This window comes from Ovis aries, chromosome 2 (genome assembly GCF_016772045.2).
Source record: "Ovis aries strain OAR_USU_Benz2616 breed Rambouillet chromosome 2, ARS-UI_Ramb_v3.0, whole genome shotgun sequence".
NCBI lineage: Eukaryota > Metazoa > Chordata > Mammalia > Artiodactyla > Bovidae > Ovis > Ovis aries.
Window position 1 is genome coordinate 25,808,257 of NC_056055.1, and position 144,179 is coordinate 25,952,435.

Below are 144,179 nucleotides of genomic sequence, written 5' to 3' on the forward strand. Positions count from 1 at the left end.
GGCAAGAGTACTGGAGTGGATTGCCATTTCCTTCTCCAGGGGATCTTCCCGACCCAGGGATCGAACCCGGATCTCCCGCATTGGAGGCAGACGCTTTAACCTCTGAGCCACCAGGGAAGCCCAAGTTGACCATAATAGTGCCCAAATCTCTAGTCCAGATTCGTGTCCCCTAGTTGGTCCCTAAAGACATAAGCTGAGAATTTACCTTAAATTGTTGGCATACTAGTTGCACTCCAGGCTGCTGACAGAAACAAAGGCAAATTCTCTCTGAAATCAAAAACAGACAAACAAACAAACATACTTTCACCCTGGGCCACAACTAATTTCCATAAATAACTTTTCAAGGACAAGGAATGGCTCACAGTCCAGTGTAACTAAGTACAACTAAAAAAGCCAGGCACTGTAACACTCAGACAACATAAGTATATATTCAAGACTTCATATGGTGGAGTTAATGTGGCAAAACTGTATATATATATATATATATATATACATATATATATATATATATAGTTTTTGAAGAAATAAAAAATAAAGACTCTATAAGGAACAGGAGACTTTTAAAAAGTAACTGTGTCTGGAGTCTGTAGGACCCTTTGGATACAGGGCTTTGTTAGGAAGGCTTCCAGGACTCAGCATATAATCATAGCTAAGATTTATTTCAACAGCAAAGGGAAATGACACATGAAGTTGAAGGAAGAAAGATTGGAAGAAATGTATTGACTTCTAGGAAGATTTTTCTTTTTCCTAGGTGTTTGTGTGATAGTTTTATTTTTTAAATTTTATCTATTTAGTTTTGGCTGCACTGGGTCTTTGTTGCTACGTGCAAGCTTTCTCCAGTTGCTACAAGCTGAGGCTGCTCTCTAGTTGAGGTCCACTGGCTTCTGACATCAGCACCGACTCTAGCTCACACAGGCTGGGTAGTTGTGGTGCATGGGTTTAGCTGTCCTTCCTTCCCCTCCCCAGGTGAAATCTTCTCAGACTAAGGATCAAACTCATGTCCCCTGCACTGGCAGATGGATTCTTAACCACTGGAAAACCAGGGATGTTGATAATTTTAACATTTTTTTTTAAAAAAATCATTAAAAGCAGGCTAGTTAACTTTAAGATGACTCAGAGGTGGGAAGGACTGTAGCAGTGCTAAAAGGTGGCTTAGAGATGGATGGAAAACCTCATCTTATCTCCCATAAGCACTACCTACGGAAACATTGTAATCTTAGTAAAAGCAAGACAGATTCTGTAGCCTCTGTTTAGACAACAATGGCTATTTCCTTGGCTATTTGCAGTAAAATTAAGTCTTGTGGTTAACAAATAAAGTGAAGTGAAAGTCGCTCAGTTGTTTCCGACTCTTTGTGACCCCTTGGACTGTAAGTCCACGGAATTCTTCAGGCCAGAGTACTGGAGTGGGGAGCCTTTCCCTTCTCCAGGGGATCTTCCCAACCCAGGGATCGAACCCAGGTCTCCTGCATTGCAGGCGGATTCTTTACCAGCTGAGTCACAAGGGAAGCCCTAACAAATAAAACCATAATAAAAATCCTTCACTTGAGTTAAAAATTTAGTGGTAAAAATAAATGGAAGAGAATGTTCCAGTGGAAAAGTCTGAGGGGTCCCACTGGAGTCTAAGGGCCTCCTATTAACGTTTTTTTCTCCATGGCAACTTTAATCTAACACCCTATATATTTTATTTTATTGATTATATTTTGGTTAAGCTTTTTCAAACAGGCAATGGTAGCCAGAGTTACCAGGGCAGCCGCGGTCTGGAAGCTGTTTTATGGGAAGATTCTAAAGAGGCTTAACAGGGGGGAAAAAAGGGGGTAGGAGAGGGGGTGGGGAGAGAACCAGGTAGGAGTTTTTAAACCATTTTAGAGACTACAGAGAAAGATGAAACTTTATTTAATTAAACGTCAGAACTGCTTGTGGGTAAGAGGGAAGCAAGTTTAACTCACTGTCAAGAACCTTGTAATAATTAAAGCCATCAGACAACTGACCAGCTGGACAGGCTGGGCTCACCCAAAGGTGAGCTGTAAAATCTGATGTTCGCTTATGTCAGGAGACCACCTGGGAGGACGACGACATGGGCCTTCCGATCACCAGTCAGCAGGAGCGTCTTGGGTTAGTGATTAGGAATAGACCACACTGTGAACAAGATTCTCTTCCCAAACAATTGCACCGCAAGTGGGCGTGACCCTGAGTGCCAGTTGGTCCTTGGAAGAATCACGAAGCAGGCAGGACAGGTGGCCAGAGGGTCCAGTTGTTGGCCATGCCCCCCTTTTGCATATGAAGCCCCCTCGTCTGGGCTTTCTGCGCCAGGGGAGTGGGGACCGAGCGCCCACCTGGCTCCCTTCCCTGCTCCCCTCCGGCCTCCTGCCTCTCAGGCCCACCCCGCGAGCCGGGTTCCGGTGCGCTCTGGCTGCCGATCCCCTGCGCTGGGCGCTGGGGGCGCACCGGGCACACGGGGCTCACGGGCGGCAGGGCGGGCCTGGGGCAGCGGGGCGCGGCAGTTGGGAGGAAGTTCAGGGCCTGCCAGGGCGCGTTAAGGAAGTTGCCCAAAATAAGGAAGCGTCGTGCACTAGGCGACTGAGGTGACTCCGGCGATTGGAGCAGCGAGGAGGAGCGGGTGGCCCGGCGCAGTGCCCGAGCTGCCCCCGCGATCTCGCCCGTCGAGTTCTCGGAGCCCCGCGCCCCGCCCTCGCCTCACCTGGCACAGGTAGGTGTGGCCGCGCGATCCCTCCGCTTTGGCTGCCGGGCTTGGGAAGGCGGCATGGGAGGAGAGAAGGCGCCAAGAGAGGGAAAGATGCGGCCCTTCCTCCTTGGCCCGCACAAGACCTGTGCGCCCAGGCACACCCGGGCAGGTACGCTCAGGGCCTTCCTGCTTTGAAAATCGGAGGGAACGTTTGATAAAATATTTCGACTGAGAATTAGTCGATTGTGCCCGCTTTTCTCCTAAACTTAGTTAGTGTCTCTTGGGCTCCGGTTTCTGTACGGGAAGCCAGGGGCTGGGCCTGGGGGTCTGGGGGCTGTGCAATGGGGCCCCCAAACTCCAGGTGCTGCCGCGTGCGCAGCAAGTGCGGAAGCTGCTGCGTCCTGGGAGACTAGCTGGAATCCGCAGGCACAAGAAACTCGGTGTCGGGTATCGGAAAGAACTTATTTTCGTTTGGCCATTTACAGAAGTCACTGGAAAATTCCACTGAATTTATGGAAGTGATTCCATGTAGAGATGTTCATACGCATGCAAAGGTTTTATTTATACTTTTACTACAGAAAGAGCAGTCGCATAAAAACATGACAGTTTCTGAACAGTAGCAGGATTGCTTTTTTTTTTTTTTTTTCCCTTCATATTCTCATGGTAAAATAGCTTAATTAGCCAGTGAATTACTTGAAGAGCAGGAAAGTTTGGTGTAGTTAAATGCGATAATTTTGAGTTAAGGATTTTTTTTTTTTTTTGCACTATGGCAGTATGGCTTTAAAGGGCTTCCCTTGTGGCTCAGCGGTAAAGAATCTGCCTGCAATGCAGGAGTCGCGGATTGGATCCCTGTATCAGGAAGATCCCCTGGAGTAGCAAATGGGGTCTTCAGTATTCTTGCCTGAAGACTCCCCATGGACAGAGGAGCCTGACGGGCTACATCTCATGGGGTCGCAAAGAGTCAGACAGGACTGAAGCGACTTCACACATGCATGCACGGCTTCAAAACTTTAAACCTAACCTACATAATGATACAAAGGCGATTCATTTTTTGGTTTGTTTGAATATCAAGAACTAAAAAGACAACCACTGGAGAAGTTAGAGTTTGAATCTTTGGCCGTTTTCGGTGCAGTTGCTTGGCAAAGAGACTCTCCTTCATGGTGCAGTATATTCACAGGAACCAACCCAAGACACTCCTGTTGACTGGTGACCACCCAGCCCTTGCCATCTTGCCAGGTGGCTTTTGGAAACCAGATTGCAGATTATTTTAATGAGTTTGCCTGACTCCATTAAAGATTCCCATTGACCCAAATAAAACTGTTGGCTGGAGTTGTTCTTTTTCTTAAATCCTAGAGGTAGTTCCGCTGCTGGTAAGTCACTTCATTTGTGTCTGACTCTGTGTGACCCCATAGACGTCAGCCCACCAGGCTCCTCCGTCCCTGGAATTCTCCAGGCAAGAACACTGGAGTGGGTTGCCATTTCCTTAGAGGTAGTTCAGTATGTAGTTAAAAGGCTTGGAGATATCTCACATCTGAATCTTTGTGTTAAAAAAAAGGGGGGGGGGGGCGGGGAGAGATGATGGAGAATTCCTGAAAGAAATGGAATTGATTCTAACATCTGTTTTCTTTGTTGTAGTAAGAACAAATTCATTGCTGTGACTCAGGCAATATTTTCATTAGATGCAGCTAAATTCGTTGATGTGCACACCTCTCTCCTATCCCCAGATAGGTTTATCTTTGACCTAAAAGGTTTAAATACATGTAAAGTATTAGATGTTTCAAGTGAAAAATCTTGTCTACTAAAATTATTTTATCAAATTGTTTTGTTTTATCTACACTGAACTTTTGCTTTGATCTGTTTAGAGAAATGTTGCAGTACGATAGAAACTTTATATTTCTTTATTTTACTTTTATATAAATAAAAAATTTATTCTTTGTATTTAGAGTGCTTCAATATGTAGGATTTTAGGAATCATCTCAATAACTATCATGTTCTTAATGTTTTAATCCAGGAATAAAAATGAGGTATTTATTTTAGCTCTTTACCTTTCCTGAGGCTAAAATTGTCAGAAAGCTCATTTTATTGCTAGATTTGCATTTCAGAAACCATTCACCTTAGCTTTCTTTAGGTTTGTATTTCTTGTTCTAAGTACAGTTCTGATTTCTCTGTTTTTTAATCAAAGACTTCTTAACAGAATGTAACTTATGCAGCACATAGCATATCCAAAATCATTATCCAAAACCCTGTGCCAAGATAATGTTTTGGAATTCAATATTTCTCAGAATTTAGAATTCAAATTTAGAATATGAGTTTCAGCCTTGAGAAATCCATTTCTCAGAATTTAGTAAGGTGTGCATGCAAACTGACGCCATATATTGCACACCACTCCAACACAGCCTGGGCAGCCTCCTGTAATCCCACGTGTTAATATTTCTGCACCAATAGTGTGAAAAGTCTCACTAAGTGGAATAAAGAGAGGCTACAAATAACTGTGTGCCAGTTCAGGGCAAAACTCACCAAAAACCTTGTTTTTCAGAGCTTTGTGGAATTAAGGCTAAGGAACTGAGTCTGTGTTAGATTTCATGAAGCTACTGTTAGGTTTTGAAAGCAACTTGCATTTCTGTTGCCCAACAAGTCACACTTTCCAGTAATTAGACAAATAGTTCCCCTGCCTTTACAGAAAGTTTGAAATAGCAAGACTTCCCTGAATTCTCAATGGTAATCAAAATACAGACCCTCCGAGTGAGAATAGGATGTTTCATCCTTACTTATAGACTTTTCAACAGCAAAGTTTCTGCCACTCTGATTCTAAACAAAGAATGCCGTAGCTACTTAAAGAAGAGGTATTATCACACTTCACAACTACAGCCTGTCCTTGGAAGAAATACTGCTTCCTGTTCACTTTGTTCTATCTGTCTCCGTTATCTGTGCCTAAGGAATGGCCCAGTATTTTGTACAATCTAAGCTCCTGTTTTCTTTCTCAGCTTTCCACCATATAGTTTTTTTCTGATTCCCTAAGTCACCCCCTGCCCAGCCCCACAATTTCTTCCACTTCTGGACTGATTTAGCAGCAAATGAGTGGAGAGAAAATTAGGAACTTAGGCCAGTGAGTGAAATTTAAAATATATATATATATATATGCTGTACATTGCTTTTCTTTTAAAGCAACTGAAATCAAAAAGCAGAGTCTTAAAGAGAGACTGGAATTAAATTGCTTGACTTAATTATGTCTCACCATCTTACCTTCTACTTTGTAACTGAACAGGTTGGGTTTGCTTTTTTCATTCAGAAAAAAAAAGAGATTTTTTTTTTCCTTTCTCTTTAAAAGTTTGTGAAAAAGAGAGGAATTATGGGAAGATTTAAAAAACTCAGCTGATTGGATTTTAAAGGGAAAGCTTTGTTCATTCATTGTGGCTTTGCATCAGCAGGAATATTTTCTATTAGCTTAGAATTTTTTCTGGCAAAATGTTAGCTTGTATCAACTTAGTTTTGTTTTGTTTTTTAAGAATTAATTATGTAAGTTTTGCCCTATGAATCCTGAAAGGTGGTTAAATTGAAATCTTAAATATAGTCAAATTTAGCCACTGCCAAAGACACCGATAGAAGGAAGAATATTTAGTTTCTATTCAGTAGGTTTAACAAATCAAAATGGAGAAGGAAATGACAATCCACTCCAGTATTCTTGCCTGGAAGGTCGCAAAGAGTCGGACACGACTGAGCAACTTCACTTCACTTCACAGTAGGTTTAACAAATCAAAAAGGACACTCTCTTGATTCTTTTGTTTCTGGAAAATTATGTATCTATTTTTGGTGGCTGCCAAAGGCTGAAGATAGGAAGAGAAAGGTGGGGATGATGTAACACCTCAATTACCAAGGGTAATGTACTGAAAACTTATGATGGACAGTTTCTGGTAAGTAGCATCCTCTGTCCTGAGGGTACCTGACTCTGATACTGGAATCCTAGCTCCTGTTGCTGGAGAAGGCAGTACCTCTCAGTGCTGTGCTGGAGCCCTGGAGGGGAGCACAGATTTGAGAGGACATTGGGCTTCCAGATTGGCACACTGTGTGTGAGATATTTGATCTGAGCAGAGGCTGGGCAGACAGCAGGATTGACAAGGAGAGGGTAGGGCTGATGTCACGTAAGTGAGGCTTAGGCCTGGATATTGGGGCAGTGTTAAAGGATGGAAGAGGGCTGAGCACCAAATTGTAGAAAAAGTCACAATTTAAACGTTGGTTTCTTTAGTTATACTCAGTGAGGCTACAAAGAGCATTTGAATGTGCAACAATTAACCTTCTACTTTCCCACTCCATCTTCTGTCTTAAATGCTAAATCTTCATGCTGTTCTGGTCAGTCTGACAATTTATTAAATCTGTCCATTTCCATTCAGTTATCATGGAAACGTTTTGGTGCAACCAGAGTTAATCTTTTTATTTAATTTCAATTTATAACAATACCTTCCCATCCTCTAGTACTGTTCCCCAAAAGCAATCTTTTAATATTTTTAGCTATTTCTTCTAGAATTTTCCTTCTTATTTCCTGATGCTATGTTCACTTGCTTTTTATATATATATCAGTTTAGACAATGCTGACTTCCTATTCTGAGAAGTAAGGACATGGCAGTCCTAGGATAATCATTATTACCCAAGATAATCTTTCTGTGTGCTTCCCCGATTGATGGCTCAAGGGGTAAAGAATCCGCCTGCAATGCAGGAGACACAGGAGACATGGGTTCAATCCCTGGGTCGGGAAGATCCCCTGGAGGGGGAAGTGGCAACCCACTCCAGTATTCTTGCCCGGAAAATTCCATAAATAGAGGAGCCTGGCAGGCTGCAGTCCGAGGGGTCACAAAGACTCAGACCCTGCTGAACACAGGATGAATGGACGGCTGGAACCTTAACCTAGGGTTAAGATGCTACTCGGTATTTACCTTGTGATTTTGTTTACTAATAGAGCATGTTGTATAGTACAGTTCCATTTTCTTTCTTGTACCTCAAACTGTTTTTCATGGGGTAAATTCTTGTTTCATTTTTGTGTTTTCTCAGTTGGTCCTGTGCCTGTAGTGGTTCGCTCCCCGATTCTCTGACATGAAGCTAAACCACACGCCCCCCCCACCCCGGCAATTCGGACTCAATTTCCTACTGAGTCAAATATATCAAGCACTCTATGAGTTCCATTTCTTTCTTTTTCTGGAAACCCCTGCCTCTTTGCATCAGTCTAACAGTTTCTTTTCAGTCTTGCTACGCACCTATTAATAACTGAAGCATATTTGGGGGTGTTGGTTCGCTAAATATATTTTCTGCAAGTTGCTGTCCTGTACGCATTTTGGAGTCTTAACATAACTCTTATCAACATTCGTGTACTTTTTAAATCCATTGTAAATCCATTGTCATAATTGTTGAAAACATTTCCCCCAAACTTTTGATTTCTATGCTCATTTGCTTATTTGTATAATTTATTACTTTTTGTAGTTTTTGGAACTTTTATACTTTCTCAAGTCGGGGTGTATTCTGAATCATGCTTAGTGAAAGATTATTCTTAGCTCCAATTTAGCAGTTAGCATCTATATTTTAAATCAATCTCAGTGTCACCTCTGTATTTGCTCTGACCCTGATGTTTTATTATTTGATTAATGGGAATATGTACTTTCCTGGGAATGGGGGCTCCACAAATTTTAAAAATCAGATGACTGGGCTCAATTCTCTTGATTTCTGAAGCAGGTGCTATGCGATTTTAAATGGTATTTCCTAGGAAGCTTTGCTTGTTTAACCTTTCCTTGTTTCCTTATTCTTAGGCAGAATAAAGTTGAGTAAGCAGGATCATTGTCCTGGGCTTGCTCATGGCAGTTGTGTAGGTGGTGTGCATGGTGAGGGCGCATGTCGCTGAACTCTCACACCCCTGTGATCATGGGATACACTGGTTCTTGGAGCATCTTGTATAGTGGGGCTCCCCAGGTCTACTTTGGGAAAAAGCAGGTAACCTGCTACCCCGTTACAAAATCCTCAGGCTTTGCTTAGACGGAGGCAGAATGCTAGGTTTATTTTCATCTCAAACACTAAGAGTATTTGAATCACTTGATTGCCCTAATGCTTCAGTCACTGAATATTTTTTATCAACAGTGGTTGAGAGTAGGGGGTCTGAAGTCTCATTGGGTTCAAATCCCACTGTTTTCAAGCTACTCTTTCAGTCTTTGTAGATGGAAGGATTATAGGGGATTTCCTTGTGGTGCATGGTGGAGACAACATATGTAGTAATCGTACCTGGCCTGTGGTTAGAACTGGCATAACGGTCACAGTCTTTCCCAGGTGGGTAGCTCTGGGAGTCTGCCCTGTAGTCTTGGCTGGAGACTAATAATAGCAGTCCCAAATAGGTCACAGATGAGTAAGTACTGGCTCTGAAGTTTTTTTCTCTGACCTCCAAGATGGGGGAACTGTCTCTCATTTTCTTTTTGAAAAGTGTTGACTTGCATAACTGATGTCTGAGTATATACCCATTGGTGAAGAATTCAGATATGACAGGTAACACTGGAACCCTCGTTGACCTCCACCCTTAGCCCCAGCCCACCCCAGCTGAGGGAGGGCAGCTTGATGTATAGTGTTCTAATCTATCATTCTGTGCATTCATGCGTGTATATATATGTGTGTATTTTTAGAAGATATAGTGTGTGTCTTCTTAATACCAGTGTCATCCTGCAGCTAACTTTTTTAATCAACAGGTTTGGGGGAGCCCTTCCTATCAGTGATCCTTGTGTTTTATTCCAGAGCAGAAAATATGATTACTTATTGGTAGACATTTAGGATTTTTCTCTAATTTTTGATATTATATACAAAGCTGCAGGGAATGTACTTTTTCTTTCATTCGTTCCCTCTCTTTTACCCTTTTCATTGCATTTCATGGAATTGACAAGTTGATCATTTGCTCAAGAGAGATCTTCAGCCCTGTCCATCCTGTTTTTCAGTCCATCTATTGAGTCATTTGTGTTTTAGCAAACAGGTGGGCAAGCAAGGAAGGAAGGTAGTTAATTCTTTATTTTTTAAGTGATACTTTAGGCTCTTCCAGATAATTGTTTTTGTTACTGCTTCCAGTCTGGACATTCTCTTCTTGCTTCATGAGCTCTATCTCCTTTGATACCTACTCATTTGTTTGCCCATTTGGTTCCTTACCTTTGTGGGGTTAGCTTTCTTGTTGTGCTAGGATGTGTGCTGGTCTTGTTTCAGAGATGCCCTCGGAGTTAGTTTTTAAGGCTGCGTATGTTGCATGGCCCTCTTTTTACCTGTCACCCATGAGGTGGGTCTGGAGAAGGGAATGGCAATCCAATCCAGTATTCTTGCCTGGAGAATCCCAAAGACAGAGGAGCCTGGCAGGCTACAGTTCATGGGGAAGCGAAGAGTTGGACACGACTGAGCAATTAACGCACGCACACACACACACACACACACACACACACACACACAAGATGGGAGGAGCGTGAGATATGAGCAGGACAGGATGAGCCAGTAACCACGGTGTGGGGCGCAGGCACTCTCTGTTCTTTGCAGATGTGGCCATACTCTGCCTCTCCAAACGCACGTCTTTCCTGCAGAGGGCCTTCTGCTGCTCTTAGGGGTGCCAGCAGCTGAGGAGCTGGAGAGGGTTTGGCTGCCTGCCTGCTTCCCACTCTGCTTCTCCCCCACCTCACCCACCCCATCCCACCCAGGCTTTGTCATTTCCAAGGCACCACGCCCTTGACTCTTTGCAGCCATCCCCAACTGCCTGCACTTAGGCTGTGGTTTCCTAAGTTTGAGCCCATCTTTCTTTGAGTCCTTCAAGAGTTGTGAGAGTTTCCATTCCACTAACAATCTGCTTCCTTTGCTCCCAGCATGGTTATGGATTTATATTCTATATTATTGTTTTTGGTGCTGTTTCTTTTCTTTCTCTGCATTTTTAGCTGCTGTTAATACTTGAAGGGGAAGTCCAACACTTCCTTTTTTTCAGCCACACCAATCAGCTGATGGTCATAGCTGTGAAGGAAGTGACAGGGAGGAGGAGGAAGGGGAGCTCCCTACAGCAGCTGTGAAGGCAGACTTGGGGCTTCTTTCATCTTCCCTATTACCCTGGGAGCTGGGCTAGCCCTTCTACAGCTTAGGCAGAAATTGTTTCTAGAGAGAGGGCTGCATTGTTAAGACTCTACTGATCATTAGGCAATTGCTAGTCCTGAATCATGTTTCTTAGAAGTGTGTGTAAGGATGCCTGGGATGGTAGAGGCGGGGAGGGATCTTAGGCACCATCTAACTCAACCCCCTGAGAAGCAGTGAGTCCCAGAAAGATGATGTCACTTGGACTTGTCAAGCGGCTAAGCAATGCTGCTGCAAGTTGAAACCTACGACCCAGGTGTTTCTAATCCAGAATTAGACTCTGTATCCAGTTCTCTAGTGAGGAGCCTAAAGGGACCTGCTGTCATGCCTGGTGCTAAGATTTAAAGTCCTATCAGTGGAGGCAGCCAGAGGGCAGAAGCCCAGTTTGACATGTTGATTTCACTCTTTTACCAGCAGTTTAGAAAATTTGTTATCTTCATAAGTTTGTGTTGAGAAATTAAGGAAATTCAGTAGGAATAGGGCCAAAAATTCCTGAATCCATGAGAGGTTAACATGGGAATGTCTGATGCTTTTGCACATGTTACTATCCAACCGAGATTGAGCTGACTTTCAAATCTACCACCCAGAGTGAACTAAAGTAATGTGAGAAGCTTTAAGTAAGGTTCAAAAGGATACTCCGAGCCTTTGTCTGCTCAGATATCAGGCTGATATCTCTGCCACTGTCCCCACACAGGATAGAATCACTGCTCTCTGCACATGTTATTGTTGAGAGGGTTGGGAGGGGGCATACATGGTGTCCTGAAGATTAGAATGAAGCAGGAGATAAAGGAAAATTTCAAGTGAAGTTCTGTTGCATGGTGGAAATATTTGTGATGCAGCTGGGATTTCAATGGTTTCAGTCAAAGGAAGGCAGGTTGACAACTCCAGGGGAAGGATGCCTTCTAGAAAGAAGGTAGAAAAGTCATGTATGTTTCCCCAAGAAGCCAATACCTGCAAAAATATGTGCAAGATATTCCTTTTAGCTTATCCCTTTTCCACAGAAGACTCTGGAAACTATCAGCATTCATTAATAGAGGAACGGTGTATTCATTTTCTAGGGTCCCTGGAGCACAGTACCACAGACATTTATTGCATCACAGTCCTGAAGGCTGGAAGTCTGAGATTAAGGTGTGGGCAGAGTTGGTTTCTTCTGAGGCCTCTTTCCCTGGCTTATGGATGGCGTCTTCTCTCTGTATCTTTACATCTTCTTCTCTCTGTTCATGTATCTGTAATTTCCTCTTTTTATAAGGACATCAGTCATAGGGAATTAGGTCACATGCTAATGACCTCATTTTAACTTACCTCTGTAAAGGCCTGATTTCCAACATCCCATTCTGAGGTACTGGGGGTCTGGGCTTCAACATATGTATTTGCGAAAGGAAGTGGTTCCTCCCATAGTTCAGTTCAGTTCAGTCGCTCAGTCGTGTCCAACTCTTTGCGAACCCATGAATTGCAGCACGCCAGGCCTCCCTGTCCATCACCACAACAGGTAGTTAAGTGGAGCCTGCCACCTCCCCCACCCCCACCCCCACTGTGGACTTGCTTTGTAGCCACAGGAGCATGAAGGAGCTCTCCATTATCACGATGGAGAGATTTTTTAAGCCAGCCGAAGTGAGCTCTGTGCACAGAAGATTATGAAACAAGATGTCCATCACACACAAAACTAAGCAAGTTAAAATGCTCATGATACAATCTTCCTTCCACCTTAGACTGGCAATTTTATTTTATTTTTTAAATGAAACCTATGAGACCCAAAGGGAAAAAAAAGTAAGAATGGTGAAGAGAGACAAATTCTACAAGATCTTAAGGGAAAACTGCAAAGGAACGTGGGGCAACAGACCCAAACTCCACATGGAATTTGGTGCAAAACAAGGGTGGCCTTTCCCATCAGTCAGGAAAGGGAGCATAGGTTATCAATCATTGGTCATGAGAAAAAACTGATGATTTGGGAAAAATAAAGCTTTGCTCTGTGTACAAAAATAAGTTCTGGATTGAACAAAAATATTGAATAAAATATAAAGTCCTAGAAGAAAAGAGTTGAGTTATAAAATGACTGGAGTGAAGGCCTCTCTAAATATGGTAGAAAATATGAAACCATAATAGGAAAAGGTTGAGTATGATTTTCTAAAATTGCAAACAAGTCCTTATACAGAGGGAAAATATAAATAAGTGAGGGGGGAAAAAACACAAAAGACACGTTTATTTTCAAGGTCTGTGGTAAAGGATTAGTAGCTTTCATATGCAGTGCTGTGAAAGACTGTGCAGTCGCTCAGGCATGTCCAGCTCTTTTCAACCCCGTGAACTGTCGCCTGCAGGCTCCTCTGTTCATGGGATTCTCCAGGCAAGAATACTGAAGTTGGTTGCCATACCCTTCTCTAAGGGATCGTCCCAACCCAGGGATTGAACCCCGGTCTCCCACATTGCGGGCAGATTCTTTACCATCTGAGTTACCAGGGAAGCCCTCATATGCAGTGAGTTCTTTCAAATCAATGAGAAAAATAAACACATTCCAATAGAAAGAGCAGTCAAGGACACAAACAAGCAGCCCAAAATGCAGATGAACCAAAAGCACAAGAATATGCTTTGCCTCTGATTTAAGGGTTTACTGTATGGTGAGATGTGGGGGAAAGGGACGCTCCTACAGGTCAGCACCTGCAAGGCGGTTGGGTAATGGCTTTGGAAATATAAAACACACATGTGTTTTGACTCAACAATTTCACTTTTAGGAACTTATTACACCCATAAATTGATAAAACTGGGGAAATATATATATATATATATATATATATATATATACATACTGTAACTCATTGCAACATTTTATTTTGTAATAGGAAAGAAGGAAGGAAGGAAGAAATTTGTATCAGGCTTGATTAAATGAACTGTGGTCTATCCATGCACTCAAATCATATGTGGTGTTTTTCTTAAATGTGGAATCTTACAAAGGAAAATATAAAGATGTTCAAGTTAAAAGCAAGATGTAGTATGTCACTATATTTTTGAAAACACATGCACATAACAATGTAGGCTACATTGGAATGTTATTTGCTATATAAAGATGCAGGTCTGCTTATACCAGTGTGTGTGTGTGTGTGTGTGTGTGTGTGTGTGTGTGTGTGTGTGTAAATATGTGGAGAGATTCTAAAGCAAAGGCACCCAACTATGAGCAGCAGTTATCTAGTGAGGGCAGCAGGGGAATTGGTTTGGAGAAAAAAAAAGTGAAATGTACATTTTTACTTTGCATACAGACGTTTCAGTGATTGTAATGAAATGATGAGGTTTGCTTATGGGGCTGGAAGCTAAGTAGGAAGGGACCAGGAAAAGAATTAATTCAAAAACAAAGCATCAGTTATGGCTGTTGGGACCGTACTGTCTCCAAGGTGTTAGGTTTGGAGAGGTTGGGTAGTTTGCCCAGAGATTTATAGCCAACGTTTGCAACATGCCTGTACAGAGCCATCATCTGAGCTTGTCTCACTCACTGATGCCCAGGCTGCCTCCAAAGTTTCTGATGTGGTTTGGCATGTGACCTGCCTTGGATATTTATTACTAAGGTCTCCTCACTCCTCTTGCACCAAGTGCAGCAGCCAAGGTTGAGAACCACTGGTTTAGAATTCGTTTATGGGATTGTATAGCACACAAGCACAGCCAGACACAGTTCCACCAAATGGGATTTTACTGGGTATAGTGGCAGCTATGTGTGCCTCTGACTGAAGAGACTCTGGGCATAGGAGGTGGTACATCCGCACTTTGTGTGTGTGACAGAGGGGCGGGGGGAAGGGAGAGAGAGATTGATTGAGAGAAGAGTGATTGAGATAGAGAAAACTCACATATTTTTATGCTTCAAGCACTCTACTCTTTGGAAACTTGCACTCATAACATCTGGAGGCCTGTGGAAGTTTTGGAAGCATGAGTGAGAATGTGAGTGTGTTCTTAGCACCCTGCTGTGAGACTTGTAGGAGGTGAGCGCACCTGAAATGATTGTCCAAGAAAGAATGCGTGCCCTGGTCTGATTAGACAAACCATGCGTACCATTTTTTTTTTTAACCCAAGATAATGTGAATGATTAGTCCATCTTTCAGACTAGTTTTTAGCGTTACTCCAAGTCCACTGGCCTTATTTACTCTCAGACAGTGTGTCGTCTGCCTGTTTCATGTGAGGTGGTTTTTTTCTCATGAGGAGGATGTAAATGAACAGTCTTGCTTTGGGTGGAGAGCTGGGGCCTGGGTTTTCTGGTGACTGTGGTTGCTGGGCTTTGAAGGCTGCAGCAGATGTTGACGGAGGGGCCACTCTCTGTGTGGACCATTTGGGGACTTCCCTGAGGCTGGCTTCCCAGGTTCTGGGCTTCCTGGTACTGACTATGTCCATCCAGGCATACACGTGGGAGCACTGAGCAGCACCCACATGGGAAGCCCCAGGGGCTCATCACGTGCACTCACATTGATATTCTGTAATGAAACTTCTAGGACCATGACTGTGACCTATAAATGTCCAGCTCTGAAAGTCTCTCTGGGAGGCGGTGTGGGTGATGGGAGCAAACCAAACCCATGGCTCTGATTCTGTTACCGACCAGGGTTTGTGGCCTCCTTAATCAATGGAAACTGGCCAGAGGCCAGACAAGAAATTCAAACGAAACTTTATTGGGGCACCCACAGCAGTGGGGAGCAAAAACAAAGAACAGTTTTCCTTGCTTGCTGCCCTAGTGAAAGTGCTTTAGGTCCTTATAGGAAGTGGGGGTAGGGGTGGGTCCAGGGGTCAGACTGTAGGGGTGGCTTAGGTGGGTTGCCCATTCCCTTAGTGGTGTTGAGTGCAGGGGGCATGCACAGTACCCCACTTTTGCTTTCAATCCATAGCTCTTGTTCCTGGCTCTTCAGAAGTGATGGTTGAGGCTTTTAGGTATTTTTTGTATTTCATCCATAATTTGCCTCAATTGCACAGTTATTTTAGTCCCTTACAGCTTCTCTGTAATTTTTTGCTTAAGGAGATGTTTGTCCAGGTACAAACACTGCAGCAAAGGGTCCCAGGACCCAACCTGGGCTAGGTGTCCTCACCTGGGCTAGGTGTCAGAGGTGAGCGGCAGGCAGTGCCCAATTCCGTCATTCCTTGAAACCGCTTCAGCTCTGGCCACCTCATCACCAAAACAAGGCTGAAAAGACCTGCCCCAGAGTGACTGTGGCTCCAGAGACACTCTGTGCAGAGCGCTCAGCAGACTGGCTTGCAGACAGGTAGGTGCTCTGCAGAGCAGTCACGGTTGTGTAAAGGTAGTCAAGGAGCTACGTAGCCTCTGGTCGCCTGGGGATTGAAAAGGAGGGTCTTCCAGGGGCAAAATGATATTAAAAGACTTTATGGGAAGGTCACAGAAAGTGACAAACCTAGAAAACAGTAAAAAGTGGAGACATCACTTTGCCAACAAAGGCCTGTATAGTCAAAGCTATGGTTTTCCAGTAGTCATATACAGATGTGACAGTTGAACCATAAAGAAGGCTGAACACCTAAGAATTGATCCTTTTGAACTGTGGTGCTGGAGAAGACTCTTGACAGTCCCTTGGACTGAAAGAAGATCAAACCAGTCAGTCCTAAAGGAGATCAACCCTGAATATTCATTGGAAGGACTGATGCTGAAGTTGAAGCTTCAGTCCTTCGGTCACCACCTGATGTGAAGGGCCTACTCAGTGGAAAAGACCCTGATGCTGGGAAAGATTGAGGGAAGGAGGAGAAGGGGACGGCAGAGGATGAGCTGGTTGGATGGCATCACCAGCTCAGTGGACGTGAGTTTGAGCAAACTCTGGGAGATAGTAAAGGAGAGAGAAGCCTGGCATGCTGTGGTTCATGGGGTTGCAAAGAGTCAGATATGACTGAGCTACTGAACAACAACAACACAGAAAGAGTGGCTCTGGCCCAAGTATCACTTGACTCTGAAGCAAGTGTGTGTCTATTCTTTGGTGGTGCCCTGGGAAACCCTGCTGGCTTTTAACATGCAGCTCTTATGGAGTGTTCTCTCCTGTCCCCAAGTGACTGGACAAGGACAACCAGCTCAGGGGGTCCTAGCAGCACTCTAACCTTGAAGCTCTAAAACACAGTATGACATTATTTTGGACCCCAGTCATGTACTTTTACATTGGTTTGGAGACCATGCTGAGAACATTGTTGTGAGCTCTATGCTTCCAACATGTGGCCCTCTGCACATGTGTAGAGACTTTTAATGTCCCCTCCTTACATTTCAATATGTCACCTAGAGTTTGAATACAGTAAGCTAGGTATTTGGAATAAAGTGTGTGTCTCTTGTTAATTAAGAGAAAACCTAGAGTCCCAAGCTTGGCCCAAGTAGAAAAAACATCTGGAAGGCAGAGGTGTCTGGACCACACAGCGTGTTCCTTGGGGTGAATTTATGAAATTCCCTTTGCTGACCTGCAGTCCTATCACATTGGTCTGATGGAGGAACTGCCTGCTGCTCACTTCTGACACCTTGCCCAGTTGAGGACACATGGCCTCTCTCCAGCTTCCCTGGAAAGGAACTAGAACTGTGCTGCTCAGAGCTTTGCTACCAGCCACATATGGCTGTTTATACTGCAAATACTTAAAATGCAATAAAATGTAAAAATCAGTGCTTGGCCACAGTGGCCACATTTCAGGGCTCACTAGCCTCGTGTGGCAGGTGGCTCTGTGTGGGGCAGAGTAGAACTAGTATCTCCATCACTACAATATAGTCTGGGGACAGATTAACCACTCTGCGTTATACCTGAGCCCTATGGGGTCCTTCCTGGGGAGTAAGGAGACACAAGTTTCTATCCCTTGCACACTGTTCCTCATTCTTGATACTGCTGTGTGTCAACAGTGCATTGTTGCACTCTTTTCCACGTGTGGATCCTGGGTGCCTCCTGTTTCTTTAAAGGACTCTAGCCTCAGAGATGATGGTGTCAGCAGGATGCCCACATCCCTGAGATAAGACCACAAGAAACAGGTCTGGCCCTTTCATTCTCAACACAGCAACCTCCATCAACACAGATGCACACCCAGCACACATACATGTGCATACACACACATGCCCAAGTGCACACACCATGACAGTCTAGTTTAGTGACAGTTTTCTCATATAGGGCCTGAAATGGTTCCCAGTTGCGCTCTTGGAGCAGTCTAATGGGAACCCCGTCTATATCCTGGAGTTAAGCACGGTTGGTTCGGTATAGTTTCTGAAAGAGTAGGCTAGTTTTTTGTTCAAGAGGATTTAGAGTTAATGGGGGAAATTTGAGTACTGATTAACTTCTCTGCAGTATAATAGAAAATCCAATGCCATTTCCTCAAAATATCTGTAATCCAAAATCTGTCCATTTTAAAAGGAAGATTTGAAGAGGGAGTGTATTCTTCCTCAAGGCAAAATGAGGAATACACAATGCTGATCGCATGACCTTGTTCTGTTCCTGCCAATACAAGAAAACAAGACTCTCACTCCTGGGAACGGAACGTGACCACGTGCATTTGAGAGCTCCGAGGGCAGTGGAAAGGGCAAGGCGGGCTGAGAGGCAGGTGCATCCTGTGGCAGGCAGCACCCATGGAGCCTGTGATGGGGAGGGGACGGGCAGAGGGACCCACCCTGTGCGGGGGACCCACCCCAGCGGGGCACCTGCCCCGTCCCCAGGCTGCATCTTTGCCTCATCCTCATTCTGGGCGGCGTAAGAGAGATGTGACATTTGCCTGTCTCTGAAATTCCTGTGCTGCTCAGTTTCGGGAGAGATAAAATACCACAAGTGAAGCAGTTGGACGGGTTTGCGAATTATAGAACTTCCTTTCATGATTCAGCCCGAAGTCAGGAAGTGGAGCAAAACGTGTGGATTCCCAAGCGGACCTCATGCCCCACCCCACCCCCGGCCGTTCCGCACGCGCGATTGGCAAGGAGGACTGGGGGGCAAGACACTTTTACCCGAATCGCTGAGTTAGCAAAGTCAGTATGTCTAAAAATCAGTGTGTGAGGAGGCTTTATTGAGCTAAACATGGTTTCCTGAATGTCTTTCTTATTTCTTCTTTAGAATTCTATGTAAAACTTTGAATTTCCTACTCTTTCCATTTTTCTTCCGTTCTGTAGCCCACGCTGTTGCTCACGTCATCAGCCAGCTCTGTTTGGGCCAGTTTTGAACCTTCGGTACAGAGGCAGTAATTCTAGAACAGTGGTTCTCTGTCCCCGCTGCTCACGAGAATCACTTGGAAAATTAAACAAAGAGACAGTGCTATCTGGGCCCCACCTCTGGAACTACTGAGTTTGGGTTAAGGCACGGTCACCAGTACTTAAGGTAGCCGGGTGGTTGTTACCTGGGTCCACGTGAAGAATCACTGTTCTGGCCTAGAGCTTTGCTATTGAACTTACTGTTGAAAACATTCTTCTGTGATTTTATGTGCTCATCCAGCTCTGGGAGCAGCAGCACAGGCCCTCAGACTTAGACTCTGTAGGCTGCTGTACCGACCTCTGTCCTCCCACCCTATCTGCACAGATAAGAAGCATCTGGAGTGATTTGGAAGCAGTCTTGGAGGTGTAATGGGCCTGCTTGGCCTTTGGACTCTTGGCAGAAGCATTCGAACCTTTCTACCACCCACAGTACTTTTAGTCCCTGTCCTGAAATTGTGATGTTTGCAGCCAGCCCTTAGCCCAGCTGAACCTTTTGTTTCTGGTCTAGACATGCCTGACCCCTCTGGGAACACCCAGCCTTTGCCTGCTGGCTTGGAGCGTGGCTGAGAAGAAGTCTGAAGCCCAGAACTTTCCTTCCTTTTGTAAGATCCTGGATAAGAGAATCCAGGGGAAGCTGAAACTTAGTTGAAACTCTAAACATCTGTACCACCCTTGTATTTAAATTCTCCACTTCAGGAATGTCAGTCTTACGTACTTTGGATCTCCTTTGTCCTTCTAGTCTTCTGTTGAATTCTTCCACTCTTTGTTCATTTCATTTTTCTCAAGCTACTCCATCCTGTCCACTTATTCACAGTGTTAGTGTCTGTTCTCTTTTTTTCTGTTGGAAATAACAGACATCATTTCTTTTTTTTTTTTTTTTTTTGCAGATTTTATTTTTTTTTCATTTTTTATTTTTTTACCATTTTAATTTTTTATTTTTTAAATTTTAAAATCTTTAATTCTTACATGCATTCCCAAACATGAACCCCCCTCCCACCTCCCTCCCCATAACATCTTTCTGGGTCATCCCCATGAACCAGCCCCAAGCATGCTGCATCCTGCGTCAGACATAGACTGGCGATTCAATTCAAATGATAGTATACATGTTAGAATGTCATTCTCTCAAATCATCCCACCCTCTCCCTCTCCCTCTGAGTCCAAAAGTCCGTTATACACATCTGTGTCTCTTCACACCGAGGAAACCAGAATTGAAAGAGACACATGTACCCCAATGTTCATCGCAGCACTGTTTATAATAGCCAGGACATGGAAACAACCTAGATGTCCATCAGCAGATGAATGGATAAGAAAGCTGTGGTACATATACACAATGGAGTATTACTCAGCCGTTAAAAGAATTCATTTGAATCAGTTCTGATGAGATGGATGAAACTGGAGCCGATTATACAGAGTGAAGTAAGCCAGAAAGAAAAACACCAATACAGTATACTAACACATATATATGGAATTTAGGAAGATGGCAATGACGACCCTGTATGCAAGACAGTGAAAGAGACACAGACATCATTTCTTTCCTGTGTTTCCCCCTGATTGCCGGCCTATTTCCCATGACTTTTCTTGCCTCCCCACCTCCTCCTCTGCCCTTTGTGTCTCCATTTAGAGCTACTGTTCCGAACAGTGGCTGTTCTGTTAAGTCCTTTGGCTCCGTGGCTGTATGTGTGGCTGTGATTTCATCTGCCCCCTGGGACGATTTTCTAGCCAGTGTTCTTTGCATGCTGTTTGTTTCTCTTGTTGCTTCTCTCCTTTTTTTCCTCATAGTGTCACTGTCCAGATGCAGGGTAAGTTCCTCATCTTGGAAGTGAATCATGTCAGGGAGAGGCCTAGGATGTGTTCTAGCCTAACAGAATCTTTTCCTCATTTTCAGTAATGCTGTGTGTGTCTCTGTGTGTGTATGTGTGTGTGAGAGGGAGGAGAGACAAGGAGCAAGGAAGAAGGAAGGAAGGAAGAAGGAAAGAAAGGAAGGAAGGAAGGGAGAGAATTGGCTAAACCTTTACTTCTTTCAGGGAGGCTGCCAGCCATTCGGAATCTCCTCTCTACCCCCAGGGGATGGCTGGCTTCCTTCCACCTGCTCAGTAGAAGCCCCAGCTCTGCAGGCTTTGGGGTCTGCAGAAGCACCTCTGCTTCCTTGACCATCTTCCTTAAAGGTATTCATGCTCCCAGGACAAGCCTTTGCTGCATTTTGCTGATCCCCTCAGACTGTTGCTCAGAGTGAGTGGGGTCTATTAGTTCCATGGCATTTCTCTTGTTCTTTCTAGAGGGTGATTTTAGAATGAAGGGAATTGTGACATCTTTACTCTGTCAACATCCAAGCGATCTGATATTTTTATATTTATCATATATGACAACCTAACATGTTTGGCATTTTTATGGAACAACTGCATTTCTATAGGAACAGTTAAGAACAAACACACAGAAAACAACTTCAGAATGACCAAAAAAAGTTCATGTGGCACTCTTTGCTTCTGCCAGCCTCTCCAATCTACCTGTCCAACTGAGGCTATTTTGTTGGCTGGTTTCTTGATCTGTTCATTATATTGATTCACTGAATACCTCTCACCAGCCAGAAATGATGCTAGGTGCTGGGGCTATTGCAGTAGCCAAGATCCCTCTCTGCACTTAAGCTGTTTACAGCCAAGTTGAAAGAAAGAGCAGGCCCAGCACCAGGACTTGATCAGATATAATCTCATTTATTCTTCACTGCAACCATTTAAAAATTTCAGAAACGTGCAACGTCACTCATAATTAACAAACACTGCTGATTTACCATTTTTTCCCTTTCTTTCCTCCAAAAGAAGAGCATCCCAAATAAAGTAGAAGTTGTACCATTTTTGAGGAGAGTAACTTCCTAAGGCTGGAGAGCTGGTGAGCAGCAGGCCCCTCTGGGTGCAAAGTCTGTTTATTCCCTTACTTATTTGCTGCATTGCCTTGTGTATATGGCATTGATTATGACATGTGAGCTGTACAGCTCATCTACAGCAAACATCAACACCTACGATAGTAAACCAGACAGATTTTTTTTTTACACAGTAGACTGACTTTTATTAAATGTAATTACTGCTTACATTGCCAAGACACATCTTATCCGAGAGTCAGCAAATAAAGGAAAACATGGTTATCAGGAGGGAGCTGAGATGAATTGAGATATAAATTTCCAAATATTAGTATCTCTTAACCTTTGTATTGATGTTTTACAATAGCCTGTACTTTCCCATCTAGTTTGTGACCACTGAGCCCCCTTGTGAATAAAAAATGAATCTAAGATTTATATTTAGCTTTCCACAGATTCCATATTTGTAAATTTGCTTGCTCACCAAAATTTTTCTGTGACCTCTGAGTCAATACCCATGGTGCTTCTGTGGCCCTTTGTGGACGTGTGCAGAGCGGCAGAATACTTGAGTCATCTGACATGCTTGTTCCTAGCTTAGGCTGAATGAGGTGACATTCTGCCTTGTAGTCTCAGCTCACCCTAAGAATGGTGTTCTTTTTGACATCAATTGAGTAGTGTATTTTCTGTGCTTTTTGTTGATGATTAAATTGATCCCCAAACACAGTGCTGAAGTGCTGTCTAATGTGCTGTGCACAGGAAGGCTGTGATGTACCTAAACAGGGAAAACACATGTGTAGGATAAGTTTCCTTTTGGCATGGGTCATAGGGCTGTTTCTGTAAGTTCAATATTAACGAATCAACTATATATATATATATATATATATATATATATAAAATATTATATATATAATAAGATTTTATAGGTAATTATATATATACTAAGATTTCTTTAAACAGGAACATCCGTAAAACAAGGTTATGTACTATTCGGATAATGAAAAGATGACCTGAGACTCTTAGGAACTTAGCCGTGTATTGCCCCTAGCAACAATGGGTTCAATATTTGCTAATTCAGTGTTAGTGGCAACTTTATAAAACATAATTACCACAAATAACTAGGAATGACTGTTTTATTTCATTTTTGTACAAATCAGGGAAATAATTTTTAAAACCCAGTTAAATTTGACTGTTTTTATGAGACATGGGTTTGAAACAAATGGACTATTTTATAATCCAGTGAACATCTCCTTAGCCTTGTATTGCATAGTTATTAAATTAGCAGGTTTTTTTCTTGAGTTCCTACCATGCACCTGTCACTACTCTGGTACCAGGAGGACATTGGTGAACAGGTTCAGAGGTCAAATGAATCCTTTTAATTCATCAGAATTTAAAGTCCTAACAGTAGGACTTCCCTGTCAGTCCAGTAGTCAAGTCTTAGCCTTCGAGTGTAGGGGGTGCAGGTTCGATCCTTCATCAGGGAGCTAAGATCCCACATGCTGTGCAGCAAAAAGCCAAACCATTATTGTAACAAATACTTTAAAGATTTTAAAAATAGTCCACATCAAAAAAAATCTTAAAAACAGAAAATGTCCTGACGTTTCGCCAAGGTCATTTCTGTTTAAATTTGGTAGCAAACCTAGTGATTTCTCAAAATAAGAATCAGATTCTTACATTAGTGATTTTCTTATGAGAGATTAATTTTTCATAGCCAGTATTTTTAAGTAAATATCTTTATCATAACCAGGGACTGATTTTATGTCAAGTTCCCTCCCAGCTAGGTGCACAGTGGGAAGTTGGTAATAATATACAGTAATATGAACCCACCAGAAGGTCCTTGTGGCTCACTATATTCAGACCCCTCAGTCATCACAGGTCATATTTGGCCTAGGCTGAGTCAGAGGCTGTCAGACAGAAACCCCTCTGCACAGCAGGATGCCAACAAGCATTTTCCTCCAGTGAGGTCTTTACTGCAACATACAGCTCAGGTGTAAAAAGACAGGTCCACGCCCGGAGCATGGCTGGGGAGCCAGCACTCTCTGTACAATACGCAAGACAGCTTCAGAGTCTCACTGGAAACAGGCCAAAGCTTTGGTTTTTGTCAGAAATTTATAGTTCCCCCAGTCCAGATGCAAATTATAAAATAAAATGCTAATTAGCATGAGTATAAGCAGTGCTGCCTAAATAGGTGGACACCACCCAGCCAATAGGAGAAGGGCATCTTCTAGGGGGAGCAGAGCTTATTTTTTAGGTGGGAAATGTTGAACCTAAGCAATTCTTGTGATAAAGGTCATATGTTCCTTGGAGGGTACAATGGTAGTCATTTTAGCAGTTGGAGGTTTCTGAGAACAAAATATTTTAGGTAACATCATAATAGAGAATATTTTGTTTCAGGCTCTGTTTTCAGAGTTTCTTGTGCCTTATTCTTTGATACGCTCCATCACTTTATGTGCTTGGAGGGGGGGTGTTTGGGTCTAGCAGGCTGTGGTCATCCCCACCTTTTCCAGTAAGACCCATGTAGTTTACTTAGTCACTTAGTCATGTCCAGCTCTTTGCAACCCCATAGACTGTAGCCCAACAGACTCCTCTGTGCATGGGGTTCTCCAGACAAGAATGCTGGAATGGGTTGCCATGCCCTCCTCCAGGGGATCTTCCCAACCCACGGATAGAACCAAGGTCTCCCACATTGCAGGCGGATTCTCTGCCATCTGAGCCACCTGGTTAGCCCTAGTAAGACCCATAAATCCACACTTTTTCCAGTAAGATCCATAAAGCCCAGAGATGTCCGTGTGGATAATCATGGACCCTCATGCAGTCAAAGTGGTGGTTGACAGGGACAGGCTTAAAATTTGTCTTTAAAGCCCATATTATGCAAAGATAGGTAGGATATGCTCATTTTAAAAAATATTTTTGCATGAAAAAACTTACATTTTTATCTTGAATATTTTCTAATATGCCGACCAATGTATCATGCATATACTCAAAGCTTAGTTGTGGTACTGTTTTGTCATATTTTTTTCTGAAGTGCATTCCAAGTAAACTACAGATGTTATGAAATTTCACCCCTAAACACCTTCAATGGTCCTTTCTTAAAAAAGGCATGATAATAATAGTTATCCCCCTCCCACCACAATTAGCATTAGGGGAATACTTGTAATTATGGTGTCATCTGAGCCTGCTGACAGCCACAGAACCATGGAGACAGGTGAACATGCCATCCTAGGAGTGAAAGGATGAGAAAATCTACCCAAGGAAGTCATTTCCACCAATAGTGAAGGTGCGCACTGTTGTTACCCTGACTGCCACTAGGCCACCCTCATTATCAACCTGGGTGGGGCATGTCCCAGGTGCCAGGCCATGCACTGTGAACCCTTCATACAGATTGACAATGGAATCCCCAAACCACTATTGGACGTGGGTTCCAGCATGATCCTTATTTTGCTAATGAAGAAAGCTGAGGCTCAGCTGCCTGGTTTAAAAGCAGTGGAGTCAGTGTTTGGACCCAGGGACTCTGTTTTGAGCTGGGTCCTGTGACCATGTCACAGACCACCTCTCCACCCCAAGAATGCAAGGCTTTCTGTGACTCTACAAGAAGATTCTGCCTAAAATAAGGCATGGAAATTGCAGCCTGATCTTACTATTCAAATAAAAGGGAAATGTGAACATTGCTTTCAAAGCACAAGGCCCTTAATTTTGCAGAGTTATTGTAATTTTCTTGGTTTAAGCCTCAAATGTTTTTAATGGTTATGCAGAAGGAAAAGAAGGGAATTAAGACAATAAGGTTCACAATGTCCCTGTAATTTGGGACAAGATTATGATTTATTAATTAACCAGGGCTTCCCAGGTAATGCTAGTGGTTAAGAATCCACCTGCCAATGCAGGAGATTTAAGAGACGTGAGTTCAATCCCTGGGTTGGGAAGATCTGCTGGAGGAGGAAATGGCAACCCACTCCAGTATTCTTACCTGGAAAATCCCATTGACAGAGGAGCCTAATGAGCTACAGTCCATAGGGTTGCAAAGAGTCAGACACGACTGAAGTGACTTAGCACACACACATGCAAGTAACACTGGACAGTATCTAAATGGGACATACGAAGATTTTCTAACTGTATTGTATTTGGGGAAGAGTTTTTTTGTTTTTTTTTTTTTTTTTTTCCTTCTGCATTCCAGATCTGCATGAAAAAAAAAAAAAAAAGAGAGATCCAGTCAGTTGAGGCAGAAGTAGTTTAGGACTGGTCTCAGAGTTCCTGGGGAGAAAATAGAGAAAGCGTATGCACTGTATGTCAGAGGATGTTGGGTTCTCTAGTTATTTAGAGTGAAATCGGGTGGACCAGACTTAGGACCCTGAAGTACCTGTGAGTTGCCTTAGATTTGAGATGGATCGCCTGTCTGGAAAAAACTGCAATCACATCTCACTCACTCACTCATTCATTATTCATTTGACAAATGTTTATGGGTCAGATAATCACATCTGAATCATTTAGTCTTTCATTTATAAATTCATAGGTGTGATGTAGTTATAGACCATCTACTATAGAATAATCATATCTGATCATTCATTCTTTCATTTGACAAATGCACATGGATCATCTGTTAAGGAATAATCACATCTTATTACTTATTCATTTATTTATTTATCTGACAAATATTTTTGGGTCATCTCTAATAGGATAGACACCTGGTAAGGGTGAAAGAAAAGAGACACCATCTTCCAGTTTCAGCTCCAACAAGTAGAACTTAAAATAGGTGTTGTCACTTTTATTCTTAGACTATTACAAAGCTGGACTAATTGAGAATCAGTGATACTTTTTTAGACTTAGGAAACAGAGGTCTTAGGACATATTGGCACCTAGAAATTTTAGATTTGAGATGAACAATTAGGGCACCCATCTGGATAAAACTGCAGTTACATCTCACTCATTCATTCATTATTCATTTGAGAAATGTTTATGGACCAAATGTTATGTCTGGTGCTTCCAGAAACACCAAATCCTGCTTACCTAGAGCAGAAGCTATTGGAGCCCTAAAGAGACAGAATTCTTAAATGATCATTTTGGTGAGGATAATTGTGGACTAGGTTGAAAGGGAGAAATTTCAGTGAGTCACAGTCTCAGGAAGGTCTCCACTTTCTCTGGCTTTATCTCTAAAAACCTTGTTTTAAGGGTACCTGGGGTATGGTAAGACACACAGACACAGAAATAACTGTCATGAAGATGGAAGTTTTTATACCCATAGATCCCTAGAAATAGGAGGTATAGCACACCATGCAGGGCTACGTTAGGAAGCACCAGGTTTTGCCAAGATGCAGAGGGAGAGAAGAAAATGCTTACAAGAGGCTTTGTTGTGGTTTCTGTGGGAAAGAACAAATGAGATAGAGTAAGTAAGCTTGGAATTGGCTAGTCTGAATAATTTCAGTGGACTTTAGTGCATACAGGCTGTTCCTAGTTGCCTGGTACCTGACCCTGGGATGACTGAGGAATACTGACTTGGCATGTAAATAAGGTGGGTGGGGGACTGCTTGTTTCAAATATAAAGGATACATTTGTAGGAGAGTCCAGTTAAAAAAATAAAACTGAAACTCTTACCTACAGAGGAATAAGGATAAGAAGCATAGCATACTTCTCATCAAAAACAATGTAAACGAGAAATGGTGTGGTGAAAGATATGAAGTGTTGAAAGAGAAAAACAAGCAACAACCTAGAATATCCATCAAATTTACCCTTCAAAAGTGAAGAATAAATAAGGACTTTTCAAAAACAGAAAATTTAGGGACTTCCCTGGTAGTCCAATGGTTAAGACTTCACCTTCCAATGAAGAGGATACAGGTTCAGTTTCTGGTTAAGAGAGCTAAGATCCCACATGCCTCATGGCCAAAAGAATAAAACATAAAACTGAAATACTATTGTAACAAACTCAATAAAGACTTAAAAAAAATTCACCACTAGCTGACTGCCTCTACAGCAAATATTAAAAGAAGTTCTTACTATTTACTAGTAGAAGGAAAATGATATAGGTCCAAAGCTTGGATCTATGTGAAAAAGAAAAAAAAAAGTTATTTTGTTTTTAATAATCATAATTAATCAAAAAGTAACTGTTTAAAGCAATAGAAGTAACAGCATATTGGATTATTATAACATGGATACACAAAATGAACAACAGCATTGTCTTAAAGATAGGATGGAGGAATTGAGAATACCCTGTTATGAGGTCCTTGTATGTGTAAAGCAGTATAGTGTTATTTAAAGATGGAATTTAAGTTTTAAAATGTATAGTGTAAGCTACAGGACAATCACTAAAATTTTTAAAGGCTATGCTAAGAAGATATAAAATGCTTGATTAAAATCACAGAAAGCTTAAACAGGAGGAAAAAAAGAAAGAACAAACGGCAGTGAGTTAAAAAAAAAGATACAAGCGTTGTAGATATTAATCCAGTTAAGTCAATAATCAATTTAAATGCACATGGTATAAGCATACAAATTAAAGCATAGAGATTGTCAGAATGGTTTAAGAAACAAGACACAACTATCTACTATCTACAAAGAACCCATTTTAAATGTAAAGACACATATAAAGTAAAAGTAAAGTGATGGAGAAAGATATTCCATGCTAACACTAATCAAAAGGATATCAGAGTAGCTGTATTAATTTTAGACAAAGCAGACTTCAGAAAGTGGAAGAGTATCAGAGATAAAGAGGCATGTTACATAATAATAAATGGATCAACCATCTAAGGAGACACAACAGCTTTAAACATGTGTGCACATGAACTGAAAGGAGATTAGACAAATCCACTATTACAACTGAAAATTTCCATCACCTCTGTCAGTAATTGATATATGAAGTAGATAGAAAATCAGAAAGTATATATATGACCTGAGCAGCACTGTTTCATCAACTTGATACGTATAAGATATCCAATTCAACAATGGAAAAAATCAAGCAGACCTTATTTTGTTACACTTTGCTTTATTGTGCTTCATGGGTATTGATGCTTTTTACAAATTGAAGGTTTGTCGCAACACTATGTCAAGCGATTCTATCAGTGCAGTGTTTGCAACAGCATTTGCTCACTTAATGTTTCTACATCACATTTTGGTAATTCTCACAATATGTCAAACTTTTTCATTATTATATTTGATATGGTGATCTATGATCAATGATCTTTGGTGTTACTATTGCAAAAACTTTATGACTCCCTGATGGTTGATGGTTAATATTTTTTAGTAATAAAGTATTTTAAATGAAGATATTTATATTGTTTTTAAAACAATGCTACTGCTCACCAGTATAGTATATAGATAATATTTATTAATATATGCATACACTTCTTGAGAAACAAAAAAATTCATGTGATTAGTTTCATTGATATTTGCTTGTGTGCCAGTACCTGTTCTTCTCAAACACACATGGAACATTCACCGACAGAACAAATTCTTGAAAAACATGTGAACAAATTTAAATGAAAAAATATGCAAATTATGTTCTCCGAACACAATGGAATTAAACCAGAAATCAGTAACAGAAAGTTATAAAATTCCCAAATGTTTGGAAATTGAACAACTAACTTTGAAATACAATGTGGGTTCAGAAAGAAATCTGAAAATAGATTTTAAAATACTTTGAACTGAATAAAAATGAAAATACAACTTACAAAATTCATGGGATGCATCAAAAGCAGTGCATACGTTAGAGCATTAAGTGCATACGTTAGATAAAAGAAAATATAAAATCAGCAACCTGTTTTTTAACCTGAGAAAACTACAGAAAAAAAGAGCACATTTCTCTAAAGCAAGAAGAAGAAAATAAATAATTAAAATTGGAATAGAAATAACTGACACTGAAAACAGGAAGACAATAGAGAAAGTTGACAAAACTCAAAATGGGTTCTTTGAAAAAGATCAATAAACTTAATAGTTAAGTTAAACAGGAAAAAACAGAGAAGACACAAATTAGCAATATCAGAAATAAAAGAGAGGTCAGTGCCACTGATTCAGTGGACAAGTGGACAATAATGAAATACTATAACACAGTTCGGTTCTCACTAATGTGGTAAATTAAGTGAAAAAGACTGTCTTAAAAGACAAAAACTGTTGAAATTCATAGAAAGAAAACTAGCTTGAATATCCATGTCTTTTCAATTTAAATCAATAATTTGTAACCTCCCTTCCAAAAAAGCACCCAGAAAAGACGGTTTCATTGGTGAATTACTTAAGGAAGAGACTATATCAATTTTCAACAATTTTCTCTTCCAGAAAACAGAGGGATGAAGAGACATCAGTAGAAACTCTCATGCGGATTCATACAGATACAGAGAGATATATACAGAAATACGTGTATTACATATACAGGTTAAGTATTGCTCTGTCATGTAACAAGGTCTAGAATAGTGACATCCTGGTAGCAGCAAGCATGCCTAGTGCCCAGATCTTGAGTGCCCAGATCCTCGATAAAAAGGAATACAAACCATAGATTCTGGGATAGGAACAAGAAACATAAAGATAAGCTTGGGGTATCTTGTCATGCCAAAGGTAAAAAATTTAAAAAAAAAACTGCCCCCAAAACCCCACAGTGATGGAGGTGTGTCAGAGGGACACAGGAGCCAGTCATAAGTGTTCCCATAACCAGGCTGGAGTAATTTAAGCCACAAAATAAAGTAGCATTAGATTACAACCTAATGGATAAAAAAATAAATATCCACGAATCCATACTTACCTAAATAAATTATTAAATAAATGAATAAATGGAGAGAATAGACAAATCTCAAACAATTAATATAGATACTCTCCCCCTTAAGTGCAAGTCATGCAGAAATTCTTCCTTCCAAGGAGGGTGATATGGAAACGGGATGGGGTGGGAGAGCAATGTTGCGGTGGAGAAACCTGACAACCACCTCCTCTGCCAAGGATTAAAGATTAACATCAGTGGTGACAAGTCATGTTAATAGTACACAACTTACGTCTGTGTTCTTCCTCCCCAAAACACATAAAGCCCCAGTGTAACCATGAGCAAAACATTGGATAAACCTCAGTTGAATGAAGCACATTCTGAAAACCACTTGACCAGTACTTCTCAAACTTGTTAAGATTATAAAAAACAAGAAAAGTCTGAGAGCATGTTGTAGCCAAACAACTGCCTAAGGAGATATAACAACTAAGTATTATATGATATGTTGGCTGGGTTCCTGGAACAGTTAAAAAAGGACAGTAGGTAAAGACTAAGGAAACCCAAAGAAAATAATAAAGTATAATATAATAATTTGTCACTGTTGGTTCACTAATGATGACAGCTGGATGGAGGGGTATAGGAAAGCTCCCTGTACAATCTTTGCAACTTTTCTGTAAATTTAAATATATCATAAAATTAAAAATTCATTTAAAAAGTGAAAAAGAGAGAGAGGGATGAATAGATATCTCAGCCTGCATTTTTCAAGACAGGAATTCATCAAATAATCACATACATCTAAGTAAAGGTAAATTAAAATTAAGTCAGAATTACGGTCAGTATTACAACAGAAAGGCACATGGTACCTTGAGGGGAGGTGGATGGTCTGAGTGCATCCAGGATACTGTACAGAGAAAGCCCAGGGTAGTGAGATCTGAGGGTAACTGATGTGGATGCTAAGAAATTGGTGTTCATCCTGAGATCAGAGAGCAGACAGTGATGAATCATTAGCAGAAAAGTGGTGTGATTAAGTTTTGATTGAAGAGTGGACGTGTTTGGAAGGTTAGAAGATAAGATGCGTAAGATTGGTGATGCATTATTTTCAGGAATGAGGAGGGGAGAGAACTGTCTGAGAGGGCTTAGTTTTTTTGCCCTCAGCAGTTACATGGATGGAGTTCTTAAGCCAAAATTCTTGCAAGCTCCTGGTGATGCTGGTGTTGCAAAGGCCTGAGCTTGCATTTGGATGTGCTGATAGAAGCGTCTTTTCACATTCACCTGAGGACCTAAAGGCAGTAGCTAAGAGAAGGGCTGGCTTCCCACACTGGCTCTCCCACTAATACCTGTGCCTGTTTTGAAAAGTAACTGACTTTTTGGAGCCTAATACCCAGATGTGTGAGTTGGAGATTACAGCAGCCACTACCTTTAGGGATATTGTGCAGGTCAGCTGACGCCCTGCAGGGGAGCTGCTTCTGGTTGCCATCCTTGTCATCATCCATCTCACAGTCATCAGATGTCAGCACTAAGCTTGTTTGTGCCTTGGGTTTATCACTGGTAAAATGGTAATGCTTTTTTGCGTTAAAGCTATCATTTTTGCTAGCTTTAGGTACAGATTGGCTACTGTTACTTTTCTGAACACATCCTTGCAAGTGTCCTGGCCTCACCCAAATAAACCACCCACCAAACTCCTTCCAGCTTCAAGTGTCTGGACAGGGTGTTTCTCCATCTTGCCTTTTCAAGGATATTTCCTCACCTGCTTCTGGGTGAAGCCTGGCTAGGCTCCTCCCAGCTGTTTTCCAGGTGAAGGGAATGGCACAGCCTGGAGTGAGACATTCAAATCTGTGCCCCCTGCAGAGTGTGTAGATGTCTGGTAGATCCTTGGAAAGCACCTCCTGTCTCAACTTGAAGGACCTCACAAAAGGCCCTTTGTGAAGTTGTGTCTCCTGCTGGTACTACAGGTGGCTGTCTGCCAGGAGGTCTGAGAGCAGAGTCAGAGATGGCTGGCACAGGTACTCTGACCCTGAACTCTGGCTTTCCTGCTGTAAAGACCATATTTGCTTACCTCTCCAATCTCCAGACAGAAATTAGCATCCTGAGATTGCTAAGTCCTTTCCTAGGATTTCTCTCTTATTTGATCCAGAGTTCAGGTGGAATTTGATATTTATAATGTCCTAGGGCTGTTTAAGGGATTTCCCAGGTGGCACTACTGGATAAAGAACCTGCCTGCCAATGCAGGAGACCTAAGAATTTCAGGTTCAATTCCTGGGTCAGTAAGATCTCCTGCAGGAGAACATGGCAACCCACTCCAGCATTCTTGCCTGGAGAATCTTGCATGGACAGAGGGGCCTGGTGGGCTACAGTCCATAGGTTCTCAAGGAGTCAGACATGACTAAAATGACTTATCACATACGCATGCATGTAAGGGCTGTTTAAAGTATAAAATAACCAAGATGACTTTGGTGTACCCCAGCTAGCACTTCGGGGCTTCCCTGGTGGCTCAGATGGTGAAGAATCTTCCTGCAATGCAGGAAGCCCAGGTTTAATCCCTGAGTCAGGAAGATTCCCTGGATAAGGGACTGGCTATCCACCCCAGTGGGCTTCCCTGGTGGCTCAGCATAAAGAATCTGCCTGTAATACAGCAGGCCCAGCTTCAGTCCCTGGGTTTGGAAGATCCCCTGGAGGAAGGCATGGCAACCCACTCTAGTACCCTTGCCTGGAGAATCCCATGGACAGAAGAGCCTGGCAGGCTGCCTCCATAGGGTCACATGGAGTTGGACACGACTGACGTGATTAATCAGCAGCAGCATCTACTCCAGTATTCTTGCCTGGAGAATCGCCATGGACAGATGAGCTTGCAAGGCTACAGCTCTTAGGTCACAAAGAGTCAGACACGACTGAGTGACTGAGTAACACACACCTAGCACTTCAGGACACAGTTCCTTCAGTAAGAACTCTTAGGAGAGTGAATTTCCTGACTGACTCAACACAAGCAGGCTCAGCCACTGGCACACTCTGTTCTGGTGGGTTCCATGTCCCTGGGGTGTCCATTGGTATGTGCAAGTGAACGAGGCCAGTTGCGTGGAGATCTGCACTTCTGCTTTCTGGCTAGTTCGCTGAAATGGGAGGAGAAGGCCCACTTCCCTAATTGCAGACACAGCGCAGACAAGAAGTACTCCAGTTGTTAAGGCTTGTCTTGCTTTCTCTCCATATCTGCTATTCTCCCTTTAAATACTTCTCTCTGTCCTGGGCTTTTTCACTTCCCACACTCCATGCTGTCCTGGACTTCGAACTGCAGACCTGCACTTGAATCCAGAAAAGGAAGGTAGGTCAGACGTGTGGGAATCAAGTAAATCCAGAACAGTGACCTTGGAGCCCTCCCCTCTGTGACTGCCCAGAGGAAGGGTAGTGAACTCATATTTCAGGGAGTTCATGTCTGTGCTCATGTGCTGTGTGCTCTCTGCCCTGTGCACAGTCTTCTCCCTCTGAACGCATGCCCAGAAGAGCAGGACTCAGGTCTTTGCCATCCTACTTCTTGCCTATAGTTACTGTGTAGTCAGACCATCTCTCTCTTTCATAAAACACTTTGCCAGCTATGTAAGTACTGGATATATTTATGTCACAGGTTTATGAAATCTAAGGATACCGTCATACATTTCTATAGTATTTTGCCGTCATGAATCACCCATAATTATTCTTTCACTGACCAGAAAAAAAGTGATGGCAATTTTTCAGGTATGCCTAGTAAAACTTTTAGTAGTTGTAATCCTTTCATTTGTGTGTCTGTGTGTGTGTGCTCAGTCATGTCTGAATCTTTGCAACCCCATGGACTGTAGCCCTCCAGGCTCTTCTCTCCATGGGATTTTCCAAGCAAAAATACTGGAGTGGGTTGCCATTTCCTCCTCCAGGGGATCTTCCTGACCCAGGGATTGAACCCATGTCTCTTGAGTCTCCTGCATTGGCAAGTGAATTCTTTACCACTGTGCCCCTTGATTTAAATGTTGTGTGGTTTCTCCAGCAGCTGCACGTCCCTGTGATTATCGTGTGGATGAGATGGGGGTACAAGAAAGTGAAATAGTGCTCAGAAGCTAAAAACCTTCTCCAGGCACCGCCAGAGGGGACAGGAGAGGCTAAGTCACTGTGAGGGGACCATGGGTTTGCCAACAGGTCCAGATGTTCTCTGAGTGGGAAGGGGTCTTGGAGGGTCATCTGGATCAGGACCAGGGAAAACTCAGTAATTTTGCTGCCTGTTCAAATTTCCTGTGAGATATGCCCAAAGGAAGAGAAGGGCAGTGGGGTAAGGTATGAGCCAACAATGTGAATTCTCTCATCTATGACTTTATCTGTTGTTTTTAAATTTCCCAAGAGCAGAGTGGGTGACGAGGTGGTTTTCAGGACACAATGGTTGAGTGAAGTTCATGGTGGGGGTTGGAGGTGGGGAGATGTCCTAGGAACCACTCTGGGTTGACCCAGGCTTCAGCCCACAGTCAACAACCCCAAGAGAGCATGAGAGGGCATCACTAGCGACCACTTGGATGCATTCCTATGCTCACTATTTCTTCACTAAGTCTAGCTCACTTTTAATAACAGCGTCCTTGTGCATAAATCCAGCTTCATGACAAGCATGCCTCTGACCTGGTGCCCTGGCAGAGGAGTGTCTGGATAACCTTTCCTCCCTAAGGGAGTTGGAGATGGATTTTCCTGCCTTGAGGTCAGCAGGCACAGTGTGGAGGACTTTAATCTTCTTCCCTGGTTCCCTTCCCAGGCAGCCCAGTTTCACCCCATCTCCAGACTCCCTTCTTCCCTACATCCTGGAGGGAGACAGCTCAATTCCCTTTTCTCTCTACCAGCCCCACTTGGGGAATGAAATATTGGATTATGGCAGAGGTTCTCAAGTAGGAAAGTGGTTAAAAATTGCCAGGAAGTTATTTAAAATCCAGACTTGTCTTCTGTATGCTGTATCTCTGGCCCAAGCTGGGTCAGGGACCCCATTTCCAGCACTGAGCCTCAAGTGCACAGAATTTCCGCCAAGATGTTACATCTGCGGTGGCTCTGGCCAGTCACACTGGGAAGCGAGGAGAGGTGTAGACAGTAGAGAATCGGGGTCTTCACAGTCCTGGGGATGGAAGCAGGGCCCCTGGAGAAGATTTACCACCCATGAGCCACTTCTGCTTGCTTGTTGTCTGGAGGCAGGGAAGTCCCCTTCCTATTCCATAGGTTCCTCAACAAAATGAAGAGCACATAGAAGATGCCCAACAGACATCCTAAATGATTCATGATTTGAAATTAAATTCACGATGGTCGGCTGGTTGCTTATTTGTAACCGAATGTATTGAAAGTTAATGTTTATGTTAAGTGTTAATGTTTCTGTAGGCATTGTATCTGTGATTTGTGCTAATCACGTTGAGGGAGTATTGGGTGGATATAGTGAAGTTCTTGAATATCTTTGTGGAGCCTGAAAATCCAGATGTTGGCTGAGATACATCCGTATTTCCTTGATGCATTTTCAGCACCTTCGGGGTTTTGAAGGCAAGGCAGAAGAACTTGGTTTTGAAGGTTTGGATAACATTCTCAAGTACTGGAACATCTCATCTCTTCTAAATATCAGTGTAACATCGTGTTCTCTCCAGCCTCAGACTTACTTTCTGTTTCTTAAATGTGTGTCTCTGTATCTAAGAATCTCTGTGCTTTACCACAAGTGCAGAACAGGGACCATTCCGCAGAAGTTGTGAAGTATGCCACTGCCTTGGAGACCCGGTCTGAGGCAGTGTGACCAGCCCAGCAGGCCTCAGAGGGCCCGGGGACAGCCCTGCAGGGTGGTCTCCCAGAAGGCCCTGCAAGGTGGTCTCCCATATCGGTCCAGATATGGGGCCAATATGAGGCCGATATGGGGGCCGATATGGGGCCATCTCAGGCTGGGGACTTGGGTTCTGCTTCTCCGTGTTACAGCCGTAGGTCTGTTCACCTGTTGTTGTTGTTGTTGTTGTTTTTTTTTAATTGCAGCCAAACCCCATTGCAGAGGGTAGCGCCCAGGCCCCTTTGCTGACTGATGGAGGGCAGTCATCTGCTGGTGTTGTTTGGGATGGTCCCCCTGCGTCTCCCTTTGCCTGGTCATTTCTCATAACTCATCAGCCAGAGCCTGACTCGCCCAGGAAGAACTCTTCTCCCGCCCCCCCGGGCCAAGCTCTGTCCTCTTACTTATGAAAATTAATCAAACCTACAGATGCAGTTTTGCCTTTTACCCAAGTCCAAGTACTTAATTTTCTCAGCTTGAAGCTGCAGAGGGAATTCCCAGGCAAATTTTATCAGGGTTGCTTTGCATTGAGGTGCCTGTGTGGCTTTGAGCAAGACATCTTTTTCTGTCTTCCTGATTTTGTTCCCCTCTGTGGTAGGGCTGTGACAGAAATTGTCCCCAGACGGTGTTACCCCAGAGTAGCACTTACTCTCGCCACTGTCACCTCCGTCCATATTAGAAGGGGGAACTGAGCCTGTGATGAGAAATCAGCCTACCTTTAGCGTGCTAAGTGCTGTTGAAACATCCTCCACAGGAAGTAGAAAGGGCTGAACGCTTAGTCAGGGGCAGCACCTGCAGTAGCCATGGTTTGATGGGTCTTAAGAAAAGCCTTGAAGCGCAGGTCAGGGCTGGTGATAACCAGGGCAGATGGGGTTTTTAAAAAAGAACTTGAAAAAGAATAGACACATCTATATGTATAACTGAATTACTTTGCTGCACACCTGAAACTAATATAATATTGTTCATCAACAATACTAAAATATACAATAAAAAAATTTTAAATATGAGGGAAAAAAGAAAAAAAATACAAATAAGCAAATGATCATTTTGTAGCTGAAATTTTTAGCATTAAAATATTGGAATTTTTATGGAATCTTTGATTAAGATAAACATTATGATCAATAAAAATATTCCTCTCTAAAAGATAAAATTAATTTTTTTAATTACAAAGACATAAGCTACCTCTTCTAGTTCTACACCAAGTTTAAAAGCACTGAAATGAACACAGATTAGAAAACAAGAATAATACACGTAAGTACACAATCTTATGTTGCTGTTGTTTATGCACTAAGTCATATCTCACTCTTGTGATCCCATGGACTGCAACCCACCAGGCTCCTCTGTCCATGTGATTTCCTAGACAAGAATATTGGAATGAGTTGCCATTTCCTACTCCAGGGGATCTTCCTGACCCAGGGATCAAACCTGAGTCTACCGTGTTGCATGCAGACACTTTACCGCTGAGCTACCAGCAAATCCCTTATACCAAGACATCATTGTGTTTCTACCCATGAAGTGGAGGCTCTTCGGGCAAGTAGGAGAGAGTGGAGGAGAGTCACATATAGCCGATCCTCATTATTCATGGATTCCAGTTTTACAAATTCACCTTCTTGGTAAAATGGATTTGCAACCCCCACATCAATACTCACCTCGCTTGTGTGGTCATTCGTCTACATGCACAGGACAGGGAAGAATGTGAGTCACTCAAGTCGTTCTCAGCTGAGGTTGAATGAAGAGTCACTCTGTCCTCTTGTCTCAGCTCATCCTGCAAACAGGTAGCCTTTCCATAGTCTCTTTAGTGCCATGTGTTTTGTATATTTTTGTGTGTTTTTGTTGTTGTTATTGTTTAAAAGGGCCCCAAGCATAGTGCTGAAGTGCTGTCTGGTGTTTCTAAGGGCAAGAAGGCTATGAAGTGACTTATGGAGAAAACACACACTAGATAAGCTTCTCTCAGGCATAAATTATAGGGTTGTTGGCCATGAGTGGGCTGTTGATGTCAATGATATACATGAAATGAGTTTCTTTAAACAGGAACACACAGAAAACGAAATTATATATTGATCTGTTGACAAAAATATCGTGGATCAGAGGCTCGAAAGAACCCAACCCGATCTTTCTCTATGAGCAATAGTTCAGCATTTGAAAATTTATTGTTCACAGCACCTATATAGAACATATATATGCATGCTAAGTTGCTTCAGTCGAGTCTGACTCTTTGCGACTCGATGGACTGTAGCCTGCCAGTCTCCTCTGTCCATGGGATTCTCCAGGCAAAAATACTGGAGTGGGATCCCTTCTCCAGAGGATCTTCCCAACCCAGGGATCAAACTCATGTCTCATACATTTCCTGCATTGGCAGATGGGTTCTTTACCACTAGCACCAGCATAGAAGATAACTAGTCACAAATAATGACAGCCAGCTATGGTTTGTTTCATGCATTGGATGAAAAGAAAATAGAGCCAAGGGTAGCGATATTGACATGATAGAGAGAGGAGGAAGAAGGGAAGGAAAGGATGCTATGAAAATGGGTGAGTTACAGTGTTGTCAGAGACAGTAACTTACTCCGAACTTTGGGCTCTGCCTCTGATCCCAGTTTCCAGGCTTGTATACCAAGGCCTTTGCAGGGCTTGGGGTCAGTGCCTCTGATGGTCTTCAGTGTGTAGAAGTGGGGATAGAGGAAGACAGACTGGGGTGGCAGTTCCTAGGGGCACTCACTAGGTACGTGTACCTCAGTTCCCTCCCTCCTGACCTTAGGAGTTCATCTCTTCCGTCCTCAGTACCTGGAAGTTTTATTCTGACTCTGCCAGAACCTAGCCTCTAGGTACTTCCCTCACTCAGTCCAAGATCTGAGGGCCTTGTTCGTCAACAAGTCATTCAAATATGTATGAAGCAGCTTTGTTCCTCTCATCTGACCTTATTCCACATGCTGTATTAGTTATCTGTTGTTCTACAACAGATTTCCCTCAGCTTAGTAGCTTAAACTAATCATGTGGTACCCCTCACAGTGCCTGTGGGTCGGTTTTGAGGTGATCTGGCCTGGCTCACGGTCTCCTGTGAGGCTGCAGTCACAAGTGCTACATTGTCTGAAAGCCCATCGGGGCCTGGAGGACCCTCTTCTGAGGTGGCTTTCCTCCTGGCACGTCCATGCTGGCTGTTGGCTGGAGGTCTCAGTTCCCCAAAGAGCTGCTTGAGCATCCTCATGACTTGGTATCTGGTTTTCCCCAGATTGGGACTTCCCTGGTGGCTCAGATGGTAAAGAATCTGTGTGGGCTCAATCCCTGGGCCAGGAAGATCCCCTGGAGAAGGGAGTGGCAACCCACTCAAATATTTTTGCCTGGAGAATTCCATGGACAGAGGAGCCTGGCAGGCTGTAGTCCATGGGGTTCTAAAGAGTCAGACACTTCTTCTTTTCCAATTTGGATTCCTTTTATTTCTTTTCTGCTCTGATTGCTGTGGCCAAAACTTCCAGAACTATGTTGAATAGTAGCGGTGAAAGTGGACACCCTTGTCTTGTTCCTGACTTTAGGGGAAATGCTTTCAATTTTTCACCATTGAGGATAATGTTTGCTATGGGTTTGTCATAGATAGCTTTTATTATGTTGAGATATGTTCCTTCTATTCCTGCTTTCTGGAGAGTTTTTATCATAAATGGATGTTGAATTTTGTCACGGCATCTATTGAGATAATCATATGGTTTTTATTTTCAATTTGTTAATGTGGTGAATTACATTGATTGATTTGCGGATATTGAAGAATCCTTGCATCCTGGGATAAAGCCCACTTGGTCATGGTGTATGATCTTTTAATGTGTTGTTGGATTCTGATTGCTAGAATTTTGTTGAGGATTTTGCATCTATGTTCATCAGAGATATTGGCCTGTAGTTTTCTTTTTGTGACATCTTTGTCAGGTTTTGGTATTAGGGTGATGGTGGCCTCATAGAATGAGTTTGGAAGTTTACCTTCCTCTGCAATTTTCTGGAAGAGTTTGAGTAGGATAGGTGTTAGAGCCGATTATACAGAGTGAAGTAAGCCAGAAAGAAAAACACCAATACAGTATACTAACACATATATATGGAATTTAGGAAGATGGCAATGACGACCCTGTATGCAAGACAGGAAAGAGACACAGATGTGTATAATGGACTTTTGGACTCAGAGGAGAGGAGAGGTGGGATGATTTGGGAGAATGACATTCTAACATGTATACTATCATGTGAATTGAATCGCCAGTCTATGTCTGACGCAGGATGCAGCATGCTTGGGGCTGGTGCATGGGGATGACCCAGAAAGATGTTATGGGGAGGGAGGTGGGAGGGGGTTCATGTTTGGGAATGCATGTAAGAATTAAAGATTTTAAAATTTAAAAAATTAAAAAAAAAAATAAAAGTACCAAACCAAAAAAAAAAAAAAAAATAAAGAGTCAGACACGACTGAGCATTCACTTCTTTTTCCCCAGGGTGAGTGATCCAGAGACAGGGGAAAATTGTAAAGGCCGTTATAGACTAGCCTCAGGCATCACACATTATCACTGTGCAGTCAGCCCTCAGTCAGGGTAGGAGGGCTGGAAAGGATCTGTGGAGCCATCATGGAGACTGGCTACCATGTATACATTCTAATTCTCCACCAAGCTTTGCAGGGTGGAAGCCCATTTTTAGGGGTGCCTCTGTTCTAGACGGGGCTTCCCTGGTGCCTCAGATGGTAAAGAATCTGCCTGCAATGTGGACAACTCAGGGTTTGATCCCTGGGTTGGAAAGATCCCTGGAGAAGGGCAGGCAAACCCACTCTAGTATTCTTGTATGGAGAATTCCAGGGACAAAGGATCCTGGTGGGCTACAGTCCATGGGATCGCAAAGAGTCAGACACAACTGAGTGACTAACACTTTCTGTTCTAGGCAACAGGAAACAATACAGAAACACACTGATCCTTATGAAGTATCTATTCTAATGGCTTTCAGGATGCAGACAAGGAAAAAATAGAAGGTCTTAAAAGCTGAGGTGGGTGGGCGTGCAGATCCCACCCACCTCATGCTTAATTCACTCTGATTGTTTTCTGCTAGGGAAAAAAATTTCCTTCCACCTGAGTTGTGGGTTCCAAACAGCTTTTGTAGCTGCTATCCCGGGTGTGAGCAGCTGTACCTAACCTTGCACGCAGGCTGCCCCCAGAAGGGTGACTTTTTCTTTTAACTTTGCTAATCTTATCTGAGACATTGTGTTTATGATGGCAAGCATGGGCTATTCCCCTTAATCTATGAATCTGCTGTATGATAAGCTAGAACTACACAAGTGATATCTTCCAAGCTAAATGCATTGTAAAGGGCAAAGGTTGTGCTGGCAGCCTTGGCCCTGGGATTGGGGAAAATGGACTTTGAGAGGCTAGTCGGAAGGGAAGATTGTAACATGTCAGAAGTGCAGAACACAGTGCTGCTTAGATGGAACAAGGAAGTCAGGAGGATGCTCGTCGGATTCCAGGGGTTCATCATCTGTCCCAGGAATCCATTTCTGTAGGCTCAAGGGGGGCTGCTGATGGGGCTCCTTGGGTGAGGCAGCCAGAATCAAAGCCCAGTGATGAAATAGTCTCTATTCTAGAGATAACTCCTCAGAGGGCGTTGAATGCAGGATGAAGCCTTACCTGATTAGGCAGGATTTAAAGTAGGAATCATTGTCTGTGGTTCAATTCGAGCTTGCATCATCCTTGTATGAGAATATCTGTTGGCGGTGGTGTGTGCACATGCACTCAGATCCACGCTCGCAGACACACACTTCTTTCAAGTGCGGGCTGACCATACCTCCCCCTCCACCACCCTACCATGAACCATTCCTTTTGTTTTTCATTCAGAGCCTCCGTGAGTGAAGTCCCAGTTGCCATGGGCAGCCCCCACACTACCCATCGTGACTGTAGTGAGTTACGGTGACTTTGGTGCTAATGCCACCACTTTCACAGGTACAGAACTGTGGCTCTAATGGGTCTGGGAATCAGGAACTGGGATGCGATGCCAGCCTGTATGGCGCTCAGGCTCTGCTCCGCACCCCTGGCTCTGCTACCTTCAGAGTCAAGGCCACTTACCTCCACTGGGCTCTTCTCCTTTCCACCCCTCCCTGTCCTGTGCTCAGAATGATGATGGTAATAAATGCGAGAGTGGGATATTCATTTATCTAATTTGTTGGTGAAGATGCTCTAGCAATGGAAAGAACACACAGATTTGTGGGCAGACCTAATGATTAACACAATGACTCCCAGTCAGGGGACATTTGGGGACTGTGTCCAGGGAGCTTTTGGCAGTGTCTGGAGATGGTTTTCATGATTGGGGGATGGGAGGAAGCTGTTGGCATTACTGGTGGAGGCCAGGATTGCTGCTACCTGGCCTATAGTTGATAAGAAGCCCCAGAGCAGAGAATGGTCTGGCCCAGTTGTCAAGTGTATGAAGTTGAGAAGCATGGTGCTGATGCGGTGAGAGGTGACAGATGGAAATGGGTGATACCAATCAAAAGAGTGTGAGTTGGGCACATGCAGCCTTCTTAATATGTAAATAGAGGGTGGAGGGCATGCTTTGATCACATGTGATAGAGCAGCTTTTCACTTGCCAGTAGCCCAGTATGGCTACCAGGAGCTGAGGCCAGCCAGGGCCACGTCTATGGGCCACTGACAGCAGCTCCAGAGGGACCTGTGCATTTGTGTGTTTAGATCTCGGTGGTGGTGGCACAAAGCCAGCTACACCTTAAGAGGGTCTTGGGCAGAATAGAATTGTGTGGATCTTGAAAGAGGTTGGACACGTGTTCTCCAAAGTTCTCTCACTCTGGCACTAAGCTGTCCACCTGGGTAAAGCAGCAGCCACACAGTGAGAGTTCGTATTACTAAAGTAATATGTATTCACTGTGGAAACTCTAAAAAGGAGTGATCAGTGCATTTCCATTTATTAGGTATTTTGTGAGCACCTGGGAAGCCCCTAAGTGTTTGGGATGCAGGTGAACTGTTGGGGTTGCAAGTCAATTTGTAGACCTCAGAGCTTACATTGTACATGGGCCTGCTTGTACTGAATGGATTTAGGAAATAAACCTTTTCAGGAGATGAAGATAAAGGGGGTCAAGAAGCCACCTTAGACTCGGCCATCAGCATCACCTCTCTGAGGAGGTGACGTGAGCTGAGACCACAGGCTTGAGAAGGAGGAAACCAGGCAGTGGTGGGAGGGGGTGGGCGGGTGTGGAAGGGAAAGTGCCATGGCCAGGACAGGAAGAAGGGTGGTGTGGCTGGATGTGGTGAGCACGGGTGAGATGGGCAAATGGGCAAGAGGAGGAAGGGGCTTGGGCCAAATCAAGTAGGCTTTGAAGGTCAGGGGAGGAGGGTTTGGGATGTGTCTGAGAGAGGGTGATGCTTCTGCCTGCTGGGGGCACGGTGGGGGTGGACCAGAAGAAGGATCGGGCGGAAGCGGGAACTAACGAGGTAAGACTTCCATTCACATGAGCGAGAGCTGATGAACATTTCACCCAGGGAATGTCAAGGGGGACAAAGAGAAGCCATGACTTCAGAATACCTTTTAGAGGAAAACTGATGAGAGCTTCCTGGAGATCAGCTAGTCCAACTTCCTTCAAGAATCTTTGATGGAGTCCCCAGCCCTTGATGTAGCCCCTCTGGTCTTTGAATGAAGCTCACTGTTTCCCAAGGGACACATTACTGGGTGGGCTGGACCCATGTGAAAGAAAACATGTTCTTTTTCTTAATTAATTTTTACTGACGTATAGTTGATTTACAGTGTTGTGTTAGCTTCTACCGTACAGCAGAGTGAATCAACTATATGTATTCATGTATCTCTTCTTTTTTGGATTTCCTCCCCGTTTAGGTGACCACAGGACATTGACTAGAGTTCCCTGAGCTATACAGGAGGCTTTCGTTACTTATCTGTTTTATACATTGTGGCTGCTGCTGCTGCTGCTAAGTCGCTTCAGTCGTGTGTGACTCTGTGCGACCCCATAGACAGCAGCCCACCAGGCTCCTCTGTCCCTGGGATTCTCCAGGCAAGAATACTGGAGTGGGTTGCTGTTTCCTTCTCCAATGCATGAAAGCGAAAAGTTAAAGTGAAGTCACTCAGTTGTGTCCAACATTTTGCCATATATATGTTAATCTCAATCCCCTAGTTCATCTTGCCTTCTCTTTTCTCCTTTGTATCCATATTTTTTTATCTGTATCTGTGTCTCTATTTCTGCTTTGCAAATAAGATCATCTGCTTTAGCAGATTGGGTTTCCCAGGTGGCTCAGTGGTAAAAAATCTGCCAAAGCAGGAGACGCAGGTTCCATCCCTGGGTTGGGAAGATCCCTGGATGAGGGCACGACAACCCACTCTAGTATTCTTACCTAGAGAATCCCATGGACAGAGGAGCCTGGCAGGGTACAGTCTAAGCGGTTTCAAAAGAGCTGGACATGATTTAGCAACTAAACAGAAGCAACAAGTGAGTGGATTAAACATGCATGATGAGTGAAAGGGAGGGATCCTGAGTCTTTAAGGTCTTGTCCTGAGCAACTGGTTATAGTTAATGTCATTTCCTCAATTAAGAGGGGCTCAGGGAGACCATACATGAGCAACTGAAAGCCCGTTTTGGGCACCTGAAGGTTGAGTTGCCTTTTAGATTTTCAGTGGAAGCATCAGATAAGCAGCGTTTAGTTCAGAAGCTCAGCCAGGAGAGGTGGATGTGGGATCCATGGGCACATGGGGGCCATGTGCAGGGAGAAGATGCAGATGAAGACCCCACACTGGGCTGCAGAGTAAGCAAAGGAAGGAGCCGTGGTTGGGGGAGGAGTTGGCCAAGCAGAGGGACTGACCCACTAAAGTGTGGGCGCTGGGCAGTGTCCACTGCTAACGGGAGATCAGGCAGGACAGGGCCCTCAGAATGACCTTGAGTTTGGCCTTGTAAAGATTGATGACACTGGTGAGCGCAGATTCATGGAGCATGGAGTAAAGGCCAGGCAGAGGATGGTAGACAAAAGAGAAGGGGCAGAGTGGACGCTTTGACAGAAAATACAAAAGAGGCCAGTAAAACCAGCCGCAGCCCTTCCTCCATCCCCACTGTCCCCTCAGACCTTCTCTCTCCTTTCCCACTCTCTAGCTGTATATTATTATATGCTTTCATGTATACAACCTTTTAAAGGCAAAACTGGACTACTCTGGACACATTATTTTGAAAGCTGCTTTCACTTAATCATATGGTTACCAAGCCCGAGATCGCCATACCGCAGGCCAATAAGTTGAGCACGAGGTGTTGGACAAGGAATAGCAGCTTTATTCAGACCGAGAGGATGGTGGAGTAGTGTCCGCATCTTGCTGGGGTTTGGATGCTAGTTTCTCTTCTAGAGCAAAGCGGGGAGGTGAGAAGCTAAAAAGAAGTTGACGCTAAGTTGTTGCAAATATTTCCTGGTTCCGGTCAGACTCTGCAGGGCATGTGCTAATTTCTTCTTTCCTGTAGTCATTCACAGGTTGACCAGGTCAGGATATTTCCTGTGAGCTAACCAAAGATATTTTAGCTTAATGCTCAGACATGGGAGGTAGGGTTCCCAGAGGTGGGTTATTATGTGTACTTTAAGCTGTTGGGCTTCCCTTGTGGCTCAGCTGGTAAAGAATCTGCCTGCAATGAGGGAGACTTGGGTTCAATCCCTGGGTTGGGAAGATCCCCTGGAGAAGGGAATGGCTACCCAGTCAAGTACTCTAGCCTGGAGAATTCCATGGACTCTATAGACCATGGGGTCAAAAAGAGTCAGACATGACTTTTACTTAAGCTATAGGCAGCATCCTTTTAGAGACTGCTCAAAGCCAAATCAACAGAATACAAAGGTTAAAGAGAAATAGATCCAGTATGGAGTCAGACTTGTTCTTCCCATTATAATACCTGGGGCTTCCCTAGTGGCTCAGCAGTAAAGAATCCGCCTGCCAATGCAGGAGACACGGGTTTGATCCCTGGGTTGGGAAGATCCCTTGGGGAAGGAAATGGCAACTCACTCCAGTACTTTTGCTTGGGAAATCCCATAGACAGAGGAGCCTGGTGGGCTACAATCCATGGGGTCACAAAGAGTCAAACATGACTTAGCAACTGAACAACAACAGCAACATCACAATGCCTATTAGTCAACAAATAGTTTGGCCGCCTGCCATATACCAGGAGCTGTTCCAGGCATCAGGACAGGGCAGTGAACAAAATCTTTCTCTTCTCACCTCCCAGAGCTGCCACTCTGGTGGGAGGACCAAGACAAGAATCTGTCTTCAATAGCAAATTACCACATATTGAAAGGTTGTCATCCATGGAGATGTGCTCTGGAGAGCAAACTAAGCTGGGAAGAGGAATGGGCTACCCAGGAATCACAAAACACTATTTCATGTTATAAAACATTTTCTTGGTGTGAAATCCACCTTGAACCTGTGTCATAAAAAGGCCCCAAAGAGCCAGTCACTGGCTGCGGTGTTTTTTGGTTTTGCTTTTAAGTTGAAGTGTAGCTGATTTACAATGTCGTATTAACCTCAGGTGTACAGCAAAGTGACTCAGCTATACTTATATACACATTCTTTTTCATCTCCTTTTTCATTATAGTTTACTACAGGACATTGAATACAGTTCCCTGTTCTACACAATAGGGCCTTGTTGTTTATCCATTATATATAGAATAGTTTGCATCCGCTAGTCCCAAGCTCCCAGTCCAACTCTCCCCAGTGCTGCAAGGTTTTGAGGCTCTCATCTGGCAATAGCATGAAGCCTCACCTTACTCAAGAGCTACCTATGCAGATATGCCCCAGCTGAGGTGCTGAGGGTGTTTGGGAGGAGTTGAAGGGCCTGGTCCATGGAGACCAATGGCCTTTTTTGTTTCTCAATTTTTGAACTTTAGAATAAAGTGGTTTCACACCTGGCAAAAAATAACTGGGAAAGTTGAAATAGACAAAAAACAGGTAGCAAGTTCTAGGCACTGTCGAGGAGAATATTACCCTTGTTGTTATTTAGTCACTCAGTCTTATTTGACTCTTTGTGGTCCCAGGGGCTGTAACACACCAGGCTCTTCTGTTCATGGAATTTCCCAGGCAAGAAGACTGATGTTGGTTGCCATTGTCTCCTTCAAGGGGATCTTCCTGACCCTGGGGTAGAACCCGTATCTCTTGCATCTTCTGCATTGGAAGACGGATTCTTTACCACTGCACCACCTGGGAAGCCACAGGTGGAATATTATCCTATTACCCTGGAAGGCATATTATCCCAGTGGGTGTTAAACAGAATTTGAGCTACAGATCTCCCCTGGGGTCCAGGGAAATGGAAGATTCAAGCAGTGCCTGTGAGAGAGTGCAGGCGGAGAGGGGAGCATCGCAGCGGGGAAGGCGCTGTCTGTACTGCTTTAGCAAAGTGAGCGAGAGCTACTGTCTGAGAAGCAGGGCTGAGAACAGCAGGGCGGGGATGCAGCTTCTGGGCACAGTGGCTACAGCAGAGGTGACCACCGCCCATCACCACTGCCTGTGTTATGGAGAAGGTGTCAGGTGGGTGCTGGTGGGAGCTGTCTGAACAAGGCATAAGAAGAGCATCACAGATGTTGTTCACCCTCCAAATTAAACAGCCCGAGAATCTTCCTTAAGCTGTCCTTGCAACAAACCGTCTCTGCTGTCAAAACCGCCACCAAGAGTAAAGGCCCAGTGCGTCTTTGTCAGGCCCTGGCGCAGTGTCACCTCCAGCACAGGAAATCACACCATCAGAAAAGGGCTACTCGGCCAGGCACTGCTCACGCCGAGGGCAGCCAGGCTTTGCTCTCCCAGGGAAGCCAGAGAGGTGCCACCTGCTGGGGCTGAGCCTGCCATGCCTCAGGAGCCTCCCACTAGGGGCCTGGAGGATGGGCCCGGCAGGCTGCCTTTCTGCCTGTCTCCTGTCTTGTCACGTTCATCCACTTCAGTGTGGGATTCACAGCAGAGGGCCAGCACCGATGTAAATATTAGTGGCAAACTGATGAATTTTAAAAATGATAGTGGTTAAGGGTTTATATAAATTAAAAATGTTTATTAACACTTACAATATTGTTTTTGAAGACTCAACGGTTTTCATTGAGCCTAATGCTGGGTGGCAGCTCTGTAAAAAGTCCGAAGAAGTAGGAACAGCTGAGAGTGAGGGTGCATCTGAGGCAGGTGTGTAAGATGGTGTGTGACCCAAGCAGAGGGAGTGTGTGAGCCAGGAAACAGGAGGGGGCAGCCATGGCCTGTGGACTGAGCCTGCTAGGAATGAAGCTGACCAAGAGAGGGATAGGGTGAGCTGTAGGGAACTGTGTGGATATGGAGCAGATGAAGCAGGAATAAGAGGGGAGAGCTTCAAGGGGAAGGGGAGGGCAGCTGTGCAGCTGGGGGTGGCGCCTTAAAGAGCCAGTAGGAAGAGATACAGGAGGCTTCCCAGGTGGCACTAGTGGTAAAGAAGTGAAGTGAAGTGAAGTTGCTCAGTCATGTCCGACTCTTTGTGACCCCATGGACTGTAGCCTACCAGGCTCCTCCGTCCATGGTAAAGAACCTGCCTGCCAATGCTGGAAATATAAGAGATGTAGGTTCGATCCTTGGGTCAAGAAGATCCCCTGGAGGAGGGCATGGCAACCCACTCCAGTATTCTTGCCTGGAGAATCCCATGAACAGAGGAGCCTGGAGGGCTACCATCCAGAGGGTCACAAAGAATTGGACACGACGGAAGCAATTTTACATACATGTATAAGGGATACAGAGAAACAGAACACATGCCAAAGCCATTTTAAAAACAAGCCCAAGAAAAAACAAGTATTCTGAAAGAACTGTGGGTTCCTGGCTGGGGCAACACCTGGGCTTTGGAAGGTAGGCAAGTAGTACATGGGGATCTCAGCCTCAGATGCAGTCAGAGCCAGCTCCGACATCACCCAGATTGTTGGCACTGCAGCGAGGCTGGTCCCTGCTCTTAACGGAGTTCAGGGGATGTGCAGGCACATGGAAGTTGGAAAACTGATGGGCTGCTGGGGACAGGAGTTGGAAAGGCAGCTGGGCTCACAGCACGTGGCAGGTGAAAGCCCCATTGCAAGAACAGAGCAGAGCATGAGAAAGGAGCGCTAGGGCCATCCCTGTGGAGAGGGGGCTGAACTTGTAACACGCACGGCACACAGGGGTTATTATCCTGAGAAGGACAAAGAAGCAGAAGAGAAATATTGTTCTGAAAAGACATGTCTACTCACTGTCTTTCCAGAGAGGACTTTTGGTTAATAGCAGATGTCTTTGCCTTACGAGAAAATATGAACTGTACTTTTAAGAGAAAACAAAACCTTGCTGAGTGATGAATGTTTAGAAACTTCCACAAGGAAAAAGTAATGATAGATAGTCAATTAAGAGAAGCAAGCAAGAAAATTATTTGTACAACCAAATTATAATAAAACCTATGTCTTTTTTTCGGCACGGGGGGAGGTGCTCACTGAGAAATACTGGTTTGGCAATATTACCTCTACGAGGTAATATTGCCTCTACGAGGCAGGTATTATGTTCTGTGATCCTTTTAAGGTAATTCCGATTGAGAAGAAACTGTTTCATGTAATCATGTGTGCGTACAGGTGTTTGTGTATCTGCGTCTCTGAATGTGTCGTGTGTGTGTGTGTGTGTGTGTGTGTGTGTGTGTGACATGAAGGGGTGTTGCCTTGCTCTCTCAGTGTACAGATGCAGTCATCTAGATACTTTTCCATTGATGACAAGCCGCTTTTGGTTTACCCTTTTGTATGCTTTTTAGACTGGTAATTTAGATTCTTCTCATCTACAACCACAACTGATCAAACAATCTTCCTGTCAAATTGTCTTCACATTTCCCTTCTGAAGTGTGTCTCTGTTTAGTGCAAGAGGTAGCTTTTTTGTGACAGATGTCTTTATCAAATGTGGAACCTACACGGTGTGTTCACTATCAGCCATGTGTTTGGTACAAGGTGGGTGCCAGGAAGTGGTGTGGAGGAGAGCAGGGAGGGGTCTGCATGTTACTGAGGCCTGGGGTTTCGGGAGGATGACACTTTTCATGCCTCAGGGCAACTGCTTGCCTGTCCTACCTCCCAGCCAAAGGTTTGATGTGATACATAAACGTGGCCAGTGCTCAACTCTCTGGGGTCCAACTACAGTATGTGACACAGTAGTCCCTCAGTGTCTATGTAAAAGGAGTCCTTAACATCTTCACAGCAGGTAACTGACCAGCATGAGTGGTCTTGACAGCCATCTTAATCTCCAGAGAGCAATGGACTCCTCTGGGTTCTGTCCCTATGTCCCGGTAACCAGACATAGGGACAGAGTAAGAGCTCCTAAGTCTTATTTTGCAGGAGGACTTCTCTTTTTAGTTTGTCTCTTATAATTCTTTGTCCCCAACAACAACAACAACAAAAAAGAGAAACAGAAAGCTTGGTTTGGCCCATTGGTCCAATGCTCTGTTTTTTGGTTCAATATTGAGAGGGTGTGTTTGAAAATCTTTTTTTTTTTTTTAACTTAAATTTATTTATTTTAATTGGAGGCTAATTACTTTACAATATTGTATTGGTTTTGCCATACATCAACATGAATCCGCCACGGGTGTACACGTGTTCCCCATCCTGAACCCCCCTCCCACTTCCCTCCCCATACCATCCCTCTGGGTCATCCCAGTGCACCAGCCCTGAGCATCCTGTATCCTGCATTGAACCTGGACTGGCGATTCATTTCATATATAACATTATACATGTTTCAATGCCATTCTCCCAAATCATCCCACCCTCTCCCTATTCCACAGAGTCCAAAAGACTGTTCTATACATCTATGTCTCTTTTGCTGTCTCGCATACAGGGTTATCGTTACCATCTTTCTAAATTCCATATATATGTGTTAGTATACTGTATTGGTGTTTTTCTTTCTGGCTTATTTCACTGTGTATAATAGGCTCCAGTTTCATCCACCTCATTAGAACTGATTCAAATGTATTCTTTTTAATAGCTGAGTAATACTCCACTGTGTATATGTACCACAGCTTTCTTATTCATTCATCTGCTGATGGACATCTAGGTTGCTTCCACGTCCTGGCTATTATAAACAGTGCTGCGATGAACATTGGGGGTACACGTGTCTCTTTCAATTCTGGTTTCCTTGGTGTGTATGCCCAGCAGTGGGATTGCTGGGTCATAAGGCAGTCCTATTTCCAGTTTTTTTAAGGAATCTCCACACTGTTCTCCATAGTGGCTGTACTAGTTTGCATTCCCACCAACAGTGTAAGAGGGTTCCCTTTTCTCCACATCCTCTCCAGCATTTATCACTTGTAGACTTTCAGATCGCAGCCATTCTGACTGGTGTGAAATGGTACCTCATTGTGGTCTTGATTTGCATTTCTCTGATAATGAGTGATGTTGAGCATCTTTTCATGCGTTTGTTAGCCATACATATGTCTTCTTTGGAGAAATGTCTATTTAGTTCTTTGGCCCATTTTTTGATTGGGTCATTTATTTTTCTGGAATTGAGCTGTAGGAGTTGCTTGTATATTTTTGAGATTAGTTGTTTGTTAGTTGCTTCATTTGCTATTATTTCCTCCCATTATGAAGGCTGTCTTTTCACCTTGCTTATAGTTTCCTTTGCTGTGCAGAAGCTTTTAAGTTTAATTAGGTCCCATTTGTTTATTTTTGCTTTTATTTCCAATATTCTGGGAGGTGGGTCATAGAGGATCCTGCTGTGATTTATGTCGGAGAGTGTTTTGCCTATGTTCTCCTCTAGGAGTTTTATAGTTTCTGGTCTTACGTTTAGATCTTTAATCCATTTTGAGTTTATTTTTGTGTGTGGTGTTAGAAAGTGATCTAGTTTCATTCTTTTACAAGTGGTTGACCAGTTTTCCCAGCACCACTTGTTAAAGAGATTGCCTTTACTCCATTGTATATTCTTGCCTCCTTTGTCAAAGATAAGGTGTCCATAGGTGCATGGATTGAAATCTAATGGTTATGTGGGCAGAAAGGAAAAGGGCAGATTAGCTCAGGCTCTAGACCTGAGTCCCAGAAGGAAGAGCATCCTGCTGACTGGAGGACTTTCCTCCAGAGCTGGAGGGTGGGTCCTCTAACAATGCCTTGCCATTCGGGTCTTGACCACTGCCTGGTCTTTGTTTTGCCAGGTGGACACCTGAAGGAAAGGCACAGGCATGGGTGACGGTGCCAACCACCTGCCCTTCTTCTTCGGCAACATCACTCGGGAGGAGGCGGAAGACTACCTGGTCCAGGGGGGCATGAGCGATGGGCTCTACCTGCTGCGCCAGAGCCGCAACTACCTGGGTGGCTTCGCCCTGTCAGTGGCACATGACAGAAAGGCACATCACTACACCATCGAGAGGGAGCTGAATGGCACCTATGCCATCACGGGTGGCCGGGCCCATGGCAGTCCAGCCGAGCTCTGCCACTACCACACCCAGGAGCTGGATGGCCTCATCTGCCTCCTCCAGAAGCCCTTCAACCGGCCACCGGGGGTGCAGCCCAAGACTGGCCCCTTTGAGGACTTGAAGGAGAACCTCATCCGAGAATATGTGAAACAGACATGGAACCTACAGGTGGGTGGTGGGCGGTCCTCTGGCAGGTGTGATGAAGGGTCTTATTGCTCACAGGGGCCCTGGAATTCCACACAGGCACCCAGTTGCATGAGAGCTATGCAGTGGTGCTTCAGATAAGCAACCTTCTCCTTAGTCATCAACATGGGCCCCCAAATGCCTCACTCCAAGAAGGCAGCCTTTCCTCTTTTGTGGTCATGCTTGAGAGGGTGGGCCCCTTTGTGCCAGCAATGTGGGTTTCTCCACCACAGGAAACCACTGTCACCCAATTCATGCAGGGCCCTTTCAAAGCAGGATCACTGGGCAGATACTTGTATTTATTTACTTAAGAGGATCATACTGAACACACTGATTGGCACTTGATTTTACCCCTTCCTAATGTCTCTTCCAGAATTTTCCATGTCAACAAGCACACAGCTGCATCAGCCCCTTACTGGCCCTCTGATAGTCCCTCCTGTGGACCATAATTCATTTTACTAGCACATATTGGTAGACACCTTCATTGTTTATAAACAATGCCCCCTACCATTCTCATAACCTTTTATCAATATCAGCAGGGTAACCCCAAACTGGTTGGATTGAACACAGTGAAGGATTTGGATGTGATGACAGGTTGTCATCCAGAAAGGTCCCAAAGGTTGTGACAACTTACATTCCCGCCACACTCTCCATAGCACTTGGTATCAGGAGGCACCAGGCTGGTTGACAGTCTTCTGGTTGGACTCACATGTTGAACCATTTCCTTGCACTTTGTGGATGTATGCTTTTTATATGTATGTGTGGATAACAGTAGAGGCTTTTGGAGGATTCCATCCACTCACTCCGTTACTCCTATAATATGCTCTGCACTGACTGCATTCAGTCTTGCAGACCAATATTATGGATTCTGTATTCTTCATTAGTATTTATTGGATATGATTTATACCAGGGGTCCTCCAGGATCTAATGCCTGATGATCTGAGGTGGAGCTATTGTAGCAATAATAGAAATAAAGCTCACCATAAATGTAATGTGCTTGAATCATCCAGAAACCATCCTCCACGAGGTCAGTGGAAAAATTATGCTCCACGAAACTGGTCCCTGGTGCCAAGACTTAGACCATCCTTTTACTCTTTTAATAGATTTACTGAGGTATAATTTACACACTATGAAAATTCATCCCTTTTGAGTGTACAGTTCTATCATTTTTTTTTTTAAACAAACAGGTGACATCACGTAGCCCCACCCCCAGCCCCAATCAAGATACACAATAAGTCCATCACCCATCAAGCACCCTCAGGTCACCCCCGCCCACTCCAGCCCCTGGCAACCCCTTACCTGATTTCTGTCCCCATAGTTTTGCCTTGTCTAGAATGTCATGTAAATGGACTCACGCAGCATGTAGCCTTCTCAGACTGGTTCCTTACACCCAGTATAACACATTTGTGAACCAGTTACGTGTCAGTGGTCCCTTCTTTATTGTGGCTGAGTAGTATTCCACACTCTGTTGCTTTTGCCCTTTGCTAACTCTGCACCGGTTGCCTCCTTGGTATGTAACTGTTACTGCTTTTGTTTTTCGTCCCATCTATGAAGCATGACAAAATGTTCAGGTTCACCTTCCCTTCTACCTCCCCTCCTCTCTTCCTGCTCCTCAGGGGTTGGTTATGTTTTTATTTTCACTTCTTCTGGTTCTTTTTATAACTTTGAATCAGTGACTTGTGTTCTTCATTTACCACTGTAATAGGTATCTATTTCTCTCCCACTAAGTGTGATTAGGAAGGTAATTCACTCAGCTGTCAGCCTCCTTCTCATTCTCGTTTTCCATGTTGTCATTTCTGCATTGTCAAGATTTATCTCTTTTTTCTGTGACCACATCTGCAGTTACAGGCAGCAGCATATGTAAACACTTAGAGTGAAGCCTTTTAGGGGAAGACAGAAACAAAGCATGTCTCTTTGCTTGCACACATCTTAAGTCTTCCAGATTGTCATTAAACGATCAGGGTCTAATATAAAACAATCAGTTCTAGGAGGTGATTGATTGGGAGAGGTCAGGAGGCCCATTCTCTAGTCCTCATGGATTATTCCTGATGGTTTCTAAAGCCTGATGTGTCTTTGCAAAGGCCAGCCTCTGTATTCTAAAATCTATTTTGTTAGTCACGCACTTGAAGATACTTTCACATACGAGGTCTATTAACTTTCCTTATTGAATGAACAAACAAACAGATGTGATTTCATTTTACCGTTATCAGGACTTAGGACAGATTGGACCTGCTTCATGGGTCTTTCTTGTGACTTTCACTTATTATGGCTCCATCTCCTCTCCTCGTGACAGGGTCAAGCTCTTGAGCAGGCCATCATCAGCCAGAAACCTCAGCTGGAGAAACTGATCGCCACCACAGCCCATGAAAAAATGCCCTGGTTCCATGGAAAAATCTCTCGGGATGAATCTGAGCAGATTGTCCTGATAGGATCAAAGACAAATGGAAAGTTTTTGTAAGTATTATGTCTTTTCCCCTCCACCACTAGCACCAGTCCTGCTTGGACAGTTAGGGGTCACTCAGCCCTCCCACCCCTGAACTCCTGGTGACCTCGGAGAAGGATCATGTGCTATCAACTGAGACACGCATGTTGGTTGGCCTCATAGACATCTCAAATTGAAGCCATCTCGTGTAATTCAGCATTTGTTTTGCTCAGTCTGGCCTCAAAGTGAACCCTCTTCTTGGGCACTGAGGGACATCATTTAAGAAAGTCTTTTCAGCCACATATTCTGCTTTCAATGACAAACATGGGATGTGTAATAGTATGCATCCACCCATGTTAAAAAACAGTGCAATATGTTTGCTCACATTTGCCCCAAGATCCTAGACTTTGCTTCTCTTTTTACTTGGAGAGACATGCCAATGGGGCAGATAGAAAAGAAAATTTTCTGATAGTCACTCATATGAAAGGTGAGCGCAGGAACTTGATCACAAGCAGGTATGTGAACTCTGGCCTCATAATCTCAGAAATGAGGTGTGCATCCCAAGCCCTGCTCACTATTATTCTCAATGGTCAGCGCACCTCAATCTTAGAGCTGCTGGAGATGCAGGCCACCTTGGAGCAGGGTTGGTGGTCCAGAGAAGGCAAGGAGCTGTTTCAGACAGGTGTTGATCTCATTCCCCTGAGATGCTGTGACCAGGGGGACGGAGGAAAGCTCACCTGTGCTTGTCACTACTCAGTGATCAACCCTGGCCGTGCCGACTGGGTGCCCCATCCTGGCCTTGGACAGTTACATAGCCATGTTAGCCCTATAACCAAGAATGTGGAGACACACCCAGTTGGTGTTTTAAATTTTTCCTAGAAATAAAAGTGTTTTCTCTGAGTATCCATCTATTTAAAGAATCTTCCTCAGACTTTACCGTAAAAGTAAATTTAGTTGCTCGGTTGTGTCCAACTCTTTGCAACCCTATGGACTACAGTCCACCAGGCTCCTCCATCCATGAAATTCTCCAGGCAAGAATACTGGAGTGGGTAGCCATTCCCTTCTCCAGGGGATCTTCCCCATCCAGGAATCAAACCCCAATCTCCTGCACTGCAGGCAGATTCTTTACCATCTGAGCCACCAGGGAAGCCCGACTTTACCATAATCCCTTTTATTTAAGAGGTGAGGTGATCTTAAACATAATAGTTTATTTAAAAAGTGATCCTAAAAACAAGCATAGAGCAGCCTGAGTGGGCACATAAGGTGACTGGGATGATGCTTAGTGGATGTAATAACAACCACTGGCAGAGATCCTGGAGCAGGAAGACATTTTCCACTCAGTGTGGCACCTCTTGGCTCATTTCCCATGAGGTTTGGACTTTTACCACCTTCTTAAGACTAATTTCCAACACACATGTCACGGGACTGGGCCTATGGCCGCCTGTGGGTTAAGTCAGCCCTAAGTTGTATTATCCAGACAGCAAGGCCTCCTGCCTTCTTGCCAGTTCAGAAACCTGCTCTCAGGCTCGCAGAACAGCTGCACTCAAGGAGGCTGCCTTCTTCCGACCTAGACAAGGGGGTGCTGCAGGGGGCACCCACTGTGGAACAGCCCCACAGCTATGGAGTTCTTCTTACTGAGGCTTCTTGAGTCTCATTCAGGTTTCCCTAAAGAATGTGTCTCCTCCGCACTTTCCCATCATTTAAATGAACTTGTCCATCTGTGGACCAGCATTTACCAGTGTCCGCAGCTGTGTGTGTTCTTGGGCTTCCCTCCTGGTTCAGATGGTAAAGAATCTGCCTGAAATGCAGGAGACCCAGGTTCGATCACTAGATCAGGATGATCCACTGGAGGAGGGAATGGCTACCCACTCCAGTATTCTTGCCTGGAGAATCCATGGACAGAGGAGCCTGGTGGGCTGTAGTCCATGGGGTCACAAAGAGTCAGAGTGACTAACACTTTCCGAGTTGTGTGAGGTGCTAGATGCTGACTCCAACTTGGACTTTAGAGATGGAGATCTCTGCCTTGTGAAGTCCACATCTCACTGGCAGAAGTAGACACTGAACAATTGAACAAGAGCTGCCCAGTGCATTGGAGCATTTAAGGAAGGGACTAGAACTTGCTGTGATTGGCGGTCTGGGATTCTGTTTTATGCTGGGTGATCAGGAGGGGCCTTGCTATGAAGAAGGCATTTGAGCAGAGACCTGAGGGCAGCCAGGAGCCATCCTGATTGAGGGAAAAGCCTGTGTGGTTTCCCAGAGGCAGGAGTGTGCTCAGAGGGTCAGGCCACCATGAGGCCACTGTGGATGGTACAGAATGGGGTGGGGTACGGATGGAGGATAGGAGGCAGGCCACTGCGGGCTCTCCAATATTAAGAAGACTTTTCTTTGGGAAAAGCAGTGCATCTACTTTTGGGAAGATGTTAGGGCAGATACAATTGAAGTTCATGGGGACCCATCTGGCTGGGTGTAGACAGAGCCAGTGCAGAGGAGCAAAAGTGAGCAGGCTCACCAGCCACACTTGTGTGTGTTTATATACATTTAAACCAAAGTGTGATGTCCATTTTCCTACAGAGATTTCAAGGCCTTCACCTTCTCATGTCTGAGCGGAAGAACTGCCTTTAGTGGATATTGGAAGGAGGAGTGGCATGGGTGCTGGTGGCTGCACCAGCGTGGCTGGGCTCTGTCTCTCCTGTGCAGACGGGCCCTTATTGTTGGGAGCAGCAGTTCATTTGTTTCCTCTCTTGTCCCCAGTGACCCCAGGGAAGAGGCCAATTTTAGCACCAACCCTCTCTTATCCTGACGTTCACGTTCCTTGTCAAATCTCATCTTGCTGCTTGATTTTATCACTGAGGGCTGATGATCCAGCTCATCATTACTTGCAGCTCTTATGCAGGTCCATTCCCAGCCCTCTGGACATGGTTTGGCTCCAGTTGGCTGCCCATGACCACCATGTGCTTCTTATACCCCCACCAACCTCTTCACACCAGCTCAGAGGTGTTTGTTTCCTGTGCCACCCTGTCTAAGACTTGCCAAGACTGGCAGATCTTACCTGAAACATGCCCGCAGCACCTGGAAGATGCTGAGAATGTAGGAGGCTTTCAGATTCAGAAACAGAACCTATCCTCTGTGCTTCGTAATCATGGGCTTCGTGTGGCTCAGACAGTAAAGAATCTGCCTGCAATGCAGGGACGTGGGTTCAATCCCTGGGTCAGGAAGACCCCCTGGAGAAAGGAATGGCTATCCACTCCAGTATTCTTACCTGGAGAATCCAAGGGACAGAGGAGCCTGGTGGGCTATAGTCCATAGGGTCAAAAAGAGTCAGACATGACTGAGCAACTCATACATACACAGATAACACATGAATAGGTCACACATAATGTTAAGTACTTCATAGTAGGTTAATAAATACAGGTGGATTTCGAGTCATTAATGAACATAGGATGAAAAGCCAAGGGACCCCCATGGCTAATGTTGACGGTTTACGGTTCCCATTTAGGAATATCTTGGAGAATCGAGTGTGAAAATATTAGATTCATTCTGGAATCTCTGGTCTGCATTGTGGTTCAATGGAGCAGATCCCCAGCCTCCATCTTAGAAAAACAGTCCTTGCCACCCACAGAAACCATATCTCAAAATGTCTGAGACCTAAATGAGGTTATAAATCCTCTCTAATGCAGTTTAAAATGCAGAAGGTATGGGCCAAAGACTCTTAACTGTTGAGATGGATTGTGTCTGGGGAATCTGGCCAGCTCAGATTGTAGTTTTTCCTCCTCTTGAATTGTGGTATGAAGTACATTTGTGGTGGCAGAACTTCTGAGCCAAGAGCGACCTCACTGCTAATGGTCTAAATCCTTTGATTTTCAATCAAGGACTTAGGTGGAGAAGGCAGTGGCAACCCACTCCAGTACTCTTGCCTGAAAAATCCCATGAACAGAGGAGCCTAGTAGGCTGCAGTCCATGGGGTCGCTAAGGATCAGACACAACTGAGCGACTTCACTTTCAGTTTTCACTTTCATGCACTGGAGAAGGAAATGGCAACCCACTCCAATGTTCTTGCCTGGAGAATCCCAGGGATGGGGCTGCCGTCTATGGGGTCTCACAGAGTCAGACACAACTGAAGCGACTTAGCAGCAGCAGCAGCAGCAGCAGCAGCAGCAAGGACTTAGGCACAAGGGACTTGCCCAGGACTGTCAGGCAAGAAGGAGATGAGGGCTGGAATTTAGGGTCTCTGATGTGTTTGGACGGAGAGATTGCTATCGTTCAGTTGCTCAGTCATGTCTTCTGACTCTCTGCAACCCCATGGACTGTAGCACTCCAGGCTTCCCTGTCCTCACTATCTCCCAGAGTTTGCTCAAACTCATGTCCATTGAGTCAATGATGCCATCCAACCATCTCATCCTCTGTCACCCCCTTCTCCTCCTGCCTTCAGTCTTTCCCAGAATCAGGATCTTTTCCAGTGAGTTGGCTCTTTGCATCAGGTGGCTAAAGTATTGGAGCTTTAGCAACAGTCCTTCCAATGAATATTCAGGGTTGATTTCCTTTAGGATGGACTGGTTTGATCTCCTTGCTGTCCAAGGGACTCTTAAGAGTCTTCTCTTTTGAACCACAGTTCAAAAGCATCAGTTCTTTGGCACTCAGCCTTCTTTATGGTCCAACTCTTATATCCATACATGACTACTGGAAAAACCATAGCCTGAGAGGAAGCAGCAGAAAAATCCATATCCAGAGCCTCCCCCCGGCCCCAAGCCCCACTGCTCTCCCCATGTAAGGCATGGTACCAGGACATGTCACTCAGAATGCCCACTCTCTGCCTTGTCTCCTGTCCACGCAGCACTGCTCAACTGTTCAGGAGTGGCTTTATCAAGAGTGGCCAAGAGAGACATTCTACTGTCCTTGGGTAATAAAGGATGTAAGCGTAAAGGCTCTTTACAGAGGGGATGGACAGTGTGGTCTATAGAACCCCCCACCCTCAGAGTCATCTGCGCCATTTCTAGAGGTGGCTTTTCATCACCTGCTATAATGGGCTGAATGCTGTGTCCCCACAGATTCATATGTCGAAGCCCAAGCCCCCAGTGTAAGAGATTTGGAGGTAGGGCCTTTGGGAGATGATTAGGTTTAGACAAAGCCACGAAGATGGGTCCCCATGATGGGATTGCATATGAAAAGGAGGAGACAAGACTTTCTCTGCCTGCTTACACTGAGGCAAGGTCATGTGCGTGAGTGTACAGCCAGATGATGATGGTCTGCAAGCCAGGAAACAGGCTGCCACGAGACATGGGCTCTATCAGCATCTTTTTAAGAAACGTTGTGTTTTGTGTTGAAGTATAGTTGATTAGCAATGTTGTGATAGTTTCAGGTGGACAGCAAAGGGACTCAGCTGTACATACACAGGTATCCATTCTCCCCACCCCTCCTCAGGCTGCTCAATAACATTGAACACAGTTCTTGTGTTATGTAGTTAGGAACATCATCGTGATCTGAGAATTCTAGCCTCCAGCACTATGGGGAAGAAGTGCCTGTTGTTTAAGCTCTCCAGGTTGGGGTGTTCTAAGATACCTATCCATGTCTTGGGTCTAGATGGCCAGGTGGGAACACCAGACAGGGACCCCCAGCCCAGGTCCTATGAATGGAGGCCAGAGCTCTGCCTCTTTCGTGACCCCAGGGACAGAGGCAGAGTGGACAGGCTATGCTGAGAATGTATCCCCTCAGCTCTCTGAGGCCTCATTTGACAGCATGGTTTGCGATTGTGAGAATTTAGCCCAGCTCAGGTGTGACTACAAAATGAGTTTGTTAGGAAAGGGAAACAAAGCTTACTTTATGAAAAATTTGTATCCTCTCCCCAAAAGGAAAGATCCAGAATTGGTGGGGTTCAAAGCCTGTATAATTTGGAGATCTTCTTTTAAAAGAACACAAAATTAGGTACAAAATACAGTATTTTAGAGTCAGAGAAAAATCACAAGGAATTGCAAGCTTCTAAAAAACTGATAAATACTTCAGACATACAAAATTTTGGAAAGTAATATCATTTTTTTAGTTAAGTGCCTGACACGTGTCTATAGCACTTGTTTTCTGCATCTTTTGACTACACAGTGTTTGGTTGCCTCTTCATTTGACAATAATTTGGTAATATTTCCTGAATATTGAAAAAAGAAAACTTGGTCCTTCCTCTTGGGTCACAACTCATTCTGAGTAATGCATATCCATTTTTAGGATTACTGTCAACTCTAGGAAAGGAAGTTGGAGTGGAGGAGAGAGTGGTCTTCTCTGGCTATGATGAAATAACTTTTACAAATTATATAAAACTCTAAGGCCATGTGATCACACTGCTGGACCCTGCTTGGGCCAGATGAGCCTATGGGGATGGGCTGTGGTCAACAGACCTCTGACCATCTCATGTATAAATATCTCACCATGTGGCTCATGCAGGGCAGCTCAGAGCTCTCATGCACACAGGCTGCCCCCAAGAGCACATCATGTCTGTTGAAATGTAATGTGCTGGCCCCTTCATGTCACCATGGAAGCTATCTCAGAACAAAAATGCTCTACACGTGCCATGTTCTGCAAATATAAAACAACGGAATTGTCACTTTCTTTGTATTTAGTCTCCAGGTAAACATATTATTGTTTTTGGCCAAAGATGCTTTCAAGTCTTAAAGAATCAGCAGTGAGTTCAAGGTGGCCTTTAAAACACACAGATGGTGGCTTTCCAAATGACTGAATTAACCTTCCACAGAGAAGGTAGTAGTTTAGATCTATCAAAGGAATCATCACACCAGTAAGTCGCCAATGCCATTTTCACTATGGTTCTTTTTTTTTTTTTCTGTCATCTATTATTGTCTGACTTTAAACAGAAGTATGCTATTTAAAAAAAATATCCTTTCATTCCACAAAATAATGAATTCCACCAGATATGTATCAGGCATTGTGACAGCACCGTGACAAACGAGATAGACTTTGATCCCTGCCGATACCATGCTTAAAGCCTAAGTGCATGTTGGTGCTTCAGTCATGTCCAATTCTTTGCAGCCCCATGGACTGTAGTCCCCCTGCCTCCTCTGTTCATGGGATTCTCCAGGCAAGAATACTGGAGCGGATTGCCATTTTCTCCTCCAGGGGATCTTCCTGACCCAGGAATTGAACCTGAGTCTCAAGCATCTTCTGCATCGCAGGTGGATTCTTTACTGCTGAGCCGTCAGGCAGGCCCTTACCGCCTAGGGGAAGATGTCAAATTTAGAAAGACATGCTGCAAAGCGTGTCATGTGTCCCACCCATCATCACGGTCTATCTAATGCTACCAGGGACACTGACTCTCAAGCGTTATCTTTATTGTATTTCTTTTCACGTGTCTATTGTCTATCAGTCCACTTATTATGAATGCCTAAAGCAGGGACTGGCCACCATCTTCTCAGCTGGAGCCCCAGTGCTCAGGACAGAGGCTCAGTGGTAAGACTCTTTCTGGGGAAAAGGACGTTTAAGCTGTGCTCTGAGCAATGAGAAGAAAATTGGTGGAGAAAGAAAAGAAAAGAAACTGGGGACTTCCTTGGTGGCCCAGTGGTTAAGAATCTGCCCTCCAGTGCAGGGGCTATTGGTTCAATCCCTGGTTGAGATACTAAAATCCCATATGCTGCAGGACAACTGCCTGTACACCACCAGTAGAGAGAAGTCTGCTCACCTCAACTAAGACCCAACAGAGCCAAATGTTAGTTTAAACAGCATATAGTGTTTTGAAAAATAAAAGAAAGTGGTCCTGGGCAGAAGAAAGTGTCAGTGCAGAGTCTTAGGGGTCAACATTGTGACCTGAGTGTGACTTGGCCAGGAGCAAAGCAAGAGTGACAGGGAGGTCATCAGGCCAGACCGGAAGTCCCTCCAGATCCCAAGGGGTGGGCCAGGGAATGGACTGTCCACTCAAGGACCCTTTGAGAGTAAAAAGGGGCCAATGACAAGATGGAAAGGGGTACAGGAGAGGATAACAGGACTGTCTCAGGCCAGAGGGTCATCCTTTTTTGCACTAACTGTAGCATTTGCCAAATGATCCTTAAACTGGCTGATTAGATTTAGCTGAGGCTTCTCAGGGGGCACTAGTGGTAAAGAACCCACCTGCGAGTACAGGAGACATGAGAGATGCAAGTTTGATCCCAAGGTTGATAAGATTCCCTAGAAGAGGGTATGGCAACCCACACCAGTATTCTTGCCTGGAGAATCCCATGGACAAAGGAGCCTGGCGGCTACAGTCCACAGGGTCGAAAAGTGTCAGACATGACTGAAGCGACTTAGCATGCACGCACACACAGATGGGGAAAAGGCAGTCCTGACCATCAGGAGGCCTGCCCTCCTCCATCAGGAGGGAGGAAAAGTCACAGTGGGACGAGTGCTGGGCAACTGTACCCAGAGCCGCTGGGTGAGAACGGTGGAGGGAAAGGAGTAGGTTGCTTGTGCTGACTGCAGGTCTTATTTTTGGAAATGCCTGGTGAATGCCAGGCCAGCATTGCCACGGGGCTGGGAGGTGGAGGGGATTGAAATAGAGATCCTAGGAGAGTGGTGGGTTTGAGGCGCTGCCAGGCCGAGTCTCCAGGGCCAAACCAGTGGGGCTGTCGGGTGTGGGAGATTTGTGAGGTCCTGAGGGAAACCCTCACTTCTGGGCTTGCCCCTCCCCGAGTGTAAAGAGAGGGGGATGAGGCTTCTGTGGGGAGAGAGATGGCAGAGTCAGGTCTTGGACCAGGCACCGTAGTTTGCAGAAGTCAAGAGCGAGTGTGGCCTATGTGGTAGCTGGGTTGGGCGGGCAGGGGCAGGGAGGTGAAGACTGAGGCCAAGAGGAAGCCCAGGGGAGCTGGAGTCCAAGGGTCTGAGAGGCACCTGTGCTGGGGAGCGTGTGAGGAGGGCGAGAGTTGTGGCCTGTGGGCTTCCCCAGTCCTGAGGTCATAGAGCGTTACAGCTCCTGCACTTGGGGTGGGCCCCAGCACCCTGCGCCGGCCTGTGGTTGTTGCATGTAATGGGTGGGACTCCTCCGCCTGCTCCTTTCCCATGTCAGCTTTTTAATATGTCAAAAACCATCTCAGGTACCCCAGAGCCCTGTATGCCAAGGAAGAAGAGAGTGCAGAGGCCTCTGAGCAGGTACCAAGTAGCGGTGCCATTTGCCTTTCTCAGGCCCTCCACAATTATCTTCCCACCCAGCCCAGTGGAACAACTGAGTCCTCTTATGTTTTCTGCATCTGAAATCCAGGTGCCCCAGACCTTCCTTCTTCATGACTTTCGAGGAGAAATAAGCCCTTTGGTCTTTGCGTCATCCCTTCCTCATTAGCCATTTTCCAGGAGTGTTGCCCTCTCATCATTTCCTCCCTCCCTCCCTTCCATTGCCCCCTGTATTGATTTTCATTATAGCCCCATGCCCTTCACACCCTCACCTCCTTTGCACACATGGGTGCACAAATTATGCACACAGACATACATTCACTTATTCATGCTCTTATGTGTCTGGGCCCTGTGGGAAACCCTCCAGGAGAACTTACAGGTAAAGAAATGAGCAGCATGTATAGATGGTCTGATGAGGGTGTACCCCATTTGGTACACAGCTGGATACTGGAAGATTTGGTGACAATGCCTTTCTAAGGGAAAACGTTGTGATCACCCAGAATCAGAGGTCTGCAAAACCTTGTGGTCCTTGTCCAGGATGGACCTGGCTTGGGACACCAGACAACATATTACCTGTCACCCCTGAATCTTAGAACAATGCCCTCTCCCCTCCCCTGCCCCCATCCCACCAGATGGACTGGGAGGCAGGTGGATGCCTCTCTTTGGAAAGAGCTATGAGGCATCTTTTTCACTGTAAGTACAATTCAGTATAAGGTAGCCAGGAAAAAAAAAAATGCATTCAGAATGTGACATGTTTTTCAGAGACAGTGAGATAGAGTGTAAGAATATACACTTGTATTCTCTATGAGCAAGGAACAAATGTAAGTTAGGATGAAGAAGGAGGTTCCACAGGATGGATACAAAGTCCAGAGCAGATGATGTAAGCAGTGGTTCTCAGCCTTCTGTTTGTGTGCAGATCACCTGGAGGCTGGCTAAAGCACAGATTGCTGGGTCAAACCACAACCCCCCACCTAGTTTTTAACTCACCAAGTTTGGGTTATGACTCAGAAATTTGGATTTCTGCTAAGTTCCCAAGTGATGCTGGTCTGGGGACCACATTTGAGCCTGTTCCAGATGCCCAGTGCCTACCTTAGCAAAACTAAGAATAGTGATAATTTGAGATGTTCCAAGTTCATTGGAGGATCTTTAAGTATATGTGCAGTAATTTTTCTGTTTTATTTGATTGATTGAGACATAGTTAACCTTGAAACTGCTTCTGTTTGTAGAAACTTAAGTTCAGACAAGCACAACCATTTAATAGCTCTGTGATTTAGACAGCCTAATTAATCTCTCTGACCTCAGTTTACTGAATGATAAAAAGGGAAAACTAGTGTGCTATCTGGCTTGTTAATCGAGATAAACAAGGTCATGTGTTTAAAGTTCACCTTGTGGTTGTCCTGTAGTTGTGCTTCCTGCAACTATGAATCTTTTTCTTTCATCAGTTCTGGAAAATACTCATCTATTTTTTTTTCAAATATTACTATCCTTCTTTCTTACCATTTCTTCCTTCATAGCTTGTTATTAAACATATTTTAGGCCTTACTGCATCCTCTATTCTTTCTTCTTTTCTGTTGCCTTTTCTCTATGTGCTGCACTATTAAATGTCCTTGGATTGTCTTTTTGTTCATCAATTTTCACTTCATCTGTATCTAATCTACTTTAAACTCATCCACTGCTTTTTTCCATCAGTTATATTTTTTAAAATTTTCTAGCAGTCCTGTTTGTTCCGGTTGTTTCTCAAATAGTCCTGTACATTTTTAAGAGCATCTTATTGCTTGCTAGTTTTTGTGAGTCCCTCATTTGTTTTTTGAGCATTTCATGTATAATTAGCTTATATTCTCAGTCTAATGATTTCAATACAGAGAGTCCTTAGTGTATAAATCTATGTCTCTCCTGCTCTCTTTCTCTTCCTGCCCTCGTTCTCACAACTCCTGTTTCCTTTGGTTTGGGGTGATCTTTTGAGCTTGTATTTGATTGATATTCATCTGTGGGACTCCTGAGTGTTCTGTGCCAGGGACACTGTCCTCTGTGGTTGAAGAGGTTTTCTTCTTCATGGTCCTTGCTTCGTTGTGGGAATCCTAGGTTCAGATGCTCACCTTTCTGCTGACCCCAAGAATGGGATGTTCTCCTTGTGTCCACGCCAGTACTGATATTGGTATTTGTCATTAGGTGAAACACCCTTTTTTTTTTTCATATTTGTCACTCACTTTTCCCTGCTCAAGTTATAGCTCACTTTTTTCTTATATACCTACATTTCAAAAGCAATCTGTGGGTTTAGGAAAAAAAAAAAAAACCTTACTTTTGTTCACTGATGAATGAGACTGCATGACCCTCATATGCCCGCAGTAAAAGCTGAGTTCTTTGAGTGCTCTCATGTGCTGCCATCAGGGATCAAAGTGTGCCATTTCATTCGACACATGTGGCTCTGCAGCTATAGGTCAGCAAAAAGAGTCACGGCCTGTCTGAAGTGAAAAGTTTAAAGGGGGTGGTGGACTGATGGGAGTATCTCTTCGTTGGTCTGATCAAGGTCCCCATGAAGCTGGAGGAGAAGCAGTGCGGCCTGGTTCCATCTCATGAATTAGAGCAGAGGGAGAGAGGGGCGTCTGTGATGAAACTTGAAAAGGCAGGTGTTCAGAAGAGCTTGGCGTGGCCCTGTATCTGGACCTGTGTTCCATACTGATCCTCCTTTCACTGTGTGTGTGGAAGTCTCACGTGTCTAAATTTTACTGAAGTGGAAGACAGAAGCACCCAGAAGTTGCATTTTCTTTTCCATTCTGTGGATCATTAAGGCTGGTACCTCTCCTGAGTCCAAGGATGCTCCTGGCATTTTGCTGGCAAGCACACTACTGAGCAGGCTTCCCAGGTGGTGCAGTAGTAACGAATCCATCTGCCCAGTGCAGGAAATACATGAGTTCAGTCCCTGGGTCAAGAAGATCCTCTGGAGTAGGAAATGACAACCCACTCCAGTATTCTTATCTGGAAAATCCAGATAAGAATAGACAGAGGAGCCTGGCTGGCTACAGTCCGTGGGGGCACAAAAAGTTGGATGCAACTGAGCACACGTACCTCTGAGCCACTCCCATGTCTCCTCCCCCCTCCCAGCTCCTCTCTTAAGAAGCCACTGTTGGGCCCCATGCTGCAGTATCTGACCACCTGATACAGAAGGGAGCCCCCTCATGTCTCTCTGAACCTCCCCTCCAGGCCATAGATATACAGCTCATACCCAGCGTCCTCCTTTCCCCTCAGCCAGCCATGCTCTACTCTGCCATGGGGAAAAAAAAAAAAGAAAAAAATACGCAGACAGTGAGAATGCTTGGTAGGCCAGGCTGTGCCCCGGCTGTTCTGTTCAGTCTGCAGCAGACACAATGCCATGACCCCAGACCTCAGTGGGTGAGGGTCGTCTTGACGGTCCTACCACCGCTTGGGTCCTTACTTCCCTATGAATGTCTGGGCATCATTACCGCATGTTTTCTCTGATCCAGGAAGTCATAGGAAGGGGGAGCCCCTCCAGGCTGCATCTGGCAGAATGAACACTCTCCTGACCTCAGTTTTGCCTTGTGCCTCATGTCTGTGATGTGCAAAACCTGCTCGTGGCAGAGCCTGAGACAGTCCACCCTTGGAGACAAGGTGGATCTCCTGCTGTCTCACCAGGGACCTCAAGTCAATCTTACAGTTTGAAAGCACTGAAGTCCCTCACCTTGTAACAGCAAAACACAAATCTGTCGTGAGCCATGATTTGTCTTGGGTTCTTCTGTCTGCTTCTTCCAAGAGACTCCCCGGAAAGAAATTCTCCTGGGGCTTCTGGGAACATGCTGAAGATAGTTGACCTGGAGGGTGGTCAACCTCAAGAGAGGCTGCAAGACTAGCCTTTTCTCTTTCCACTTTGGGCAGCCAGGTGACAAACCCAGTGGGTGTCCCAGGACAGTGGGGGTCTTTCTGAGGAACAGGAAGGGGCCAGGAGGAGGAGGAGCTACTTCAGCTTCCAAACCAGTGTTTTCCATATGTTAGATTAAAAATAACCCAGCCCAGGATCTGCCTGCAGCCAGCCGGCAGACACCTCACAGTTGCTGGCCGTTAGTGTCACCAAGCCTCTGGTCTTTGCCACCTACAGATGCTGGGCCTGTGGGTTTCCCTTCTTTGCCTCGTTTCCTGCCAGCTGCCTTGGGGGCCGCTCAGGCTGCATGTCCACAGTCTGTCCCTGTGCCTGCTGCTCCTTAGACTGTGCTTACCAGGTAGCTGTTGCCACTGATATCCCAGGAGCTGGCACAGGCTGCCTGTCTGGAGCTCTGTGAGAGAGACTCCTCCAGGGCCTCTTCTCGGGGGGATCCTCAAGGCAGTGTGTGCCTTTACAGAAATAGCTGATTGACTTTTGTCTCACACCAGCTCTTTTAATGCCATTTTTCTTATGAAATATTCAACACATACAAGAGGGCCTCACTCTATACGTGTATCTTAGTGTATCTTTTCTAGAGCCAGAGCTCTTTTTTTCTTTCACTTTTTACCACCTCGGTATACATTTCTCAATGAAATCGTTCAAATTTACCTATCTGGGAACTTCTTACAGGTAGAATCACAGCGTCCATTTATACTTATGAGAGTCACTTGTGCTTTGTATCACTGTTGTTTGTTCATTTTATTCATGACATTCTGTGGTATGAATACCCCAAGACTGACTTACTCTGTACTCAGCAGATACTTAGCTTGTTTACCATTTTTGATAATGACAGATAAAGCTGATACAAACATCCCCACACATGTTACGAGTGCAGAATGCATGCATTTTGTATATCTTGGAGTGTATCACTGACTCGGAATAAATAGGTTCAGTTTCAGTGAGTGAGTGAAGTCAGTAGAGAATTCCAAATTGTTTTCCAAAATGATTGAACCAATTTATGCAGCTGCTGGTGGTAAATGAAGATGCCTTTTGCCCTCATTCTCAGCAATTTATTATTTTCCGTCTTTTTAACTTTTGCCAGCCTGGAAGGGGCATAATGTTATTTCTACTGTGGGCCTCATTTCCATTTCCCCATTTCTAATGAGGTGATTGCACCATTTCCCTGTCATTCTGCGATCCTCTGTCTGTTTTAACAATAAAAGGTCAATCAAGACTTAAGGCAAGATAGAGTGATGGGCATTGGACATGGATTCAGAAAGTCAGAGTTCAGATCCATTTAATTGTCTCCAGGACCCAAAGGTCCAAGATTCCAAAGTTAGTTGTCACTCATGTCTGACTCTTTGTGACCCCATCGACGGTAGCCCACCAGGCTCCTCCATCTATGGAATTTTCCAGCCAAGAATACCAGAGTGGGCTGCCATTTCCTTCTCCAGGGGATCTTCCCAACCCAGGGACTGAACCCACGTCTCCAGCATTGCAGGCAGACTCTAAGCCAGCAGGGAAGCCCAAGACACAAAAGACTGGAAATCAAAGAGAATGGTATTTTGGAATGGCCTATGGACATCGTTATCCCAAGTTACCCTTTTATATGTATTTGCATAAATTCTTAATGCTTCGTGTTTAGAATTTGTATAATTCTCTGAATCTTCAAACTATCCAATTTGTTTGCCACTGATGCTTATAAACTAAGCAAAGCAGGGGTGAGTAATCCTGCCTTATAAAATAGCTTCCCTAAGAGATAAACTCAGTTCTTCTTCGTATAAAACTGTTTTTCCTTTTCTGTGTGGTTGTTTTTCGATTTGACAGCAGCCAACTGGCCTTCATGGGCCATGTGACCATGAAAGGGAGCTTACACTTTGGGGTGCAGGCGACCTGCTTGGGTTTGGGGGAAGGGCTGTTTTCACAGTGTGGAAGGTTTCAGAAGCAGTCCTGCAGAGGTCGAGGGGAGTCTGGGTGTGTCCCGCCACCCACACCAGCTGCCCTGAGCACTGAGGCATGGAAGGAACCTGTTCGCCGTGCACAGCCAAGCACAACTTAAAAGAAACTTATTTTTAAAACAAAGTTCCAACCCCATGTGACACAGCTGAACTCTCATGTCCTGGGCTCACTTTTTGAGATGAATCTACAAGGCCAAAAGTGACTGCGTCAGCTTCCAAAACTGGTCCTGTGGATGTGGTCTCTTACAGCCAAGGGAAGGCATCAGAAATTTCCCCACAATGGGGAAATCCCATGACAGTTTTGGCACATTTGGGCCTCTTCCCAAAGTACAGTTGACTGGACACATTGCTTAACATTTGGGGGCCTCAGTTCCCTCATTTTAGAAAATGACAAGGCCGGCAATGCTTTCTGGGACCTTCTGAGATCTCAGCGACTCACCCTCTCACATCTTGTGATCCCAAAGGTTTGAGTTGCTGAGAGGGGAAGATGGGCTGAGGATGGTGATGACTAAGGAGTTCAGTTGGGGGAGAGGATTCACCTCCATTCTTCTGCCTTTGCAGCCCTCATCTAGACTGCACCCTCCCACAGTCCCACAGGTCTTCCTGGGCAGGGCAGAAGACCTCTCCCTACAGGGCAATGGGTGTCTCTGTTTGGCATCAGGCTCACAAGTCTCATCCCTGGATAAGGGAAGGGAGTGGCATCAAGGAGGGGACCAGGAGGCCCCTCGGGGACCAGGAGGCAGAGCCAGGGCAACCAGCACAGCCCTGCTTCTGCTCATTGGTCCCCAGCCCCCAGTGGCGGATATTTTCCTCTCCTGGTGACATCATCTGACGCTATCGCATGGTGGTTTAGTCACTAAGTCGTGTCCGACCCCATGGACTGTAGCCCAGCAGGCTCCTCTGTCCATGGCATTCTCCAGGCAACAATACTGCAGTGTGTTGTTATTTCCTTCTCCAGGGGATCTTCTTGACCCAGGAATCGAACCCAAGTCTCTTGCATTGTAGGCAGATTCTTTACCATGGGACATTTTAAGTCCCAGTCCTGCTTTCTCCTCCCTGTAAAAGGGAGAGTGAGCTTGACAGAATGAAGAGGGTCCTAGGACGTGGGAGCCTTTCCTGGCCTCCATCTGGGGTCAAGAATATTCCTAGTTAAAATGCCCACCAAACACCCCCTCCAGTGACACACCCTGGGTTGAGTGGGGGAACTGCACTGTCTGGAATCTAACCCAAAAGTAGACCTCATGGAAGAGAGGGGCTGAGTGCAGAGGGCTGCACAGACTCCACTGTTCCGGGGTGCTGTGGGATTCATGTGCCTGTGCCCTGAGCCACGCTGTGCTCCAGGTGAATGGAGGACTCACCCCCAGAGCCTGGGCCTCTCCTGACATCCCCTTAGTGCTCCCAAGCCTGCTGGTTCCTTGTCTGGGACTCGAGGTGTCATCGAGCTGTGAGCTGGGCCTCCCTGGGTACCAAGCCCTTGACCCCAAGGTCAAGACGCTGCTGCAGGCTGCCTGCCCGGGGCGCTCCTCCCCACCCCCAGCAGGCAGTAGAAGTGATGGTGACGCACTGTCTTCTCTCTTCCAGGATCAGGGCCAAGGACAACGGGTCCTACGCCCTGTGCCTGCTGCACGAGGGCAAGGTGCTGCACTACCGCATCGACAAGGACAAAACGGGGAAGCTCTCCATCCCTGGCGGGAAGAATTTCGACACTCTCTGGCAGGTACATGTCCTCCTGGACCTTTATAGAAGACCTGGGTCCTTGCTGAGACCTGCCCAATCAGAGTTCCACATTGCACCCTCCAGGTTCCTGGATGCATTGGTCTAGGGTTACCACGTTAGGTGACTGAGGCTCCCATAGCTCGTTCAGGGCCCCTCAGCTCTTGGCACCAGGCAGTGGTACCTAACCAGGACTACACGTGGTTTAACAGGAGATCCTGCCTTAAGGCACTAGGGACATTCTACCTGGAGCCCAGAGCTGCCTTTCAGACAAATACACGGTAAAGAAAGGTGTAGATGGCTGGGAAGGGAGTGTTAAAGGTGGCTAATCAGACTATTCTTTGAATTGTGAGGGGCCAAATTTAATATAAAATGTCAAGTGCCATTCTTGCTGCAAAATGAATCGCTGCAAAATTAAGGCAACCTAGTGGTCATCATTTCCTGCGTGTCAGGCCGCCACTTGTATAGGATTATCCACCCCTGGCCTAAAAAGGAGTTCGTCTTAACCCAGATAGTAAAGCCCGAAGCAATGTGTAATATGAGAGTTACTTAGGCACTAGTGAGCTCTAATCCGATGTTCACCCCTGCTTTCCACCAGGTACGAACGACTTGGCTTCATTCTAAATCACAGCTCCATGAGGAAATGGGAGAACATCCTATAAACTGTAGTGGGCCCAGAGGCAGAGAAAACCAAAGGACTCTGCCACCCCAAGAACGACAGCTGCATTGAGTTTTTGTAGGTGCAGGATGTCACTGGGGAAGGGTTCAAATGGAGGCTCCACCAGGAACTTCATGGGTGGCACCAGCAGGAAAGTACCAGGCTCAAAAAATCTTGTCTTTTTAAAACCTGAGATCAGGGATCCCTATTACCTTTAAAGCACTCAGAGTAACCACCACATGATGTATTTTGGCTCTTAACTGTAACTGGAAGAAAATCTTTTCTTTGCATGCTGGGTATTTTAATATTCATGCACATTAGTCATAATGTTGACATTATCTTTTGGTTTGTAGCTCATTGATGTGTAGCTCATTATTGACCACAGTCTTTGCTTTATTTTAATGGTATTGTTTTGAAAGAGTGTTTGCTCAATGCAAATCAGAGAGATGAGTAGGGAATATTGCCTTCTGGAATTAATTCCCCATCAGAGACTCTCACCTCCTACAAGGATCGCTGATGGTGTGCATTGAAAGGCACTGGCCTCCATCCATCAGTCTGATGCTTGAAGGTCCTGGGCTCCATCACTGCCACACAGCCATTGGATTTCTCCTGAATGACCATTTTCCCTGAGTGAGTCCACTCACAGTCTCCAAGTCTGCATGCTGACTTTAATGTTAAACATCTTTAATTGTTGGAAAATTCCTTTCCAAGACTTTTTCCGGTATCTACTGATTCTGCTACCATATCGTAGTAGTCAGCCTTAATTAAATCTTTCCCCTGTATGTTTGTTTAAGAAAGAGCCTCGAAAGTGCCAGCAGGACCTTCCATTTTCATGAGTGTGATTTCATTGTTCTTTCTTGACAACAATAAGGTTCCATGGTACCCTTCCCCTACCCAGGAATCTGGTGCTGTTTTTCTGAGAGCTGGTAGTCGCTTCACTACTCTAGTTTTCCTTTCTGTAGAGAAAGAATCAACACACTTATGGATCACATCTGGCCCTGAGCTGCTTTTGTGTAGTCCCTGAAGAAAAATGGTTTCTATATTTTAAAGGGTGATTTTTTTTTAATAAAGAACTATGTGACAGAGATTATATGTGGAATGAAAAGACCTAAAATATCAGTATCTGGCCCTTTACAGAAAATGTTTGCGTACCCTTGCCCAAGAGGGAAATCTTTATGTATATGCCCACCCCCCACCCATCCTTTTGGAGTAGATTGTCTGAAACCATAAGCATGTAAGGAGATATTTGAATGATACTGGAGAGATGCATGGGATATTTCAGCTGTTGTAGGGATCTCAATACTGTGTCTGAGAACACACTGTTGCATTTAACAGAACAGAGAGAGCTTTATAAAGAGGGTGGATCTCATGTTGTGTTCTTTCCACAATGAAATAAAATTTTAAAGAAGAATGCTCCCTGGAAGGATAAAATATATTCATTCAATGAGCATTTACCCAAATAGGTAAGTTTTGAGAGAAAAAACAGGTTTAAGAGCCAAGAGTCCATAACTGGAAAAGGAATCAATAAATAGATAAGAAAGAAATATCAGATAGAAGGATTTTAGTTTGTCTGAAGAGGAAATGTCTGTTTGAGAAAAGAAAATGTGAAAACTAAGGCTGTCTTCCTGTTGCATAATTTTGATTAGGTATAAATAAATCTACTTGCCATTCATTTCCTTTTTAATATAGGAATCAGACATCATGATTCATAGTTTTCTGGGCACCATTAGCCAAGGGTGTCCATGTTCTGTGAACATAAGGCCATTCTCCAAAGGGCCAGCTTTCTCCATGCCCTGGATCTTATGTCACTCGTGCGGTGATATCTTCTCTCTGAAACTTTTGGGCCCAGTTATTTGGTCCCTCCAAAGCCTTTGCCCAGAGCACTAATACAGAATCAATTACTCTACATTATAATTCATGTATAGCCTTCTCCACCAAGGAAGTAAGCACCTCAACAGTAGGAAATGTGTCTCATTCACCATAGTTTACCTTTTGTCCTATCTCAGGGCCTACCAAACAACAGAATGTTTGTTGAAAGACCAAATAAATGAATTCATTGTTATAGTATCACATGGATATAGAAGAATATAAACAAAGACATGCAACTTACCACCAAAGAAAGAAAGAAGGAAGGAAAGGAAGGAAGGAGGGAAGGGAGCAAGGAGTAGAATAAGGTTAAAAAGGAAAGGTGGCGTGTGGACTTCTGCCAGAAGTCTGAGGGTGGCAGAAAAGAGGTGTAGGGAGGAATCAGGAAGACCACCAAGGAAGCACCTTTTGTTGTTTAGGGCTGTCCTTGAATCACTTTTAAAATCCAAAAGGGGAGTCAGCTGCTCCAGGTAAGGCGCATTTCCTGCCCCCATTATTTATGATACTTTCTTACTTTTTTCTTTTTCAGCTGGTCGAGCATTATTCTTATAAATCAGATGGTTTGTTAAGAGTTCTTACAGTTCCATGTCAAAAAATTGGTGGGCAATCGGGTGAGTAGCCAAGACATTGGAGTTTCCCTCTTTCAGATGCTGATAATAATCAGCCTCATTTTAAATTTGATCTGTTGCAAAGTCAAACCAGATGGGATGAGACTTTGGTTTTACTGATTGATTAAAATGATTACTCCAACTGTATATTTATCATTCATCAAAAGCTAGTCAATAACTTTAAAAATGGATTTGTTTTTATTGCTTATATGAGAAAATTGAATGAAAGAGGATAACGAGAAATGTATGCAGAAAATATATCTGCTTCTCAAGCAGTAATATTTTACAGTCATGTTGATTGATCTGCAGTGGGGGAGGGGATAAATAGATGGTTTTCGCTGACACAGCACTAATTGTGCATGTTCTTTCTAACCAGGAAATATTAACTTCCGTCCACAACTTCCAAGTTCTCATCCTGGGGTAAGTGTTACTTAGCCAGGCCATTAATGATGAAGCAGTTGTATATTAGCACAATGAAAAGTATTTTTAGACAAAGGAGTTATGGTCATTGCTTTTATCACACTTGATAAACTGGGATTGCTGGTGCAGCTAGAATCAGCCTATTTTCAGTTCTGAACTAGCTAAGTTAGCTTCTTTGGTAGGTTAAAATCCCTCCATTTTCTAAAAGTGTATGAAATATCCATGTAACCCAACGTTAAATCAGAAATATACCTCCTGGTAGATTTTGGAAATGGTAACATATTATTCAGGCTCAGCCCTGACCCATCCATGAGGAGTCACGTTTATGATCCCTGTGACCACATGCATGATGGGTAGGAAGATGGGTATATAAATTGTCTCAGTGAGGTTGACTGCCAAACTCTTTTGGTTAAATCAGATAAGACATTGTTATCAGAAAACTCACCCTTTCCAGGAGAGCTGCTTTGGCCATAGCTCGGTGGAGGAAGGCTTGGAATGGGGGTGCTTGGTGCTATCACTTGAGAGAAGAAGCCTCTAAATAAGGATGGAGTTGAAGGCTTGGCAAGAACCCACCACCCCCTCCACATCAGTGGGTGGTAAGAATGTGATCTCTCCACACTTCTAGCTGTGGGTTTGGCCAACACATGCCTGATGCTCCTGAAGAGAGAGAATTCCAGCTCTCTCTTCTCTCCAGACTATCAGGAGCTGACACACAGGTTTATACGCCAAGCAGGAATTATGTCCTGCGACTTTGAAGGGGACCTCACTGTGGACCTTTGATGCCCTTTAATGCCATTTGTGAGGTTTAAAAATTCCCCCAACATGAGCTATGTGCTCTATACCTCACTTTCTGGCCGTTAACCCTTAAAATCTGCAGAAGGTGAAATGAACCCTCCACCCATGGTAGGGGCTATTGACTTGTTCAGAAGCTGCACCTATGCTAAACCAAGCAGTCTGTCTGAGGCAGCTCTTGTCCCCAAATCAAGGGAACTGAAATGCCAGTGAACTTTGGGATCAACTTCTAGAGTAAAGCACCATTATGGAGTCATCATTTGGTTTTACCCTTTACACGACTCATGGGCCTGGCGAGTCAACTTTAAGATTTTATCCACCATGGGACAGGTCCATTTTGCTCTAAGAGGCATGTGGGCTTAGGGGTGAGAACTTTAAAAGAATATCATGGCTTCTCTTTAGTTGTGCATCACGTAATGGCTTCAAGGAGTTAGACATTTTGGAAAAAGTTTTTACTGACTATATAAAAATATGCATGTTCCCTAAGGGTCCAACTCAGTGAATTTCCACAAGTATCATGGAACCAGCACCCAGAAGTAACAAAATTGGGCTTTTAGAATTAGTTTCTTTAGGATGATTTGTCTTCAGTTTGACAATAATTATATATGAAAAGTGGGCTATGTAATATGAAAACTTGAATCTTATAGCTTTTCATGGAAAATATTGCCAAAATATTTTCCCAGATCCTTCTACTCAAATAGTAGGCTTTTCTTGAAGCCTTTCTGGTGATCACATGTTGCCTCTAGTGCATTTCATCAACAGAATCTGGAGGGGGTTACTGTAATTATAGAACAGCTAAAATAACATGTCATGTAAGGTAGCCTGTATTTGTTTTCTGAAACATTTACTATTCCTCTTTGCCATTATGGTTTCTAGACTTGGTCAGCGGGTGGAATAATCTCAAGAATCAAATCATACTCCTTCCCAAAGCGTGACCACAGAAAGGTGCTAAAGAGTCCCCTGCTTGCTGTCCCTGGCTAAGTGGTAGGACAGACCCGCACTCAGCACCCACGCTCTGCCCTGTGGCTGCCCCTCCGTGTGCACTGCTGGCAACCCTCCTGCTGCTCTGGTCTCATGTCCCTGCCATGTGTAGCCCTCATGGGCAGCCCGTGCCCAGTACTCATTGTGCTTTCCATGTGGGTCCAAGTCCCTTTGCTGCAAAGTCCATCACCGTGAGCACGCTCTCTCTGCTACAGTGTGCACTTGGAAGTCGTCTCCGTCAGTGTAATAAGTGAGGGAATTCTCATATGGGAAAGTCTTTTCAAAGGAAACCAGAATCACATGCCGCAGTGTTATGGTAATTGACTAGATAAATTACACGTTGGTGGAAGGGATAGCCAAAGTAGAGTGGGCCCTGCCCAGTGGCTACACAAGGTCATTGATTTTATAAATATCAAGTGCCATAGTAACTTCACTGTGGCTGTAGAGTTCCAACACAGAACCTGAGGTATAACATGTATAAAGACAAGGTGGAATTTGAAGATTAGAACATCATTTTTACTTATGAGTCATAATATGGGCTTTCCTGATGGCTCAATGGCAAAGAACCCACCTGCCAATAGAGGATACATAGATTTGATCTCTGGCTCAGGAAAATCCCCTGGAGAAGGAAATGGCAACCTACTCCAGTGTTCTTGCCTGAGAAATCCCATGGACAGTGGAGCCTGGTGGGCTACAGTTTACGGGGTTGCAAAAGACACGACTTAGTGACTAAACAACAGCAACAAAAGCTGACATATAATGCATATTCATATTTTGCTGTATGATTGAATTACGAGGTAAATAAAAAGGTTTTTTAATGACTCAGTTATAATGAATCACCTCCCTCAGGAAATATTTATAACATGCATATGGATTTCTTATTTTTTAGTTTTATCATTGTGGTATAAAATTATTTTATTAATAATTCTTTCCATTTTCATATCCAGTTAGTACTTTTCCAGGCATGTGTGCTTTGGTTGCTCAGTCGTGTCCGACTCTTTGTGGCCCCATGTATGGCAGCCCACCAGGCTCCTCTGTCCGTGGGGATTCTCCAGGATAGAATACTGGAGTGGGTTGCCATGCCTTCCCCCAGGGCATCTTCCCAACCCAGGGATCTAACCCAGGTCTCCCACAGGTGGATTCTTTACCATCTGAACCACCAGGGAAGCCCAGGAACAATGGATTGGATAGCCTATCCCTTTTTCAGGGGAACTTCCCAACCCAGCAAGTGAACCAGGCTCTCCTGTATTGCAGGCAGATTTTTTATCAGCTGAGCTACCTGAGAAGCCCCTTTTCTAGACATGTCAGCATACAATCAAGCATCAGTTCCTGAAGCAGATTGCCTAAAGTACTTAGCAGAAACAATGTAAATGAGAAGCATAAAAGCCCCAAGATTTTCTTTCCAAGTGGGCTGTTGTATTCTAGATATTTTCAATCTTGTTGACTACAAAAAATCGAAGTGAGTTTAATGTAGTGTTTGAGGGGGAAAGTTAGGTGATAAACCTGAATGGAGTAACTATCTGTTTTGAGGGCACATTCCCAGTCAGGGTGGATCAGCTCATGGGAAACATCAGTTATGTTGGGGCATTGCTCTTAGAGGGGTGACCCTGAGGGCTGTCCACGCCAGGGTGGCATGTCAGGAGCTGGAAGGCTGGAGAGTTGTCAAGGGAATGCATGCTAGGCCAGTACCCCGTTTGCCCCATGCTTTGGTGTTTGTTTCAAGCCACCAGGGCCAATAGGTGATTGAGGCTTTGGCCTTGGAGAGGTCAACATTCCCCATGGTCCAAGGTGAACTATCTGCGGCTGCACCTTCTGGCCCTCCTGGCCCTCAACCCCTGTCAGCATTCACCCCTTCTCCTTGGGGAAGGCACACCTAGTTGTCAAGATGGCATCTCATAGGGCCATATTCTGGGGAAAATAGGCCAGATGGTGCCCCATCAACTGAGGTGATTCAAAATATGCTCTGGTTCAGGGTGCTTTTCAACCATGAGTCATCTCTTTGAGTCCTTAATCAAACACTGCATTGACAAAACTTCATATTATGGTACAACCTGGGGAAGGACACTGCGTTGCCCATCCATGGAGCCCCATCGGCAGGCTTAGAACCTTTCACTCACCTGGCTTGCTCGGCCCTCCATGCATGGAGTCTGTGCGGCAGCCGTGGAGGAGTCTCTGTGGACTTGGACCACACTCCTCACTCCCACCACTTGTTTATTCATCCTTCTCTTTCTGACGGCCCAAGGCTCGAGTGCTGATGCACAGTCCTCCACCCATGGGCAGTCCCAGACATAAGCAGTTTCACTGCAGAGAAGACACAGCTTTCCACGTTCACCTTAATTCTGTAGTGTCCTAGGGCATCACTCAGAGTTCACCCAGGAGAATGTGATCAGTCAGAGGTTTATGCATGAAACACCCACAGTGCACTCACACACATACACACACAGAGGTACATTTTTAACACACATAAGTACATATTTATATAAACATCTGTATACATGTACACATACATATATATATATATATTGACTTATCACTAGGACTTGCCTTACACAACTGTTGGAGCAAGTTCAATGTCCATAGGGCTAGTCATCAGGAAGGGTGGATAAGCAAGGTGGAACTGTCATTAACAGCCAAGGGTCAGTCACTCCCCCTGCCCCACCCCTCTTAGAAAAGTCTCAACCTCTTCTAAGAACTCTTGACTTATTCAGTCACGCCCACCCAGGATAATCTCCCTAAATAAAAGCAACTAATTAAGAATTTTAATTACCTCTCCAAAATCCCTTCACAGCAGTACCATGATCATAGTTTGAGTCAGTAACACAGCAGTATCATTCAGGCCAGTCAGGGTGACACATTAAGGCGCTATCACCTCAGGAAACAGTAACCCGGCCTGTGAAGAACTAAGCCCCTCTCCAGCCTCGTGGTCCTCCCCAGCAGCCCGAAGCCCACCCACCCACAGTGATACAGAAGTATCCAGAAAATAAGATTCAGTAGGCCTTTAGATGAAAGAAGAATGTCTAAAGAAATTGAAGAAAACATCAGCAAGACTACCAAAAAATAAAAGACATGTGGATAAGAACCAAAACGTCTTCCAAAGAAACATAATAAACTTGAAATAAATATTAGCAGTGATCATATATATATATATATATATATATACATATCCATATATAGGGTCAATATCTTTACTATATAAAGAATTATATGAATCAATAAAAGTTTTAACTATCTAATAGGTTAGTGGGCATAGGATAGTTTATAGGAAAGAAAATACAAACAGTTCTTAAGCATAGGAAAAGCTGTTGCATTTCATAATAAGAAAAATGTGAGTTAAAGCTATGGTGCTCTCTTATGTCCAGCAGTAAAACTGGCCCAAATAAATAAGCTTGGTGACACCACACAACAAGTGTGTGGTGAGTAAGCTGTACTTTATTGGAGAAGTGTGAAATGGTACATGTCTAACATTGTATCATTGACAAAGACTGGAAATAATTTAAAAATCAATGGGAAATAAATGAAATCACTTATGATAAAATTCATACCACGATGGGTAGCTGAGATATAGAGTCATTTCCAAAATGCAGTGTTAATTGAAGATGACAAAGTTGGGCACATATATATGTGCTGATACAGTGTAGAATGTTCTAGAAGAATATAGCAAATACTGATAGCACTAGCTGCCTTGGGAGTAGGAAATGGTGTGTCGAGGAGACCCTTTTTTTCATTGAAACCCTGTTGTGCTTTTTAAAATTTGCCCCTCTTAAATTACTTAATCACTTTTAAAAGACAATTAAATATTAGAAGCTAATTAATCTGGTTAATACTGTGGAAATACTTTTCTGGCTAAAAGAGGGCTATTGTCTATTTAAATTTATAACAGCTTTGAAGTATGCATTGAACTTTCATAAAAGCCAAAAATATCAGTAGTTCATTAATAAACAGAAACATTGTATGATTTAAGCAATGAATTAAAAATATTTTAATTGCTCACCGGAAATATTTTAGGAAAACTAATACTTAGGTCTTAAAAAATAAAAGAGGAATTTTCCATTATTTAACCAGTCATGAAAAAGACTTGTGGGAATTATGTCAAATATCCCATCTGTTGAGGTATAAATAACTTTCTTGAATTTGTTTATTTGTTCAATATGAATAGTTGTTTTTTAAATAATTCAGGCACAAAATGGACATGCTAGAACCTGAATTAACTCTAGCATGCAGATAGTTAATGACAAATGTATTATGATTTACAGAATATTATTAATCAGATAATTTGAAATATTATGACAAAAACTTAAGGGCAGGAGTATTTTTCTTTAGAGATTAGTAACATTTTAACACTTGAAATTATGAATGAATTTAACTGAAGAATAATTCAAGTATAACCTACCCTATCCTTGCTTCCTGCCATCACTTACTCTAAGGACTGTTAATCCTTACATGGATAAAATTCCACCTATTGTTAGCATTGGAATATTTTTCTTTGCTGCTTTAAGTATGTAAACCAATCCTTCTATTGAGGATCACTGTCAGTTTGAACAACAGCAGCCTTAAAGACCGTGCTTCTGTTTCAGAGTTCAAAGGCACGTTCTCTAAGATGAAACATAGCGTTCACATTTGTCTTAGTTGTGGAAAAATGTTCCAGAATTTCAAATTCAAATCCATTTTTCATGTTTTATTCCAACACCTACATTGCTGATTGGAATACTTTTAGACGTTTTAACACGATTCACGAAGAATCAGCTAGGAGAAAGACAGGAGTTCTTAAATCATACCCATGTACTTGGTAACGTGGAAGCGGTGGGCCACACCCTTGAGAAAATGTTTCCAACATCATTATAAAGGACCAGGTTTACATCTTTGCTTCTAAGGTGAAGGGAAATTAATTATGACAGCCAAGTGCTTATTTTTATGGATCTGAAGCAAACCGAAGATTATTTCATGCCCTGACCAAGGAGAGTCTGCCTTTAGCTCTGGAACCCTGGACTGGGGCCAGTCATTCCGCTGAAGACCAGAACTGTGTCTGGTTTGGGCAGCTAAAATTTCTGAAGCCTACTGGCTCTTTTTGTCATTGCTGTTACCTGACTTGAAAATGTGTTTTAAGTCTAAAAATTAAAGTCTAGAAATGAAAATCAGAATACCTGTGTCAGGAAACTCTCAATTAGCTCCATAAAAGCAATGTATTTTTCTCTTTTGTTCACTTCTGAATCTATACTTCTTAAAAATAGGCAATCAAAGGATATTTGTCAAATATATTCTCTACTTGCAGCTAAGTAGCCAACAAGAGATCAAGGATCATAATTTACAACCTGTGCAGTGCTGTGCTTAGTCACTCAGTTGCGCCTGACGCTTTTCAAGCCCATGGACTGTAACGCGCCAGGCTCCTCTGTCCACGGGGATTTTCCAGGCAAGAATACCGGAGTAGGTTGCCATGCCCTCCTCCAGGGGATCTTCCCAACCTAAACAAATACTATTTTTATTATTGTGGAGTGATCTGTTTTTACTTGAATTTACAAAACTTAAAACTCGCAAATTGCTCTTTGAAAGGTGGAAAGCTAAGGTAGCTAGTGACATCTAGTGGTGTCCTGAAGGTTTGACTTTGGTTTCCAATGTCAGCAAAAGTAGGGGGAAAGCAACAGTCAACATTTCATTGATACCTTGTTCTCTATGCAGAAAAGGAGATGTTACTGATTAAAGCAGAATAAATGATAAAATACAGAGCAGAAATAATAACTACAGATGATATAATGGATCAGCAATACATTTTCCATTAAATTAAAAGGCATTTCAATTCTAAATATTAACAATACTTTCCTAGTTTATCATTTTGCCTTAGAGTTCATTGTTTACAAAGTCCTCAAATCTTCTTTTCAATCAAGCATTTGATTCCATAGGGTTTTGTTGTTGTTCTACTGAATGGTAGAATCACCAAGTGCTTTGGGAAAGATGAAACTTGCATTTGTAGCTTCATCTTCAAATCAAGTCAATACGGCCTTTTTAACAGACACAGTAGAAAAACCTCCCATTTCTTCCAGAGTGCATTCTCTGTGGAGTGTATTTCCATTTTTTGTCGCAGTCAGGGCAGGGAGGGCCAAGGGGTCCAGGCAGGGAGCTGATGTGGTTATTGAAGGAAACTAGGTTTAGGCTGCAAAGGCTGGTGGTCTAATTGGGCAATGTTGAAATGAAGCCCTTGAACCACCTCGGCTTAAAAGATGGGGCTCAACCTTCTCAAGAGGAGACCCACACCCATTGTCTTATCCATAGACAAGACAGACAAGGGATGGACACCACACAGCCAATCAAAGTATGCATCAGTCTGTCCAGGGCCGTAGGCAAACTGTGGCCATCACCACTGATTCCTACTCCTCATGCCCTAGTGTCTTTTTCAGTACTTTTTACATCCCCACCTCTGTTTTTAAATTCTCCCTGGCAGGATTCATATCGCAGATCATTGCATTCTGGCTTCAAATGTAACAGCCTTCATGAAGTCTTTCTGCTCCGGAGAACATCCCGTCAGGGTGGAAAGGCTGCAGTCCTGGAATACATCCCTAAGTGGGAAAAGAGTGGGAGGCCTTCCAGTGCAGAGAAGGGGTATTGGCGCCTTCTCCTTGTCCATGATGGCTGGTCCTGGGGTCATGGTTTAGCTTTTGAGTTCAGAACCTTCCTACCTTGAGGGCAAAAATCAGAGAAGTTGAAATGACAGTCAATGTGAACCTAAAAGAGAATTTATTTTTTAATTTGAAAACTATTTCAACCTTGTAGTTTGATTACCGGAGGGGACTAAGCAGAGCAGGAGTATGGCAAGCTTTGGGAATTACCTAGTTTCTCCTAGGACAGTTCCGTTGAGACAGGGTGATCATAAATAAAAAGTGAACTAGCTGTATATCCAAGAGTCTTATAATCATGTTAATTTTTTAAAGTGGTATATTGTTATTTGGAATTATCCGCACCTATTAATAGAAGAACTTGAGAGAGAATTCATTTTTAAATCCCACTAAAAGGGTTTACATTTCACACCTGCCAGTCTGAAGTTTATCTCCGTTCGCTCATTTCTTCATGCTATGTTTGTTGAACTCATTTTTATTTAGCAGTGGTTGCATGAACAATTTAGCAACAAAGCTCTGATGCAGTAAATCAATGATTATATCCCCTGTAACTTATATTCTATTTTCATTCTTGATACATCACAGCTGTTTCTATTAAACAGTTTGATAAGAATGCTGAGAAAGTGGATCAGAAAATGGATACAATGGCATTCCATTGACACATAAGAGCAGATGTCCTTTAGCTTGTCAGAATGGCCTTTGCCATGGTGAGCCAGGGCTCTATAGAGCTCGGTAAGCAGCAAGAAGACAGTTTCAGGCACAGTTGACCATGTCGCAGAAGTGATGCACTGTGACTTCATTACTGTATTTTGGATCCCGAGCTGGGGATGTCAGGAAGACAGGTGAACATTCTGTGTGTGCCAGTAGATAAGCGACTGTGTAAAATTCAGCTTACGGTCTGTTTCTTTAAATTTCTCCAAAATATGGCAGTATCTCATTTCTTCATGGCCAGTGTTTAGGCACTGCTAAAAAAAAAGGGGGGGGGGGGTATATAAAATTTCTTCCTACTCAACTCATGCCACAAAGATAATTTGAACCATGGTTTTTCTGTGAACCAAATTTAGTAGCAATATCTTTGTTTGGGGGCTTCCCGGTTAGCTCAGCTGGTAAAGAATCCAGTTGTAATGCAGGATGACCCTGGATCGATTCCTGAGTCAGGAAGATCCCCAGAGAAGGGATAGGCTACCCACTCCAGTATTCTTGGGCTCCCCTGGTGGCTCAGACAGTAAATAATCCACCTGCAATGTGGAAGACCTAGGTTCAGTCTCTGGGTTGGGAAGATCCCCTGGAAGAGGGCATGGCAACCCATTCCAGTATTCTCGCTGGAGAATCCCCATGAACCGAGGAACCTGGTGGGCTACAGTCCATGGGGTCACAAAGAGCCAGACATGAGTAAGTGACTAAGCACACACCTTTATTTTTAGTTGAGGATAAAGGTGGATCTCCACTGAGATGGAGACTTTTGGAAGGGAAAAGATATAGGAATATAACAGTGGATTTACCCCCATTATTTCCTGCTGCAAACTGATGCAAATCAAATAAATAATAAGGAAAGTTGCCATTAATAATGGCCAGCAAGGCTTTTTATCTGCATCAGTTACCTGCTCTGGGTACAGGGAAGAAATACCTGCCTTCAGATTAGCAAAAACAGGCTTCCCTGTCTCAAAGGGTTGGTAGATGATGATAATGACGATTGTGACAATTAATAGGTGGGGCACTAGACCCTGGGATGCTAGCAGCCGCTTCATCTTGGTACCTCTAGCTTACTGACCAGACCAACACTATCCTCTGGGATCTACCCAAATGTTGCTAGATCTCCACAGATTGTAAAGATACATGTGGATACTGGGAATTCATGGATGCTTTAGAGTTGGGAAGTGGGTTGAAGCGGCTGGTGGATACTTAATGTTTCTTTTTCAATAACTTCTCTGTAATATTAGAAAAAATTAATGGAGGGGAATGAATCCAAGGGGATAATGAAAATACTCAGCATCTTTTAGCAAGTGGAAGTAGGATTTGAAAGGGCAAGTAAGTAGGCGGGAATCCCACCAAAACAGTTCTGGTTAATTCTCTCACAACACCCCCTGGGATCCCTGCAGGCCCCTTCTGTTATAGAAGCATGAGCTCTATTTAGCCTTCACAGCATCCCATCAGTTGCCCAGAGAATGAGATAAGCCATGCTGTTGTTGTTGTTTTCCTGTCTCTTTTCCTGGTTCCTTCCTTTGTCTTCCCTGCTTAAGTTAAGATGTGATTATTTGAAAATAGAAATTAGTATGCAGGCCAACTCAACAGTGTTATCCATGAAGAAAAATGAGCTGTTATCATTTGTGTGCCTCAGACCCGCACATCCTCAGGGAACCAGGTGGATAGTTCTACAACATTCAACCCATATGAGCCAGACCGAGGACCGTGGGCCAACGAGAGAGGTAAGAGCTGCCCCTTTAGCCCTGGGCATTCACAGCGCAAGGATGCCTCCCACAGTCCCTTGCAAATGGCAGGGCAGGCTCGCCCTGCTGTCAGCAGCTGTTACAGGCGCTGCTTAGCAGTGAGTGATCCTGTCGTCTGGGGGCAGGTGGAAGATGCTATGTGTCTGCGAGTAGTGGTGTCTGTTGGAGGAAATGATCTGCACAGCCTCCCTCACAATAAATGAGCCATATTGAAAATATCCTCCAAACCCCCTGCTTCAGAATATTTCACCTTTTCCAGTAATAACTAACGCTACTTAAAGTTTCCATTTCTAAGATCTGTTCTTGGAAAGATGTCTGTATCCAGGAGTAAATTCAGATGGAGGTCCAACAATGGGTAGCTGGTAAAAACTGAAGAAACGTCTAAGTTTTGGGATTCTAGACATGTTCAGGGAACTGCAGTGATTCTGTGAGGGCAGGAGGGGAAGCACCCCTTCAGACTCACAAGGCCTCTATTAGACTGGTCAGAAATGGGGCCTCTGGATCAGCTTCTTAGGTTTTCTAGGTGGCCCCAGGTTTTTGTTTTAGTTGGTAAACTTGATCTATTTAATGCTACAAAAAAATCAACCCCAAAGTTAGTAGCTTAAATCAGCGACAGTTATGCAGATCAGGAATCTGGGCAAGGCTGAAGTGGGCTGTGGTGGCATGGGGCCTCTTACAGGCAGATCGGGGGTGGAGCTGGGCCAGCAGGAGTGGAGACCGTGGTGGGACTAGAACCAAGGCACTGGAGGCCAGCCAGCATCTTTCATCTCCAGGATATGGAGCCTCAGAGATTCTTCATCTGGTCTCTCCACCTGGGCTGGCTGGGGCATTCACACAGCATAGAAGGAGCCAGGGCAGTTGAACAACTGCACAGAGTCTGAAGCTTCAAGAGTCCCAGCAACCCAGACAGAAGGGGCTTGGCCTTTAGGACCTGGCCTGAGTATATCACAAACATCACTACTGATGTACTCTATCGGTGGACATGATTACAGAAGCCACGGAGGGGAGGTGACGTAGACCCCGCCTCTCTGAAGGAGGGCCAGGATTTTCAGACAGTTTAAAGGCACCACAGTCCACTAGGAGGGCCACATCCCAGGAGGTGCTAATGGTAAAGAATCCACCTGCCAGTGCAGGCGAGGCAAAAGATACAGGCTCAACCCCTGGGTTGGGAGGATCCTCTGGAGTAGGGAGTGGCAACCCACTCCAATATGCTTGCCTGGAAAATTCCAGAGGAGCCTGGCAGGCTACAATCCATGGGACGCCAAAGATTTGGACACAACTGAGCACATCCATCTCTGCTGCTGACAGGAAAACTCTTTCTTGATGTACTTCAGTGCAAGAACAGGGGTCAAGTACAACAAAGATGAGGGCCTTTTTTCTACCCTGCTGTAGCTGGGAAAGGCTGTGTCTGAAGTGCTCACAGGCACTATAAATGCCCAAGATAACCAAGGTCATGAAATGCAAGGCATGACCCCAGGAGACAAGTGCAGGGGACAATGGCAATTTCACATGGAATCAAGTTCACGGGCTGTAAGTTTCTTAACTCCTTTGCAGAAGCTCAGAGAGAAGCCTTGCCCATGGACACTGAGGTCTACGAAAGCCCCTATGCAGACCCCGAGGAGATCCGGCCTAAGGAGGTCTACCTGGACCGGAAGCTGCTGACCCTGGAAGACAAGGAACTAGGCTCTGGGAACTTTGGGACTGTGAAGAAGGGCTATTACCAGATGAAAAAGTAAGTCAAAAGTTTGCATCATTTCCCTGCACTTATTCTCATGTGAGCTTACATTCTAGAAACTACTGCATATACATGTATCATGTTCTTTTAATCCCAGACACAAAATGTCATGTAGCATGGCTAAATCCTTTATGACTGATTGTACAATTTTTGTTCATTTCTGGTACAATTACAATGAAAGCATCTATTACATATATTAACTGTGTATGTAATAGTTTAGATGTATTGTGTGTCCCTTATAGCAAATTAAGAAATAGAGTCAATGAAAATATAAGAAAATAAAAACATCATATTTTACCACTCAAACACTGCGACCGTTAACAAACCTGAGTGTCTATAATTTTTAGATCTTTATATGCACACGCATACACATATGTATTACTTAAGATGCAAGAACAGTATGTATGTATTATGTGTGTGCACGTGCGTGTTAAGTTGCTCCAGTTGGGTCCGACTCTTTGCAACCCTATGGACTGTAGCCCGCCAGACTTCCCTGTCCATTGGGTTCTTCAGGCAAGAATACTGGAGTGGGTTGCCATTTCCTTCTCCTGAGGCTCTTCCCAACCCAAGGACTGAACCCATGTCTCATGTCTCCTGCATTCGTAGGAGGGTTCTTTACCATTAGCACCACCTTGGAAACCCTAGTATGTATTATATAACAATTAAAATTGCTAGAGTACTAAAAATCTCTTTGTATTTTATTTGGTGCTTAGAAGGCATCTGTCATGGAATTTTCAGTAAAATTATTGGTTTCTAAAATCCTTTGAAACAAATCCTCTGAAAATCTATGTTCAAGCTAGGAAGTTACTGATATGAATATAATTGGGTTTGGTTGTTTGATGCTATTTTAAATTTAAGGAATTTGTATACAATTTATGTGGCTCAAGGGTCAAAAATACAAGCAAGAGTATGCACAGAAACATGCTTTTAATCATACCCCTTTCACCATACGTGTTTATACATGTGTGTATATATATATATATATATGTTGTTGTTCAGTCACTAAGTTATGTCTGACTTTGTGTGTGTATATATATATCTATATATGACATATGACAGATATATTAAGTCATATATATAGATATATGACTGCTATGCTTACTTTTAAATAAATTAATATATGTCCATTATTTTATAAATGAATATAAATTATCCTGTATTAAGGTATAAATTTTCTCAACTTGTTTGTGATACTCGATTCCTTGCTTAATTAAATATACAAATTGACAGGGACATGACTATAGATATATAATTTCAGCTAGAGATGTGGGGAGAGGAAAGGCCACATAGGTTAACTGGGGGCAAAATGATGTCTTTACAGTAGTGAGTCTTCATATCAATAAGCATGACCCATTTTTCCATTTACTTGGGTCTTTAATTTCTCTGAGCAAAATTATTTAGTTTTTTGTGTACAGGTCGTGCACAGCTTCTTTGCTGGATTCATTCATAGGTATTTAATATTTTTGGTTTTATATGTGGTATAATTTTAAAATTTTTTCTTGCTATTCCTTGGCATTGCTTGAATGCAAGAATATGATTTTGTCTGTTTGCCTGATGTCCAACAACTTTTCTTAAACTCTTCTATTATTTTTCACTCATTATTTCCAGTAGTTTATTTGTGTATTGTTTGACCCAGAAATATATCATCTATAAATAACAACAGTTTGATTTTATCCTGTGCAATTCTTATACTTTTACACTTCTTCCTTGTCTTATTGTACTAACTAGATACTGTGGTTCAATGTTAAATAAAAGTGTCAGCGGTCACATTCCTCATTCCTAATTTCAGGGGGAAAACTTTCAATATTTCACCAGTAGGTTCATAGCTGCTGTTTATCAGATTATGGAAGTTCCCTTTTATTTCTACTTTTCTGAGAGATTTGTTTTTAATTGTAAGTGGGTGTTACATTTTTTGTTTAGTTTTTCTCCTCTGCTGATAGTCTTTTTCTCCTTTGTTGTGTTTATGGATGAATTACACTGATTGATTTTCAAATGTTAAACCCACCTTGCATTCCTGGAATAAACCTATCTTATTCATGAATTATATATTCATTATATCTTTCTCATAAAGCACTGAATTAAATTTTCTAATATTTCCCTTTGGATTTTTGCATCTACATTGATGGGAGATATCAGTAAATTATTTTCCTGTAATTTTTTTGTCTGGTTTTGGCATCAGGCTGATGGTAACATCATAAAATGAGTTGGGAAGTTCCCTTCCTCCTTTTGTTTCTGGAAAACTTTGTGAATGGTCTTTCTTCCTTAAACATTGGAAGAATCAAGAAGTTTGTGCTTGTTATTTTTGACCCCTACCTCACACCATACATGAAACTAATTCCAGATGGATGGTAGACCGAAATGTGAAAGGTGAAACAATAAGCTATCTAGAGATGGCATGATATTATATTTCCTTGATCTCAGGAGGAGGATGCAGAGGCTTCTTGGGTACTGGATACGTTCTATACTTCCATCTGTGTAGGAACTACATCTTGTGTGCAATGTGTAAATACTCTTGAGTTCTACACTGCAGCTATATGTTCTTTTCTGAATGTATGTCAGACTTACCTGTTATTATGTTATTTAACGTATTTTATTTGATACATCTGTTTTTATTTTCTACTTTTGAAGTTCAACAAAAGAGTTATACTTCCTGCATTTGTGGGAACTGTATCATGAAAAGATGCAGTTTTTCAAATTGTACATATTTAAGTGCTATTTATTTCTTTAAGCCCCCACCATGTCAGGATATTTTCAAGAGTTCAAACATGACTTAAATGATGCTTTTATTCAAAAATGGAAAAAAATTAGTTTTTTTCCAAACTTTTTGAAGCATGCTTAAAATGAACAAAATTCAGTTTTTAGAAGTGTTTTGTAAATTATAAGCTTCAACAGTGCATGCTTTTTAATTCTGCATCTAGAAATTCATTGTAACATATATTAAAGGCATGCTGTAATTACATACATTATAGATAATGATGTGATAAATCTCAAGATGTTACTGGAATCCATGCATGTCAGTTTTTAAAGTTTGTTTGAAAGTTATTTAAATATTCTAGTGTGTCAGCTTTCTGGTTGGTTGGGGCATTCTTCGGCACTCTCCGATTATTTTCAACTAATTACATATTACTCCTTGTCTATAAAATGAGAGAACATGATTGAAGAATTAGCCATGTACAACATGGCTTCTTCAGACATATTTCCACTCTGTGGCAGGTATTTCCATTACTTCATTTCCAGCACAGGAATTATGCGTCATGGAAGATAATTATCCATACGTGAACCACTTTGGAAAGTTTCTTATGTGTTTTGATTTCTTTTGCAGAGTTGTGAAAACAGTGGCTGTGAAAATCCTGAAAAATGAGGCCAATGACCCTGCTCTTAAGGATGAGTTATTAGCAGAAGCGAATGTCATGCAGCAGCTTGACAACCCTTACATTGTGCGCATGATAGGGATATGTGAAGCTGAGTCCTGGATGCTGGTCATGGAGATGGCAGAACTTGGTCCACTCAACAAATATTTACAACAGAACAGGTATCCTTAGGTGCCCCAGTAGCTCATATGTGAGGGGCAGGGCCTGCCTGCCCAGTGCACATCATAGCCTGATTTCTTCCAGAACCCTTGTCTCCTCCGGTGCCTTCCAAGAGTTGGCCCACCCTCAGGGACCTTGAGTGGGGAGGTTTGAAAGCTGTAGTCTTTGGATCAAGTGTTCTTTACCCCTTAATGTATAAAGAAAAACTCTAATTCAACAATTTGGTCTCCTTTGCTCATGTCATACTGGCCTGGTAATAAAGTCAGCCCTAGACTATCTTAGAAAGCATTCTCCTCTCACCAGGCAGAAAGAATGTGCTCTTTTAAAGGAAACAATTAAATAAACATTTTATATGGGAAAACAGTGATATTTTACATATCTGGCTAACTACTGCATTCCCATAAGTAATTATTTTTGAAAATATCCATTGCTGTTAATTCATGGCAACCATCAATGGAGTAATCATGCTATGCTCATCTCCAGTCATGGTTGAGATAGAGAATCATGAGGAATAAATCATAACAATAGCCACTGATTACTTTATCCCATTTGTACCTATGCTTGTGCTTCAGTGGGACTCAAGGTTGTGTTCTTACCTTTTCAATATTGGAATGAGGGTTCTAACTGAACCCTGATTCTCCATGAGCCAGGTCTGACCACCCTGTTATACTGCTTTTCATGTAATTCTAGCAGCTGAATACCAGTCACTGCCACTTGTGACTCTTGCTTTAGAAGAATAGGAAATAAGTGGGTTCATATTCTCTCTGTGTGAGAAGCATGGTTGGTTGCTCTGAAATGGACTCCTGTTCACTATCATTAATGACATATGTGTGGCTTTCAGGCATGTCAAGGATAAAAACATCATAGAGCTGGTTCATCAGGTGTCTATGGGAATGAAATATTTGGAAGAGTGCAATTTTGTGCACAGAGATCTGGCTGCAAGGAATGTATTGCTGGTTACTCAACATTATGCCAAGATCAGTGATTTTGGACTTTCCAAAGCACTTCGTGCTGATGAAAACTACTACAAGGTACGAACAACTCACCCACCATTGAGAGCAGCTGGTAGTAAAAATCTGAAATGCAAATATATGGTTCTTTATTTTATTTTGGTAAGATTTCAAGAAGCAGTTTCCCTATAGAAAAATGACTGTGTAAGAAATGTTCTTCTTAAGCTTTGATTCTATTGTTAAAAAGATGGAAATACTCTAATATGTCACAACTTGAGATTTACTCCGAATAGTATCTTCCAAACTATGTTCCTTAGAAAAATAGGGAATCAAGGTATTAATGATGATTCATCTGGAAAAAAAAACAAGAATAGAATTCATTTGTTAAATTACTTTGGAAAATACATATTGGACAGGTTGACTCTAGTAGGATTTTTCAAAGCTTCTTTATGAACCCTCAAATGAACTGATAGCAAGTAAAAGAAGGGAAAAAAGTAAACAGCCCCATCCTCATATGAACTCAGTCACAGAGTGTATGTAGAGTCTACCCTGACCCATTAGAAAATGTAACAGAGACGAGATAGCAGAAAAGGGTGTCAAGAACATATTCTCAGCTCTTCATGACCCTGGGAATGTCCAACAGTCTCAGAAATAGATGACATACCCTGATGATCTAACTAGTGAATGGCAGGGTGAGAGTCGTGGACTTCCCCTGAGTGCCATACCACAAAGTGGCTGGAGAAGACACCTAAGCGACCACATACACCCACTCATGCTTTCTCTGAGTGGGTATGGCAGATGGTGATGGATAGCAGATCTCAGTCAGCGAAGGGTCAGCACAAAGGCTGAGCAACAGAAGCAGAGCTCCCATCACAGCTCCTCACTCCATTCTTCATAGACAAGCTGGCCCCAGAGAAGCCACTTCAGAAATGAGCCAGAATGTGTAAAGCATCAAATGATCCTTTTGATGGGACTGCTAGGAGATGGAGCAAAGGAAACAATGGCCTTCAAATAATAACCACACATACACACCAGAAAAAAAATAGATTTTAAAGTTGGAGATACTTTGGAACATGCACTTCATGATAAGTAGGAAGAAGGAAATACAGACTATCTAAAGCAAGGGCTTAAAGAGGAGACGGAGAAGTTGAGATAACAAATGGTCCCAAAACTTGTTGCATTAAAACAACACCAAGCCCTTACTCACAGTTCTGCGGTGTGGGCAGGGCTTGGTGGAAATGGTGCATCTCTGCTCCATACAGTGTCATGGGGGTGGTTCCAAGCACTCTGCTCACTCACACCACTAATGACTCATTTGACATGGGCCATGATCTGGGACTTTCACTGGTCTGTATCCATTTAACAATAACTTATCTACATGTGGTCTCTCCATATACCCCGGGCTTCCTCACAGCATGGTGACTGGGTCCTGAGACCAAGTTACTCAAGAGGCAGGAAGTAGAGATTGTCACACTCCTAACTTCAGGGCCTAGGAACTGGCTTACAGTCTTGTCCACTTATTCTGCTGGTCAGAGCAACCCCAAATCACCCATATTCAAGGCAGAAGGGAGGAATATCAAAGAACATGAGGGTCAATTTTTTCAACTGCCACAGATATTAAACAGCATATTTTGAAAAGGGAACAAGCAGATCTCTAAAAATCTATAAAGAAGGGAAGAAAATATAGAAGACAGTGTAGAAATAAAAGGCAAAGGATCAGGAACAAGACAGTGGGGTAGGAGATCCAGATTCTGTCCTCCAAAAATGATCAATGGTCAGGTAGCTATCCATGAATAAAACAGCTTTGAGAGAACTCTTGTTCATTCACTCAGTTATGTCTGACTCTTTACAACTCCATGGACTACAGCATGCCAGGCTTTCCTGTCCTTCACTATCTCGCAGAGCTCCAGAGAGAACTCTGGAGTCCACTTAAAAAGCTTTAGCAACACAGCAGAATGAAAACCATGAGAATAACTGCACTAAAAGGAAAGAACAATAACTTCATTTTTCCTGCATCATCCCATCCGTCAGGTCCATACCACTCAGTGCCAGGCGAGAACGCAGCTAGAAAGAGTTCTCTTCACCAGGAAAGGAAAGCCTCAAGAATTCCAGACCCCTATCTCTGTTTCAAGAGCCCCCGACCCCTTCCTCCTCTCCTCAGGGACCCCAGACTTCTTATCAACCTGCCTAGGAATTGATTCTCTCAGGACTTCCCCGGGGGTCCAGTGGTTAAGAATCCACCTTCCAATACCAGGAACATGGGTTCAATCCCTGGTCAGAGAACTAAGATCCCTCATACTTCAGGGTAGTTAAGCCTATGCACCACAGCTTGCACACCACAACAAAGGCTCAACACAACCAAAACACTGTTTTAAAGAAAGGAATGAGGAAAGCCTATGGGACTCACGGGACACCATAAAGTGAAATGAGTTATGTATTACTGAAGTCCAGGAAGAGAGAATGAAAGGGGCAGAGAGCTTGTTTTAGAAATAATGACTGAGACTTCCCAAATCTGCGATTTGGGCATCCAAGTTCATGGAGCTCATAGGTCCCAGATAAATTCAGTTGAAATAGATCTTCTCCAAGACACACAATAATAAAACTGTCAAAAATCAGAAAAAGAATTGTAAAAGCAGCAAGAGAAAAAAAATTTTGTCCCTTACAAGGGAGCTCCCCCTAAGGCTACCAACAGATTTCTCAGCACACATCTGTAAGCCAAAAGAGTGGAATGATACAGTCAATGTACTGAAAGAAAAAAAAAAAATGCCAACCAAGAATACTATATATCCCAAAGAACGCTTTATGTCCTTCAGAAATGAAGATGATAAAGACTTTCCCAGCCAAAAAAGCTGGGGGAATATATTACCACTAGACCTATGTTATAAGAAATTCTGCAAGCTTAAATAAAAAGAAGCTAATTAATAACATTAAAAATATGAGAATATAAAGCATACTGATAAAGGTAAGTATATAATCAAATTTAGCATTCCCCATTACTATAATATGGTGTTGTGTTAATCACTTAATGCTGGCATAAGGGCTAAAGGACAAAAATATTAAAAATAGCTATGGCTACAATAATTTATTAGTGGATATATGATATAAAAATACTTTAATTGTGATATCAAAAACATAGCCTATATGAGGAAGAGTGAAAGGGTAAGAGTATTTTCATACAATCAAAGTTAAGTTGTTATCACCTTAAAATAGATTTATATTTGTAAGATATTTATGTAAGCCTTAGGGTAACCACAAGGAAAAAACTTGCAGTAGATGTATAAAAGATAGAGCAAAAGAAACTAAGTATACCACTATGGAAAATCATCAAATCACAAAGGAAGACAAGAGAGGAAGAAATGAACAAAGGAAATCTAAAATATCCAGAAAACAATAATATGATATTAGTAAATCTTTACCCATGAATAACATGAATAATTGCTGTAATTGTAAATGGATTAAATTTGTCAATCAAAAACCATAGAGTGACTAAAAGGACAAAAAAAAAAAAAAAAAAAAAGACCCAGCTAATATGCTGCCTACAAGAGACTCATTTCAACTTTAAGGACGCACAAAATCTCCAAATGAAGAGATGAAAAAATATATCCCTTCCAAATGGAAACCAAAAAGTAGCAAATGTACCTAGGTTTATATCATACAAAATAGACTTCAATCTAAAAACCTTAGCCAGAGACAAAGGAGGTCAGTCATCATATAATGGTAAAAGGGTCAATTCATAAAGAAGATATAATAATTGTAAATATACATGCCCCAACATTGGAGAACCTAAATATATTAAGAAAATGCTAACATATATGAAGGGAGAAATAGATAACAATATAATAATTGTGGGAGCTTTCAATACCCCACTTTTAACAATAGATAGGTCATACAAACAGAAAGTCAGTAAGGAAACATTGGACTTGACCTATACTTTAGACCAAATCGACCTAACAGAATTCATAAGAGAATTCTATCAAACATATCAAGAAGAACTGATGCCCAAAATAGAAGAGGAGGAAATACTCTCAAATTCATTTTACACAGCCAATGTTATCCTGATACCAAAACCAGATACAAGGAAAGGAAACTATAGGCCAATATCCCTGATGAACTTAGATGCAAAAATTCTCAACAAAATACTAGCAAATTTAGCAACACGTTACAAAGATCACACATCATGGTCAAGTGGGATTTATTTTTGAATGCAAGGCTAGTCCAATATATGCAAATCAGTAAATGTGATACCCCATATTAATAAAATGAAAGATAAAAATCATATGGTCATCTCATTAGATGCATAAAAGGCATTTGACACAATCCACATCATTTCATGATAAACAGTCTCATAAAGGTTGGTATAAAAGGAACATACCTCAACACAATAAGGGCATGTATGCAAGCCCACAACTGATGTCAAACTCAGTGGAGAATGGTTGAAAGCTTTTAATCTAAGATCAGGAATAAGATGAGTGCTTATTAAACAGTACTGGAAGTCCTAGCAAGAGCAATTAGGGGAAAAAAGGGCTTATGTATCAAAGTTACCTCAAGTTAAAAAAAGAAATAAAAGACATCCATACCTGAAAGGTAGAATAAAGTTGTCTTTATTTACAGATGACATAATCTTATACAGTTGACCCTTGAACAACACAGATTTGGATTGTGCAGGTCTGCTTACACATGGATTTCTTTCACTAAGTATGTACTATAGCACTACATATTTCACTATTGGTTGAATCCATAGATACAGAACCATGAAGATGGAGTGCCAACTGTAAGGTTATACATGGATTTTTGAGTATATGAAGTGTTGGCACCCTGAACCTCTACACTGTTTAACCCCCACGTTGTATATAGAAAACCCAAAGACTGCATCGAAAAGCTGTGAAAACAAATAAACAAATTCAGTAAAATAGCAAAACACAAAATCAACATACAAAAATCAGTTGCATGTCTATACACTAACAGTGAACTATCTGAAGAAGACATGAAGGAAAAACTTTCATTTACAATTGCATAATAATAGATATTTAGGAATAAATTTAGCCAAGAAAGTTAAAAGATCTGCAGACTGAAAATAACACATTGATGAAAAATTGAAGAATACACAAATAAATGGAAAGATATCCTGTGTTCATGGATACAAAGAGTTAATATTGTTAAAATTACCATGCTACACAAAGCCATCCTCAGATTCAATACAAATCCCTACAAGAATTCCATTTTTCACAAAAATGGAAGAAATAATCCTAAAACTCATATGGAACCCTCAAAGACCCTGAATAGACAAAGCAATCCTCCAAAATAATGAAGCTGGATGCATTATGCTTCCTGACTTCAAACTATACTATGAAACTATAGTAAACAAAACAGTGTGGTACTGACATAAAAACAACATGAAAACCAATAGAACAGAAGCAAGAGCCCATAAACCTATGCATACATAGTCAAGTAATATTTGATAAGGGAGTCAAGGATATCCAGCGGGGAAAAATACTCTTCAAAAACTGGATGTTCACATTCAAAAGAATGAAATTGGACTCCTGGACTATAACACTCACAAAAACTAACTCAAAGTGGATTAATGAATTTAAATGTAAGACTTGAAACTATAAAACTCGTAGAAGAAAACATATGGAAAAAGCTCCTCAGCATTGGTCTTGGCAATGATTATTTTTGGCTATGACATCCCAAGTACAAGCAACAAAAGCAGAAAACAACAAGCAGGACTACATCAAACTAAAAAGTTTTCTGAATAGCAAAAGAAACAATCAACAGAATTAAAGGTCAGCCTAGAGAATGAGAGAAAATATTTGAAAAACCATCTATCTGATAATTGGTAATTATCAAAAATATATAAGGAAGTCATACAACTCAATACAACTCAGTAGCAAAAAATCCAAATAATCCAATTTTTAAATAGGCAAAGGACCAGAATGGAAAGATTCTATTTTTCCTATATTTCTATAATAAAAGAAGACATACAAATAGCCAACAAGTATGTGTAAGGGTATTCAACATCACTAAGCAACAGAGGAATGCAAATCAGAACCATCATATGTCTCCTCATACCTGTTAAAATGGCTGTCACCAAAAAGATAAGAGATAGATAATGTTATTGAGGATGTGGAGAAAGAGGAACCCTTGTGCACTATTGGTAAGAATATAAATTTGTACAGTCACTATGGAAAGCAATGCAGAGTTTCCTCAAAAAATAAAAACGGAACTACTGTTATCATTCAGCAGTCCCACTTCCAAGTATATATTCAAGACAATGAAATCACTATCTGGTAAAGATAGCTCTCATGTTCATTGTGGCATTATTCACAATGGCCGAGACATGGGAACAATCTAATATCCATCAATAGATGAATGGATAAAGAAAATGTGATGTGTGTGTGAGTGTGTCCGTGTGTGTATGTGTGTGTTGGCTTAAAACTGTAGACAAATACATGGGGAATATCCAGCCATAGAAAAGGAGGAAATCCTGCCATTTGAAACAATATCAACGTACCTTGGGGGCTTTCCTAGTAGCTCAGCTGGTAAAGAATCCACCTGCAATGCAGGAGACTCTGGTTTAATTCCTGGGTTGGGAAGATCCCCTGGAGAAGGGATAGGCTACCCAGTCCAGTATTCTTGGGCTTCCCTGGTGGCTCAGATGGTAAAAAATCTATCTGCAATGAACCCAGGGAGACCTGAGTTCAATCCCTGGGTTGGGAAGATCTCCTGGAGGAGGGCATGGCAACCCACTCCAGTATCCTTGCCTGGAGAATACTCATGGACAGAGGAGCCTAACTCGCTAAAGTCCATGGAGTCGCAAAGAGTCAGACACACCCGAGCGGCTAAGCACAGCAGAGCACAGCACACAGACATACCTTGAGGACATTAAGCTAAGTGAAACAAGTCAGCGAAAGATAAATACCATATGACCTCACTTACATGGTAGAATCTAAAAAACGCTAAAGTCATAGAAACAGAGAGTAGATTGTGGTTGCCAGGAGCTGGGAGGTGGGGGAAATGAGAAGATGTTGGTCAAAGGGCACAAACTTCTAGTTATAAAATCAATTCTGGGGCTCTAACCTACAGTATGGAGCCTAGAGTTAAGAGTACTACATTGTGTGTGCTCATACTCAGTTGTGTCCAACTCTTTGTGACCCCATGGACTGTAGCCCACCAGGCTCCTCTGTCCATGGGGTTCTCTAGCCAAGAATACTGGGATGGGTTGCCATTTCCTTCAGGGGATCTTCCTGGTCCAGGAATAGAACCCACATCACCTGGGTCTTTGGCAACTGGATTCTTTACCACTAAGCCACCTGGAAAGTCCACTACATTGTAAGCTTGGAAGTTACTAAGAAAGTAGATCTTAAACATTCTCACCATTTCAACAACAAATAATATGGTAATCTTGTCAGGTGAAGGGTGTGTTAACTAATCTTATTGTTGTAAATATTTTGCAGTATATACACGTCTCAGTCATCAAACTGTATCCAAAAAAAGCCATGTTAGAAGCAGCTGAAAGAAACTGAACACACGTGAAAAGATGGGAACATGATGAATTTCTTTAAGAAAACAAAGTGAAATGAAAAACTTTAAAAAGTTAAGAAAGATTAAAGAGAGATGATAGTGGCAGAAGCAAATTAGCTGGGCTCCTGGAGAACTGTGCATGGCAGGATGGACTTGGGCAGCACCAGGACCGTAAACACAGATGCCCTTTGATCCAGCAGTTCCTTACAAGTACTCCACACACAGGGCAAATATACACTGTCAGTAATGTTCACTCTAGCATGATGCGTAAGAGCGAAAGTCGGGGAAAAAACTTAATGACCTCTCAGCAGGAGGCTGGCTAGATGAATCATAGCAGATTTATAGAAAGCATGCAATTAACTCTTCTAAAAGCGACTTCCTTAGCAAGTGCTGACAGAAATATATCTATGACACATGGCTAAGTAGAAAAATTAAAAAGTAAAGTATAAAAGTATATGCCTGTAGCTTGATTACCTCTCAAAAAAAGCATGTATTACTTATTTATACTTATATATAGATTTTTCTGGAAGGACTCAAGAAAAATAATCAAACGTGCTGTCTCTGTTGATGAGGACTTAGAGTTTGTAGTGGAAAGAGACTCACTTTCCCTCATATTTAGGATTTGTCAAAATTTTATCTTATAATCAAAATTCAGAATAAACTTGAAATAACATACATGACTAGCCTGTTCAAAAAAATCTGAAGTCAAAATCTAAAAATAATGCATAAAATGAATGAGACAGAAGTATAAGCAATGTGCCATTTAGAGAAGTGTGCTGGTATCTATGATCTCAGATTAAAATCCCTGAGCTGTCCCCCTCTGGCCACCATAGGGCAGCTGGCCTCCCTCTGTCCACCCAAGAGATGCCACCAGGGTTATAGTGACTTCCAGGGGAGGTAGTAAGACTTATCCATGTCACACTGAACCTCATGTCGCTCAGAATGGGTTTTTCTGGGCAAAACTTTGATCTTTTTACCACCACTTGCTTTTTTAAATTAGAAAGTTTGCAACTTTGTTTTAAATGATACTAGGAAACCATCTCCCCCAAAATAATCAGGGCTGACTTAAAACTGTGGACAAATGTACAATAATAGTTAAATATATTGTAAACAGCCCAGTATTTCTTGAAACAAAACCATTAAGTAATACTCAGGCCTGACTTTTGTATTGTCATGCCAAACTCCGAGAAGTTGTGAGCAACCAAAGAGGTAAGAGAAACAGACTTAGAGGATACAAAAACTTCAGTCCAAATCTTAAAAATGCGTATTTAAATCTTAAAAATTTAAGATTTAATCGTATTTTAAGATTCAGACAGAATATATATACATAGGCATTTTGTGAGTCATGATTTTATTGATTTTTAAAATTGCAGTAAATATATACATAACGTCTGGAGGAAGAAATGGCAACCTACTTCAGTATCCTTGCCTGGAGAATCCCATGGACAGAGAAGCCTGGCAGGCTACAGTCCAAGGGGTACAAAGACTCGGACACAACTGAAGCAACTTAGCACGAGATATATAACATAAATGTTACCATCTTAACCATTTCAAGAGTATAGTTCAGTATTGTTCATTCAGGTTGCTCACAACTAGCCTCCAGAATTCTTTTCATCTTCCCAAACTGAAACTCTGTACCCATTGAACAGCTGCTCTCCATCTCTCCCCCTCCTCTGGTCCCGGGCAACAGTTATTCTCCTTGCTGTCTCTGTGACTCCACAGAGGTCTGTTGTGTGGAATCATATATTAGTCCTTTAGTGACTTGACCAGCTTATTTCACTGAGCATAATAAAAGGCAACTGCATGGTTCATCTGTGTCATGCATGATCAGAATCCCCTTCCTTCTTAAATGTACATCCACTATGTCAATATACCCCATTTTGTGTATCTGTTTATTTGTCAATGGACACTTGGGGAGCTCACACCTTTGGTTGTTGTGAATAGTGCTGCTATGAACAGACATGGTGTCCATCATTTTATCCTTAATGGAACATCTCCATTTGCCTGGTTTTCAGGCCCAGACCCATGGAAAGTGGCCTGTGAAGTGGTACGCTCCAGAATGCATCAACTACTACAAGTTCTCCAGCAAAAGTGATGTTTGGAGCTTCGGAGTGTTAATGTGGGAAGCGTTTTCCTATGGGCAGAAGCCATATCGGGTGAGTTACTTGTGCTTCATTTCCTAATTATCGGCCATCAGAACAGATAAGCACCAGATTATCTTTACAGGATCCTGAAAAATATCAAATTTGGTCACCCTTCCTGAGTCTGTATCTTTTGAGAGTACAGAGTTAATGTGATCTCAGTTTATTCTAAACTGAAAGAAATATTTGAAACTATCTGGACAATATGTGGGGTTTTTTTTCATTGTGTATTATACACATAAATATGCATTCATATGTCAACAAAAATTCAGTTGACTATCGAGATCAGAAGGAAAAAAGGGAATTTTATTTGAGCCAAACTGAGGCTCATAACCCAGGAAGCAAATTCTTAGAAGGCATTGAGAGTTATTCCACCTGTTAAAAGTCGAAGGCACAGTCTTAGAAACAAGATCTTTTGAGACAAAAGATTATGCATCAAAATGACATACTCGTTCACTAAGGATAGACAGTCCAGGTAAGCATGTACAGAGGGAGCAGCAAGTCAGCACGACCCCCTCAGAGCTAAGAAAGAGCACTATTGTTTAAAGAAGTGACATTGCCAGTGTCAGAAGAGAGAAAGAAAATTGATCTCTGTGGTCACGCAGGTACTCCTGTCTTTGAGGAGCTCGGGTTAATGTGTAGTGCAGATACACGGTGCCCATTAGTGAGGAAGAGAGGAGGTCAAAACACACAGAGAGGATTTTATATTTAATTTTTTTGTCCTGCCTTAAAATACAAATTTTACTTAAACATTTACCCAAATCGACATTCATTAGAGTTGAAATAAAAATAATGGCTACTCTCATTTGCAAATATGCAGTTCAGTAATCTTTTCTAAGATTTTTTTTTTCACATCAAAATATATATACAAAAAAGTGCACAAATCCTAGGCTACAGCTTGATGGAATTTCATAACTGGGACATGCCCATAAAGTCAGCCCCTCAAAGCAGAAACAGAAGCTCCCTTTTCCCCCTACACACACAAGACTTACCCCAAGGGTCACCCCACCTGATTCCTGGCATCATAGGTTAGGTGCTTCTGTTTCTTGCACTTTATATAATTGAAGTCACACAGTATCGACTCTTTTCAGTATCGTCTCTTTTCAGGGATGGGTTCTATTTGTTTTGTTTTGCTGAATGCTGTGCTTGGTTTTGCATGGTTTAGGGAATGAAAGGCAGTGAAGTTTCTGCTATGCTGGAGAAAGGAGAGAGGATGGGGTGCCCACCAGGGTGTCCGAGAGAGATGTACGAGCTGATGACCCTGTGCTGGACCTATGAGTGAGTACCTAGCCCTCCCTGCCATGTAGCCCAATCCTCTGGTGGCAGATAGAATTGCCAGGCACTAATAAGGAGCATAAATGCTATCTTTTCATGAATCAGGGATCGGCTCCCTTCTAAACAAACAATCGGGGACAGGTCTTGCTTCCTGGACCATACACTTCTGTTCTTTAGTCTAAAGAGTATAAATTACTCTAATTCCAGGTATGAAAATTTAAATGTAGATGATATCAGTCAGGGTTAAGGGGTGTTCAAAATAAAAACAAATGTTCTTAAGTGTCTGGTCTGGGGATGCATGCCATGTTTGGTAAGAGAAGATGATGGAAGTACTTAGCAGAGAGATGTCATACTGTCCTAATTCCTGATCACCTTTCAGCCTGAGGCATGATCATGGATGGATTGGTTCAGGTTGCACTCCCCAAAAGTGACTCAGAACTTGAAATAGTGGCCCTAGAGTCTGCCCCAGTGGCCTGCCAGGTAGAGCACATGTGACATTGTAGGCAGGTGGTATGCCGGGGAGCTCAGCTGACAAGGGAAATGCATTGCCCCCGAGAATAAGGGACATGGCCTTTGACCTTGCCTGGGTTTGGCTGCCTGGGTGCGTATTGTGGAGAAACTCAGGGTGAGGGTCTCCGTCCCTCTGACACTAAAGTGTGCTGCAGAACCCTTGTAGCTTGGAAAAGATGCAGGTCTGTAATCAAGAGGAACTCATATATCTGCCAATAGATTTAATATTTTGAGGATCAGGTTTCTTCTCAGGTATGACATCTGATGCTGCAGAAGCATCTCCAAGATGATAGATATTCTAAGTGCTTTCAGATGCAACCTGGAATTCTGCAACATCCCAGGAAGCATCTTCTGTGACTGTAGCTGGGAATGGAAGTTAAGAATCTCTTTATTATCTAAAAGTGACCCGGGGTGAGCCAAGGGAAAGAGCAACTTTCCTCATGCTGCTGCTGCTGCTGCTAAGTCGCTTTAGTCAACTCTGTGTGACCCCATAGACGGCAGCCCACCAGGGTCCCCGGTCCCTGGGATTCTCTAGGCAAGAACACTGGAGTGGGTTGCCATTTCCTTCTCCAATGCATGAAAGTGAAAAGTGAAAGTGAAGTCGCCCAGTCGTGTCCGACTTCGCGACCCCATGGACTGCAGCCTACCAGGCTCCTCTGTCCATGGGATTTTCCAAGCAAGAGTACTAGAGTGGGTTGCTGTTGCCTTCTCCAACTTTCCTCATGGAAGTTAACAATTCTGGGCTGGGCGAACAGGAAACAAATTAACTAAGCACTTAAACACATGATTACATATTGTGATGGTGCCATAAAGCAAACCACAGGGATCTTTGAGTGAGAGTAGAGAATTTCAATCCCTGGGTGGGGAAGATCCCCTGGAGGAGGAAACAGCAACCCACTCCAATATTCTTGCCTGGAGAATTCCGTTGACAGAGGAGCCTGGAGGGTTACAGGCACAGAGTTGGACACTACTCCAACTGGTAGTAGTCGGACCCTCCTACCATAGTGTCGCAAAGAGTTGGACTCTACTAAGCAACTGAGTACAGTACAGCACACGCACAGAGAATTTGCGAGGGGTGGGGATTTTACTTCCATTGACAAGTCCATATTGGCCTCTTTTAGGAAGGGGCGTTCCATCTGAGAACTGCAGGGTGAGGAACTTGAGTGCAGGAAATGAGAAGGAGGCTGCTGGGCACCAGAGTCAGAGCAGCAAAAGCACCCCAGACCCGGGTACACAGAAGTGGGCAGGACACCGTCAAGTACACAGGACCCTTGGCCACGCTCCTCTGCAGAAGCTCAGAGTTTCCCTGGCTTCCTGGCAGCAGCCTGACCCATAATGTAAAGGAGAGATTCTATGGGAAACCTGACCAGGCGTCTTTGCTGAGGGTCCTTCTATATTCCTATTTCCCCACACTAGTTCGCTTGTCACTTAAGGGGATCCCTGGAGAAAGGATAGGCTACCCACTCCAGTATTCATGGGCTTCCGTGGTGGCTCAGATGGTAAAGAATCCGCCTGCAGTGCAGGAGACCTGGGTTTGATCCCTGAGTCGGGAATATCCCCTGGAGGAGGAAACAGCAATCCACTCCAGTATTCCTGCCTGGAGAATCCCCATGGATAGAGGAGCCTGGCGAGCTACGGTCCATGGGGTCACAGAGTCGGACACGACTGAGCGACTAAGCACAGCACACAGTACAGTCTATTTGGTGGATGAAACCCTCACAGTAAGACTCTTAAGGGACTTTTTGTGTATTCGGTCAGAGAACACCCATTTGGCAAAGAGGATGAGGTTGTGCTCTTTAGCTGTAGAAGCTTAGTAGCAGGAGGGAAGGTTTCCCTCTGTGTGGACGCATTTCCACTTGCGGTTCTGCATCCCAGGCTTGGCCATCACTTCCACTCCTGCACACACCTTGGTGGCTGGAGACACATCTTGGTGGCTGGAGGAAGCTTTTGTCTCTAACCATGACCGCAGATGACATACGTCAAGCAGCTTTATTGCTTGCTCTTGAAAACCATGAGTGCCAATGAAAACCATAAATGCAACCATTTATTTTGGTGCCATTTGCTAGAACAGCCCGTTTTGGTTCTGTCGCAACCACTGCACAGTGAGTGAGTGATTTTTTTCCCCATGTGTGGTGCCTGGCTATTCTCTCATACCTAGGCTGAACCATGTGAAATTGCAGCTGCTGCTGGTCGAAAAGATTGAATGTGGACAGTGTATGCAGTGTACCCTCAAGTTCTGTGTCACTTACTGGGTGATTTTACCCGCTTGCAATATTGCCAAAAATCTTGCAAAATAAAATAACTTCCAAACAAGGACATATTCTCAGAGTTTTAAGAAATACTTGCTTTCAGCTGATCCTGTTCAGTATGCCCATGTTAGATGAAACAGAGATGCCTATAGCTGTTTCTTTAGAGGCTGCAGGCTCTTAAAGACGTTTACCCATGGTTTGCAACACCATTGCCTCACCTGCTGACAGTGACAAAAGTAAGACTTTGCCGCATTAAGGTGTGTAATAGCAGCGTGTTTTCAGAAAATCTAGAGCCATCTACTGGGGCACAACCTTAAATTGTGCCCCCATTTTTTTCTTAAAAAGATTAGGAGCTAAGTGTTTATCGACAGCACACTGATCAACTAAGTATTTTCAGACGCATTCTGTTTTGCTAGATCATAAATAGACCGTTTCTGAAAGTGGGGTTTATAGATCTAAAAGTGGAGTTTAAAGTCACCTGGGTACCCTGTTGTATGCAGGTTGGTTCTGTGGGTCTGGGGTGGGCCTGACACTGTCCCCCAGAGGCTTCTGGTTGTCCTGAGCCCAGAGCAGAGGTGTGCTGTGACCATGGGTTCCTGAGAAAGCCAGCAGAGGGCGCTGTCACTCCACTCGCACTTGGCCTGCAAAGGCCCCAGCTGTGATCAGCGCTTTTTCTCTAGCATTGATAACAAACAGTAATACCTCTCTTCCCTTTGCAGCGTGGAGAACAGGCCTGGATTCGTAGCTGTGGAACTGCGGCTGCGCAATTACTACTACGACGTGGTTAACTAAAGGCTCCCACGCCGTCTTTCAGCAGATGAGCGGCGCGGGAAGACTTTTCTAGTGCGTTGATTTTGAGCCTTCATCTCCCTCCCTCTGCCCACTGGGAGAGACAGCTCATGCGGACTGTGTCTGTGACTGTTCTTCCCCCAAGGCCTGTCCTGGAACACACCCTCCACAAAGTAAACCCGCCCCAGAGAAGCGGTGGGAAGACAGACAGACAGCAGGACTAAGGAGCCTAGGGATTCGTGTGTGTTTCTTGTCCATGTGGCACGTTGTTTGCAGGATTTGTTTGCAAACTCCTTTCTCATTTTCCAGTTTTCAGGCTCCTGGGTTGCATTTGAACACCAAGCATCACCATGGCGTGCTGAGCCCTCTTGCCCACCTTGGCTGCAATTTCTGGAGGATGCCTTTGGCTTGCGACACCTGTCAGGGAGGGAAAGGAGAGGAGAAGGGGTTTGATTGCTTCTAGAACATGGCTCCGACAGGTCCTGAGACTGAGCCCTGCCACTGAGAAACTTTCCCCAATAAAAGTGCTTTGAGGCTTAAAAACAAACAAACAAATCAGGCTGCATCCGTGCAGTCTCTAAGCCTGTAGCCCAGTTCAGGGAAAATAGAAAGTTTGGATCCTGCTTTTGCTCTGTGTGTTCTGAGGCAGAAAGTTCAGGTCTACATGGAAAATGGGGCCTGTTAGAATGAATTGGCTAGGCCTACTCTCCCCACAGTAGCCTCTCTCCTTCAGACTCTCTGAAGGCTGTACTTGACTGAAGACTAATAAAGAAGGTTTTTTGTGAAGATCCAGTAGGGGAAAAGGTGCCCATCATCTCAGGTCTGACCAAGGACAAGCAGCAGGGTGCTGCGGGCTGCTGTCTGCTTAGCCAAGCTTCCTCTGCTGCAGCTGGATGTATTCATGGTAAGGGACAACCTGTTGGCCAAGGCCATCTAAAGATAAGTTTCTGAGGCAAGTATTAATTCAGAATAAAGCCAAAGACCCTGCCCTGCCCACAAGTAGGCCTCACTGAGTATGATTTTCAGCTGAAGCTACGAAACCCAGGAAATCTTTTCTAGTCCCCTACTTCTTGGTTAATCCTGACTATTGTTTGATCATATGTAGGGCATCAGCTCATTGATATCAGGTTTGCTGTAGCCCTTAAAGGTAGGTGTTCATTGACCATCCTTCTTGGTTAGGTCTGTCAAGACACATAAACTCAGAGCATCTCATCATCAGTTGCGTCTACATCCAGCTGATGGCCAGAGGAGGAGGCCCCCCTCCTGACAAGGGAGCTGGGAACAGAGAAAGGCAGCGGTCAGCACCCCAGCTTAGCCAGGCAAAGACTTGAGTCCCCTGGTGGAACTTGTGTTAAGAAACTTTCAGAACCTACCCCTGCTTTTTGGAATCGTGCCCCCTCGTGGTTTATTCCCTGTGTTAAAGAGAGGATCCCTGTGTGCTAAGCAGATACTCAGTGCACAGCACATTGAAATTATAAAGATTAGTGACTCCATCTCTGTGGTCAGGCTGTGTAGAGTTATCAGAGGAAGATCTGGATAAAGCGAGGATGGCATCTAAGAAAGAGGCCATCCATACACACTGCTGGACTCCCGGGGTCCTTCTTCAGCCCTAAAGTGTGTCTGTAGCTGAGGCCGCATGCATACAGGAATAAGGGGCGTGCATGTAGTGAGTGTGCAGAGCTCTTTCCTTCCTTCCGGTGGGATTGTCCGCTGCCTAGCATCTCCTCACCCCTCCCCGGAGTCAGGGGAGGAAGAACATCTAGAATGCTAGCGGCAAGAGAAACCCAGCCTGGGAGGCAGACAGCGCTTCCGCCTCCCACGCTGTCCTCTGCTTCGCCCCCAGTGGAGAGAGACCTGAGTGTAGAATTCCCCCTGTGGCCAGTGTCCACCTCTTATCTAGGGAAAACTGTGTCCTGTGTTATGGATAACTCTCCTTTCCCCTAGGGGTCACAGAGGAAGGGACACAGGGAAAGGCAACCTTGTAGAAGAGGGATTTGTGATGTAAATGAGCAAAATTTGGAAGGTTAGGGCTTCCTCTGGGGCAACTGGCCTGGGCTGGGCTTTCAGATGCATGCTGCCCTTCTGATGGTTCTAAGCGCGTCTTTACCCTGATCTGGGCTCACTCCGTGTGCCTTCAGTTCCATGTGCCTTTCAGTCCACGTTTAACAGGAACAAAAGGACAGTATGATGGATACATTGCCCTGGCCAGCATCAGTTGTCTGATGATGCCACAAACACCTTGTTCCTCAGTGGGACCAAAAGTTCTTGTAACAGAAACATAATTCATTCTGTGGTTAAAATAATAAATGCTTTTTGTTTGAACCTGTTCTTTCCCTGCAATTGCTGGTATCAGCCCTGCCTTTGCCACTGGATGGCGACTTCACATTTACCCCCAACCGATGACTGCAGAACCCCACCTGGGTTTTCACAAGTGGGACAGACTGCTGGGTTGTCAGGCCTCCAGCCTCCCAAGGAGCACAGTTGACCAGTTAATCTGGGTGTTGTATTCTCCATTCATTTCGGAAGAGCAATCTTTTGTCACTGGACTTTTTTTCCAACTGTAATTTTTAATAAAACATTTAAATGAGCTTTGTGATGAGTTGCATGGATGTAATTAAAATATGATAGGTGTGCTCGGTCACTCAGTCATGTCCGACTCTTTGTGACCGAGGGACTGTAGCCCGCCAGGCTTCTCTGTCAGTGGGATTCCCCAGGCAAGAATACTGGAGTGGATTGCCATTTCCTCCTCTAGGGGATCTTCCCAATCCAGGGGTCAAACCTGTGTCTCTTACACCTCCTGCATTGAACGGTGGGTTCTTTACCACTAGCACCACCTGGGAAGCCCAAAATAGGATAGGTATACTGTCAAATACATTATGTCAAACAGCATGTCCAGTGTGCAGTGTGTTTAAAAACAATAAGTCCCCAGCCACGGTCTAAAATGGTGGATGTTTGCAGCTGGTGGGAATGGATCTGGAAGTTTCTGCCATGCACAGAAGGTAAAGGCCTATTGATGAGGGCCCTGAGCCACGGAGCTCCTCTGTTCACGGCAGGGGTTTGCCCAGCAAGAGCCTTGCAGTTCACAATGTACCCTAATGGGATGTGGGCCGACAAGACAGAAATCCCAAAAAGGGGCCAGAGCAGGGCTGTGGGTTCGAACTTTCCCTTTCTCTATACACATAGCTTAGGGAGCACTGGAGGCGACAAGGAAAGAAAGCCAGAGCCCCCATTCCCTGTTTTAAAGGAGGTTAGACACACATGCATGGACATCACATAGACACATACCTTGCACGTAACATACCTCATAAACACACATGCCACACATATATACTGAACCTTATTGCAAACGACCACTTCATCGGAATTCAGCACAAGTGTAAGGCAGACGTCCTGCCGTGGGAGATACAGTGGTGGCCCTGTCGTCTTTCTTCTACCTGCTCTATGCCAGGGTCAAGTACCAGAGCGTCTCCTGGCGGCCAGCCTCCCTCCAGCTCCACTAGAACTTCCCCGGCTCCTGGCAGGCAGAGGTTTGAAAGAGACCTGGGTTGACTGGCCTCACTCTCCCTTGGTGGGCCCTGAGATCAGGACGGCCCCAGGACAGGAACAACACAGACCGCCAAACAGCCTCTTGGCGGGTTTCCCCCAAAGCGGAACATAACAGGTGGTCTCCAGCACTAACCTTGGGGGAGTCATACAAACTCAGCCTCCTGATGTGCAAAAGTGCAGCTGAGGGTTACCCACTGACTGCCCTGGCACACGTAAATGCCAGGCGCAGAGGCGGGATTGGGGGAGGGGGGGCGGGTCTACATATTCTAAAAATGCCCCGGTCCCCTCAGCACCTGACCTGTGGGAATTCTGCAGGCCAGCAGGTGGCGCTGAGTGATGGCACAGGAAATGACTTCTTCAACCTCAGGGAGAGAACAGAAAACTAGCAATCCCATTTGTGATCACTGTGAGGGAGCAGAACCCGAGCAATCACATGATTGTGACCACTGGAAACGGTGACGTGAAGTGGCTTTACCACCAAACTGAGCTTGGGCTGAGAGAGATTTTAAGACCCTTGGCTTGACTTTCCAAAGGCAGGAAGGGACTTCAAAACCAGTTAATAAACACTTTCTCACTTCAAAAAAAGCACCTGTTAGACTTTGTCTGTCCCGAGCTGCATTTAGGATGAGAGTTGCTGGGGCCCAAGGGAAAGGGGTTAGCAGAGAACAGCCGCCTTCCTGTAAGCTGGGGTGACTTCTTGTCCACTCAGTAGTTCCATTGAAATTGTCTACTTGAGAAAGAGAAGGCATTTTCCCCGTTGCACCCACACAGGCCAAACTGAGGAGCCTGAGAAGTAACCCCCTTTATGGAAAGTCCTGTGATTACTATAAAGAAACATACCCAGTGACCACCTAATACAAGGAAATGACAACTCCTCATGTGATCCTGAACTGCCCACCAATTTGTAGACACCTAAGCTCAGATGGTAAAGTGTCTGTCTGCAATGCAGGAGACCCGGGTTCGATCCCTGGATTGGAAAGATCCCCTGGAGAAGGAAATGGCAGCACACTCCAGTATTCTTGCCTGGAAAATCCCATGGATGGCAGAGCTTGGTAGGCTCCTGTCCATGGGGTTGCAAAGAGTCGGACACGACTGAGGAACTTCAGTTCATTCAAGACCAGGAGTGGCAGTGGCTCCCAGCTTCTGAAACATACAGCTGATTTTCAGAAAAATAAAAATAACTGAAAGAGCCAGAATGAGATCTTAATTCAGGACAAACGATGCCGGCATTTCCCACTTTAGGCAGTAATTGCTTCCTTCTGGACATTGGCTTGTGGCCTCAGGATGGACTTCATCCACACCCTCAGGGAAAGCCAGTCCTCTTGAATCGTGACCTTTCTCAGGCATTGGAAGCCCAGCAAAGGCAAAGTGCACTCAAGCACCCAAGCCCTACCCCTTCTCCTTCTCCCTGCCATCACCCAAAGAGAAGCCCGATAAACAGCTCACAAGGGTCTTCCCTCCAAATGTGAGTCTGGAGACAGAGCCGTGCTGCGCACCCAGCAGTTCCCTGGTGAAATAGCATGGCTGAGAGCATTTCCACATAAGAATCCCAGTGTCCCCTTAGCCCAAGGTTCAAGGAATAGTGCGGCAAAGACCTTTTCACACATTTTTTCTAGCTCATCATTTTCCTGACTTCTTTGACCATAGAGCCACCATTGTGCTCAAGACTACTAGCAAGATGGAGCTGGTGCTCCTCACAGTCTGGGAAACATCACAGTTAACACGCTGGAGGGCGGGGTCTCAACAGCAGATGCAGTGTGTTTGTGGGAAGGTGATTCTGTCCCTGAAATCAGCCAAGGGAGCTGTTGTCTGATTGTTAAGTCGTGTCCTACTCTTGTGTGACCCTATGAACTGTAGCCCCCTCGACGCCTCTGTCCATGGGTTTCTCCAGGCAAGAATACTGGAGTGGGTTGCCATGACTTTCTCCAGGGGATCTTCCTGACCCAAGGACTGAACCCATGCCTACTGCATTGGCAGGCGGATTCTTTACCACTGACCACCAGGGAAGCTCAAGGAAGCAGTTACCATGTATTTATTGCTGAAAAACTAGCCCCGTCCTGTCCTCAAATGTGGGTTATTTACACACCATATTCTCTCTCTCTCTCATTCACACACACACAATGCCAGGACACATATAATCACTCTTTCCTTCGAAGAAAAAGAAATCAAACGATGGCATTTTCATACAGAAGGAGGGCACCGGGCATATAACTTGATGTTTCGTCACATAGGACTCTTTTTAAGACCACTTATTATTTTTTAGTTTTACAACATTAACCTACATTAAGAAAGAACGTGGACTTTCCTAGCACTCCAGGGATTAAGACTCCTCACTTGCACTGCAGGAGAAACAGGTTCAACCCCTGGTCAGGGAACTAAGATTCCACGTGCCACACAGTGTGGCCACAAAATGAAAGAAAGAAAGAACACATTCCCAGAGCCACTACCACCAAGTCCAGCAAGCATCCACCTGGATAGCCAGCACATCCTGAGCTGTGATTCGGCCCGTCTGAGCCTGTTTGAACTCGTGATCTCACCAGCCTGGCACTGCCAGTCACCACCCTCCTATGGGATATTCGCTGACCAAGCGATGCTCTCAGCCCACATGCCACTCAACTGAGGCCATTTCCAGGAGCTATTTTTTTAGCTAGGCGTTATTTCACCAAAGCCATGAGTCATGAGACTTGATGCCTTTGCAATCTCTGAGGTCTTTGAATGACTCAGTTTTCCATGACTACCATTCAGCTGTGGAACAGTGAGTGGAAAATGAACATTGTTCACAAACAACTCTTCCTCATTCATAAAAGTAAAGAGCCAGTGTCTAGTTGCTGTTTATTCTCCACGGCACATATGAAGTAATGACATCTTGAATTTTCTATAAACCACCAAGGCTGTCAAAGCTGTTTGGAAGACGGCGCTGTAAATACTCATGGCCTGTGAACAGCTGCTCGAGTCCCTTCTTCCCTGACATGGAGGCAGGGTAGAGGCGTCAGCCTCGTAGGCAGTGAGCAGGTAAGGAAAGGAAGGAAAGATCATTGATCAAGAAAACCATTTTGGTAAGGGGACTTGGGCCAGAAAGAAAATGATTTTCACCAGAGTAGGCGAGTTACCTGCATTCTCTGGGCAGGAAGTGGGTTTTTGATTCCGTGATGTACCCAGTGATGCTTAGAGAACATCAGGAGTGGCATCTCCTCTCATCCTGAATGCACCCTGGAGAGCACAACCTCTGGGCACTGGATGTGTTCCCAGGGAGGCCTGGGAGCTTTCTGCCTGCCCAGGTGCCCAAGTGAGCAACCTTACATAGCAGTGTGTTGCCCCCCAAGCACCCGCAAGAACTGAGGCACATGAGCTGCCCAATAAGCCCCCAGCCCACCACCTCCCCCCTCCTCTTCTTGCTTCTGTCAACATTCAACCCTGAAGAAAAAAACAGGATGCTTGATGAAGCCAAACCCACTTATCTCTACCTTTTACCTCAAGCGAGTATGTACACGGTAGGAAAACCAGACAGAAAGAAGGTGACCTAAATACACAATCTGTATCAGGACATCAGAACCTAAGCAGACTCCACTCGGCTCAGAGATGAAGCCAAGCTTCCGAGACAGACAGAACTGAGTGGAGGTGATCACTCCAAAGAAAAGGGCTGCCCAGCTAAAGCACAGCACAGCGCAGACAGCCATGGCAAATGATTTACTCTGCAATCAGAACATTTAGACATTTGTTCAGTCTGGAACATTCCTTCTCTTCAAGTCAGTATGATGTCCATTCCTGAATGTCCTGCAATGAGATTTTTCTGTATCTTTCCTGTGCCTCATTCTTAGGCACTGGGAGGGATTGGGGGCAGGATGAGAAGGGAACGACAGAGGATGAGATGGCTGGATGGCATCACTGACTCGATGGACATGAGTCTGAGTGAACTCCGGGAGTTGGTGATGGACAGGGAGGCCTGGCGTGCTGCAGTTCATGGGGTTGCAAAGAGTCAGACATGACTGAGCGACTGCAGTGAACTGCATGTCCCCCAGTCTGCTTTCTCGTTTAAGGTGAGGGTTTGCCTTAAAGTGCCAGTGAGTTCCTTCTACTCCAAAACCCTGCTTCTGTATGTCATAATCTGAAAACACAGGGTAGAAAATTGGCTCATGGGGCCTGTATTCTGTTGTAATGTTCCCCAGGGATCCTGTCTGTGTGTGTGTGTGTGTGTGTGTGTGTGAAGCTGTGTCAAACAGGTGTTCATGTTTTTTCTTCTTTTTCACATCTGTTTGTACTTTAAAAAAAAAAACTTTTCACTTTTTATTGGAATATAGCTGAATAACAATGTTGTGATTGTTTCGGTGGACAGCAAAGGGACTCAGCTATACACATATATGTATTCATTCTCTCCCAAACACCCCTCTCATCCAGGCTGCTATATAACATTGAGTAGAGTTCCCTGTGGTATATAGTAGGTCCTTGCTGGTTATCCATTTTAATATAGCAGTGTATATGCATGGATCCCAGGGATCTCCCTAACTATCCCTTCCCCACATCCTTCCCCCTGGCAATGGTAAGTTTGTTCTCTAAGTCTATGAGTCTGTTTTTGCTTTGTAAATAAATTTGTTTGTATCATTTCTTTTTAGATTCCACATATAAGGGATGACATACGCTATTTCTCCTTCTCTGACTTTCTTCACTCAGTTTGACAATCTCTAGGTCCATCCATGTTGCTGAAAATGGCATTATTTCATTCTTTTTAGTGGCTAAGCAATATTTCATTGAAGGTATGTACCACATCTACTTTATCCATTCCTCTGTTGATGAACATTTAGGTTGCTTCCATGTTTGGGCTATTATAAATCGTGCTGAAATGAACACTGAGATGTATGTATCCTTTCAGATTGTGTTTTCCTCTGGATATGTGTCCAGGAGTGGGATTGCAGGGTCATATGCAGACTTTCTTGTCCTTTTAATACTCTTCTTAACGTAAAAATAACTGTTTATTGTTAACAACCTGGTCACTGCTTTCCCCACTTCAGTTCTCAGTGTGCAGAACTGGTTTCCCCCACTTAGCAGCATGGACCAAGGGCACTGTTACTGATATCTTTCTAAGAGCCTAATGTCTCCGTGCCCAAGAAAGGATGCTTTGTCTGCACTGCAGAGACTCGCCTGCTGCTCTGCAGTGAGAGGGTGGTGTGGGTGCTGGGGAGCCCCATGTCAGGAGAGAGGCAGGTCTACTGAGAGCAGGGGGCATCCTTTCCATACCTGCAGGTGCATCCTCAGTGGAACTTAGGCTTTTGCTGTGACTCCTTGTCTCCCTGCCCCTGAGGAACCAGCCCACTGGCAGAGTTGGCGTGCATGGCACTTGGAAGCTAGCCATGGCCCAGGTTGTCTCAAAGACAACTGCCTGCATGGCTAACAGGGGCAAGGACCCTTCCTCGGCCTTGGTTGAAGCCCCAAGACACTGTTGATTCTTGGAGATTTCACCAGGAGAGGAAACAAAGTTAGACCACTCATCCATGTCACTTGAAAGTGACATGCAGCTTTTGGATTGTGCCCGGTGAACACACACAGGTCAGAGGAAAGAACTTCCATGTGATGCCTTCTGGCGACCCATGGCCTGCACCTCTGACTACTGGGACAACCGGCATGCACAGGGCTTTAAAATCAATTTTAAAAAATCAAGCAAAGCATGAATGCCCAGAACATTGCTCACACACTCATGGTTCAGCTCGCTTTGGTAGACTAGGTGTGTGTGGTGTCATTTTTGAGCACTCTGTAATAGAAGTTGCATCTGCATAATGTAGCTTGCAAAGCCTTTTCAGGTACATTTTCTATTTTTAGTCTAAAAAACAATCAACTTTTGAGATGATTATGGTCACTGATTCTTCATTTTACAAATGGAAATTTCCTGACTCAGAAAAGAGCTGCCCAAAAGAAGCCAACCCAGATGTCTTCATCTAATACCACTGGTTCCAAGGCCTGACTGCACAGTAGAGTCAGCTGGAACCTTAAAAATGCTGGTGTCCAGGCTGCATTCTCTACAGTGTTCCCACAGCAATACTCCATTCATCTGGAGTGGAGCCTCGGGGGCCAAGGCATAGATAATACTTAACAGAGCAACCCATCCCCCTTGTGTGGCCCATCACTGGTGCTCCTCTGTATCAGAGCTCTAACTTGGGCAACTTGGAACCATTTGGCATCCTGGGGCAGGAGGTTCAAGTCAGAGCCCCACCTGAGTTCCAGGAGGTTGGGTTTCTTCAATGAAAGCCAAGTGGCATTGACCGATGTTCTCTGTGATGGGTCATTGAACACCTACCAGGACAGTTCTCTCAGGGGTCCCGGCAATTGCAAAGCATCTCAGTGAAAAGTGAAGGTCTTGAATTCTCTTGGCTGATAAAAATCTGACTTGGTGGTTTTGACTGTTAAACCTCATCACATCCCTGTGATTTGGGTTCCAACTTTTCACGAAAGAACTGAGAAATCTGTGGCATGAAGAAGTCAGTGTCATGATCAGCTTGTCGGTGTTGGCCAGCAAATTGAGAAACAGCCTAGCAACTGAACTGCCTCCTTCACTCTCTCTCTGTCTGTAGAGTCTCACAAATAGGACGATATGGTGTCAGGGGGCCTGAGAAGGTATCAGGAGCTATCATCAATGAGCAGAGGCTGACTTGGAGGAAACTGTGAGGTTCAGGCCTCGTCCAGGAAAAGAATCTGGGGACCTCAGCCTCAAAAGCACGGCCAACACCTGTGTCCCAGATGACTTGCAGGATGCCCAGCAATGAGCAAAATCCATGGTGATGTCAGTCTGAGCCATTCCCTTACACACATCCTAGTGGAGACCAACAACCTGGAGGCTTGGTTGAATAACTCCCTCGAACAGGGGGACTAAATATCTTTTAAGTTTATCCTGGAGGGTGTAGATGGTGTGAGTGGGGGTGGATGGACATTGCCTAAAAAGAGGAGAGAAGTCACCTTCTAGGACCACACTCTACTGTGGGTTCTGCCTGGATGCTTACCACCTGGCTCTGCACCATCAAGCTGGGTCCCTGGAGCTCAGCCCCATTAGGACATCATCAGGGTCTCCCTGGCACCCACGTTCCCTGCTTCCTTTTCCCCAGGTCACACCATCTGTGGATGAAACCAAGGCTAGATTCATAAAGAAGATGGAAACGTTCCTGATCCCCAGCATCTGTGAATGCCCCACCTTACTGCTGAGCATCCTGGGGTCTCACATGTGGCTCCAACGGGCTTTGTGATCCCTGGCAGGGCAGCCTGTCCTGAATTGATGCAGAGACCAAGGCCCAGCGGGACTGTTCTTGGCCCATGTCTCACAGGACAAGAACATAGTCGGGTTCTTCAGACTATGCCTGCCCGCATCTGCCTGCACACCTGGGTGTATGTGTGGAGCTGCATGTGGCCATCAGGCCCTTCCCCCAAAAGCATGTTTTACATGCTTTTCCCTGTGCCCATCCATTGCCTGAAGCCAGCGTCACTGAGTCCTCCCCGGGTCAACATCCCTGGGTGTGGCAGTGTCCCAGAGCTGCCATAACAAAGCACCAAACACAGGGCAACTTATATAGCAGACATCTCTCGCCTCACAGTCCTAGAGGCTGGAAGGGCAAGGTCAAGGCATCAGCAGGGTTGGTTTCTCCTGAGGCCTCTCTCTTTGGCTTGCAGACAGCTGTTTTCTCCCTGAAAAACGTGTTAGTCCTTCTGTGAACATCTGTCTTTGAGACCAAATGTTCCCATCTTTAGGATTTTAACATGGGTTTGGGGAACATGACTCAGCCCATAACACTGGGCAGATGAACTCTTCTGTCCCTGTGCCCACTTGTTCATCTCAAGAGCCTGGAAATAGCTAGGTCCCCACCGGAGTCCAACCAGAACCTCACTCCCAGCACAGAGAGATTCTAGCTGACCAACCCCATAGTTCCTTCAGAGATGGGCCCCAAGCCCATGCCGTGTCTTTCTGAAGATGACAGGGGCAGCTGAAGCCAGGCTGTGCCTTCTAAGGGACTTGCAGTGTTTCCTTTGGCCGAGGATGGCTCTAGCCAGTTAGGAGGGGGCTGCAGCACCGACCTTGCCCTGAGACACTCTGGGAAAGGTGTGGTTGAGCTGTGTCCCCAACAAGATGCTGAAATACCAGCCCAGTACCTGTGAGCATGATCTTACTGACAGATGAGGGTCTTTGCCCATGATTTAGGTAAGATGGGGCTCTCCTGGTGGCTCAGACAGTAAAGAATCCACCTGCAATGCAGAATACTGGAGTTCAATTCCTGGGTCAGGAAGACCCTCTGGAGAAGAGAATGGCTACCCACTCCAGTATTCTTGCTTGGAGAATCCCATGGGACAGAGGAGCCTGGCGGGCTCTCTGAGTCAGAGTTGGACATAACTGAGCAACTAACACTTTCACTTTATTTTTCACTTTCAGGTAAGATGAGGTCATGTGGGTGGGCCCTGATCCAACATTTGTCCTTATAAAAACAGGAATTTGGACAGAGAGACATGCACACCAGGAGATGACTTGTGAACCTGAAGACGGTCTTTTACAGACCAAGGAGAGAGGCCTGGAGCAGATCCTTCCCTCACAATCTTAGAATGAACCAAGCAGGTCCACAGTTTGACCTTGAACATCCAGCCACCAGGGCTGTGAAGCAACACGTTTCTGTTGTTAAGTTGCTCAGTTTGCAGTGCTTTGTTGCAATGGTTCCAGGAAGCGACCACGAGCATCCTCAGGGAAACCCAGGGTCCGGCGGCCTGCCCGCACTAGGTGCCCTTTCTCTCTGTGGAGCTAAATGAGTGCCAGGGAGACCCGGGAGGGGGGCAAGTGGCTCCCAGTCACCTTTCTCCATGACCCGGGCTCATGGATCACACAGATCTGGCTGAAAGGCAGATTCTGAGGCAATGGGACTGGGAAAGCACACTTCATGCCTCCCAGCTCCCAGGTGAGGCTCATGTGGCCCCAAGTGGAATAACAAGAGGCCCCGGCTCTGGCGGTTGACCTGCTGCCCTCCAGCCTTGCCTGCAGGGGTATGCAGTGCTGGTCTCCTTGGGTCTGGGCTGTGGCCTGGGTGTTGACAATGTTTAAAGGCCGGTTGGGTGAGTCTGATGTGTGGTCTCTGGGAGGAACAGGCTCCCAGGGTGTTTGGGGCGGGGTGGTCGGAGCAGAAGCACTTCTAGTTCTGTGGGGCCTGAATCCGGTGCAGCCTGGGAACCACTTGTAAGAACAGATAAGTATGGATACACTGAGAAGGTCCAGAAGGGAGAGCACAGTCTCATGCCCTGGGGTCAAAATGTGTAACTTTCAATTCCCTGGTGGCTCAGACAGTAAAGAATCTGCCCACAATGCGGGAGACCCAGCTTCGATCCCTGGATTGGAAAGACCCCCTGGAGAAGGAAATGGCAACCCATCCCAGTATTCTTGCCTGGAGAATTCCATGGACAGAGGAGCCTGGCAAGCTATAGTCCGTGGGGTCGCAGAGAGTCGGACACGACTGAGCGACTGACGTGTTCACTTTCACTTCATTAGAACACAAGGTTACATGAGCAAGTCATTGAGGTCCTGGGGTGCCAGGACCCCAAGTCATCGCCTCCTTGTGCTGGGGTGGGTGGGGCAGAGAACAAGGCCCATCCTGACCATTTTCAGCTATACAGTGACCCCCTCTCTGGTCACAAGTGGAGCCACAGGGAGGAGCTCCCAGGACTGAGCCTGAAGCTATCCCAGAGGGAAGCCCAGGGCCTGGAGGCATATCTTGAGTTCCCAGGGGCCCCATTTCAGCCAGAGGGTAGTTTAAGACCCACGAAGCTTCCTGGCACAGGCGGACATCCTGAGGGACGAGGGACATCACCTTGTCCAGGTGGGCTGTCCAGGTCTGTGCAGGTCCGGCGTTTGGCCCTCCTGGGACAGCTCTGCTGGGCCACACGAGCCCCATGGGAAGGCGGCTGTGGCCCTGCCTCTCTCTACTCCTCATGTGGAACCCATGCTCTAGCTGATAAACGCTTGCCCTGACGTTTCCTTAGAGTCAGCTTCTCAGAGGATCACCTGCTGCCAGGCTCTTTCCAAATAACCCAGTGCCCCCGGGAGCTGTGGGCATGTGAACTGCTGGGAGTCAGAGGACATTGCACTTCAGATGCTGACAGCTGTGGCCCGACTGTCTCCAGGACTCCACCACTTTCTCAGTGAGGGTGCTTGGCCTGACCCCTCCTGCTCCCTGCAGCACCAGGCAGGTTCCTGATCCCTGAGCCAGAGGAGACCGGACTCTGTCCCCACAGAGTCCACAAGTCTGCAGGGGTCGGGGTCAGGGTCACAGGCAGGAGGGCAGTACCAATCCACCGGGTACCAATCACCCTGGGTCCCAGCACCCAGACCAGCACAGGGTCAGAACACAGTGCTGTGTAGCTGAGGACATCTGTGGGCAGGTAGCAGCAAAAGTGCAGGGTCCTGAGAGTCCTGAGAGTCCTTTGAGAAGGCAGGTGCCATCGCTGTGTACCCGCGTGTCTGCTTCTGTGTCCCTTCAAGGCCCATGGGCTCAGAAATGCTGACCTTAGAGGAATATTCTCACTCAGAGAATCTGTGATTCAGCTGACTCGTGGCTCAGATGGTAAAGAATCTGCCTGCAATGTGGGAGACCCAGGTTTGATCCCAGGGTCAGGAAGATCCCTTGGAGGAGGGCACAGCACCCCACTCCAGTATTCTTGCCTGGAGAATCCCATGGACAGAGGAGCCTGGCAGGCCAGAGCCCATGGGGGTAGCAAAGAGTTGGGCACAACTGAACAACTAACACTTTGTTTCAGACATGATTATATTTGCATAAAGAAATACTTTTACTATGGGTCCATGCCTCCAATAGCCTGGCTAGGAACTGCTACCCCCAACCTAGGCCCCCCTGCCTCCAGGTCAGGCAGAGAAATGGGAACCATCTGAGGTACTCCACTATGATCTCTGAACAGCTGTGTTTAACAGCCTAGAGACCCACGTTCACGGCCACAGATCCTTTATCTGCCCCCAGCATTCACCCCAATTCTGGCCAGTCAGACAGTGGGCATGGCAGTGGTGGTGGTGGGGAGACAAGATGTCAGAAGTCACCTGGACAAAAGGGGGCTCTGCTAGAATCCAGGATTCCTTCCCCCCTGCTCCCCTATGTCTGGCCCATCCCATACGGCCCCAAAAGCTTTTCACAGACAGAGCCAGCCACAGGGAGACACAGAATTGCTGGGAGCTGGGGGAGGTCAGGCTCACCTGGAGAAAGTGCCCAGGCATTGATAGTTGGTGTCAAACAGCTGCTGTGTTTACCTGGTGCTGGGCATGGGCCGCGCAGGTGGGCAGCAGGCAGGTAAAGGTACTGAAAGGGGTTTCCCAAGACCCTCACCCACCCGGACAAGGGAACAGTGACAGGGTAGACAGGCAGGTCTGCCCAGGGCCATGTCCCCACAAGCTGCGGCTTCCTGGCTCTCATCAGGGCCTCTCTGTGTGGGTTTGTTCAGCCAGATCTGAGGAGGGATTGTGCCCAGTCCAGCCACTGTGTTCTGGCTTTGCCCTATGACCCCACAGAGCCTTAGTCATCACAACCCCAAGGTCATCATTCTAAACCAGAACTGTAGGGCCTCAGGGTGGAGCCCCTCTGCTCTCCAGCCCCCTCCCAAGTGAAAGAGCTCAAGGAAATTGTGAAATTGGACCAGGCCCCAGTTCCCTCTGCGTCTCTCACAGGTGCCTGGAGAAAGCCACCTCCTCCCTGGTGCAGCTTTAGCTGCTAAATCAGTGATAATCATCCCACCTGTACAGAGGGCTTCTTGGGGAGGAGGTGATGGGAAGTCTGATCAGGGCAGGAAGCAGGAAGGGAACCGGGTGTGCGACCCAGGGTTCCCCCCACCCAGAGTCCACCACCCCTTGGTCCACAAGCCTGTCTGTGGACTGTTTCTCAAGCCATCTGAGAAGCCCACAGGCGCCAGCCCCGGGGCCACCCAGGAATGGGGTAGCATCTCTGTGCAGTTCATGTTCAGGGAGGCACCCACAAGTGTTAGCTGCTCTGAAGCCACCACGTGACAACCTGGTGAGGTCGTTCTGGGCTGCTGGGCACCCTCTTACAATGACCTAGTGAACTAGGGGTGCCAGGGCAGAACAAAGATCCCCAAGTGAGCCATCTTCCTGAAACGGAAGATTAGGGGTCCGGTCCTCCTGAATCTAATGGTGCAGTCCTAACCTGCTGGGGCTCAGTCAGCCTGTGCTAGGGCCAAATCCAGGGTAATTTCTGAGACTTAGAAGCCTCCTCTCCAAGCAAAAACCTTGCCATGTGCTGCAGGGGGTGGGGCGGGGGGAAGTGGGGGGTTATTTCATTGGATTGAACCCCTTTGAAGAGATGGGAAGTGAGGAAAAGAAGGGAAAGACAAAGATGGGAGGGATGACCATCCCATCGAGTCAACATAGGCAGTCTGACCAGACCATGGCAGAAAGGCAGCAGGCTCCCTGGCTCCCTCCCAGGAGCATGGCTGACCGGGGCGCCCTTGGCTGCAGGACAAACACCCAGCGGGGCCGCTCCCCCAGCGGCCACTAGGTGGCAGCGCAACACCTAGGAGAGTTCACCAGTCTTGGAGGCAGCAATTTGCAAGCCTGCTGGCGAAGTGACTCCAGTCCTGTCTTGACTCTTTGCGACGCTGTGGACTGCAGCCTGCCAGGCTCCTCTGTCCATGGAATTCTCCAGGCAAGAATACTGAAGTGGGTTGCCGTGCCCTCCGCCAGGGGATCTGCCTGACCCAGGGATCGAACCCTCCTCTTTTAGGCCTACTGGGTTCTTTACCACTAGCGCCACCTGGGAAGCCCCAGAGGCAGTGATTTAGGTTCCGCCTATTTCCACAACGGAGAAGGCAATGGCACCCCACTCCAGTACTCTTGCCTGGAAAATCCCATGGATGGAGGAGCCTGGTAGGCTGCAGTCCATGGGGTCGCTGAGTCGGGCACGACTGAGCAACTTCACTTTCACTTTTCACTTTCATGCATTGGAGAAGGAAATGGCAACCCACTCCAGTGTTTTTGCCTGGAGAATCCCAGGGATGGGGGAGCCTGGTGGGCTGCCGTCTGTGGGGTTGCACAGAGTCGGACACGACTGAAGTGACTTAGCAGCAGTATTTCCACAAAAGCCTGAAAGTCAACGACAGGTTGCAGTATTGGAAACCACATTTTGGCTGGTAAAAAGATGTAGTGAGTGATTTACTTCAAATGTAAGTGGTTAGCAGCTGGCTACTCTATTCAGGGAAGCAATTTCTAATCTGCCATTAGATATTGACCAGTAGAGGGAATTTGAAAGGCTTCTTTAAGTCCTCTTGTAAAGATCTGCCTGGCTCGCGTTCATTCCTGCTGGCCTGACCTTGAGATGAGCTCATTTTGAGGTGGGAAGCTGAATGGTTGAGGTGGAAGGGTCCCTCATTCACGCCTGTTCTTCCCCAGTCTAGAATTTTGGGAACTAAAGGACTCACCACATATTCCTGGAGAAGGCCACTCAGACTTCAGAAATACTCAGATTGCTTAATTCAGGCTTGTATAGTCCAAGCCTTTGATTAAAAGAAATCTATAAACAATGTATTTGCTATGTAGTCAGCATGGTTTGGATGCAGGTTCTAAGGGGGTAACACAAAGGGTCCCCAGGTCTAACCCACCCTGTTTTACAAGGGGAGCAACTAAGTCCCCAAGATGGGTGTGGTTAGAGCCTGTGGAGTTCATAAATACTTACTCGGAGCTCTTTCTATTCCACCCAGGTCACCGATCGTCAGCAAGTGGAGGAAATCCCACTGCAGGGCTGAAATATCGTTTCCTGATTCCCAGACATGGAGCAAAGCCAAGGATGAGCTGCCTCCTTGACACACCCCCAAATATCTGAGAAATGTCAAGAGTGACAGATCACCCTTCTAGGTTGGTGTTTCTACATTTTCTCTTACTTCCTTCTAGTTAACTGACTCCTGATCTGCGGATAACATTCACACAGAGGGCAGGGATTTAGACCCTAAACAAATGTGCTTTGTGGTCCAGTTTCCCCTGCACTTGGGCACACCACCATGAAGAATTTCAAGTGACCCACTTGGGAGCTGAGTCCAAGCCCTCCCACCATAGCACCTCCAGGCAAAGTCCTGGTCCCCACATGGGGAGATTCAGCTCAAGAAATAAGCTCCAACCTGTGCATCACGCCTTATCATATCTTTCTGCAGCATGAGAGGGTGAGGCTAGAGTTAGAACTTATGTGCTGGATGAGGAATGGATTAGAGAAAGAAGGGCAGGCTTTGAGGGCAGTGGGGACTTGTTGTTCAGGCAGTAAGTCATGTTCAACTTTTTGTGACCCTGTGGACTGCAGCACTCCAGGCCTTCCTGTCCTTCATTATCTCACAGTTTGCTCACACTCATGTCCATTGAGTCGATGATGACATCCAACCATCTCATCCTCTTCTCCTCTTGCCTTCAGTCTTTCCCAGAATCAGAGTCTTTTCTAATGAGTTGGCGCTTCACATCAGGCGGGTAAAGTATTAGAGCTTCAGCTTCAGCATCAATCCTTCTAATGAATATTCAGAGTTGATCTCTTTAGGATAGACTAGTTTGATCTCCTTGCTGTCCCAGAGGCTCTCAAGGGTCTTCTCTAGCACCACAGTTCTAAAGCATGAATTCTTTGGCAGCAGTGGGGGGAAATCTCCCTAAACTTTGCCTCCCAGGCATCTACAGAGCCTGGCCTTACACAAGGAGTCCAAGAGATCCTCAGCACCCAGGCGGCAACTCTGGGACCAGATGCCAAAACTGGACTCATAAGAGCAAGGGCAGCCGCTGCATGGTCTTCGTTTGTCCAGACTTTCCAGGATCAAGGGCCAAAGGCCTCTCTGTTCACACGTGGACCCCAAGGCTGGAGAGTTCTTTGTGCCTTGGAGGTACTGCTAAAACCCAGGGCCAGACTTGGACTTGGCACCCTTGGATGGTCCAGAGTGAGTCTCCAGGCCTCAGCCCCAGTGCAGAGCCTGCTTCTACGGTGTAGCTGCTACCAGACCTGCATCACCCACTCCCACCGGAATCCCCATTATCAATATAGACTTGTCTCTGTTTATAAATGACTGGACCTGGAGATTTCTCTGTGCACCTTCTCTTTCCAACCACAGAGAGAACGATCAACTAAGATCCATCCCCTCACCTCTTATTCAGCCCCTCAACCCAGGGTCAGACCTTTTTAGCCAACAGCGACTTTCCAGCTCCACATGCTATTGATCTAGCAGACTGGATTAACTCTGCTGTGCATTAGAGTCAGGACCCACTTGTCCTATCTTCCAGCTACAACCTGTCACCTCCTCATAACCCTCACAGCCTCCACCATCTGCTCATATCAGGATTTACAGGCTGCATCCTGCTGAGCAGAATAGAGTCTGTGGTTGAATTCTTATAGAAACCTGTGTAGATAATAGCCCCCTTTCAGAGATCCAGAAAGCACATTTAAAATGCATAGAACTAAGTGGATGAACCTAGAGCATGTTGTACAGAGTGAAGTAAGTCAGAAAGAGAAAAACAAGTATCGTATATTAACGATATATGTTCTTATATTAAACTAGTATCATATATTTCATATATATATGGAATTTAGAAAAGTGGTACTGATGAACCTATTTGCAGGGCAGGAATAGGGACTCAGACATAGAGAACAGACTGTGGACACAGCACGGGAAGGAGAGAATTGAGAGAACAGCCTTGAAATATATACATTACCATATGTAAACTACATAGCCAGTGAAAAGTTGCTGTATAACACAGTGAGCTCAGCCTGGTGCCCTGTGATGACTTAAAGGGGTGAGATGGGGTGGCAAGTGGGAAGGAGGTTCAAGAGGGAGGGGACATGTGTATGCCTATGGCTAATTCACGTTGGTGTATGGCAGAAACCAACACAACTTTGTAAAGCAATTATCTTCCAATATAAAATAAATGTTTAGAAAATGCATAGAACTCCTCAGCATAAGAACCTGTTAACATGATTCCATATGTCCTTGGGGTCCTTGGCCAGAAGTTTCCCTTCACACTAGCCCAGTGAGAGTGCCTGTGTGCCTGCCCTGGCCTCACTCTCTGTCCTGAGCCCTTCCAACCAAAGAGTTTAGCCCATGCCTCTTTCCCCATAAATCTTTCCCCTCTTCCACTGCTAAGCACCCACTCCCTTGCGTTCCCTCACTCTCATGGTCCCTGTAACATGATGTACCATCCACCCTGAGAGGTGTGTTTTATGGAGGTCCAGCTATAAGTCCTTGGAAGCAGGAGCTGTATTTCTTTCCTTTCTGAGCCTGGACCAGCCCAGCAAGGATGAGAAGGAGAGCTCACCTAGGGCTTTTCCAACACTCCGGCCGACTGGACTCTTTTGCCCGGTATCACTCCTCCTAGGTGGCTTGGCTGCATTTGTTCATTAGTGCCTCTACCAAGGGTTGAAGGGGAAGGGATGAAAGAGAACCCTGACTCCCTGTATAGTTCACCAGCTCCTAGCATTGCCCAGGAGTTTGCTTGGCCAAAGTGAATTGTTTGTACATTTCCTTCCCTGGTTTCTGTACTTAAAGAGCCAAAAGAGAAATTTTCATCGTCTGTGTGTGTGTGTGTGTGTGTGTGTAGATGTCTATGCGTGTGTCTGCATATGTGCATGTCTGTGTGTATTCTTAAGTATATGTCTGCATGTGTCCATGAGTTTGTGTGTGTGTCTATATATATATCTGTGGAGTGTATTTTAATATATGTGCATTGTGTGTGTCTCTAGGTGTGTGTGTGTATATGTCTGTAAATGTGTGTGTCTCTGTATGTCTGTCTGCAGATGTTTACCTGTGTCTGTTTGCAGTTGTGTGTGCGTGTGTCTATAAGTGCATGAACTTAGGGCATGAACTCAGAGTTAGTCCTGGCCATCCTGACATGGGTAACAGCAGTCTCCCAGGTGGCTCAAGGGTCCTTCAGTCCTGGCCGCGTCTGTCACAGCCTCCCCCACCCACACCAGCCTCCTGGGCTTTCTGCTGGGCCTCAGTGTCCAAGTGCCAGAGAAGTGGGCGCTTTGTTCCAACCTGTCCTTGAACCACAGCCCTGCCTACAGCCCCGCGGGGACAGCCCAGCAGGTTGCGTCTCTGCACGTCCGGGAACCTGGCCTAGATCCAGAGCCAGCCCTGCTGGTTCTGCGGGAAGACGGCCCTGGGGATTTCACAACCAGCCACCTTACTGCCCTGGGACGCTGGCTTCACCACCTCCTTTGTTTTCTAGACCAGATGAAGACAAGGTCCCACCTGGGCCACCCAATTGTTGAGAGGCTGTGGGCCTTGCCCGCATGGCCTCACCGAGTAGGGAGCCCTGGAGGGGCACCCCACAGTGCTCACATTCAGAGTGGCACAGTCTTGATCAGCAATGAAATCCTTACCCAGCTCAGACATCGCTTGTCCTGGTCACTCTCATTTCTTGTCATTGAACTCTCTTTCTGTCTCTGAAAGGCTCAAAAAATTCCCCTTTACCTTTGAATTTCCAAAAGAAACATGTTTAAAGTATATTCTGCTGTGAATCTATCGGGCCTTTTAAAGAGGGCCTGTTACCTCATTCGCAGTACCCCATGAAAAATTTAAACGCGGGGCCCTTGTAAGACAGCATACTTATAGACACCATAGTATAAAGCTTTCCTTTCCTTCACAGACTCTCTTGACTTGAATGGTGTTTTGGTTTTCATTTATTTTTTGGATGTAAAAATTCATTTATATGTTTCCCTTAAGAATATTGATATTTTCCCATACTTGTGCCAGTATTTCCATTTCATTATGCTTTTTAAACTTTTTATTTTGTATCAGAGTACTGTTGATTAACAAACAATGCTGTGATAGTTTCAGGTGAACAGTGAAGGGACCCAGCCATGTATATACATGTATCTTCTCCCCCAAACTCCCTTCTCATTCAGGCTGCTATATAGAGAGAGCAGAGTTCCATGTGCTATACAGTAGATACTTGTTGGTTATCCTTTTTAAATATAGCAGTGTGTATATGTCCATCCCAAACTGCCTATCTGTCTTTCCCCCATCCTTCCCTCTAGCAACCATAAGTTTGTTCTCTAAGGCTGTGAGTTTGTTTCTGCTTTGTAAGTTCATTTATACCATTTTGTTTTAGATTTCACATAAAAGGGATGTCATATGACATTTGTCCTTCTGTCTGACTTGCTTCACTCAGTATGACAATCTCTAGGCCCATCCATGTTGCTGAAAATGGCATTATTTCATTCTTTTAAATGGCTGACTAATATTCCACTGTGCATGGTGTTTTTAATGTTGTTCTGAATAAATAAAAGTTACAATTTTTCATTATTAGCGTACATTTTAGCATTCACCTTCGTACTGTGCAATGTCACTTTACATGTAAATGCAAGAGTATCTGAGCCACGTGAAGAACCATTGAAATTACATAGTTTATTTGTGTAATTCATGCAGGTATATTTCTTTCTTTAAAGAGAAAAACTATTTGGCTGTGCTGGGTCTTATTTGCAGCATACAGAATTTTTGTTGCCATATCAGAAAACTAGTTCCCTGATCAGGAATTGAACCTGGGTCCCCTGCATTGGGAGTACAGAATCTTAACCACTGGACCACTAGGGAAGTCCCATGCAGGTGTATTTCATTCTTACCTGAACAGTGGAAATACTGAACAAAACTAACTCCAGCATTTTTAGTTCACTTATTGACACTTTGGCCTGATGAGGAGAAAGGAAGAACTAAATAAGAATGTGCTTCCCTTTCCTGCTGTGTTGGCACTTTAGAGTAGTGGTTGGCTGAAACAGAAATGTAAATGGGTAAGGGAGGCTAGGCCAGTGTGCCTTGGTGCTTCATGTTGCTGAGATGGCCACTGCCTTCCCTGTGCATTTGAAGCAAGTTCTGGTTCAAGTAAAGAGTGGCTTTGCAGAGCTGTCACCACCCCTTCACTTGGCTATAAAGCTACACACTTACTGTACTCACTCTGAGTCTTGCTGAATGGACTCCATGCATCCTGTGCACAATTACTCTCTTTATGGGGCACTGTGGATTTGAATCAGGCAACAGGACACCAGCAGACGCCAGTTCTGCACAATGTCTCCCCTGTCGCATGTATGCTCCATTATCCCCATCAGACTCACTTACAAAACATAAATGCAAAGCTTAAATTATTAACAATTTCAAGTCAGTGACAGCAAGGTACTAAGTCAAGTCGACAGCCTTTCAAGCATAGGGCCCCATAGACTGCAAAGGCCACACAGTGGTAAGGCTAGTCCTGCTTGGAAGTGAAAATATCTGATAGAGATTCTTTTATTTTCCTCCCTGGATTCTGTCTGTTCTCCTCTAACTCTAGGAAAATAAGTGATGAGGCTTCTGACTCTCCCCTTTATGTGTTCACTATTCTCTCCTATTCTGATTTTCTTGTCCTCAGGAATATTCTGCAGGAAATGACTGGTCTTTTAGTTCACTAAATCATTCTTTAATCATGTCATTTGCTACTGAACCTACTTATTGAGGGTGTTTTTTTAGCAGTCATTCTTTTAAAAAATTTCCAACTCTCCTAGTTCTTTTTCATAACAAACTCTTCTTGTTTTATGAATAGTTTATGTTCTCTAATCTCCTTGACTATATTGTGATTACCTTTAAGACTTTGCCAAATGGGCTCCTTCCATTTGTTGAATTGTTGCCTTTTCATAACGTTCCATTTTCTCTCATGTTTGAGAGTTCTCAGTGATCTGCTGATCTTTCTGTTTGGGAATCCTTGATCAGCATGCTTCTCTGTGCCTGGTTCTCCTGTTTGTGGAATAAAGGCCTCAAGTAACTGAGTGGTTTTCAACTCTTTTTAACTTTGGTAAGTGTTGTCGGATGAAATCTTGTTTGTGAGAAAGCACAGTGCATAAATGGAGATGGTGTGGCAATACTCACAGCAGGTGCCAAGCGTGGAGGCATTGACTTGGAACTCCCTCCGGCAGCCCCATCTCAAGAAAGGCTTTGATGAGACTCCTGGACCTGATGATCCAGATGGTCATTTCAAACTCAAATGTTGTGGGATTCCTTTTGTGTGTGTGTGTGTGGCTCACAGCCGTATTTATTATCTCACTTTTGGTGGGTCAGGAATCTAAGTCACTGCTAAGCTGGGTCTTCTGACTCTGATCACTCACAAGGCTGCCTTCCAGGTGCCAGCTGAACCAGCATTGTCTGAAGACTACTAGTAAAAGAGGACTCCCAAGCTCACTCATGTCTGGAGGATTCAGTTCTTTGCACACTATTGGCCAGACTTCTCCCTTTACTCCTCACTATGTGGGCATCTTCCTAGAAGACTCACACCGGGCACTAGATTCATGAGACTGAGCAAATGAGAAGGCAAAAGGGAGCAAGATGGAAATCACAGTCTTTTGCAACTTAACATTGGAAATACCATCTCAAAACTTTTCCCTCTATATATTTATTAGAAACAAGTCACTAGTCCCTGCTTAGATTCAAATGGAGGGTAGTACAGAACAGTATAAATATCAGTGGGTGGGGACCATTGGGATGCATTTCAGAAGTTGCCTACCACAGAAATTACAAATGAGAAGGTGGCTTTCCCAATGTCTACACTCTCCATACAACTTTCAAACTTCATGTAAAAATGACTTTATTTTAAAAATTGACATTCTAAGTACTTCATCTTTTTCTGATACATTTTATTTTGTATTTTAACTTTTTAAAAATTTATTTATTTTTATTGGAGACTAATTCCTTTACAGTATTGTAGTGGTTTTTGCCATATATTGACATGAATCAGCCATGGGCATACATGTGTTCCCCATCCTGAAGCCCCCTCCCACCTCCCTCCCCATCCCATCCCTCAGGGTCATCCCAGTGCACCAGCCCTGAGCACCCTGTCTCATGCATCGAACCCAGACTGGCGATCTGTTTCACATATAATAATATACATGTTTCAATGCTATTCTCTCAAATCATCCCACTCTCACCTTCTCCCACAGAGTCCAAAAGATGTTCTATACATCTGTGTCTCTTCTGCTGTCTCACATATAGGGTCACTGTTACCATTTTTCTAAATTCCATATATATGCATTAATATACTGTATTGGTGTTTTTCTTTCTGACTTACTTCACTCTGTATAATAGGCTCCAGTTTCATCCACCTCATTAGAACTGATTCAAATGTATTCTTTTTAAGGGCTGAGTAATATTCCATTGTGTACATGTACCACAGCTTTCTTTTCCATTCATCTGCTAATGGACATCTAGGTTGCTTCCATGTCCAGGCTATTATAAACAGTGCTGTGATGAACATTGGGGTACATGTGTCTCTTTCAATCCTGTTTCCTCAGTGTGTATGCCCAGCAGTGGGATTTCTGGGTCATATGGCAGTTCTGTTTCCAGTTTTTTAAGGAATTGCCACATTGTTCTTCGTAGTGGCTGTACTAGTCTGCATTCAAATGCTGTGGGATTCCTTATGGAGAACACTCATACTTGAAATCTGTGAAATCCCTTCCTACATATTCATTCGGGCATGGTTCTAGAAATAGAAGCTACTCCTCTGGCAGGTACGCTTGCAGTGGCTCGAGTACCACCACACTTCGGATGGGAACAAACCTCCCACGAGAAGCTTCCAGATAAAGTCTTGACAAGGAAAGCTGCACATAGCAGCAGTGACGTGAGTTACCAGGGAACACGCAACTCTGTTTCTTTTCTTTAAGTGGTCCTCCTGATTCAAAGGAATCATTTCCAGAAAAGACTAAACTCCAATCCTGACCTCTGTGTGTCATATCAGAGTAGATGCTAAAAGCAGTGCATTCTTGCATTCAATCATGAAAAAGACAGAACTGCCTTTCTGGCTTGACCCCATGCTGCCCTTTCCCATGCCCCATGAAGAGCAAATGCCAGGTGGGACAGGGCTCTGTGAAAGGACCTGCAATCCGGTTTTCTGGTCTAGAAATAAGTCAAAGCACCAATGTGGAAATACCTGCTGTTCTTAAAATAGACCCGTGTATCTTAGTGTTTTGTTTTTTCCTTAAGTTCCCTTGAGATTCAACAAAAGAAATGAGGAAGTGAAAGTTTTAAATTGGTTTGTCCTCTTTTATCTCAAAGAGGATGGTTCTGTTTTTAAGGGTTTCTGAGAGGAAAACTGAATTTATTCCTCTTAAGAGGTCAGTTTTACATGAATCAAACAAATAACAGCAACAACAATAATAATAAATTCTGGATTATATTCACAAAAGAAGTTTGCCACTGGAAACCCATTTCCTTGGCTCTGGGAGGTTTTCAGCTCTCATCCTCACCCAGGCTTCTCCTCCTAGAGCTCTAGGACCAACAGCTGTCCCTCACAGCTTTGCTTCTTCTTGTACTTTCATCTGTTTGACCTTCTGCAAACATTCTGGAAGAAACCTGGATCTTCAATTTCAATTATCAAAACACTCTTTAGTGTTTTCACTGGTCTGGATAATCTGGAGTCTTAATGTTAAAAGCAGCAATAATGAGTCATATATTTATTTACTTTCCCTTTTGTCAGCCACCTCAAAGCCATGATCACACAGTGGGTGACACTGGGGGATCCCACTTCAGTCTGTACTGGCCATCCCCCACTATAACCCCAGCTTGTCACTTACAGCCCACAGAGAGAAAACATAGACCAGATTACCAAGCAGGAGGGAAGTGCCATGGATAAGGAAAGTGGTGTCTGTGGGCAAAGTGGTGTCTGTGGGCCTCTCCTTCCCAAAGACCCACATGGATCTTCCAAATTCCTCACTCCACACAGATGTGGCCCTTGAATTTTTTTACTTTTAAATGTGAGATACACACACACACACACACACACAGCACATTTCATAAGTGCATGATTTATTGAAGTCTCATTAACTGCTCAACCCACACGTCCAGTCCCAGAACAAGAGCAGATGTCAGCAGCCCCAAGGAAGGATCACCTGGTTAGAGTGGGACCAGGGCCACTGTTACCCTGACTTCCATCAGCAGAGCTTAGTTTCCTTGATTAGATGGGAATACCAGACCATCTTACCTGTCTCCTGAAAAACCTCTATGCGGATCAAGAAGCAACAGTTAGAACAAGACATGGAACAACAGACTGGTTCAAAATAGGGAAAGGAGTATGACAAAGCTGTATCACTCTGTTTATTTAATTTCTATACAGAGTACATCATGTGAAATGTCAGGCTGGATGAATCACAAGCTGAAGGCAATATTGCCAGAAGAAATAGCAACAACCTCAGATACGCAGATGATACCACTCTAATGGCAGAAAGCAAAGAGGAACTAAAGAGCCTCTTGATGAAAGAAGAGAGTGAAAAATCTGGCTTGAAACTCATTGAAATATCTAAGATCATGGAATCTGGTCCTATCACTTCATGACATCTATATGAGGAAAAAGTAGAAGCAGTGTCAGATTTTATTCACTTGTGCTCCAAAATGACTGAGGACAGTGACTACAGCCATAAAATTAAAAGACGCTCGCCCCTTAGAAGAAAAGCTATGACCAACCTAGGCAACATATTAAAAAGCAAAGACATCACTTTGTCAACAAAGCTCTGTTTAGTCAAAGCTATGATTTTTCCAGTAGTCATGTATAGATATGAGAGTTGGACCATAAAGAAAGCTGAGGGCCAAAGAATTGATACTTGGAAATTGTGGTGCTGGAGAATATTCTTGAGAGTCCCTTGGATTGCAAGGAGATCACATCAGTCAATCCTAAAGAAAATCAACCCTAAAAATTCATGAGAGGGTCTGACACTGAAACTGAAACTCCAATATTTTGGCCACCTGATGTGAACACCAAGGCTGTATATTATCACCCTGCTTATTTAACATATGCAGAGTACATCATGTGAAATGCCGGGCTGGATGACGCACAAGCTGGAATCAAGATTGCCAGGAGGAATGTCAGTAACCTCAGATACACAGATGACACCACCCTCATGGCAGAAAGTAAAGAACTGAAGAGCCTCTTGATGAAAGTGAAAGAGGAGAGTGAAAAAATTGGCTTAAAACTCAACATTTAAAAAACAAGGATCATGGCATCTGGTCCCATCACTTCATGGCAAATAGATGGGGAAGCATTGAAAACAGTGACAGATTTTATTCTGAGGGGCTCCAAAATCACTGCAGATGGTGACTGCAGCCATGAAATTAAAAGGCACTTGCTCCTTGGAAGAAAAGCTATGACTAACCTAGACAGCATATTAAAAAACAGAGACATTGGGTCTGTCTAGCCAAAGCTATGGTTTTTCCAATAGTCATGTTTGGATGTGAGAGTTGGACTATAAATAAAGCTGAGCACCAAAGAATTGATGCTTTTGAGCTGTGGTATTGCAGAAGACTCTTGAGAGTCCCTTGGGCTGTGAGGAGATCTAACCACTCCATCCTAAAGGAAATCAGTCCTGAATATTCATTGGAAGGACTGATTTTGAAGCTGAAACCCCAATACTTTTTCCACTTGATGTGAAGAACTGACTTTTTGGAAAAGACCCTGACGCTGGGAAAGATTGAAGGCTAAAAGAGAAGAGGGCGGCAGAGAATGAGACGGTTGGATGGCATCACTGATGTGATAGACATGAGTTTAAGTAGGCTCTGGGAATTAGTGATGGACAAGGAAGCCTGGCATGCTGCAGTCCATGGGGTCGCAAAGTGTCGGACATGACTGAGTGACTGAACTGACTGATGTGAAGAGTCACCTCATTGGAAAAGACCCTGATGCTGGGAAAGATTGAAGGCAAAAGGAGAATAGGGCAGCAGAGAATGAGATGATTATAGCATCACTAACTCAATGGACATGACTTTGAGCAAACTCAGGGAGATAGTGAAGGACAGGGAAGCTTGGTGTGATGCAGTCCATGAGGGTCACAAAGAGTCAGACACGACTTAGTGACTGAATAACAAACAGCACAAATGGAATTGCAGTTTGTACTTTCCTGTTCAGCTTCTTTGGCTCATGTTACACTTGCCAGCTCCTCCCCTGGGTTGTCTCGTGAGCTTGTAGGTCACTCTGTCCCAGTTCCAGGGGCATTCCCTCTCTGGGAAGAGTAGGGTGTCAGGTGATGCATTCATGCATTCTTTGCTGATGGGCACTTGTGCACTTATTCCCATTTGCTTGGATGAGGGGCCAGCACTTTCAAGAGTATTTTCAGGTAGAAACAGCCACTATTGTCTAAAGAATTGAGAAATAAACCAGTCCAAGTCCCACTAAATGTGCAATTCTATCTGTACATAAGTGTGTGGGGGGGGGGGAGAAGTTACTTCTAGACCCCTGGATCACTGCCTCTTTCCTGCATTCTCTGGGACAGGCAGTGTTGACTAAGCTTATAAAGATCTTAGATAGCTGGTGAACCCTGGGAAGCTGCTCACCAATCCCACCCTTCATTCACTGGAAGATCTCATCAGAGAAGGAAAGATGAGTGGGTAGGAGCAAAAAAAAAAAGGAGGAGCAGGTGACCTCTTTCAAAGGGAACATTTTTTTTAGAAACAACTGTATGCTGGACTCCAAAAGTCTTCAGTCTTGCAGGTTTTGTGAAAAACACGACCACTTTATATATTGTTACACTAAGAAGAGAGTACTGTCGCAAAGAGTCAGACACGACTTGGCGACTGAACAGCAACAACTTCTAACTGTGCCCAGGATTTGAACTTATTAAGGAGACAAAATAAATAAGGGGAAAGAGGAAGCAGAGGACTGACTGCACATCTGAGAGCCCCTCCTTTTCCTTTCCTCTGCCTGTTAGATGTGTTCTCAAGGAGGGTGAATGTTATGGAAGGAATTTATCAAAGAAAGAGCCCCACATACAACATTTAGCCTCTAACAGAGGCTGTCTCTATTGAGATAATAGTATCAAAAGGCAAACTTTTCAATCTGCAAGAGAAAAGTATTTTGATACACAAAAACTAATTATTTAAAAGGATTTAAAAAAACCAAAGACTGGTGGGCAGGGCGCCATGTTATCCATGAATAATAGATTGAATATGTAACTGGCCTATCCAAGGCTGGGGAAAGGTGGAAGGAAAGAGGATCACCCAGGTTGTGGTCACAGCATCAGAGGGAGGAGGCCATTGCCCCCGGGGGACATGAAAGGACAAGGTTGAGAGTAACCAAGGTAGGGAGAGGAGCTCATGCCTGCCAACCTCCCTCTGGTCCAATGAGCCTGGAGCACGTATTCCATGGAGAGGGCTGACATTGGCAGCCTCCTGGCTGTTGACCAGCATTACACCCCTCAGCTGTACCCCTCAGGTTGGCTGTCCTACAGGAGTGACTCTCAGGCTTGCCTAAGGACAAGTCTCAGTTCTTCTCAATAATTCCATGTATCCCAGATGCTTGAGGTCCACCCCCCCAAAAACAATGGTGAGTCCCAAGGCACCCAGACATCATTAACTATGCACAGAAAGGTTAATTTTATGTGTCACTTTGGCTGGGCCATGGGGTGCCCAGGCATCAGCTTAAATGTGATTCTCATTGTGTCTGTGAGTTTAATTCTGGATGAAATTAGCATCTGAACTGGAGGACTGAATGAAGCAGATTGCCCTCTTCAATGTGGTGGGCCTCGCCCAATCAGTTGATGGTCTGCATAGAGCCAAAAAAAAGTGGAGGAAGGGAGAATTTGCTACATGTGCCTGTCTTGAAGTTGTGACATAGTCTTATTCTGCCCTTGGTATGCGGCCTTCAGCATCCCTGGTTCTCAGGCTTTTAGACTTAGACTGTACTATTCTATCAACTCTCAGCCCTTTCAGAAAGTAGAGAGTATGACTTCTCAATCTCCATTATTATATGGACCAATTCCTCATAAGAAATTCCTTTATATGAATATCTATCTCCTCCGATTGGTTTTTCTCCTCTGGAGAACCCTGATGAACAGAGCCTCTATTGTTTGTCTGCTGAATGAAAAAAAGAAGATATGATTTAACTGCCTCTTTGAAGAGAACAATCAGTTTTCTCATCTCTCCCCATTCCTCCATCCTGTTGCTCCCCTGGAGAGAAGGTGCAGAAAGGAATTGTAGCAAAGGAATAATACTAAGCTCATTGTCATGGGGGGTTAAGTTCTTTAAGGTCAGGGTTATTGTTGTTGTTTAATTGCTAAGTGCGTCCAAATTTTTGTGACCCCATGAACTGCAGCCTACCAGAATTCCCTGTCCTTCACTGTCTTCTGGTATTTGCTCAAACTCATGTTCATTGAATAGGTAATGCTATCCAACCATCTCATTCTCTGCCACCCCTTTCTCCTCCTGCCCTCACTCTTTCCCAATATCAGGGTCTTTTCCAGTGAGTTGAGGTGGCCAAAGGATTGGAGCTTCAGCTTCAACAGTCCTTCTATTCAAGGTTGGTTTCCTTTAGGATTGACTGGGTGGATGTCCTTAAGTCAAGAGACTCAAGGAACACGGGTCAGGATAGCCAAGCTTAAGCCTTCACTCTGGAGTCCCATCCAGAAGCTATCAAAGGGGCCCAGAGACCCCTATAAGAAAAAAGGGGCCAAGAAAGTAACCCCAGAAGGCTGAATGACTAGAGTATTTGGTGCATGGCACTAATTGCTACTGGGGCCAAGATGAGGGCCCATGCATGAATGTGGGGAAGAGAGCACAGGCCAGAGGGCTGACCAATGCAAGATGGGGGTCTGGAGAGGTGAGTGGTGTCATACACACGACAGAGGTCCCCAAACACCCTGGTTTGTACAGAGGCAGTACTTCGAGGAACATCCTCAGGATCAGTACCTGTGGGGGTAAGGGAGCAGGACCAGACAGAGGGAGAATTTTAACTCTGGAGGCAGCACCAAGGAAGGGCATCATCCTGGCCCTTCAGTCTTACTCCAGTGGAGGAAATGGAGCTGGGCTTCAGGGATCCCCAAGAGCATGGGGGCAACCTCAGGGCACGGCTGTCTCTCATGGGGACAGCTCCTCCTGGCTGAGGCAGTAGTGAGGCGGCTTCAGCCAGAGTCCTGCAGCAGTGTGGGGGTCTTTGTGGGGGTCCACGTGGAACCACAGGTTCTAGCACTGGTGGGAACAGCCAGAGTTCTTGATAGGCAGTGACTGGAGGTCCCTGAGCAGTAATTCTCATATAAGTCTGGAAAAGCAGGGGCAGAAAATTCCAATAGTGCCAACTGGCAATGTTTGTGTGGATGTTAACCAGGATCTGGGCTTGCAAATAAAGACATGCAGTGTGAGAGTTCAATAACACAGTGACCATTGCAACTTAACAATAGAAAAAGCAGCAGTTTGTGTAATATAGCATATATATTTCAGGTTTAGGCCAACCACATGCAGAAAAATAAAAAAGGGCTTGGATGTCCACCCCAGTCAAGGTCCAGTGGAACAAGCCTGGTATATTTACATCCAAGACAGATCATTGTTAACACTCATTTCTTAGTAAGATGAAACTATGGCCCATGATACTCGTGAAACAAAATGTCATCCACATAGGAACCAAAATTTGAACTTACCAAACAAAAACACTGCACTCAGTTCTAACTTACTTTGAGGAACTCAGTTCTATTTCTTCATCATTTCTTCCATTACTGAGCAGTCATGGTGCGTTTCATCAGCTGTTTTGATGCAGGAACTCCCTAGAACTGGAGACCCCAAATATGCCTGAAGTGAGTTTGAATGGTCAGAGCATGCTCTCACAGCCAGAGGGTAGCTGTATCTGAGTGTCCAGGACCAAGAGCTGCCCAGGGTCCTCTGACCATGTATTAAAGGGTCAGAAATGACCACATGCTCATCTGCAGCTGACATCACATCACCAAGGCTCTGGGAACTGCAGCAATGTTTCCAGACCTGCACTGACACAGATTTTGGGGGGAAAGGGTATGTCATCACTGACCTTGTTTAGAATTCCTAGTTCATGGTGACCATAAAAATATTTAGTAAATTGTTTTGAGTCTCTGCAGTCAATGACCACCTCTCAAAGTCAGCAGCAGGGTAATCATCCCCTGCACACACCATGCCCTTGGTACACTGCTGCCACGATGCTTCTTCCCACATAGAATGCCAAAACAGCCTGGCCCTTTCCATCAGCCTTACAAGTTTTTGCCCCAAAGTTTCACTAAACATGGACCTGACCTCTCCAAAACAGAGCAACATGTCTCAGGAATGAAAGCTGAAATGATTCAGAATCATACCATTGTGAACCCAAAACTTCTTTCCCAGTGTCTAGTGAGGGGTGTGTGTTGTGTGTGCACGTGCATGTTAGGTGTCACTGGAGAAACAAGACTGTGAAGATGGGGTCAGAAGGAGGAGCTGTTATTGGAAATGTGAATTCAATAACATCTGGAGACCTTGATTCCTCTTTTATTAAATGGGGACCATAATTGCACCGGAAAGGTAGGAGGTGCAAGAGTGAAATAAAGTAACCCTCCTGAAGGAATATGCTCAGGAACTGCTAGCCCTGTAACTCCAAGACCCAAGACATCTCCATGTCTTTGTGCTGGGAACAAAACCATAGAGGCAGCTAATGGAGAACCCTCCTCGTGGTCCCAAGTCCAAGGCCTTGCTGCTGAGCATGCCTGGGATGTGCAGTTATCATGCTGCCCCTGCATTGACACAGGCCTGGTGAGGTGACTCATGACCCAGACGGTTCATACCAGCAGAGCAAGGTTTCTCTGATCTTGAAAGGCTGAGGATTAGACAGGTACACACATAATTTAACCATGAAATCAGTCCATAAATCAGGTCATTACATTTCTATGGATTTTTTTTTAACTCTGAATTAGGAAACTAACCCTATTATGATTCAGTGACATAAGGCATTTCTAGAAGGCAAGGATACAATAACAATAAGCTGACATGAGCTGAATGTTCGCTGTGTGCCTTTTCAAGACCCCACCAAGAGTCTGTCTTAGTTCAGTTGCCCCTGCAAGCAGATGCTGAGACAGGGACTAGAGAGCTGGCCGTTTATCTTGGAGGTGGTCTAAAAGGCCCCCTGAGGGAGACAGAATGTGATGGAGGTGGAAAGAAAGCCACTGAGGGTGCACCAATGAGCAGACACTGCTTGGCAACTGGGCTCAGTGCCCCAAGGGCCCCCCAAGTCACAACCTTGACCATGCTTCTGAATCATTCTACCATGGGATGGGGACATGGGGGCCATATACTTACTCCTTCTCCTGTTGGCTAGGGTTAATTCCTTGGAAAGTTAAATAGCCAGCACTCTGGTTGCCCTACACTGCCCTGAGCAAGCCCCTGGGGCACCAGGGAAGGCCCTCGGACACTGGGGCAGAGCAGGCTTCCAAGTGGGATGTTGTAGGATAAGGGACTACCATCTGTCTTGACTCCCTGTTATCTCAGGTGGATTATGGTAGATTAAACCAGACCACACATTTTTTTCTATTTCTTCACTGATACACAGAATCTGGGTACCTACCTTCCTGAATTCCTTGACCCATTGAATATGATAGAAGTGATGTTTCGGGACTTCAGAAACTTCTTATGCTGGTTTACAACTCCCATCTGGGCCTCTTGGCATACCCACTCCTGGAGCCTTGAGTGGTGATGGATAAGTTTGACTAACCTGGGTCTGCCATGCTATAAGAAGCCCAAGATTAGCAATTAGAAAAGTATGTGATAACAGAGAGAGAGGTGCCCAGTCTGCGTTCTCCCAGCTGATATCCCAGACATGTGGACCAGAAATGAGCCAGCCCAGCTCCACCACATCTACATTTCTGACCCACAGAATCGAGAGATATAATAATAACAAACTGCTGTTTTGGAGGAACTTGTTGGTAGCAGTGGATAAATAGACACAGGCTGAGGGGATATGAAGAGGATATGAAACAGTGTTTGCTACAGCATGGGGCGGGAGAGACCATCACAGACCCTCAAACCCACCTGCATTGTTTTATAGGAGGACACAAAAGCCCACCAACACTAGCCTGGGGCTCTTTTGCTGCCCTGTGGGATTTTCTGGGGCACCAGTCAGGAGGGTGACACCCAGATCTTGCTTGGCCACCAGCCCCAAGCCGGGTGTGTAGAAGGATCTGTGTTCAGGAGTGGGAGGAACCCGAGACAAACCAGAACCCACTGACAGAATGGAGAGGCTTCTGGTACCACTCCAACTGGGGGGCAAGGAAAGGGCAGCAACCTGAGGGATTTGTCATCCAGCAGTTCTCCAGGTGTGATCTCAACCACAGCATCGGCATCCCCGGAAAGCTGGCTAAAAATGAGGTTTCAGGCCTCCCTCTAGACCAGCTGACTCAGGAACTCTGGAGTGGGGGCTCTCATAAGCCCCCCACCCTTTTGGATTCTAGTGCTTGCCAAGGCCCGGGCAGCCTAATTGTGAAGGACATATACATGAAGGAAAACGTGGCTCTGCAGACAGCCTGACCAGAGCTCCCTCACCGACATGCCGCAGGAGGACCCAGGCCCTGAGACTAGGCCACGGCATTTGTCTCTGAGGAAATAATTTCCCACACCTGCTGGAACTCACGTCCACCCCAACCCCAGAAAATGGGGCTAGATGGACAGAACTGTCTAGCTCAGGGGTTCTACCCCCTAGAGTCCAGGTCATCCTGGGTCAAGTGGCCTAGGGGCACTTCTATAAGCTGGGCCTTCCCTGGGATGGGAAGATCCCCTGGAGAAGGAAATGGCAACCCACTCCAGTACTCTTGCCTGGAAAATTCCATGGATGGAAGAGCCTGGTAGGCTATAGTCCATGAAGTCGCAGAGTTGGACACGACCGAGTGACTTCAGGTTCACTTCAGGCAACAGGCTCCCTGAGGTGCACCTGGGGAAGGTGAAGAGAGAAGGAGCTGGCCGGGAGCCCTGCAGCCTCACTGCCCAGTCACAGGCAGGAAGGTCCCACCTCCCTGGGTCAGCTCCTTTCCCTGGTGACAATACTTGGGGTGAGGGAATGGCTCTGCTCTAATCAGACATGGCCTTGATGTCCTCCTCCCACCACAACCCACAAGTCATAGTAGAGGCAGTGGCAGGGGCCTCTCCATGCTTGGGAGAGGCAGGAGGCCTGGGTCACCTCTGACTTGTGGAGCATTGGCATGACTCTTTCCTTAGATCTACATAAGGGCCTGTCGTCCTGGGTCCCTCCAGAGTCCCCTGCATGTCTGATACTCCCTAACACCCCAGGAAGTCAGCTTGTCAGAAAGGACAGTATAAATGCAGTGAGTTCATTTGACTTGTTTCAAAGTCCAGCTCAGTGCATTAGCAAAGACCCTACAAAGAAAAGAGCAACCCCAACCACTGATGCTCAATGGTGATGACATTTACACAGACATCACCAGCTTCACCACTGGCAGGAGCAGCATATATTATTTTAATTTACAGCTTAACAACCTTCTAGTCAAATTAGACAGAAAAGGCATTAACCACTTCTGACTAAGCCCCTCAAGGGCTAGTAAGCAATAGAATATTCTGAATAATTTTGTGAGTGACATTTGCTGCTACTGGAGATAAATCAGTAGAGGTGAGAATTCCCCAAAAAATCTTATCTTAAGCAAATGTGGAACTGAGTAGACATCGGAGGGAAAGCATTGAATAGGATTCACTCTGTGTTCCTTCCATTGTGGGGTATGGAAACCACAAATCTCCCAGCTCAGGTCACAGACACTGGAGAAGTGAAAATGAAGCTTACTATCAGCCAGGGCTGAATTAAGTTCCACCTTATAAGTAATTTATGGTCCAGGCCAATCACAATTTCCATTTTAGGCCAATGCCTAAAAATCACTCAGTGATATGTATCTCTTAGGACACTTTTTTTTTTTTTTTTTGGTCTTCTCTGTCTAATGATGTGGCTTTTAATGATAAACCCAATGCCCCAAGGAGAAGAAAGAATATTTGCTGTCCACTGGCTAAGTCCCTCCTCACTGTGGCTACTCTGCTGGGTATTGTTAGGACTATGGGCAGGGGTGATATCCAAGTATTGCTCAAACTAAAGCATCAGCAGGACCTGAGAACTTGCAAGAAATAAAAATTCTAGAGCCCTTCCAGATCTGTTGACTCAGAAGCTCTGAGGTGAGCCCAGGACTCTCTGCTTTCACAAGTTTTCTGGTGATTCTTAGGATGGCTAGTGTTTGACAAGCAATGACCTACAGGATTGCCCTATTTCTCCCAGGAGCATTCCTATCTCAGGTCTAAGCAATCCTTCTCTACCTACCCCGAGGATAAAACAATCATAGCACCCATCAGAAACCAAATCATGTGGGGAGAATAATCTTACTATTTCTTAAAATAATATATCCTGAAAGTCATTCTCCATGGTTATCGAAATGGTGTTGGGCTGCATTAACCAGAGTATTAAGGGCCGAATTGTGTCCCTACCTCAAAAATCCTAATCCCCAGGACTTCAGAGTGTAATAGTATTTGGAGATAGGGTATTTAAAGAAGTCATTAAATGAAAATGAGGTCATTAGGATGGGCCTTAATCCAACATGATGGTGTCCTTATAAGAAGAAAAAATGTGGATAAGAACTAGCTTGTGAAGATACAAGGAGAAGATGACCATTTACAAGCCAGGGAGTGAAGCCTGGAACGGATTAACCCTTAGAGGAAACTAACTCTGCCAGTACCTCAATATCAAACTTCAGTTTCCAGAACTGTGCAAGAATATGTTCCTGTTGTTTAAGCCACTTGGTCTGTGGTGCTTTGTCATAGCATTCCTAGCAAACTGCTACACAGACTGAACATCTACCTGTCACAAAACGTTGAAGCCCCATGTGCAAAATACTCTGGCTATCAAGAGGTAGCTTCTGAGTTAAACAATTTTTAAGGAAAAGAGGGAGC

General features: G+C 44.5%; 1 protein-coding gene and 1 non-coding gene across 10 annotated transcripts; one reads left to right on the plus strand and one right to left on the minus strand.

Annotated features, from left to right (window-relative positions):
* Positions 1–2,579: 2,579 nt before the first annotated feature.
* On the plus strand, positions 2,580–109,552 carry SYK (spleen associated tyrosine kinase). Of its 9 annotated transcripts, XM_042242978.1 has the most exons (15): positions 2,580–2,707; positions 30,049–30,144; positions 52,348–52,776; positions 55,085–55,245; positions 71,756–71,891; positions 74,941–75,022; positions 75,396–75,439; positions 77,108–77,176; positions 86,156–86,243; positions 87,819–87,996; positions 91,322–91,531; positions 92,371–92,560; positions 102,016–102,156; positions 103,307–103,419; positions 106,895–109,552. In XM_042242978.1, exons 3-15 carry the CDS (start codon positions 52,375–52,377, stop codon positions 106,965–106,967), a joined length of 1,887 nt encoding a protein of 628 aa, XP_042098912.1. In that variant the 5' UTR covers positions 2,580–2,707; positions 30,049–30,144; positions 52,348–52,374; the 3' UTR covers positions 106,968–109,552. The 9 variants fall into 9 exon arrangements, with proteins under 9 accessions (XP_042098912.1, XP_042098911.1, XP_042098914.1 ...); XM_042242977.1 differs by lacking the exon at positions 30,049–30,144; XM_042242979.1 differs by lacking the exons at positions 2,580–2,707; positions 30,049–30,144 and adding an exon at positions 2,733–2,852.
* Positions 109,553–129,010: 19,458 nt separating this feature from the next.
* TRNAG-CCC (transfer RNA glycine (anticodon CCC)) lies at positions 129,011–129,083 on the minus strand. The gene has a single exon. It is a non-coding gene; the product is annotated as a tRNA-Gly (tRNA).
* Between the last annotated feature and the right edge of the window lie 15,096 nt (positions 129,084–144,179).

Coding starts and splice junctions, on each gene's coding strand:
- SYK (XM_042242978.1), top strand. CDS start 52,375: ATGGGTGACGGTGCCAACCACCTGCCCTTCTTCTTCGGCAACATCACT. Junction 86,244..87,818: donor ACCGTGGGCCAACGAGAGAG/GTAAGAGCTGCC, acceptor ACTCCTTTGCAG/AAGCTCAGAGAGAAGCCTTG. Junction 103,420..106,894: donor ACCCTGTGCTGGACCTATGA/GTGAGTACCTAG, acceptor TTCCCTTTGCAG/CGTGGAGAACAGGCCTGGAT.